Source organism: Gobius niger, assembly GCF_951799975.1.
Source record: "Gobius niger genome assembly, chromosome: 14".
NCBI lineage: Eukaryota > Metazoa > Chordata > Actinopteri > Gobiiformes > Gobiidae > Gobius > Gobius niger.
Window position 1 is genome coordinate 1,407,151 of NC_136865.1, and position 143,361 is coordinate 1,550,511.

Below are 143,361 nucleotides of genomic sequence, written 5' to 3' on the forward strand. Positions count from 1 at the left end.
AGTCAAAACATTTCATCAACTGTAAACCGAGCCACCAGTATGGAGCCACTTTTAAAGGGAATTATTTTATTTATCTGATCTAGATTCATTGACCATATCAGTACATTCATATTACTACTGTGACAAAGTGCAAAGTAACTTGTACATGGATGACTTAATACATAAGAATCGTTCATAAACAGAGGAACGCTTCCCTCACACTGTACAGATGTGTGATTTAAACAGCTCCTATATTTTCTGTTCAATGGTAAAGGAAAAATGAATCCGAATCAGAGGATGGCCAAAATCCACTCTGAGGTTCTGTACCTCAGGGGTCGGTGCAAGTCCCAGTCCTCTTCTTATTAATGAGCCATGTCTGATCCGCCTTTTGCAGACGACACAACACTGAACCTGTAGCTATTGCTGTCAGAGGTCTCAGTTAAACAGAGCACTTCTTTATGATGATACACGGCTGAAGGCCTTTGGGACGCCAGCCCGGCCCAGGACAGAGCTGTGATGAGGAGGAGGGGCCAAGGTGAGCAGAATGGTTGTTAATAGGCCTTGAGTGTGGGCCGGGCTGATGGGGCTGATGGGGCTGATGGGGCAGCGTTCACTCGGACAGATGACGTCTTCATGCCCACTGTGAGCACTGGGACAGGGGCCCGGTCAGGGTTCATTAATACTATCAGAGACAGACGGACTTTCAAACTGTATTTAGTTACTGAATACTGAATACTTGCCTTAAAATGTATTTTGTAACATATTCCGTTACTTTGTCTAATCAGAGTACTGTATTCTGAATACTTTGAATACTTTTAGAATACTTTGATGTTGCTAGTCATTATTTTTATGTATAATCATGGCGTATCGTTTCAAAAATAAAGACTACGATTGTTGGAGCACCTGTTATAAAGTCATTTACCATTACAAACGGAGCAGCAGATACAGCATCATGTGACACATCATGTGACACATCATGTGACACATCATGTGACACATCATGTGACATATGATGTGACATGTGTTTGTATGAACTGTGGCATAAGTCGCTTTAATCTTTATTTTATTTTAGGGGAATAACAGGAGAACATTAAAGGTTCTTTGTTAATAATGTGGTGCTAAAATGTAATGACTGAGTACTGGGATGCATTCCTTTGATATTTGGAAAGTAACTGTATTCTAAATACTCTCAAATGAAAGTGTAACTTCACGAGAATACAGTTACTCAAAATGAGTATTCTAAATACATGTATGTAGTTACTCCCCAACGCTGCTGACGGGATATAAAGAGCAGAGGTCAAATAGAGTTACTTTAAAATAACATTACTCTAGAATAACACTCCAGTATTTATGTCGCTAAAATGACGACACAAGTATTTTCTTAAGAGTAAAAGTACTGGGATCCAAATGCTTTTTGAGAACTCTGGGATCAGATTTCCACTTTAAGTGTGAATGTTTTCTCATTATGAGAAACAAAACATGAAATAATGAGATAATCCAAATATATTTAAGGGACTTTTATTCTCACTACTGCCACCTCAGGTCATATGTGTAACTGCATGTTCTATATTAAGCTTGTGCATGACGGCTTTTTGAGTGACAGAGCAGGATCAGAACCAGAGTCAGAATAGTTTTAATTTCCATTGTCCGTAAACAGATTCACAAACTAGGAGACGTGCAACATTAAACATAAACACATATAAGACAGAGTTCAGATCAAAGCTTTAAACTTTAAACTATAAGGCTTTAGGCGCATGCATAAGAATATTAAACATAAATAAGATAGGTAAAGTATGGTATTTCAGAGGCAGTTGTGGTGAACAGGTCTGAGCTCATTCTACAGTAGGACATGACTGGAACATGTAGGGGCGGAAAATACTTAGTTTGAGCATGTTTAAAGTCTGTAAAGTCCCTTTAAGGAACAAGAAACTTAAACTCATTTATATCTTTATTTGTCACATGATGCTTTTGCACATGTACTCAAGTACCTGTAAGTAAATGTAACTGAGTAAAGATGAGTAAGCACTGGATAAACAGCAACAGCTCTGTAATATCAGACTGGACTGGCTGCATTTCCGTGGCCCCCGGGCCCCCACTCCTCCGAGGTGTAGTCCATCAAAGCGGCCTCTCGTCGCTGCACTTTACTTTGATACTCTAATGTAAGCGTTACAGTTTTCAGTGTTTCAGTTTGTGTTTTCTTTTCTCTGTATTTTTGCTCTTTTTGGTCAAGCTCCTCGTTTCTTTTTATTACCGGCCGGACAAAGGGTTTTTTACTCTATCATGCCTGTAGCACAGAACAACCACATTAGAAAATGAATTGACTCTTGTGTATTTATCATGTATATATTGTGTGTATGTGGTGTGGTGTATTTTTCCTGGTATGTTTGTATATGTATTATTATTACTGAGATATTACAACGGACAAGGAGACACGAAAAGAATGCATGTGTTTTGAAGTTATTTACTGTGATCGGACACAGCCCACTGAGACAGCACTGTCATGAGGAGTGTGATCTCTGTCCATGACCTGGGATGTTCCAGACCGCGGCTTTAAGAGTGAGACATGTCAGCATCAGGTCTCAAGGCCAAAGTGGTTCCTCAGTTTCATGTTGTTGTATCTCACATAAAGCCGCACTGTGGAGCGTCGCTGGCTGTATATGTGCCCAGATCAGACAGACGTGCAGACAGATGTGCAGACAGACATGCAGACAGATGTGCAGACAGACGTGCAGACAGATGTGCAGACAGACATGCAGACAGACGTGCAGACAGACGTGCAGACAGACGTGCAGACAGACGTGCAGACAGACGTGCAGACAGACGTGCAGACAGACGTGCAGACAGATGTGCAGACAGACATGCAGACAGATGTGCAGACAGATGTGCAGACAGATGTGCTGTAGTGTGTTCTCAAGTGTTTGGAAACAGGAGCTTTACATCTGACATGAACAATCCTCAGTCGAGGCAAAGCAGCACCGTCTCCATTAGAGCCACAAAGGTCAGAGGATAAAAAGTTGAGTGGGTGAAAACCTTCAGTGGCTCAGTGGTTAGTGCTCGTGCGTCACAGCGACAAGGTCTCAGGTTCGATTCCCTCCTGGGCAGGGCCTTTCTGTGGAGTTTGCATGTTCTCCCTGTGTCTGCATAGGTTTCCTCCAGGTAATCCAGTTTCCCCTACCTCCAAAAACATGTACACTAGGCCAGGTGGCTCCACATGTGGAGAGGGGTCCCCGAGCACCGGCTCATGATGGGCACTGCTCCGACAGGTCGCCCCAGCAGTGCTGAGGATGGGTCAAATGCAGAGAACATGTTGATTCTTTGTCTTGGTTTGGACCAAATGACTTGTGTTCATGTGCTCTGGCTCTCAGTCATGGCACAGTGGTTAGTGCTCATGCTCTGCAGTAAAAAGGTCTTGGGTTTAATCCTTGGCTGGGCGGGGCCTTTCTGTGGGAGTGAGCATGACCTCCCTGTGTCTCTACCTACCACCAAAAACACGTACAATAGGATCCTCTGGGGCCAGGCTTCTTAAACTCAGTGGGACTTATCTGGTCATTTTAAGTAATGTGAGTGTCTTTCCACATCATGAACAGGATCTCCCGAAGAAAAGGATTCTGTCTCACATTTCTAATCTCCCGTCCTGACTGAGCGCTGGGGTCGTGTCCTCCCGGTAAAGTGCTTTGGCCCGCGGTGCGCTCACTCCTGTGGCTCTGGTTGATCCACTGCGGCCTGTTATCATGAGCGCTGATCCCAGAGCCCACGCAGCGCCACACCGGCTCCTGTCACCAGCATCCCTGTCCCTGAGTCCAGCAGGTCTCTGAAGGCAGCGCCCACAACCAGGGAGTATTTGGAACATTTCTAACATGGCTTCATGAGCAGGTTTCACCCTCTCAGGGTCAGCGTCACTATAAACGCATTATAACAAAGTGTTTTCACAAATGTCTACTTTCACAGTTCACCAAAAGAGAGGAGAACACTGGGAATATATATATACACACACACACACAGGAACATTTTGGGCATTTTTTATTTGATTGTTTACGTCTTATTATTTATAAGTATAGTAAAAGTATTTTGCTTGAGGAAAAATACTGTGGGTGACAGAAAATGTGTGAGCTCACAAAGAGATGAAGATATTTTCTGTTTGAAGCCTTTATTCCAGGGGAAGGCAAACCGTGGGGAGAATATTTTGAAATTGCGTTTAGTTGCAGAATTCTGTAATGTATTCCGTTACTTTGTCCAGTCAGCGTATTCTGAATACTTAGAATACTTCTTCCTTCATTTACATATCTGTGTATAAATGAGGTGTGTATAATTTAAAACATGTGGTCAAGTTCATTGAAATGTCTTTTGTGAACTTATTAGAAGGAAAAAGTAGCAGGAGCAGCACGTCACATGACACACACGTGTTTCAAGTATTGGTTTATGTTTTAAAGCAGAGGCAGATCATTGATTATGAAAAAAGACAAATCAATACAGTTACAAACCATTTCTCTGCTTCTTTTCTTCTATTATTATATGAAGCTGAAATGTAATAATTGAGTACTGCAATGTGTTCCTTTGATATTAGGAAAGTAAGAGTATTCTAAATACCCTCAAATGAAAAAGCAACTGTAACAGAATACAGTTACTCTAAATGAGTACGCGAAAGTATTCAGTTACTAACACTGGAGTTAAGTGTGGAGTTTGGTAAAGGGCCAATTGTATTAATGGTCAAAACACCAAGGGCCAAATCGTGGCCCAAAGCAAAGACCTGATGACCTTGTGACAGAAATGACAGTATTTTCCACATTTTTAAAGTCATTTACTGGGTGGGTGTGTGTAGCAATATTGCCCCAATCATCTTGAGGGCCACAGGTTCTCTGCTGGAGGGCCGTATTTGGCCCTTGGGCCTGACTTTGCCTAGCCCTGCTTTATTCTTTGCTCTGTGTTGTTGTAATTATCCCATATGTGTTTTGTTTGTTTCTTGCTTTACACTCGCTCCTGAAGTGGCTGCTCAGTCATCCTCATGTTCGTAAGTACTTCTTCAGAGGATTATTATTTAACGGTGTTGCGCCATATTTTGTAGCATCCTTTCCCTCCTGAATACGTGTATTTAGCTCCTAATAACGGGGTCAGGGCTCGGGCCTGCAGCTGTTCCAAAGGCTCGGTGTGCGGCAGAACCGGAGGCTCAAAGCACGATCTTTGTTTGCCGCTTTTGTTTACCACTGGATTCTTCTTCATTTTCCTCCTCGTCCTCATCTTTTTTTCTTTTTCATTTTTGGACTAATTCGTTTCGATGGCTTTCAAAGTAGAAAATGGAAATGTTGCTCCTGGCCTGTGTCTCGGCGGCTGCGTCCTGGCAACAGAGCAATTTTCTATCATCAGGGATAAACGGCATCGAACAGTACATTGGTATAAAGAAGAGCTCTGATTGCCGTGGCCTTCCTGTCTGTCATCCCCGCAACCAAATCCTCTCCTCCCAGACCGACCACTGCGCTGTCACGCCTAATAATGTCGCGCATTAAGTTCGAGAGAGAAGAAGGGGACCGATACACGCCCCGCCGCTCTCCCCGGGTCTCCCTCTCCCCCTCTCTCGGTGCGTCGTGGCATGGGGTGTCGGACGTGGTGGTGTGGGGCCCCTGACGATGGCACAGACAGCGCGCTCCTGGGGACACGACACTGCAGCGGCCGCGCAGAAACCACGGAGAATAATAGGGAGGGCTTTGTTCTCCTCAAATACATGAGGCGCTGGCGCTTCAGGGGATTGTGAAGCCCAAACAGGCCTCTACACGGATAGGCCTGGGCTCATCATGACAACACTGAGCTTTTTATAATAATTGAATTAGGTAAATTGGCGAATCGTGCGTAAAGTGCATTACGCACTCACTCGTATTCGTGTTTACAAGAAGGCCTCTTGTGGCACAGCCTTTGGTCAAACAAGTGCTCCGAGTTATTAAACCTGCGGCTGCTATGGCGACACTAATGGGTGTAATCATTAAAGCTTGGCCAATGAGAGGGAGTCATTTGTGCGCAATGGAAATGGATATGACAATATCCTATAGGCGAGGCATCACATATGTTTTAATTAGAAAACCCAAACGCTGTTTTCTAATTAATTTACAAATGAGGTTTTCACCAAACCCTGCGAGCATTACTACATTATTACAGTAAAACACGACACGCGTTGATACAGAGAGGAGAGAATGTGAAGACGGAATTTCACATGTGCGTAAAGTGGTCAGGTACAATGACAAGGTGCGTTAGGAAAGAGTTTAAAGTCAAGGCGGGAAAATCAAATCAGTATTAAAGCGGAGAGTGTGTAATAAATAATGGTGGTTATGAACATCCTCACAAAGAACCGTTCTTTTCACTAGCGTGGGACCATGGGGCTATTCTCTTAGTTGTTCCATTGTTGTGATCTGACGAGCAAACCATAATATCACGTAAACAAGTCTTGGCATTTCCAAATAAATGAGATCAAACCTAAAGGAGGAGAGGAGGCACTGCTGACCGAGCCGAGCATCAAACACATGTTTCTATCACAAGTTACTCAAGTAGAAGCGCTGTGTGAAGTAGTTACTGTCCCGGGCGCATAGGTGAGTGAGTGGAACTGTGCGCGCAAAGTAGTGACCCGTGTCCGGCTCAGTGCAGACGGTGGTCATTTGTAATCCACCCGCGTGTTCCGCCGCCTGTACCTGCGTTTTCTCAGCAGACGGTCGCGTCCACTTTGACAAATCCAATTAGGTTTGACGCTCAGCTCCAAGTCTGTTTAAAACACAAGTGCGCCCGGCTGTTTACGCGCGAATGGTCTCCGGTGGCCATTCATACTGGTGTTCTGTAAACGGACATGTCGCTGCTCGGCCTTTCTGCGTCCGCTCCGCGAACGCGTCTTCTGTATTAACCCACGCAGACACGCGGTGGCACAGCTGGCACCTTTACGCTTCCGTTTGGGCCGTGACATTTAGAGGCTGCAATTATGCCATGGGAGCAAAATGGACTAAGACGAAACGGGGTTCGTGAATGGTTAATTGTGCTGCACGAGCGCCAAAGGAAAACGAAGCCACTGCGGCAGAGCGGCAGAAACACGCTCAGCAGTGTGCGTTTATGGTAAATGGTAAATGGTAAATGGTCTCAACTTATATAGCGCTTTTCCACCTACATTAGGCACTCAACGCGCTTTACAGCAAGGATCCACTCACCCATTCATACACCAATGTACGCAGACACTGCAATGTCCGAGCAAAAACGACATGAGCGTCAGAGAGAACAGACACGAACAAGAGTTTACTGTAGACTCAAGCACCCGGGCCAAACCAGGTCTAACCCGGGCCAAACCAGGTCTAACCCGGGCCAAACCAGGTCTAACACAGATCAAACCAGGTCTAACACGGACCAAACCAGGTCTAACACGGACCAAACCAGGTCTAACACGGAACAAACCAGGTCTAACACGGACCAAACCAGGTCTAACACGGAACAAACCAGGTCTAACCCGGACCAAACCAGGTCTAACACGGAACAAACCAGGTCTAACACGGAACAAACCAGGTCTAACACGGAACAAACGAGATCTGGACTGAGACTAAACCAGGAACAGAATTGAAGGATCAAAGTTAGACTGTAATCAGGACTAAAGAAGGACCTAATCAGAACTCAATTCAAGCCAAATCTAAACCAGGCCTTAACCAAAACTAAAACAGGTATAAACCCGGACTGTACCAGGTCTAAATCGGGACAAAGCCAGGTATAAAATGGGACTAATCGGACTACACCCGGACAAACCCGGGACTACACCCGGACTAACCCGGGACTAACCGATCTGTCAGATCATAGAAGCTAAGCAGGAAGGGCCTGGCTCGTTGGATGAGCCTGGGATGAATGTGATGAGTGAGTTGTTATTGGTGGTGGGAGGGGCCGATGGCGCAGATTGACAGCCTCGCTTTTGTCAGTCTACCCCATGGCAGCAGTGGCTACCATGGGGTTGTTATTATTATTATTATTATTATTATTATTATTATTATTATTATTATTATTATTATTATTATTATTATTGTTGTTGTTGTTGTTGTTGTTGTTGTTGTTGTTGTTGTTGTTGTTGTTCATTTATTATTAACACACGCCTAACCGGGGACTAACCCAGGTCTAAACCAGGACTAGCCTTGTGGTGCTTGGTGTTGGTGCGTAAAAGCCGGGGGAATCCCTGTGATATTGGAGTGATTTTTGGAGAGCCATTCATCACTTTAGGAGATATTTGAAAATGAAGACCACTCGTTCCGAAGCCGCGGCGCTCATTGATTGGACTGAAGGTCAATCGTCTGCTCGGGGCTTGTTGGGGACAGTTCCTGATCCGTTCCGGTTCGGTGATTGACATTTGCGTCCGTGCGTAAAATGGCCACTGATGCAGATGAGGTGAAGAAGCGTGCGATAAAACGCGCGCGCGCGCACGAGAGAGACCGGGCTCATCGGCTCAGAAGAACAGAGATTTAAACAGGGTTTCGTCGTGTCTGTGCTTCCATTAGAGAGAATGGAGTTCAGCGCGTCGTATTTCGTAACAGTGTTATGGCCCCAGGTGAACAATGTCGTTTCATGATAGTTTACAGAGTTAACGTACGGGTTTTTGGAGCCAATCCTGCATAAGAAATGATAGCAGGTTCTTTGTTCAGTTTGGGCATCTCCTTCAAAGATGGAACCACGAAAAACCCCACAGGCCATGAAAGCAGCCACACAAATGTCCACGGCACAAATGGCTTAGACTTAAACCCAATCCAAGACGAGCGGGTGAAATGAGAACTGCTCTGAAGATTACTGTTGTGCATGCAGTCCTTCGGTGCTATACTATGAAACATTGCATAACTGAGGAGGTGGAGCAGTTACATTTTAGAACAATGGCTACAAATTATCGACTTTTTTTTTTTAAGTGGATTTAAAAAAGGGTACAAAAGATGTCGCCACATAAATTGCTGGAAGTATTTCACCACATTGATAGGCCTGCTCAATTTTGAGGTATGGAGAGAAGTGTAAAATAACGTGAACATGATTCAATGTAGATATAATTGCGCAGTAACATGTAACACTATTTTCATCGCACTCGAATGATAATTACATTTTTTTGCCCTATATGTTTTAAACCTGTCCTCGCTCTTGTAGCCTTCACGCTCGTGGCTGGGCGTGTTAAAGCGGATTCTTCTCGATTTCATAAAGTATTTCTCCAATATATTTGCGACTCTAATAGCTACGTGTGAGAATTCCCCTTATCCATGGCATGTATACTATCCACGTTTGTGTTCTCGTTTAGATAGAGTCAGATGTGGATTTGTTCTGAAGTGCGGCGCTCCTCCAGCCTGGGATGCTGCGTGTTGTGTTGTGGCCTCTCGGCAGCAGCCACAGAGCAGGCCTTTCAATTAGCCACGGCTGTCACCGCCTAACATTTCCAAAGCATGTCATGTCCCAACAAATCCGTCCTTTCAGCAGCGCGCACCATCCACAGCCCAAACAAGCCCCTCTCTTCTTTGGCCACCGCAGACAGAGGTGCCGTTTAACCCGCAGGAGGAAGCGGGGAGGCGGGCAGAGGCAGCGGCACGAGTCAGGGGCACTGCTTTGTAGTAAAGCTCTCTCTAAAAGACGATTAGAAAGAAAGGGGGATAAAAAAAATAAAAAAAAACTCAAGTCACTGGATCTAGTTTCTCCTCGGCGCGTCCGAGTGGAACGGCATGGGAATTGCCCACAGTTTTTGCTCACTGAAGGGTGACCACGGCGTAAGGCACTGTATACAGATATAAGAATTCCGCAAAAAATAAAAAAAATAAAAATAAATTCGATCCCTGTTTAAAGATCCCCGTCCCAGGCGCCGCTCCTCCGTGCGCGCCTCGCTGCTCCGCCGCTGCAGTGAGTATCGCGCCGTCGCTTGTGCGCTTTTTAAAAAATCCCCACAAAGTAAATAACAACCATAGATGACGATAATAGCAAGGTACCAAGTCCTTGTTACAGGAAAAAAAATAAGGGGTAGAAAATTGAAACTAAACGCTCCGTTTAGACAACCATTTTTGATAAGAGGATAATTGAGGCGACAGTGAGGTGTAATTAGGCCGTAATTTATGCTATATCCGCGTTGTATTCCCCCTCCCAAAATAAAACCAAACCATAATCATCACTGTGCAATTGTTCTTCATTTCACCGCAGCAAATTGGGCAAAGTGTGGCCGCTAATCAAACAGGTCCGTCCTGATTGGGGGCATTATTATTGTGTGCGTAAAAAAAAGAAAAGAAAATCCAAACCGGTCCAAATACTTTAAGCGTTTTTCTGGTTGGAGCCAAAGTATAATTGGCACATATCGAGGAGCCTCGTGTTACAAGTGGGATAAAGACGCTGTCAGTTTATCCGGGTATCCACCCTTCTATCTGCAAAATAACCTATTGTACCTCCGGGGCTATTGTTACGCGTTTGTGTCACACTCACTCGGCTGGAGTTTGTTTGAGATACTGATCACATGTGCATTAGGCGCTCTTCAGAACGGAACTAATCCTTGCTTAAATCTTGAAAACGAGAACCAAAACACTGCATATTGTGTTTATCAAATATTGAGAGTTTGGCCTGTCACAAGCACCTGCTGAACCGACTGTGCGCAAGCATGTAAACTGGGGATTCAAAACATTTGTAAATATTTAAAATGTGTGCAGTGTGTCTTGAAAATGAGCATGATGAAGGGGGTTGTAAAAAAAAAAAAAAAAAATCATCAAAGCCGCGCGTTTTGTGGGTTTGGGTCACAGTAACGTCCCGCTCTTGGCTCGTATGGCTGCGGTTGGTGGGAGCTGGTAAGGTGGGTTAACTCCTGCACGCAGCTCAAGTCTCCGTGAAGCGCAGAGCAGTGCTGCGCTGATGACGTTGGGCTGGGGATGACCAATCGGGAGGCGCTGCCCTTTCGAGACAAACCATTTTACTTGTGCATCAAAGTCTGGAAGCAAGGGTTCAATTTTAACAGAATCCACCTTAAAATCTGTCGTCTTAACTTATACCTTGTTGCCGCCACGTTGAGTGAGAACATCGCTGGGTGCGGGGAAAAAAGGGGGGACAGCGCGTGTTTAATAGGACAATATCTGTGAGAGGATTGAGGAAGTGCGGTGTTGAGCAGCCAAGAGGGGGGCGAGGAGTGCTCTCGAGGCAGAAAATTCGATGATGACCATGACTACGATGGCTGACGGGCTGGAGACGCAGGACTCGTCCAAATCCGCCTTCATGGAGTTTGGGCAGCAGCCGCAGTCGCACTCGCAGCAGAGCTCCCCGTCCATGTCCTACCCGCTGCACTGCCTGCACCCGGGCTCGCACACGCACCACCAGCCCGACGGCGGCAGCCCGTACAGCGGCTCCAACTCCTACAACCGCTCGCTAACCTACCCGTACGTGGGCCACGCGCACCACAGCCCCTACCTCCCGTCCTACCACAACGGCAACGGGGCGCAGACGCGGCTAGACGGCGCAGGTAAGACCCCCCTGCTCCACAGCAGCTCCGCGCCCCCACGGATCGATGCGTAAATGCGGCTGCCCTCGCGGTCTAGTGGCACATCGAGCGGTATACAGCCACAAAGTCGGAGCAGTTTTAAAGCCGCAGCGTGCTCCTGCTGGAAATTAGGCAGCGCTGAATGTTGTAATTAGCATTTAATTGACATGTCATTACCAGCAATATCCTAAATATGACAGCCTATGTGGAATGCTGGCGGCGCCTACAGCCAACGCCAATCACCTCTTTCTGAAAACGCACGTATATTTTCCTCCCTTTTTGACCACAGGCGTTTGGGTCCGGCCCGTTGGAGTGTGATGACACTGTTTGTTTTTGTTGCAGAGCAGCAGAAGACGACGGTGATCGAGAACGGGGAGATTCGCTTTAACGGGAAGGGCAAGAAGATCCGCAAGCCCCGGACCATCTACTCCAGCCTGCAGCTCCAGGCGCTCAACCACCGCTTCCAGCAGACGCAGTACCTGGCGTTACCCGAGCGCGCGGAGCTGGCCGCCTCCCTGGGGCTCACGCAGACGCAGGTAGGACGGAGGAGAAGGAACTACTCACCTCTATTATTCATTCGCACGCTTCTATACGTAAAACGAGTTTCCATTTACGCATTATTTGGGGGTTTATTATTGTACAGCTGAACATATTTCTCCTGCATGTATTTATTTTCACATCTCAGGAAATCACCGTGAATGGACGTGGTGTTTGGAAATCACGCCAACCGTTTACCTATTAAATTAAATGAATTCAAATCTATATATGAGCACATAACGTGTTTACTTGTTGATGAAAACATTGAGGGTTTTCAAACTGAAGAAGATTTAAAAAAAAAAAAGCATGCACTTCAATAAAGATATCCTTATCTTTTCTTGTGCGTAATTTGCGCACCTTTCTTCTTGTCTTCACACTCATTACATGGACTGCGTTTTCCGCTCGGCCTCCCTCCCTCTCATGTAACAGCCTTCTCTTCTCTCCCCCACGGCCCCAGGTTAAGATCTGGTTCCAGAATAAGAGGTCGAAGTTCAAGAAGTTGTTGAAGCAAGGCGGCAATCCTCTGGAGAGCGAGCCGATGCCCGTGTCCATGTCTCTGTCCCCGCGCTCCCCGTCCATCCCCCCCATCTGGGACGTGTCCGCCCCGTCCAAAGCCATGCCGGCCAACACCTACATGGCAGGCTACTCCCACTGGTACTCGTCCCCGCACCAGGACTCCATGCAGAGGTAGACCCATCGACGGGCCTCACTCGTGCGGGCGACGCTGCCGTTGCTTTGGAGAGGCCTTTGCGCCGCGCCTCGGGCCGATCGGAGCCACACTTTGGGATGGAGGAGAAGCCAAGCGAGGACTGGAGGCTGGGAAGGCTTCGGTTCTGCGGCGCGCACACACACGGACCTGACCACTCTGTACATGGCTGTGCCGTGGGCATTCTTCTCTGTTCCACTTCGTACATGTTGAAAGCCAAACGTAGAGACACTGAAGCCACGCCGGGCGTAAAGAAAACGCCTTTGCAAGTTGGTGCCATGTTGGACTCCTTATCTCTATGGTTGTTCTCTTACTTCGACATGCAAAACTCGAGCGAATTGTCTGTGTGTAAATATTTCTGCCTTTTGGAACTGTACATAGACTTTTTATGTTTTGTCAGATTGAGTAAACCCGTGACTCCCCAAACAAACGCCTGCTTTTCTTGCCTGATTTCACACATTCCACTTAGCACCGCATTCTCCGGGCCTTTTTTTCCGCGCGTCGTATTGGGCCAACATCGCATTGTAGCCCCGCGTCTTCCCGCCACCCTGCGGGGCCCGCGCTCCAAACACACGGCTGAACATAAGCTAATGACACAGTGCGATGAAAGCGCAGTAAACAGCACACACTCGCGGAGACTGACGCAGAGGAAATCAACTTACCCGCTCTGCTGCGGCACATTCACCCCGCACTCGCCCAGGTCCAGCGCGTCTTGTCATTTCACCCCCAATTATCAGAGGTATTGACAAATGTTGCTCCTCTCTCCGTCCTAATGCAGGCCGCTAAATGCCAAGCTCGGCGGGATCGATGCGGAACAAAGCGGCAGCTGCAGCGGCGTTCAATATGAAGGAGATATTTGGGACAATTTGAGGGTTTTTATCCAAGTCAGGCTTTTTTCCATTCTCATAAATGCAGGCGTAATTAGGGTAATTTTTGATGTAGCCCGCTGATTACAGCGTTTTTACCGTCAAAGATAATTACCTGTAATTTTCTACCACTTTTAATACTAAAAGGCATCTTTATTTGGATTTGAGGTAGCACAGATGGAACAAAGGGGGAAATTATTCGGTTATTCATATACAAATTGCTCCGAGGAGTGAGCGCTCGGGATATTATCTAAAATTACACAACGCTGAAAAGCTTCATGCAGCTGTCAAGGCGCGGATGTCCCACTGGCGCTCATTCAGCAGCACTACCTGGGCCCCCCGCACACGGCAGGGGCCTCCTCTGCCTCATCCCCGAGAGAGATGCAGCCAGGACCGGGCTCACACCGAGCAGGAGCCGCAAACAGCGACAAGGCTCAGGAGCTCACGAACACAAACACAAGCCAGCCTGAAGAAAGATAGAAAGATAGATAGATAGATAGATAGATAGATAGATAGATAGATAGATAGATAGATAGATAGATAGATAGATAGATAGATAGATAGATAGATAGATAGATAGATAGATAGATAGATAGATAGATAGATAGATAGATAGATAGATAGATAGATAGATAGATAGATAGATAGAATGGGTGGGGGAGGATGTGTCACTCGTCTCTCTGCTCTGACAGACCTGTCTTGCTGCTGTACTATAGAACACCATATAAAGCACCTTCAGTTGACAGAGCCGTGCATGTGCGCGCTCCTGGAGCAGCACTAAAAGCCTGCTCTAAGACACCTCACAGACTAACGCAGACTGCAGCCTGTCCGACTGTCACCACTGCAGCGCGCACACATCACACATAAAGCCAGTCCTACCTTCGCTGAGCCTCCGGGAGCTGCTGCTGCTGCTGCTGCTGGTGAATAAGCAAATCCAGGTGGGAAAGTGTTTGCACACCCCGGTAAGCTCTTATATATTGCCTGCAAAATTAGCTGTTATTACTGTCACTGTTTAGTGATGGCGAGCTCTGAAAAAAAGCCCTCTGCAATCAAGAACCAAGCGCATCTTTGCAAATTATAGGTAATTGTCAATGTCCAGATTATGATAATGGGGGCCCTAATCCTGAGAATAATTATCGTGGAGAGTTACAGTTGGAGCTGTCCAGTAAAGCTCATTATTTAGACTCGATTTGTGAACGGGAAACGGGCTGAGTGGAAAATGTTCGGCTGCAGATAAACGGGGCTCTCCATATAATGGCGCCTCGGAGAAACGTGTGCGGATATGCACACAACACTGGGGCATTTTAGCTTTTCCTGGAGTTTAGCATCAAAGTATGATTGATCATTAAGAACAATACAGCAATAAGCAAGTGCATCACCACAGTGCGACAATGTGGAGCCCTTCATCATCTTCAATACGGGCCCTTGGTGAGGAGCACCCAGCTGGAGGATGTCTGTGCATGCCCCACGGTCCGGGAATCAGATCCACGACCTTGTATCGTCGTCTCTGGGTAGATGTTTTTCAGGGAACACAGAGCTCCCAGTGCTGGTCCTAATCGGCCCATTTTCTTTTCTTTGTTGCAGTTTACCTGAAGGACGGTTTCTGCATTAATAAAATGACTCCATCAGTGTTGCACTTTGTGTTGTAGCTACATCCACCTTTCCCCCAATGCTATATGTGCTCCCCGAGTGGGAAGGTAAAGTGAACCGGATCTCTCAGTGGCGCAGACAGGGTCGGCAGTTCGAATCCCGCAGGTGCACACTTTCGTGGACTCCTTGGGCAAGACACTTCACCCACTATTGTCTTACACTGGTGTGTGAGTGGTTCCGATGTAAAGTGACCCGGGTGCCAAATGTAAAAGCGTGATATTAATGTGACCATTTACCATGTGAACCTTTACGCATGCGTCTTAACAAGGGTGCCTTTACAAATGTTCCTCTTATGCCGTCGGCCTCCCAACACATTTTGTTCAAATAATGAGGAAAATCCAAGGAGGCTATTGCAACACAAACAAAAGAGAATGTCCTGTGGGATCCTGCTGGATTATCAGCGTGTATGTTGTGAGTCATTCTGTGTACTCGTGTGTAGCACATGTCAACAGGCCGCGCGCCAGGCCGTGACTGAAGGTGCCTCTTTGGATACATCTGGTGAGTTAGTGCTGGGGCGCTGAAACCCACGGTCTGGCCAGTGATGTTCAAACCTTTCATTCATTCATGTACCTTTAAGTACATCCTAACACATTTTGGAACAGGCCACTTCGAGATCAAATCAGGACTAAACTGAGTCTAACCCACATCGCCAAAGGAATGATCTAAAATGACAGATGACCGTGAGCTGAAGAAGGCCCAGTGGTCGAGGCTACAGGCACCACAGCTTGAGAACCGCTGCTTTAACATGGTCATATTGATATACATATACCCACATAAGGCTCAGGGAACAGTCCCCCGTTCACACACTCATTCACACCAGTGTCAGGGAAAGTGAAGCTCTAGTTAAAACCAGCTCATATTTAGTCCTTATCCTCGGCTGGTCCTCATTTAGTCCCAACCTTAACCCTGACCCTCGTTGTATTTACTGTAGTTTAATCCTCACTGAGCCCATTCCTCCCCCTGGTTTGGACTCTTTTTTCCCTGTGTTTCTGCTGCTCCGCTGGTGTTTGTAAATCCTGCTCTCGTTTACTTTTCCGTCTTGCCTCTGTTTTGTGTCGGCACATTATCTTTAGCCCAGAGTAACTATAAAAACTCGTTTATTTCACGGAACTTCAGCCTGAGTTGTAGTTCTTGTAGTTTGGGTTTAGTGCTGATTCCAAACTGCGCGCATGAGTCATAGGCCTGTGTTATGTGAGAAAAACACCGAGACTCCGCAGGCAGGTTTGCTTAGCGGTTTAGCAGCAGCAGTGCTAGTATTACTGCCTGCTAATAACACGCTGCAGTCGCCCCCCCTCTCCCCCCTCTCCCCCCTCTCCCCTCTTTTTTCTTTCTCTTTTTTCTCCTCGTTCCCCGTAAGGTGGGTTTGCGGCCGGGCGCGGCGGAGCTCTGGAGCCGCTCAGCCCCCACAGGAATGTGGATTGTCTCAGATCCAGGGGCCGCCCCCCCTTCCCTTCCCTTCCCTTCCCCTCGCCTCGCTTCCTCGCTGCCATTCAAAGCGCGTAATTGTAGGGGACACAAAGCCGTCTGCTGCTGCCTGCTCTCCGCTTACACGCGGCCACAACACGGCGATATGAGAAAAATGCAACCATGTTTCCCCCCTCCTCTCAGGAGTAGAAGTCTGCACGCTTGGACCTGGAATTCACTACATTATTATTATTATTATTATTATTATTATTATTATTATTATTATTATTATTATTATTATTATTATTATTATTATTATTATTATTATTATTATTATTATTATTATTATTATTATTATTATTACATCGTGGACAAAGGTCATAATAATGGGCTATACATGGAACAGGGAAATAAATAGACTCATCTTCGAAATCAATTTGGAAAATCTGCTTGGACACTTCTGTGTGTGTGTGTGTGCGCATTAATTCATTTCATCGGCCCTTTAAAAAGGGTCTATAGCCTGAAATGTGATGGCCTGTTCTTAATGAAGCCGTGCAGTCAGGTTTTACACACACGATCACGTTCAGTTTAGGTCTAAATGTGTCTGTAAGTCCAAGTCAATCATGTCTGACAACACGCAGCCATCACAAAGCAAAGGCCTGTCTGTGTATCGCTACATTTCCGTCAGATCTCCGCAGCGGCGTCACAAATCGTTATGTTTGAAAGCAGCTGAATGTTGCCACGGTCTGAACCTGCAGCCCGGACAGAAACGGGCTGGATAAGCGTCATGCGCACCGCGGTGATTTACGGCGCTGTCCCCCGAGGCAGCGCTTTTGTCTGCGGCTTGAATAACAGCACAGGTCCGCTCACAGCTCATTGTCCACTTAAACGTTTAATAGTCTCCCCCAAAAAAATGCAATAAATTACATGCACACATTTTACACATTTTACACGTCTGCTCCTATAGGACTGCCATGACAAACATTGCATATTCCTCTGAAATACGAACACAAGTCCCGGGTGGTTTTTAGAGTCCGTCTCTCCCTCAGTATAACGTCCCTGCTCCCAGTGCCAGGGAGTGCGATATGGAGCTGGGGCTCTGCAGATGCGAGGGGAGGCTGCTGGAGCCCGCGGAGCTGTACCAAGACGCCGAGTTTTCCAAAAAGTGAGAGGCCGTGCTGCTGAGGCTGTGAGGCGGCGGCGGCAAACCGTGCGTCCTGCCCTGGCCTTGGGAGTCCCACACGGCCGGGGACTGCGGGGAGTTGCACGCCATGGGGTCGCTGGAGCTGGGGCTGTGTTCAGGGGGGAGCTCGCCGTTCTTCATGATCTTCTTAATCTTGGAGCGTCTGTTCTGGAACCAGATTTTCACCTGGAGATCAGAGAGGACGGGTAAGGAGCTGTGCGTAAAAGGAAGCAAACCGTGCGTAAAAGCGCCAGAGGGGCCACGTTTGGTTGAGGCTGTGACTACGCAGTCAGTATTTTTATGTGGATCATTTTGTTGCAGCCTTTACAATCTGCTGTGGTTTAGCTCAGACATTTTGGTTATAACCAGTGTATAAATGTATAAAACTGGTTCTGATATATTTTACATTTTAACGTTTTAATAATCCACTTTATTTGAAGGTTCGTTTCACCTCATTATTCCAATAATTACCTTCAAAGAAATTGGATTTAAAAAATAGCCATACTTTAAAATTTAAAATATATCAGAAAAAAGCATATATAAATCAGCCTACACGAATCATTTGGAATTGAAATGCGCCGCACATTGATGATTGCTCTCGTGTTTAACTTGACTTTTTTATAATGATACAGAGGCTACACTGATTTATGGCGTCGTTTTTTCCAAATATAGGCCCTATCGGCTCCGAGCCTCGTCAATGTCCTCTTTCGTGTCCACAGGAAAGATCCCCATCCCGTAGCCGTACCTGAGTTTGCGTGAGGCCCAGGGACGCGGCCAGCTCCGCTCGCTCCGGCAGCGCCAGGTACTGCGTGTTCTGGAAGCGCCTCTGCAGCGCGGCCAGCTGGAAACTGGAGTATATGGTCCGGGGCTTGCGCACCTTCTTCGGTTTGCCATTCACCATCCGCACCTCGGGCTCGCTCGTGTCTTTGTCTGCTGAGAAATGCAAACCGAACACCAGTGAGGACTACAGGACATTTTCACAACAACAAGAAATGAAACGAAAAACGGCGCAAAAGAAAAAAAAAGTTCTCGTAGGACTTTGGCGTTTACCTTGCGGACTGCTCGGCCCCGGCACTCTGCTGTAACTCCCGTACTGCGTGTAGGCTGCTGTCGAGTACGAGCCGTAGTCTGTGTAGGATTTGGGCGCGTAGTTCCCCGCGGCCCCGTTGACGCTCGGGTACTGGTACTGGTAGGCGTTCAGCGGCTTCCCGTACGACGTGGGGCTCGGGGAGCAGTAGCCGTGCGCGGAGCCCGTGGAGGCGGCTGCGGCCGGGCTGTAGTAGCCTGAATCCGTGGCTGTGGGCTCCGGTAAAGTGGGGGATTCCTGAGACGGGTGGTGCATGTTGGAGAGGTGGAACGAGCTCTGGAAATCTTTGACACTCCTCCGGTCGAATACTCCAGTCATAGTTCGGTTACGCGTACAAAAAAATGAAATAAATAATGCCGTTGTTTAGTGATTACAGCGTGAGAAAAGCTGTCGAACTACTGTGCCATTGTCAGTGCTCTCAGGCTGAAGACTGCAGCCAGCCCCGCAGCAAAGACGTAGTTAAATCCTAAATGGCGCTCTTACGCACTGTGGGGAGGACCTGGTTCCATTGGCCAAGGCGCGCGCACACGGAGCTACACCCAGTTCCCACTGGCCTATACTCCGGCTCTGCACAAAGGGACCACGGCCACATTGTTTTATACGATCAATCAGTGCGAGTGTGCGCGTTTGACGCACGCGGCGGAATCACAGGGAGAGCGGTCGCGCAGGGGCCCCCCACGCGCTGACCGACATCCGCCACACGCGCCTTGGTGATGAGTGTATGGTCTTTATTAACGCGCTTTATGAGCCACAGCGTCTCTAAATGCAGTAATAGCACCGCGTGGCAAAGAGTCAACAGAGTCAAAGAGACTTTAGCTCAGAGCAATGTCGTCTTCATCAAACAGAAGGTGAAATGACTGGATTCTTTTTGACAGGAGCTGCTTCACAACATGAGCGTTAGGCCTGCCCGCTTTCAGTGGTAGACAGCGCCGCCCAGTGGACAGATGGGGAACTGGGTCACAGCCTCGGACATTACTTACGTGCAACTTTTTAGCCTCTTAAGCCCCACTTGAACCGACCACATTTTCTATCCTTTGGCTTTATTCAAATCTAAAAGCTTCTCGACTGGAGCTGACATGTGCCCGAAGGCCCGCGTAACGCCTGAAGCTTAAGAATGGATCTAAACGGATCTTTCGCCTCGCGTTGTTGACGTCACTTTTTTTGACTGTTTTATCATCACTTTTTTGTTGCGTTTTCCTCACATTTGTTGCCATTTTTGCTTTTGGTCACGTCTCTATTGTTGCTCTTTTGTGACTTTATTGCTCCGTTTTCATCACATTTTTTGTCGCTCTTTTATCATTTTCTTTGTCACTTTTTCATTGCTTTTTTGTCACTTTATTGCTGACTTTTTGTCATATTTTTGTAACGTTTTTGTCGCTGTTTGTGCTCGGTTCAGGCGAGGATTAAGAGGTTAAGCAAATGAACTGTGTTGGGAAAATATCTTGAAATTGTATTTAGTTTTAGTTTTTCCGTTACTTTGCTTCAATTCTGTTTAAGCCCCAGGGCCTATGGGTACACTAACGTGGGCCTGTCCATCGGATCATGCAGAGCAAAGGCGGGATGGCCGCTGTAATGTGAATCCTTTACTTTGCCCAGAACTATTCTGAAGCCTTAGACTACTTTGACATTGATTTTTATATGTGTGCATATGATGAAAATGTTCATTAAAGGGACTATGCAGTTTAAAATTGTTCAAATTAAGTATTTTCCTCCCCCTACATGTTCCTCCATGTCCTAATGTGTAGAATGAGCTCAGACCTGTTCACCACAACTGCCTCTAAAATCCTGCACTGTCACTCAGAAAGGTGTTACTTCGGTCCGAAGTGTCGTCATGCACAGGCTTAATATAGAAGCTGCAGTTACACGTATGACCTGAGGTGGCAGTAGTGAGTATAAAATGGCCAACTTGCATCTAGCCCCTTTAAAGGAATAGGCCACCGTTTTTATATACTAAGATATGTTCTTACCTCACTTTAGTCGAGTTAATATATCCCCGTCTGGTCATTGTCCGCGCGCTCTGTCACGCAAACGGAGCACATACGCAGCCTCTCCCACATGTCACATAGCTCCATAAGCAGATAAAAAGGGGGACTATATTGTGAGGCGTAATGATACGAGGAGTAAAACGTCCGCGCAGTAACTCCTAAAGGTTATTGACGGAAGTGAGCGGGGGAAGTCTTTAGGAGTTACTACGCGGACGCTGTGCTCCTCGTATCATTACGCCTCACAATATAGTCCCCCTTTTTATCTGCTTATAAAATCGACACGTTACATTTCTGTGTAAATATACTTCGCATGAAAACACTTCACGTAACTTTATTTAAATAGGGAACACGTGGAAGAGCTTGGTAGCTTCTATCGTGAGCTTTTTCGGAGCTATGTCACATATGGGAGAGGCTGCGTATGTGCTCCGTTTGCGTGACAGAGCGCGCGGACAATGACCAGACGGGGATATATTAACTCGACTAAAGTGAGGTAAGAACATATCTTTGTATATAAAAACGGTGGCCTATTCCTTTAAGTTAGCCTGTTGTGAACTTTGCAAATGATCAGCAGGTCACGTGACGCATGGGGCACATGTGTTTGAAGCGATGTGAGGAGTTTTGAATATTTTTTGGCGTTTTGGAACAGAAGCAGATCCTTGATTATAAAAAGTGAAGCCTTACAGAGCTCAACATTTCCCCGATCGTGTTCATGTACATTATGAAGAGCTGGGCAATATATCGTCTAAAAGATCATATTGAAATTGATGATTGAGTACTGCAATGTGTTCCTTTGATTTTAGGAAAGTAATCATATTTTAAACCACCTCAAATGAAAGAGCAACTGTGCCTGGATACAGTTACTCAAAGTTTAAGTATTCAGTTACTACCCAACACTGTAAATGTGGCATAGTATTAATAACATGTTACACGCCTGTTAGTAACTTCTTTACTATGCATTTTGGAATTTAAAAAAAGCACTTTGCAATAGCCCACAGCCCAGAATGACATCAAACTCAACTTTCCCCTCTCTGTTTTGATCTTTTCTTTCTTATTATTGTTTTGAATATGAAATTAAAATGTAATGTTTGAGTACTATGATGTACTGATTTTCAAAAAGTAACACTATTCTAAATACCCTCAAATGAAAGAGGAACTGTACCTGAATACAGTTACTCAAAATGAGTATTCTGTCTCCATCCAACCCAGAATAGTCATGATACTGTAAATTTGGAACACTGAAATCTCATTACTTCACCATTTTAGGGGCATAAGCTGCACATTTATGTCTCCTTCTGGTACAGGATATGTTTCGTGATTAATAAAGTCAAGCTAATCCTGGCTTTTATCTGTTAGGCTCAAAGTTCAATCCGTTCCTAACTAAACAGGTTCTACTTTGAAACTGTTGGAGGTGGTCGTCCTATGACATATTTACGGATTACAATGGATGACATGAAGACTGTGTGAAAGAGGCTGCAGGGGGAGCTACATTGGGCACTGGGCAGCACTGTTGCTGTTTATGAAATAGAACTAAACAGGACTAAATAAAGTCTAAACTGGGTGTTGTTCAAGTTTGAACCAAAAACCTGAGCTCTTTACTCGAATAAAACATGAATAAAAATGATCTCTGATTGAAATGAAAGTCTGTAATTGCAGATGACCCTAATAAGTATCACCTGCTGAAGTCAGAGCACCACCAACAGGACACGTACCACGATTTGAGAACCTCTGACCTTGACATACAATTTCTTGTTTAAAAGTCGCCATATTTTTTCTGCAAAAGTCAGAGATTTTAAAACCATCAGGAGGAGTCTGGACAATTGAGCTTTTTATTCATATCCTTCCAAAAAACGTCTTGTGTTAACTTGTAGACGTCGGCCTAGTCTGATTTAAAGGTGCACTATTATGTAAGATAGAAAAAAAGTTATTTATTGTTGCGTATTGTGCGTATTTAATCATGAATAAATTGCTACATTTATATAACTTATGGCCATTTAACCAAGTAACCAAAGGTAATGAATAGTGGAGGTCAATTTGTATGTTTCATTTATTACAAAGATTATGTATGACAAAAGATTCCCCGCTGAATCAGTGAGATACACTGACCATAGACCATAGATTATTCACCCAGTGTTGGTTCCAGATAGATTTATTTTTCACTGTGATGTACGGATTGATGATGGGAGTGTTGTGGGGGGTAAAGTTGTGGTTATAAAACAGTTTCAACATAGTGATTGCCAACCAAACCCTATCCGAGAAGAAAAGAGTTGTCCCTTTTTTGTCATGTATCACTGAAGCTTCTTGTTGTGTTACTCCATCACACATTAATAGCACTTTAGCACCGCATCTTTAGTGTTTTTATTATATTTATTATTAAGACTTTGAGAGCCATACAAGTTCCAAACTGGTGTACAAATAAAGCATTCTATTCTATAAAGTTAAGCTGAAAATGGTGCTTATTTTTCATATATATATACAAAATATGTTTTTTGTTTTTTTTTGATAGCCTAGGTACAGGTTAAAGCCACACTATGTAAGATTTCACCCAGTAAATAGAAAAACGTATGTGCCTTTTTTATTCTTTTATTAGTTCATTGTTGAAAAATGCCTATAAATGAGTCCTCGTAACCACCAGCGTGGCTTTGTCTTCAATCCATGAAAGCCGCTGTTTCCGCCCCGACACAGTAGGGGGCGGGACAGGCCCTGTCCGGCCCCGCAGAAGAAGAAGCAGTAGTTGTCGTGTGTGTCGGGGGGATGGGGCCGTGCTGAGGATGAGCGCCTTTCTACATTTACCATTCGGATAGCAAACCTCTGGATTCCTTTGGGCCGATCGCTTTGAGTGCCCTATGAGTTTCACTTGATCCGGACCAAAGTTGAGCGGAGCACCTTTGCGCCCTCGAAACGGGCTGGAAGTCGACAAAATGTTCCCCACCGCAGGAGGTAAGTGGAGCGGCTCAGCATTAGCATCGAAGTTAGCATCTGCTCTGGGAGCTGCTAACAAAATGTACACACTCGTCTGTAGCGGTTTTCTCGCCGTATTCGGTCACATTAACTTCCTCGGTGGGTTTTACGACTGCTTTAAGGCCCAAATCCCGCCTTTCGAGCGTTTTCACGGCAGGCTGTCCTCGGGGAGTGCGGAGGATTTAGCGGAGACGCGGCTAACGTTAAGCCAGCGTGCAACAAAACAAGCTGTTAGCTTAGCCCAGTTAGCATGGAGCCTCAAACTTTGCGTTCTCCGGATAGTTTTCTCGCAATAGAACCTTCCCATTCAATAAAAACCCGGTAATGGTCGATGTATTGTGAACTTTAAAGTAACCCGTAGTTGCTCGGTTGTGCCCATTTGTTAATATTTATCCCCATAGACCACGGTAGTTGTTGTTCAGCTACTGCAGAGTTTGATCATCCAATATATTCCCTCCTAAAAGTGGTTCCCTCAACGGCTCCAAATAGTTTGACCAGACAAAGATTACCGATGCTCTTTGCGGGCTCTGTAGTCTGCACTTGGGGGCCCTCTGTAACTTTGTACATTTCAGTTAGTCATATTTACTGAGGCGGTTCCCTTTTTGGACATGTGGTCTCAGTTATTAACAATCGTAGGATCGATATATAGTAAGACGTAGAACATGAAGTTGACTGATCCGCCGGGGGGGGGGGGTGGTCTGCATGTATACGGTCATTATGGACGTTGGGCACGTTAGTTCTCGTGTATGTTTTTCCCTCGGTCTGTATTCTCCATGTTTTATTGATGTCCGACTCCTGATACGTTGAGGGTGTCTGTCTCCAGTCTTCGATTGCCAACTTGCCCCCCCTCCTTGTGCTCCTCTGCACAAAACGATAAGAGGGTGGGCGTGTTGCACCTTACTGTGGTCATAAGAGATAAGTTGCTCTGCTAACTCTACCCATAATTTGAAGAGACTGGTCAAGATAACTACTTAACCTGTTGTCCTAAATATAAAACAAATACCAGTAAGCAATACATTACAAGGACTCAATTTTGTGCATGCATTTCCTGCAGTAGTTCAGCCCTTTTTCTACAACCAAGGGCTACATGGTTCAGCCCTTGGTTGTAGACGAGGGCTGAACAAAGAAAAGTAATACAATAACAATGTGATAATTCACTAAAACATTATTGCACCAACCAAACATAAACACACATCATGAGCAATTATCAAATGGTGGAGCTCGCTGTGTGGGCATGTACGATGGTGAGCTCTGGGGAGCCCCCACTGCTGAAGCCCATGGAAACTCATCCTGCTGCCAGTTTAAAAAATCTGGCCTGCACGGACATGATGTCAAGGGCCCCTTTTCATCTAGTGTTCAGAAACTTGTAGTCGTGATGGAATTTGAATTTGCTCTTGAGAGAAATTCAACGGCCCCTCCTGGAGTTGGCTTTTTGCATCTGTTTACCTGACGCGCTGATACGACTCTCCGCTGCCTGACCGGTGGATGTGTAGTGGCATGTCCTCCCCAACCCCCTCTAAACCGGTTTAGCAAGAAATGCGACAGACTCATGGGCCCAAGTGGTCTGGATCGTTTTGGACCCCCCTGTGGGTGCGGGGCAGTTCGCATCTGGCTGTGGAAACACCCGCTAAATGTGCAGCCCTAGTTCATGTGATGGCCAGGGCGATGCTGGAAGTTTAATGGGAATCAAACAGCACTAACGTGAATTAATGAAAAAGGGAGGGTTTAGTTACAGTTACTTGATAGTTATGCACTTAAATATCACACAGGGGAGAGGAAGAGTCTCATGTCCGAGCCAGGGCTGAACAGCTAATCGATTATTGAAAGAGTCCACAACTATTTTAGTAATCGATTAATTGTTTTCTGGTTCACACAGACTCAAATAGAGCAAAAATGACATGTAATGTTTTGTACATTGTAAATTTCATGAATATCTATGTCTCAACCAATCAGAACGCAGAATCAGCACTTAGAGCCTCCAATAAACATTTAGTTTAAGTTCACTCCATCAACACGTCCTCAAGCAATGCCACTTCAGCTTTATTTGATTAAAAAAATGAAAACATACAATTGTCATACACCTTTCACAGCCAAATGATTAGTCGACTAATCGTAAAAATAACGATTCCAAAAATAATCGTTAGTTGTAGCCCTAGTCTGAGCGTCAGTGTTTTAGGTGTTAAAAAGGGCTTTTAGAAGTGTAAACTCATTCATGTTTGTATTCCCTGAGAGTGTGCAATGTTCCAATGTTTTGTTTTATGGTTCAAAAACATCTTGAGTGGGTAATTAATAATTCACTAATTGATTTTTATTGAACAAATAATACGATATCATAATTTATTGAAACGCTTAGAATTTTCAAAAATTCACCAAATTTCAGAGCTAAAGTTCCCGTTGAAAGTATCCGGAAATGTATTGTTTTCAACCCTAGTGGCGTTCTTCTAGCCGGGCTAACGCCAGACTAAAATCACAAGTGATTCTGGGGACCACCAATTCATTTTCTGGTAGGAGAGGTGTGGTTCACGATTGTCCATAGCTGTTTATAGGGCACTACGACTTAGGGTTGGGCGATGTCCCTTTAATTGGCCGTTGACGATGTTTACAGTGAACCATCGTGATGGACGATGATATCGTCCATTTCTCATAAGTATTTTTAAAGACATATTACTATTTATGTTAGGAAAATGTGAGATTTCAGGATACATGGATCTAAACTAAACATGATCTGAACACAGTCACGGAACATGAATTTTGCAACAGAAATGTGTTAAAACTCGTGCGTAAAAGTCTGGGAGGAGAACGTCATCGGCTCCTCAATACCAAGACTCTTATCACACTAATACAAATATAAATCGGAGCTTATTATTTGCATTTGCTCAATTGAACGGGACAATATGTACACGTTTGCGTCGTAGCTTACGTTTTTGAAGCCGCTCCACGCGGCGCCCAGTCCGTGTGCTCGTAACTTTGTACCTCCTGCACCGCGCCTCTCTCTCCTCTTTCTCCTCTCTCAGTCCTGAGAATAATCCAAACCCATGCACGCTCAACTAGCTCCGATGTGAGAGCCATCTCGTCATTTTAAAACTGTTTAAGTTTCCGTACAAAGCAAAGCAAAACCACGCGGTGTTAAACTCTGAGCTGCAGAGAGAGAGCGAGAGCCCCGCGCGTCAGAAATAGAGCAGCTGCATCTTTACGTTAATAGTATGGCTTCTGGCAGGTACTGAAACTAGCGCGCATATTAGTTATATCCGTGATTGAATTTACAGTGCAATCCCTGCAAAGTTTGTAGGTTTACAAGGCCCACAGAAGACCAGTGCGTATTTCTGTCAGGAGGGGGCGTGGCATCACGGTGGTGGCTCTCCATCGTGATGTTGCTCATCCATCATCGTCCATCGGCACAACCCTACTACAACTGTCTATCATATGTGTCTGCATGTAGCCGTAGACAAGTGAATCATCGTATCAGATGACGTATGAAGCACCCACTGTAAACTTTCGAGCATAACTATTTAGAACACGGTCTAAAGCTTGATCGAAATGATCTGTAAACAAACTACAAGCGTCCGCCAGTCGAATAGCACGTCATCATCCGTCCCTCCTCGTTCTGTGATTGGTCCCCAAATCTATGCGAAGATTTCAACCATGGTCCCCAGACGGCTGTGCAGTTCCAAATGATTGGAGCGCACACAGTAGTCTGGTGTTAGCCAGGCTAACGGTTTTTAGTAATCTTTGTTAGCACTGCAAACTGCTCTCCATCATTGTGACTCTTTGAAATGAGCTTGTCTAAAGTCTTTTCCTCTGTTGTAGCTGTGGAGATGCCTGAGGGGCCGCGGTCGTCCGGGTCCGTAAGCTCTGGTGGTAAGCATTAACACTTTGATCAAAGTTATAAAACTCAGGGTTGCTCTGTGCTCGAGCCCACCTGTCGTCAGCAATGTATGAAGGAAAAGAAAACAAGTGGTAGATAAATAAGAAATGGCAGTTCAAGAAGCCTAAAGCAGTTCAAATAGATATGGTGGCATGCCCTGAACTAATATATTGATGGTTGACCAAGGATTTCTTTGTCCAAGGATAGGCCTAAAACTGAGATTGTTCAAATCACAGCTAAAACTTAAACAACAAACACCAAATTGTAGCAGTTTATAATCTATTTTTAAAAACAATGTTTTGCAGCACTTTGCCTTTTTGAAGACATTGCATGAATTTCCACTAGAGTTTGTGAACTCCCAAATCCCATAACCACCAGGCAGCAAAACTTGTGCTAGTATGCCATAGTAGTGCCATATGTTTACTATATATTCCACACATTATTGTTAATTATGGCTGTATGTAGTTCTATTTTTGTGTCCCAAGATGAATAAGGAATAATCTGTGCTTTAACTGTTTGTCAGATCCGCCCTCTCCCCCGGTAGTGGAGTATGCGTTCAAACCACCGCTGAGACCAGACTTTGGCACCATGGGCCGGACCATCAAGCTGCAGGCCAACTTCTTTGAGATGGAGATTCCTAAAGTGGAGGTTTACCACTACGACATTGACATAAAGCCTGAAAAATGTCCTCGGAGGGTGAACCGGTACATGCTGACATCCGCCTTTCTAGAAGCCAGTATAAGGACTTTGCATCATTGATTTATCACTCATATTGCCCTTTTGTGTTTGCTTGCAGGGAAATCGTGGAGCACATGGTCCAGCACTTTAAGACCCAGATCTTTGGTGATAGAAAGCCTGTGTATGATGGGAGGAAGAATCTGTACACAGCTATGCCCCTGCCCATTGGCAGAGACAAAGTGCGTAGTGACTGCCTCATGAGTAGACCTCTCATTGAAGTGGGGCTGACCTCAGTGTGTTCTCTGGTCGCAGGTGGAGCTGGAGGTGACCATCCCTGGCGAAGGCAAGGATCGCAGCTTCAAAGTGTCCATCAAGTGGATGTCATGTGTGAGCCTGCAGACCCTGCACGAGGCACTGTCCGGACGCCTGCCCAGTGTCCCCTTCGAGACCATCCAAGCGCTGGACGTTGTTATGAGACACCTGCCCTCCATGAGGTAGGCTGCTAAGGCATCACATTAGTTTGGAACCCTTTTAGTTTTCAAACTCAAATTAAGCATTAAAGTTAATTTAGAAATGATTGTAGATTGTTTTCATCAATGCTTATTCAGTCCTTTAATACGTCAGCAGTGTTAACAAGGACGTGGCTCATATAGATAGGGCATCTGGGTAATAAGGGGTGTGGTTAAGACTGCCGAGGAGGATGGATTGGTTGAGGTGTGTTGCTCTTGAACTCTGTCCCCTCCCACACGTGCTTCTTTACATTTGACCACTTAGTTATACAAGGTATCTCTTTAAAGGTCTTTAAAAAGTCAAAAATTTGGACTGTCTTAAATCCATGGTACTTTGGTCTTGTGTGTGACCCAATTATTTGCTCACAATTTTGTTTACAAAAAGCCAAATAAAAGCACAGAAGCGTACCCATGAGTATACCGCTCATTTGCATAGTCCAAAAGGTGAAGTGATACCTCCTTTTTTCACACTGACGTACAAACAGTGCATAAACTCACCGATCGTTGAACGGTGCAGAAGGACGCTCTCCTCCGGAACGTCATTCAACTAAAAATGATTGAAGTCAGTAGTGTGGGACCTCTTCAGGTGTCCAAAAAAATGAGCAAGGCGTTGTTGTCGCTGACGGACATTCTACATGCATATCCTGTTGTGGGACAGTTGCTGCAAAAGTCAGCAACTGTCTCTCCAACGTCTTGGAGAGAATCCTTCTCTGTAAATGTCCAAGTCAAGGCAACAAACATAATTCACAATAAAATAGATCCAAATGTTCGAAAAAGCCACCACAACTGGCTCAGGATGCAAACGAAAAGCGTTTTCCCCCCCGATACCACTACTTTAACGATACTGCTTTTCGGTACCGGTGCCTTAACGGTACTTTTTCCGATACCTATGTTATTATAATTGCATTAAAATACTGTGTGTAAAAAAGTCGTTCAGGAGAAAGTCCTAAAACAGCACAACAGAAAGAACACAGGCGGCAGCGGCGTCATAAGTAGCTTCATTTTTTTGGTAATCGTGAAAAGATAGGTGAGACAAAGGACAGCGCTGAACTTATCCAGAAAGAAATCACGTGAGGACACTGTGCATGTAGCCTATACCGTCAGAATGAAACAAAAGAATGAGATATGGTATCTCTGTCTTTTGTTATTAATGCATTTTCATTAATTGAGAATAATAGCATAAAGATTGTTTACATCATGGTTGCTGTATCGATGTGTGATTGGGGGAGGCCCAAGGCAACTGTCCAGCTCATCTATCTATCTCGTTGTGTCATAGCTGGAAACAAGCAATGACAGTTTGTAAATCAGTCATATTTCGCGGCTGTGAGGCACCTCTTGTTGTGGATTTGAACTTATTTTTGATTTTGGTTGCAGGTATACTCCAGTGGGACGGTCCTTCTTCACCCCATCAGAGGGCTGTTCCTCCAACCCCCTGGGCGGAGGCAGAGAGGTTTGGTTTGGCTTCCACCAGTCTGTCAGGCCATCTCTGTGGAAGATGATGCTCAACATCGATGGTCTGTGTTCTGTGTGTGGGCATGATATATTCTAATGTATATTCCATGTGTCTGATCTCTATTTTTTGTTTAACAGTGTCAGCCACTGCTTTCTACAAAGCCCAGCCTGTGATCGAGTTCATGTGTGAGGTCCTGGATTTCAAAAGCATTGAAGAACAACAGAAGCCCTTAACAGACTCCCAAAGAGTCAAATTCACAAAAGAAATCAAAGGTCACTAATCTCATGTGGCTTATCTTTATAGTGGCTATTCCTCACCTAGGTAGAATGTTTTAAATAATTTGTACCCCACTGTAATCTGCAGGTCTGAAGGTGGAGATCACTCACTGTGGGCAGATGAAGAGGAAATACAGAGTGTGCAATGTAACCAGACGACCTGCGAGCCACCAAACGTAAGACTGTTCATATGCATGTCAGCTGTTCAGCCTCAGCCAGTTGCTAACCCAGTCTCTCCTGCAGGTTCCCTCTGCAACAGGAGAATGGCCAAACTATCGAGTGCACTGTGGCACAGTACTTTAAAGACAAGTACAAGCTGATTCTGCGCTACCCACACCTCCCATGTCTTCAAGTGGGACAGGAGCAGAAGCACACCTACCTTCCCCTGGAGGTACAGCAGTTCACTCCCTCTACACCAGGGGTCGCCATACGAGTTTGACATATAATGAAAGTCTGTACTGTAATGAAACAGTTTAACTATCATCGGGATATTATTGTTTAACAACTTTATGCTCTTAAAGTAGCCCTCGGCTCTAAAAACATAGGTGACCCCAGCATTACACCCTCGCCTGCAAACAGCATTTCTCACCTTTTAATCCATAGGTTTGTAACATTGTGGCCGGACAACGCTGTATTAAAAAGCTGACTGACAATCAAACATCCACCATGATCCGAGCCACGGCTCGCTCGGCGCCAGACCGTCAGGACGAGATCAGTAAACTGGTAAGAACCTTTTCAGTGCATTGTATACAGGACGCCTGTATGTAGATGTTTTTGCCAATTGTTTCATTTATTTATGTTCTCTTTGAAGATGAGAAGTGCCAACTTTAACACGGACCCTTACGTTCGTGAGTTTGGAGTCATGGTCAGAGACGAGATGACAGAAGTGAACGGCCGTGTCCTACAAGCTCCATCTATTCTCTATGGAGGACGGGTAGGTCCAGGCTGTAGATCCGGGGTGCCCATTACATAGATATGTATATATGGATATGGTTATGTTATACATTAAATCCATCCATCCATTTTCTTCCCTTCCTGATTTCTTATGTTTGTTTATATTTACCACACTTAAATCACTGTTCATCATGACATTCCCAGTGAATACAAACAGCAGTTTGCCAATGATTATCACATTTATTATGGCAAAGAAAGATCCAAACCTCTCTGACCCCGTGTGAAAAGTAAATGCCTCCTGAACTTAATAACTGGTTGTTTGGGCCTTTGCAGCAGTAACTGAAGTCACGTGTTTGTGATAACTGGTGGTTTGTCACATCGCTGAGGATGGGTTTTAGCTCACTGTTCTTTGCACAATTAGTTGAACTCAGCCATATTGGAGGGTTTTTGTGCATGAACTGCCCTTTTGGGCAGCATCTCAAATGGATTGAAGTCGGGACATCTGACCCCTCCAAAACTTTAATTTCTTCTGTTTGAGCTGTTCAGAAGTGGATTTGTTCATTTGGGATCCTTGTCCTGCTGCATGGCCAAAGAGCGCTTGAGGGTTTGAACTCATGGCCGGACTTCTTTTTTTTTCTCATGAGATTTTGTAGCTTCTTTATTTGTCTGACAGGTCTAAATTAGATATTTTCTTGATTCCACAAACTTGTTGGTAATCAGGCTTGGGAGTGGCCAAAGAAACTGAACTCAACTTTTCCAAAATTCTGGTTATTCACAGATAATCACAGAGGAGGCAATGACTTTTTCACACAGAACCAGAGAGGTTTGGATTTTTCTTTTCATTCTAATAAATGTGATAATCCTTTTGAAACTGCATTTTGTATTCACGGGAATGTCCTTGTGTGATAAAGAAAATTGGCTTGATGAAGCATAAACATTTAAGTGTGGTAAATATAAACAAACAGTACTGTGTTTATATATTATATACATGTATACTGTAAGTCAGTAACCCAAAATCTCCTGCACAAAATGATTACAGAAACCTTGATAAATATAGTTTAATCTATAGGTAGCTCTCTGGATCTCGCTGACTTTGAAAGTAGTCTGTGACCTGAAATAGTGTGGGCACCTCTGTTGTGTATGCAGATTTGATCGATTGTTACAATGTCCTTCGTGTACATAAGTGTAATATAGGTTTCTATTGCCTTCAGAACAAAGCAATAGCCACTCCAATCCAGGGAGTATGGGACATGAGGAACAAGCAGTTCCACACAGGCATTGAGATCAAAGTGTGGGCCATCGCCTGCTTCGCTCCACAGAGACAGTGCACCGAGCTCCTGCTTAAGTAAGTCCTCACGCCTCCCACTGAAGTGGTTCTGGAAAGTCACGGTTACATTACCGGAGTTAAGCATGATCTGTGGTTCGTGAAAGATGTTGGAAATAACAATGATTGTTGATTGGAAACACTCTGTTTTTCAGAGCATTCACAGACCAACTAAGAAAAATCTCAAGAGATGCCGGCATGCCCATCCAGGGTCAGCCATGCTTCTGTAAATATGCCCAGGGAGCAGACAGTGTGGAGCCCATGTTCAGACACCTGAAGTATACTTACCAGGGGCTGCAGCTGGTGGTGGTCATCCTGCCGGGCAAGACTCCCGTTTATGGTAGGACACTCCCCACGCTGTCCAAAGAATATTTACCTGGCACAAAACCAATAAAGGCTGTGTTTCCTTTAGCGGAGGTGAAGCGTGTGGGTGACACGGTGCTCGGAATGGCTACTCAGTGTGTCCAAGTGAAGAATGTCCAGAAGACCACTCCTCAGACCCTCTCCAATCTGTGTCTGAAGATCAACGTCAAGCTGGGAGGAGTGAACAACATCCTGCTACCTCAGGGACGGTGAGTTCAACAGGCTTTTCAAAAAGTGCCCTCACCATTCACCATTCCACAGTGCTCACACCTTTATCTTCCTACAGGCCTCTGGTGTTTCAGCAGCCAGTCATCTTTCTGGGAGCAGATGTCACTCATCCCCCTGCAGGAGATGGAAAGAAGCCATCTATTGCTGCTGTAAGATGTGTTCAGTTTGTAGACATTTCTTCAATGATTAGCTTGTATTATTAGCTCGTAGCTTTTATTGCCTTCAGTCACTGTTTAAGCGGCTCGTGGTGTTTGTTTGCCACGAGCACTGACTGTCATTCTGACATGACGTCACAATTAGACAAACCAACTTTTTTGGGCTGATATATGGCCTAAATTTGTGTTAAATAGTACGTATCTCGGTCATTATTTTGACGTTCCAGTGCATAGTGGTTAAGTGGTTCTTGATTTTTAGCCAAAGGCCGTCTGTGTGACGCCCTCTTGTGATAAATAATATATCTTGTTTGAATTTTGAATCTATTGGCTCTGCCGTGGTGGTTTCCAACGTCTGCTTACCTCATGCCCACACAGCTCCGTGGGGAAACGCCTCCTTAGGCGCATTTCCAAATGTTGAATGTGGGTGGAGTAAAGCTCTTCTCCGGGGTTAGTTCTTTAAGAATCCGAGTAGCTTAGTGATCTAATCTACATTTTGTCTGAGACAATGTTTTGAGTGTGATGCAGCAGCGCCTTAAAACGGTCTCCCAACGTCGTCCTTCAAGTTTCTTAGCAACTTCCTAAAGATTTTCTACATGAGCACGATATACTGTCTTGATGACACATTATTCTATATTTAGGGAACAAAATACAACATTGTCCCACTCCTTAATGTAGTGTGAAAGATTGACTAAAATTCTTTGGATGTAGTAAAATACAGGTCAAACTTGGAAAATTAAAACATTGCTAGTTGCATTAATTTCTGATATTCAGCTTACACTGTGAAACTAATATATGATAGACTCATTACATGCAAAGTGAGATATGTACAGCCTTTATTTGTTGTCATTTTGATTATTATGGCTCAGCTTGTAAAAACCCAAATTTAAAATCTCAGAAAATTAGAATATTTTAAAAATGGACTGTAAGCCATAATCATCAAAATTATGACAAATAAAGGCTTGATATTTGTCACTTTGCATGTAATGGCTCTGTATCCTATATCGATTTCACATTTTAGTTGAATTAGTTTAGTTTCACCTGTATATCGTAGACTGAAGGAGGTGGACTATATCCAGGGGAGGGGATTTGGTGAAGTTTTGTTGAATGGTGTGCCGGTTTTGTAACTACTTGCATGTGTCGCCAGGTGGTTGGCAGCATGGATGCCCACCCCAGTCGTTACTGTGCCACAGTCAGAGTGCAGCAGCACAGGCAAGAGATCATCCAAGACTTGGCTGCCATGGTCCGAGAGCTTCTCATTCAGTTCTACAAGTCCACCCGCTTCAAGCCCACCCGGATCATCTACTACCGCGATGGCATCTCCGAGGGACAGTTCAATCAGGTAGCACCACGCTCTGTGGAAGCACTTCTTACTTATATTAGTACATGGGCACTCATGAAACTTTCCTGTAGGTTCTTCAGCATGAGCTGCTGGCCATTCGTGAAGCCTGCATCAAACTGGAGAAGGACTATCAGCCTGGAATCACCTTTGTGGTGGTGCAGAAAAGGCACCACACTCGACTCTTCTGTATGGACCGCAATGAGAGGGTCCGTCATGGCTCTTTTGTTTATTGCGTAATGTGAAATTTTGTTCCAAGCTAACAATATCAACACGTGCCAACAGGTTGGAAAAAGTGGCAACATCCCTGCAGGCACAACAGTGGACACCAAAATCACTCACCCATCTGAGTTCGACTTCTACCTGTGCAGCCATGCTGGTATACAGGCAAGTATTACAACCTGATCCCCTTCCTTAGATGAATGCTATTGAAGCAGTGTTGTTTATAGAGTGTGTTGTTCTGTGCAGGGGACCAGCCGTCCATCTCACTACCACGTGCTGTGGGACGACAACCACTTCACCTCCGATGAGCTGCAGGTGCTCACCTACCAGCTGTGCCACACCTACGTCCGCTGCACGCGCTCCGTGTCCATCCCTGCACCCGCCTACTACGCTCACCTGGTGGCTTTCAGAGCCCGCTACCACCTGGTGGACAAGGAGCACGACAGGTCAGAGTCTTTTTGTGTACAGTTTGCATGTTCATGCAGGTTTCTCCTACCACTAAACCATGTACATTAGGACCCCCTCTGAAGCCAAGGCATGACATGCTCATTTACAACAATACAGCCACCAAATGGAATGTTGAAGTGATCAAACCCTTTCATTTAAAAGTTGATTTTGGGTGCTTGGAGATGATTTGACTTCACTGAATGTAACCAAGTCCTCATGTGTCATTGCAGTGCGGAGGGTAGCCACACATCTGGCCAGAGTAACGGCCGCGACCACCAGGCCCTGGCTAAAGCTGTGCAGATCCACCAAGACACGCTGCGCACCATGTACTTCGCCTGAGGCCGCGTGGAGGGTCTCACTCATATCAGTCCTCGGCAGGCAGCTGACACACGCCTGTGTCATGTATGTATCAGAGACCTATGTCAGCTGTGCAGCTTGGACCATTTACCTGTCACTTGAACATGCGTCTGAGGGAATTATGTCAAACCCCAACAATCAACATTTGAATTGGTGTCAAAGTGGATGGGCCGGGGAAGAGTTGAAAAGGATACTTCTGTTCTAGTTCCGTTTTGAAGCTCGTGGTGCTCTGAAAACTGGGGAGGTTTAGTTGCTTAAGTTTGTGTCTGACATTTAATTTAATGTAATTTTTCAGCCAATCAAAGACAAGTGCACTGACCACAGGGGTACTCTGTCAGAATTGAAGTACTTATATTTGCTTTGGAGCACTTATGTGCTCAAAGTGCCATTCCACACCGTCTTTGTTTCTGTGTGAGTCTGAACTCTATGGCCCACAGGAGCTGGGTTTTCAGTATTGTTCATGCCAAATCTGTTGAACCTGGTTACAACATACATGTTTTGAGGGCTTTTAGTATTTCCATAGACATGGGACTGGCTCCCATCTAGGACCTCCCTAATGTAGTCTGAGCCATGTTCCACAGAATCATGTGTAATCTTCTCAGTCCTTCTGTTACACTTCTGCATGTAGCCACTTATTTGTGACCATTGGATTTCTGTAACCTTGCTCTTTTCTTTGTTTGTACAGCAGCTGTATTTCCAGTTGAGATTGTGTTAGTGTGTGAGGTACACTCAGTTTGACTTCTAATGATGAATTATCCCCAGGCGCAGCAGGAGTCGCACAAAAGCTTTTGTTTTATGCAAATGAAATTTTTGGAGTCTTTATACTATTAGATATAGTATCATTGAGAATGACGTATATTTTAAATAAGCTTTCAGTGAAGGCTGCTGAAATATTGTAGATTTTTACTAAAGAACCTGGCCCATGTAGTCCAAAACTACACGTCTTATTTGTCTAAATATTTGAAATGCAAATATTCTCTTGCCTTTGAAGACTTTGACAGTCTCAATAATAATCAGACATTGACTAATAGTTCAAGGGTCTCCTACATGTACACGGACATTTTTAAGGCACGTAAAACAGGTTTTTAATTTGCTTCTGATAACTCATATCCATGTAAACTAAGGCACTTGGCATTCGCCCCAAATTGAGTCCATTTTTGGGGGAACTGTTTTCAGCGGTACCATGTGGGGAAAATCAGTTTGTAAAAATGTCCCTGTCCGTGTAGGCCGGCCGTTTGTTTTGAACACTAACCTAAGCTGGTCAATGTGGGCGTCGTCTGAATGGAGGTGACAAGTCTACATTTTCGATCTATGCATCGTTTGTAACCAAGAGATTGAACAGTGTGCCGTCGGCTTTCAGTGTTTGTTTTCCTTCATATTTTTATAGTCTCTTGTATTTTAGTACTTAGTCTAACTGTCATGCCTTTTCGGTGTGAAAGATTTCTGTGGTCGTTTGTACAGTATAATAGATTTCTTTTTATTGCTTAATTTGTAACAGTCTTTCCTAGCCAAACAAGATTACACTGATGTTAGTAATAATAAAACACAAGCACAATAAGATTGAAGGTGCTAAAGTCGAGGCTGTAACTCCCCCACACTGGTCCAACACAACCCTTTGCACTCTATGCTAGAGGCAAGCTCGATGTTTGGAATCCGACTGACTGTGGTGCTAGACATTCTGACTAAAAGACTTTACGTACTGGCAAGATGTCATTAGTTTTCTTGGTGCTGGTCTGACAGAGGTTAATGCACTTTTCTGCACAGCTTGACATTGTTGGCACAGCTTGGCGTCGTTGGTAGGAACAGGTTGGGCTTTTGGTAGATGTTCGGGGTAATTGTGTGGAAATGGCTGTATGGCCTACCTCTTGTTACCTGTTCTAGTGTAATGGTAACATCACGCTACACGTCATTTCGGCATAATTACCCCTCCCCTTCCGGACCCAACACGTCTTCTGGGTCGGCCAGAATTCCTATTCAGTCCTGTCCAGAGCCTTGAGCTGTTTGGCTCCCATCACATTAGTTCTATGCACCAAAAAGCATGACCATGTTATGCCAGCGCTGGTGAAACGAATGCAAAGTCAATATCGGAATGTAACAGGGATGGGCCGAGACACAGAGATCTTTTCTACCAGTTCACAATATATTGGTTTGCACTTAACAAATGTAAGATCATACAATGGCTTTGGCCGCATCAGTTTAAACCGATAGATCCACGGCAGCAGATCCAAGCACCACCTCATTTTCTCTTTCATTACAAACTAAAGTCTCCGCTGTTAAAATCTGCGCTGCACATCGGCCCGACTCTGAGTGGATCTGTCTTTGATTTTGTGCTTGCACATTTGTAACGCGCGGCACAGGAACAAAAACAACACAACAGGTTTTCCGCTCACCGTGCCAAATGGAAGTGAAGAATATGAACAGGTCACATCTCCACGTGGACCTTGATGAACCTCATCTGATGGAATGTGTCTCGGCCCACACCTAGAGTCAAATATCCTTTATTTTCAAAATCCTGTCCGATCGGGATGAAAGTTTCAGGTGTGGCAATGTTAAATAAAATGAGATGGTGATTGATTGTGACCTCCCCTGATGTTGAAGCTGAATACAGCTCTGTGCTCTGACACGGTCTACTTTCCCCCACCTGTCCCACTGACAGGAGGATGCATCCCATGACAGTAAGGCGCAAAGCGGAGGAGACAGATGACCTTATGTACCTGAGCTCCTGAGGAAATCCCTTCTGATCAAAGCCTTTTGCCTTATTGCCTGTTCAAATGTATAACAAAACCATGGACACAGAACACTATCCTCTATATTCTGGCCACTTCACATTTTTATTTCCAGTTCAAAAAGTCCAAGGCCAAGCAAATCTTTGAAAACCCCTGTGTCCAAATGAAATTTCTTTGTCCTTTTTCGAATCGCACACAACTGTTGGCTCTGGGAATTATTATTTTTTTGCTAGTCTTTAAGGCCCTTGTTGCAATCGTGAATGTGTCGGGGTGAGGAAGCTCTGCTGAGTGGCCATGGTAATGGAATTGCGTTCAGTTTTTTTTTTTGTTTTTTGTTTTTTTCATTTTTGGATAAAACACCAGCACCTTAGAACAAAGGATCAGAATGAACATGCATTTCTTCTAAACAAAGCATTTGAATTTTTTTGCACTAAATGAGAGTGGACTTGGACAGCTGAGAGCTGGTGTTTCAGTTTGCAGAAGAGCTGTTGAACTGACCACAGTAAGGTCAGTAACGCCCCTGAAGCCTTTAACTGTTCAGAGTGCGCAGTCTAGAGAGGAAGCTGCGACGCCCAGCCCTGGGCCCAATAAGCAGCACGGTCCAGTTCAGTGCGGCCCAGTTGGAAACCCTAAAACAACCCACGTAGAGAATTCTGCTCAGTGTTTTGGTCTAATCTAGCTTTGATTGAAAGGCTGACTTTTAAAAGATATCCAAATCTATCACATTTCTGTCAATTTAGGCCAGTGACAAAGTGAAAAGTGCTCCACAGCCCACTCCTGGGTCCTGATTCGCCTGTTGAGAAAAGAGCAATGTCTTTTGTGCAGAATGAGACCCGAGGAAGGACTTGGTGCCTCAACGATTGAAACAATATGAGTGGCATTGTGTGAACAGTACTGGACTGGAGTGTGCTGGCCAGGGCTGATGTGACTGACCACTTATGGACCTAAGCGTATCTCTTGAAGAGTACACGCGAGGTGCTCTCCCCCCCCCTCCCCCACCCTTACCTCAGCTCCACACGCAAACCGCAACTCTGACATATCAAAGCAGATTCTTTTGATCAACACAAATATGAAATCCACAAATGTAATAACGTGTGTGCGTACAGTAGCTGGTTGTCTTTTGTAGATAAAGCGTTTAGATGGAACCTCTTGTCGAAGCTATTTTCCTAAGTCTTTCTATTGAATGTACTTTGAGCCTGTGTGGTTTCTTGCATACTTTTCTATATCCCGTCTGTTCGTTGTCTGCAGCCTCTATGTGTCCCTATAGTAGAATTGGGAAGGAAAAGCCAGTTTGTGTTTTGCCGATTGTGCAGCTTGTGATAGAGCAGATCTAACGAATGAATCATTTTGAAATACAAGGACCAACGTCGGCATCCATGTTGTGTAGGAGCTGCTGTTTGGCTAAAGGTCGTTAGCCATGCCTAAAACGTGATACTTTCCCAATGAGTCCGGCCCTGTAAAAGGGCCACCGCTCTGACCCCTGGCAACAGTTTAGTTTTCCTGAATATTTTTCGATGTCACCTGAGCCCATGAGGTGGTTATCCGGTGTCCCCTGCGTCATTTCACTATCACGACTAGGGCTGGGTACGGTTACTTTATTTTTTAGACGATTACTTTAATAACGATGCTTTGTTTTCAATACCGATATCTAGAACCAGAAAACAGAACAATAATGTTTAGAATATATTCAAATGTATAATATCGGGTTCATCTCCAATGTCAAGAAATTTGGGGACAAATGGGGAAAACATTAGTAATAAAAATCGGAGGAAAAAATTGAGAAAATGAGACAAATCGGGGCAAAAATAATATCAAAATGGGGTAAATATCAGGCGAACAAATTTTAAAAATTGGGGCGCTGTCCCTGGAGCAACCTTATCAAAGATGTTTTTTTTCCGATCGCATACTGGTATGGTTTGATGGTGCCCAGCCCAGCACACACTTTGGCTAACGGCTTATACTGAACTGAGACCCACAGAGCCTTCATGCCGATGCTGGTCCTTGTTTCACAAAGTGAACCATCTTTGGCCCGATCTGCCCCACTGTGCTTGGTCATGTAGGGTGAGTTCTGATGATCTGCTTTCTGTGATCACTTTTCTGTCCAAAAAAAAAAATCAGAGGTCATACCTTTTTGTTGGCCAAATTCCTTGTTATTTTTAAGAGGCCAATAAGCAGCACTATAGTTTGACAGATGACAAATACGCAGCTATTTGGGAAACGTGGAAATTCTTGACTTCATACATACTGATGCTACCTCAGTGTCGGGTGCTCTCTAAGCTTCACCCAGTGTACCATAATACTGACCAAAACCAATTACAGCACCTTTACCATTCAAGTAGCGTCACACTTCTGGTTGGTTACATTTCAGGGACCAATTGAAAAATCTCCCTGCACAATCCTAGTAATGGACATGTCGCAAACTTTACTCACTAAATTGGACAGTCAATGATTGAGTTTGAATGTAATTGTGTCGTCGCGCGTGTTGCATTTGTAGCTTTGCCGCTCGAGCCGTGGAGAAATCCAAAATGTCCGTCACAAGATTGAAGTGTGTTTTTACAACCTTGGTTCTCAAAACGGCAATTTGAAACTCAAATACCAATACTGGCTCTGTGTTGCTCTGCATTGACAGCCACCCTGAGCCAGTGTCAGTATTGAATTGATAAAAGATGTATTGGAACAACGCTCCAATGAAACTTTCCGTTTGAATCGTCAAGATTTGTCTCTACTCATGATACATTGGCCCTGATTTTATCTCTCACAAACCCTAACCCTTGTAAGCCAGTACTGCAATAACTTCTCACCTTGAAATCCATTCTTCTGGCAAGACGTGTTGTTTTGCATGAGACAATTCCAAAGGGAAGCGTGTGTGTGTGCGTGTGTGCGTGTGTGTAAACGTTGTAGAGGTGTGAGCGGTGGCGGTCGTCCGGTAGAAGTCCGTGTGCCTTTCTGTCTTTCTCCTTTTGGTTTTTTCCTGTCACATCCAAAAGCCAGTTTTGTAATCGCCCGCGCAAACCTGCGTGTAGATGCTGCATAGAACGATCAGTATTTTTGATTTCTTTTTTTTTTTTCCTTTTTTTTTTGCACTTTCAAAGCAGACTCAAACAATTACAACCCATTCAAGAAATAATAAAAATGGGTACAACCTAACTGACGAGGTATTTTATGCTATCAATAGGACTTGTAAGGAATAATGATTTTTGAAGAGCTTTTGTAAAAGGTGGATTATATCTATATATTCATGACGTACCTCATAATAAGCCTGATATATGCTGCATTGACTTTTTGTTTTTTTGATTTCATAATGTCAGATGGTTTGATTTCTGTCTAAAGTGGAGGGTTTGGGAGTTACCGGGGGCCACTCCGAGGCTTCCACGTGATTCGGGGCCAAAACAAATGCTACTTATGCAATTTTGAAATGAGCAAACAATCTCTGTACTAGAGATGGACAATACATCCACTGAAAATGTTCAATGCATTAACTCCTACAAATAATTGGGTTCATTTTCAAAAATCATTGACCATTCATTAGATCAAATATGAATTATTTTAAGTCATTGCTGACCCAAAGCTCTTAAGAACCCAACGCAAAGCCAACGTATTGGACTTGTTTCCGTAGCGGATCATATTTGGAATTGAACATTTGCTCCTGGCGAGACTGTTGACTCGGCACCTTTGTCTTAACACGGCACTATCTGGCCTTTAACCTGCTCCAGCTAAACAAACAAGACTATAGTTAGTTTCCATTTTCCCATGTGATCTACCTCCTCTGAATGTCCTGCTCCACTGACAATCATCTGGACATTTCCAACATTTTGAAAGGTCACCCATTGCATTTGTTCAGCCAATCATTTCAGTTTTATTTCTAATTGAATGAAACGCTCGGCGTGCAAACGATGCAGTGTTATTTTCAAAAACACGTTTTCTGGACTGGGTTGTAGAGAATCGAAGCCTCTGATCCGGGAGGCGGCGACTGGACTGGGTTGGTGGAGTACTCTTGTAGATATTTGGAAACTTGTATCGACTCCACCTACGAGTCCAGGCGACGACATCTCTGCAACGTTCCACCCAATCTCATTTCAAACTATCCTAGATTTCAAATTGATCACACCTGAACTGTATGTTTGGATTTCTGAGGTCACACACTGCGCCTCTCAATCACACATGTTTGTATTCTATTCTCTATAAGCCATGGTTTCACAAACCAGTGACCAAAGTTGACCAACGGCCCGGGCGGCTGACTCCAAACCCTCCACTCTTTCCTTTAAACCGTAACATGCCAAAAGTCAAGTTCCTGTTCCAAGGCTTTGTTTTGCTCCGTTTGATGGCTAAACTCATTCATTTTCTCCTTGTAAAGTTTAATTTCTAAATTCCATCTTCCTGTTTTTGTTAACATCTTTTGCTTACAGAACCTGAGATGCTGTAAACCCTGTTAGATGATAATGTGAATACGTATCACTTAATATAGTTCACTCTTTGGCTTGACTGTAAGTTGCGTTAATAAAAATAAAAAATAAAAAAAAATGCTGGAAAAACTGCTCATTTGTTTTTGATTGTTTTTTTATTTGTTATAGAAATGGTGTGGGCTACAAAACACTGACGGGTCGATGCACTTTCCTTAGGGCTTTGGTGAAGGTTCAAAAGGAGAACATGACGGGTATCTCTGATGTAGCACCATATAAAGGGTTAAAAAGGTCCAGACACACTGTCACACTGTCAGAACTTCTCCAACTGGGACCCCGGCTGCATGTGGAGAGGGTCCCCAACTACGACCCCGGCTGCATGTGGAGAGGGTCCCCTAAACTAGGACCCCGGCTGCATGTGGAGAGGGTCCCCCAAACTAGGACCCCGGCTGCATGTGGAGAGGGTCCCCCAAACTAGGACCCCAGCTGCATGTGGAGAGGGTCCCCTAAACTAGGACCCCGGCTGCATGTGGAGAGGGTCCCCCAAACTAGGACCCCGGCTGCATGTGGAGAGGGTCCCCTAAACTGGGACCCCGGCTGCATGTGGAGAGGGTCCCCTAAACTAGGACCCCGGCTGCATGTGGAGAGGGTCCCCTAAACTAGGACCCCGGCTGCATATGGAGAGGGTCCCCTAAACTACGACCCCGGCTGCATGTGGAGAGGGTCCCCAAAGCATCTCCAGATTGAGATTTGGTAACTATTAAATGCAACTGGTCCTCCATCACCTCCATTTCAAAATCATAGTCCAATAGACGCTTTGAAACAGCTGAAGTCATGACGTCACATGATGTTCTGGGGTAGCTCTGATAGAACTCTATTCCAGACCGGGTAAGCTGCTTTTTGAGAAAAAGTGATTAAAAAAAGCCTACACTATCGTAGAAAATACAAACAGTAAGGTCCCAAATGCATTCAATTACATGTCAACTAAAATGTTCACGGCCCCTCATTGGGGTGGGGAGGGAACTGGAGATCTTACAAGTTGAAAGCCTTGCTACGGTGGCTCTCACGTCCCACGAAGGGCAGAACGGACGGCTGCAGTTTCAGGACCGTATCACCTTCACGCTGCACTAATGTGTTAAAGAATCATTTGTCTTAAAAGCTGGAAGCTTTGGTGGACAGCTACAGGAAATGAGTTTAATAGAACCTGATTGGGATTTTGATAACCACACACAAACTAACCCACACAATGAGACATTAGTAAAACAAAAACAGTTAAAGGTCCAAGTTAAAATGGGAGCGTAAGCTTTCACACGTTTGATTCATGGTTTTCATGTGACATCACCGTTTACTCGGGAACAGGAAGTAAAACCATTGTACCTGTTGGAAAGTACTGTACATTCAGGCTATAACCATACGAGCGCTCGCCATGCCGTCACGTCTGGGGGGCCTGTGAGAGAATAATAGTTCTATGATGGACAAAAACAATGTTCACTCACAGGACGATGCTTGTATTCTTTACATCACCTCAACTAACATCACTCACGTAGCATTTGAGTCCTGTTTCCCTTTACTTGAGTAAATCGATTCAACGTAGTGTTTCTCTGACCTGCGTATTTTGACTGAAGTCCACAAAACTTGGTTACTTTGCATGATGTCACTGAAAACTATGAATAAAGAAAACCTACAGCATCAGTAACAATGATAAAGAAGGGTTTTTCCGCACAGTGTAGCGACAGGAACAGGGCCTGCACAAAGACACCACAGTCTGCTCTAGCTAAGCTCAAACAATAAATAAATGCATGAAATATGCTCAAATATGGCCCAGGCGCCGCCCTTTCTATTTGGCTCCAATTCAACACTGAGTACAAAGTTTTCATACGTTACAAAATAAATATGCGCTTTTTTCCCTTTGAGTAGAAAACATTTAGGTACAGTAATGTCTGGGGCCCCCTGGTGTCCGGGGCCCCTCAGTAGACCCAGTTGACGGGGACCCACTGGGGCTCGCCGGTCAGTTTGTCCACGGCCGCCTGCAGCGTCTCGAAGGCCTTGTCCAGGTTGTCATTGGTGATGGTCAGGTCAAAGTAGTGGCTGTAAGCTCTCTGGATCCGAGCGCTCTCGTCCACCGTCTTCCGCAGGTCCACGTCCTGACAGACAGAGGGCGCTGTGAGTCAACACAAATGTCCACGCCTCAGAAGACATTGTTTATATCTTTAATGTGTGGAGAATCATCTGCACAGGCTCACAACAGCCTCCACAGCAGTGCTCATTTTCACCATATTTGGATTGTTTTTTGTCTTCTTACTTATGGAACTCACAACCTGAAAATCTTTACTTCTGACTGGAAAATACCGATGAGATCTAAAGGCGAACACTCATTTTCTCAATAAATTACAAGGGAGATACATGAAAATTGGGTTCAGTGTCATTAAACAGCAGTTGTCCTTCAAACAGAGGGGTTCAAAAGCCAAATGTGTGCTCCTGCCTCTTGGTCAGCTCATTTGTTGGATATGTTGGATGATGAATATGTTACATATATTTTTATTTAAAAATAAATCTGGATAACTTCATCACAGACCAGGGCTTCAGTAAAAACGCCACAGACTCGGGCAATAGAATGGGTTTGATGAGCAAATAAAAAAGATAAATAAATAGGTGGACGTCACACAAAAATTCAGATTATTATGGGACTCATGCATGTAGCATGCCACGCCCCTCTCAAATAAAGTCTCTCTTTTATCCTGATATTGTACATGTTTTAAGTGGTAAGGGAAACCTACGGAGACACGAGGTGAATACACAAACTATACAGCTGTGACACATGAGTGCTAACCACTGTGCCACCATGCTGCCCATTCTGTGATGGTAACGATGGTTTAATGATTTAAAATGGTCACAGTTGAACGTTCTGTCAGCGCAAATGAACAAAGAGGAGACTCCGACAGTAACGGGGCAAATGGAAAAGTCTTTCAGCTAAAAGATTGACACGTCTCTCCCATGCAGGCCTGACATGTTTCTGAGCGTGAATATGGTGTCTGAGCGTGAATATGGTGTCTGAGCGTGAATATGGTGTCTGAGCGTGCACATGGTGTCTGAGCGTGATTATGGTGTCTGAGCGTGAATATGGTGTCTGAGCGTGAATATGGTGTCTGAGCGTGAATATGGTGTCTGAGTGTGAATATGGCGTCTGAGCGTGAATATGGTGTCTGAGCGTGAATATGGTGTCTGAGCATGAATATGGTGTCTGAGCGTGCACATGGTGTCTGAGCGTGAATATGGTGTCTGAGCATGAATATGGTGTCTGAGCGTGAATATGGTGTCTGAGCGTGAATATGGTGTCTGAGCGTGAATATGGTGTCTGAGCGTGAATATGGTGTCTGAGCGTGAATATGGTGTCTGAGCGTGAATATGGTGTCTGAGCGTGAATATGGTGTCTGAGCGTGAATATGGCGTCTGAGCATGAATATGGTGTCTGAGCATAAATATGGTGTCTGAGCGTGAATATGGTGTCTGAGCGTGAATATGGTGTCTGAGCGTGAATATGGCGTCTGAGCATGAATATGGTGTCTGAGCATGAATATGGTGTCTGAGCATGAATATGGTGTCTGAGCGTGAATATGGTGTCTGAGCATAAATATGGTGTCTGAGCATAAATATGGTGTCTGAGCGTGAATATGGTGTCTGAGCGTGATTATGGTGTCTGAGCGTGAATATGGTGTCTGAGCGTGAATATGGTGTCTGAGCGTGAATATGGTGTCTGAGCGTGATTATGGTGTCTGAGCGTGAATATGGTGTCTGAGCGTGAATATGGTGTCTGAGCATAAATATGGTGTCTGAGCGTGAATATGGTGTCTGAGCGTGAATATGGTGTCTGAGCGTGAATATGGTGTCTGAGCATAAATATGGTGTCTGAGCGTGAATATGGTGTCTGAGCGTGAATATGGTGTCTGAGCGTGAATATGGTGTCTGAGCGTGAATATGGTGTCTGAGCGTGAATATGGTGTCTGAGCGTGAATATGGTGTCTGAGCGTGAATATGGTGTCTGAGCATAAATATGGTGTCTGAGCATAAATATGGTGTCTGAGCGTGAATATGGTGTCTGAGCATAAATATGGTGTCTGAGCGTGAATATGGTGTCTGAGCGTGAATATGGTGTCTGAGCGTGATTATGGTGTCTGAGCGTGAATATGGTGTCTGAGCGTGAATATGGTGTCTGAGCATAAATATGGTGTCTGAGCGTGAATATGGTGTCTGAGCATAAATATGGTGTCTGAGCGTGAATATGGTGTCTGAGCGTGAATATGGTGTCTGAGCATGAATATGGTGTTTGAGCATGAATATGGTGTCTGAGCGTGAATATGGTGTCTGAGCATGAATATGGTGTCTGAGCGTGAATATGGTGTCTGAGCATGAATACGGTGTCTGAGCGTGATTATGGTGTCTGAGCGTGAATATGGTGTCTGAGCGTGATTATGGTGTCTGAGCGTGATTATGGTGTCTGAGCATAAATATGGTGTCTGAGCGTGAATATGGTGTCTGAGCGTGAATATGGTGTCTGAGCGTGAATATGGTGTCTGAGCGTGAATATGGTGTCTGAGCATAAATATGGTGTCTGAGCGTGAATATGGTGTCTGAGCGTGAATATGGTGTCTGAGCGTGAATATGGTGTCTGAGCATAAATATGGTGTCTGAGCGTGAATATGGTGTCTGAGCATAAATATGGTGTCTGAGCATAAATATGGTGTCTGAGCGTGAATATGGTGTCTGAGCGTGAATATGGTGTCTGAGCGTGAATATGGTGTCTGAGCGTGAATATGGTGTCTGAGCGTGAATATGGTGTCTGAGCGTGAATATGGCCGTCTGAGCATGAATATGGTGTGTGAGCGTGAATATGGTGTCTGAGCGTGAATATGGTGTCTGAGCGTGAATATGGTGTCTGAGTGTGAATATGGTGTCTGAGCGTGAATATGGTGTCTGAGCGTGAATATGGTGTCTGAGCGTGAATATGGTGTCTGAGCGTGAATATGGTGTCTGAGTGTGAATATGGTGTCTGAGCGTGAATATGGTGTCTGAGCGTGAATATGGTGTCTGAGCGTGAATATGGTGTCTGAGCGTGAATATGGTGTCTGAGCGTGAATATGGTGTCTGAGCGTGCATATGGTGTCTGAGCGTGATTATGGTGTCTGAGCGTGATTATGGTGTCTGAGCGTGAATATGGTGTCTGAGCGTGCATATGGTGTCTGAGCGTGATTATGGTGTCTGAGCGTGTTACCGTGAGCTGTTTGGTGGTGAGGCCGGCGTCCACCACGGCCTTGTGCATGCCCTTGAGTGTATCAAAGTCTGGGGCCCCGATAAACACCACGTACGGCATGAACTCTGCAGTCCTCAGCACCTTCAGCGCCTGCACACACCATCACACACACTATCACACACACTATCACACACACTATCACACACACTATCACACACACTATCACACACACTATCACACACACTATCACACACACTATCACACACACTATCACACACACTATCACACACACTATCACACACACTATCACACACACTATCACACACACCATCACACACCATCAAACACACCATCACACACCATCACACACCATCACACACCATCACACACCATCACACACACTATCACACACACTATCACACACGCTATCACACACACTATCACACACACTATCACACACCATCACACACCATCAAACACACCATCACACACCATCACACACCATCACACACCATCACACACCATCAAACACACCATCACACACCATCACACACCATCACACACCATCACACACACTATCACACACACTATCACACACACTATCACACACACTATCACACACACTATCACACACACCATCACACACCATCACACACCATCACACACCATCACACACACCATCACACACACACCATCACACACACCATCACACACACACCATCACACATACCAACACAGGCGGGTTTGTGAGTAAATGTACCCACGTACCACCCGCCTCTAACCTGGGGGTTGACGTCCAGGATGCAGGTGCGCCCGGTGGCTACAACCTGGTGGATGGACTCGATCTTGGTCCCGTACAAGTTGCCCTCGTACTCTCCGTGCTCCAGGAAGCGTCCCGCCTTCACGTCTCCCTCCATCTCCGTGCGGGTCGTGAAGTGATACGAGTTTCCGTCCAGCTCATCGTCCCGCGGCCGCCTCGACGTGTCTAGGGATGGGACGATTCTCTCATGAAACTCTCTATATATATGTATACCGGTATATATGTTACTGGTTTTATAAGGCAGCCCGTTATGAAGCAGAAGAACCACAACATTAGAACATCAGGGTTTAGGTGGTGTCAGCAGCACGTTGGTTTTAAGATAAACTTCATTGTCCCTGAGGGCTTAGTGCGACATTAGCTGCATTACAAAGTATGAAAGGAGCACACGTCAATATCTTTGCAAACAATGCATATGATGTGGTGATTGATCAATTGCCGATCAATTGATTTATTATTATTTCTTTAAACAATGTTATTGTTTATCGCCCCATCCCTAGACAGGTCTGGAGATGGAGGTTTAGCAGCTACAGTGTTACCTTGCATTAAATACACATCACCTCAGAATCATTGCAAAGATGTGATCTTTTTGTCCTGCCAAGAGTGTCCACCAGTGTGACCCTCTTCTTGTATCCCAACATGTATGACAGGTATCTGTACTTTTTCTTTTTTTTCCGACAGTTTCTAGTTGATGAGCGTTTTTCCCTAATGTTCAAACTGACAGAAATGCATTGTAGTGATGAATAAGTTGAACCCGGGTCTAAGCGCCCTGTGGAGGGACTCACAGGGGATGGTGGTCCCGAAGAGGGTCGGCTGCAGAACCATCAGCCTGTTTTTTAAGCTCCGCCTCCCCACGCCCTGAGCTCCAATCAGAACCAGTGTCTTCCTCTGAAAAGGCGGGACTTTGGCCACCTCCTCGTAGATCTGCAGCTCGTGTCGGTCAAACTCTGGACAAGGACAGACAAGAGAAAGACGACGGGGACAGAGAAGAGGGACATGAAGAGACATGAGCTCCCCACAGTTGACACTCTTAAAGCAGTACTAAGTAACTCTTCCCCCTAGAGGCCATAAGCGCAACTGCAGGTGTAGTAGCAAGTTACGATTTTTTAACTTATTAATTGTCTTGGAGAGTAAATACTACACCGACAGGAAAGGCGAAGGGAGAGAGGGATATTGTACATCCAATTATACAATGGAAATATTTTTTTTCACTCAAACTTGGCTGTAAATACTGTTTAAAGTGACGTTAGCCCGCAGTTAGCTTTGCCCGTTAGCATGTTAGCTTCTTTTTCGTGATTTCATTAGTGTGTATTGCTTTCTCCGCACCAGTGGCAGTCAAGTTGCAAACATGGTTTTCTGGCCAGAGACACCAGGGGGAGATGAAAGACCCTCCAATCATCCCATAAACACTTGCATCACCCCCACAGGGACTACGGGAAGGATTTATTAAGGTAAACACGTTACTTAGTACTGCTTTAACATTTACATCCAAAGTTTACAAGTCTTGTGAAAGTATGTTTAAGATTTAAAGAGCAACTATAGACCATACCAACGTTTTTCTAAGCTGTTTATAGAGTATTATTAATTATTTTGCACTTATATAGTCCAAACCCGTCCAAAACCTTGTGTGTACTGCAACCTCATGGCTAAAAAGTAAATGGAGTCAGGATTTTCTTTTGGTGGCAGTTTGCGTAAAAGTAGAGCTCCACGTCATGAGCACACTGATGAGAGGCCGATCATTCCCGATCACGCCCAGCGGAGGTGGAAGTGTAAGTGTAGGCTGTCCTGTATCAGGAGCATATGTCATTAGCATGTAGCGCACCATGGAGGTGTGAGCTACACAAATGTGCAGCACGAGAATGTTCTGTGTTTATTGGATTGTGGTTTGTGGAATTACAGGCACAGAACGGCATTAAACACATGTGTGTGTTACCTGCGTTCTTAGCCGTCAGATACATCATTTTCTTCTTCTTTTTGCCTGCGATGGTGCCACACAGCATCCCTACCGCACAGCACAGACAACTATCAGTCTCAAAGCCGACATGGACATGGAGAGGACCGAGAGAGGACTGACCTGAGCCGTCAAAGTCTCTGGGGACAAAGGCTTTCCTCTTCTCCTCCAGGAACTGACTGGGGATCAGTCCGGTGGCCCCGCCCACCATGTGACACGCCTGGAAAAGTCATACATGCATCATACATCAACACTGGAATTACACAATGACATACACACACGTCATATGCATTTGGAAACATGCACACACAAAGAAATACTGAAGCATACAAACAAATACTCACTAAAAACATGCACAATAGGTTAATCCTCCTTTCATGTGATTCTGACCATTAGCCTGACTCCACATCTGGACATAAGCTCTCCTTACGGGTTGCCCCAGTGGCATAGAAGGGTGGGTCAAATTTCCCTATGGTGACACCTAAGATAACTGTTAGACAGATTAACCAATCAGCACGGTGCATCCAACATGGCGGCTCACCTGAGTACGGAAACATTAAATAAGTAACAAGAAATATTGCACTGAAAAATGACCATCTTCTGCCCAATCAACAGCTGGGGTGATGTGTCAGCGCTTGCAGGTGTTGAAGAGGGGGTGCTGCACCAGCTTCATGTCCAGGTAACGGGCATTGCGAGGCTAGCCCAGGCCAAGAACCTCCAATGTTTTCATGTGAACAATAACCTCAGTACATTTTAAAATCTATCAAAGTTTGTGACTTTAAATGTACTAGAAATCCCAGAAATCATTGCAGTTTTCCAAAGCTTGATACGACCTTTCCAAGCTCAGGTAAGTTTGTTTTCTGACCTGCCACCAGTTGGGGTCCTCCCTGTTGACGATCTGAAGGATGTCTCCTCTCTTGAAAGCCATGCCCGCCTCTCGACACGGGATCAGGGTGTCATGGGCAGGGTCATAGTCAAAGTATGGGCGCACGTACACCTGCAATGCACACATATACAGGACTGTTTATCAGCGCGGGGCAGGGGGAGGGCCCCACTACAGTTTAAATGGACAAAATGTCTGAGGGCTGACAAGAGAATTTGGCATCAGTGACATTCAGGAGACAGGAGAGGGAGAACATAGTTCACTTGCAACAACTTTGTTCAAAAAGTCCAATTGAAATGATAACTCATATTTAGATCAAGTAGAACTGGAAAACTTGGACATTTCTTTGAACACCTCCATGACTAATGCTATCCTGTGACATAGTCTGTGGGTTCACATTTTTCTTGTGGCTGAGATTCCTTCAACACGAGTTAAGTTATGCTCTCTGCTCTAAAGTTGGATCTGTGTGAGTGGGTGTGGCCTCGGGAGGGGGCGTGTACCTGTGGCGGGGCAGGCGCGTCCCTGTAGCTCGGCAGGATCTTCAGCGTGATGCTCCCGCTGCACTCCTTCAGCATGTCCTGCAGCTCGGTGGGGTTACTGCCCACGTCTTTGCCGTTGACCTCTTTGATGATGTCGCCCACATGCAGCAGCCCCTGGCGGTCGATCATGCCCCCGTGAAGGATCCGTGCGATTACCAGGTCCTCCTTCTCCACCCGGAACGTCACACCCTGCGACGACCACACGCGTGTTTGTTAGAGCACCACACAGTTCTCTGACTAAGCTGGTGTGTGGACATTTGTTCTGGTTTCTAATTTGAAGAACCACTGTGTCAGTTAGAGTGACCACACTGGGAGGATCAAACATGAGGACCATGTTTATGGGCGGAAAAGCAGCTATATTATAACAGTGCAGCCTGCAGGTGACACTCTTGTGCTGTAGGGCGTTCATCCAGGCTAGAAGAGGTGTGTGACCCGGCAGGGGCCAGTGGTTTTTTGACCACATAGATTATATGGAGTTTTGTTGTTTGCCTGCCGTCTGTGGAAATGAAGTGCGTTTCTATCTACGTCTGAGAAGCCTTATGGACTTATTGGACTGGGAAGTAAACAATAGCCTGTAGTGCGTCAGCCATAGTGACCGGTAGCACATCTCAGTGGCCTTTAGGTCCAGTTGGCCACTACACAGGCCATTATGGCAGGGAGGAAATCTTTGGGCCAGCACTTTTTAGAAGTCCAGTTTAAACTGCTAAACCTGGCCAAATGAAGAAAAAAGAAATGAAAAATGTCTTAATAGTATGTTTAATTAGTCATGTATTTATCGCTTATATTGGTATTGTTGATGTGTAACTGTAATTTCCTACTTACTACTACCTACTAAAATGTCTTAAACACCTCTGGTGAGCTGTTCCTCCTCAGGACCTGCTCCACAGTTTGAGACACCCCCGTGTTGTCAGGCCGCACTCATGTTTGACAATCAGCATGACTGACAGAATTATCATCAATATTCCATGTACAATGACAGTGCGCCCCCCAGGCCCTACTGTGTCTCAGCAGCGCCCCCTTGTTTTCCTCGCCTGGGAAAAACGCTAATGTAACTGCGCATGGGCAAGATGTTTAACAAGTGGATTAACAAAACATTTCTCTTCTGAAATGTCCAAACAAGGAAAAATTCTGTGGATTTACTAATTGTGAATATTTGGCGCTGTTTCCTCATCTCCGATAGCAAAGCTCGACAGCGGGACGTAGACCATAGACTGTAAATATAATGGACGTCTCCTCCTCACTCCTCCCCGTTTACCACAATGACCACGCGGGAGGGGGAAGTCATGGCAGGTTTACAGACTCCCCCTCCCCAGCTCTGACGGGGCATGTTCCTAAAAAGGGCATCAGGGCGGGATCTTCACTGTAGACTCGGCCCTTGCGTGATGTGTAGCTCGCACAGCTCCATTATTGTCGATGAGTTTATATGCGTTTGAGTGAGTGAACCCAGGTTTCTCCTGAAGGCCCTGACTGAGACCCCACAGCACGACGCTACATATTTGCTATTACAAGGTTGAGTTGCTCAAATGAAGTACGATTCTGAGCCATGAGGCACCCTGTTATGAGCATCTTCGGTGTGTCTTCCTTCTTATTATTCAGGGCAGTTTTTAGCAGGAGCCGCTCGTCCACTTGCTCGCTGTGGCACTGTGTGATGTGAGCCCTCAGGAGTCTGTGCGGGACGGGTGCTGTGAGAAGACGTGCTGCAGGTCAATCTAAAAAGGTATCCACTAGCGGTTGACCGATATATCGGCCAATATTTGGGGATTTAGCGCCAATAAAAGCTGATATCTCCTGGATGAAAGCGATAGAGAAGTCAGGGCTTTAAAGTTTCACCAACTAAACCTCTGTCATTATGGACATGCTGTGAGTTATTTTGAAGCACAGAACCTGGAGAATTAGTTTTAACCTCCGCAATTGTATTTTTGATCAAAGCTGGGGCAGAAACAATAATTCTAATCACCTTTACTCAAGTAGAACCGGCCACTGCTGGAGTATATCGGTATCGGCAAAAAACAAAAGAAAAGAAAATCGGCATCGGCCTAAGAAAAACGGTCGACCTCTGGTATCTATGCACAAAGATGCTGACTGGAACATGGGACATTCTAGTATCACGTATGTGCAGCTGTCGTACTGGGCATCAGGCCTGTGCTCCGCTCAGAGCGTGTGGAAAGAAGCACTGGCACTAACTCTTTGGAGCTCTCCATATTAGTTAAAGGCCCTGCACCCATGTTTGCTAGTGGGATAAGTCTGGTCCTCCCTCAGTTTGCAGTGGTCCTTCGGTATAACGCGGTTCACCTTTCATGACCTCGCTGTTTCGCCGATTCATTTTTAGTACAATTTTGCATGTTTTTTTTACAGCGTATGAACGCCATATGCACATGGTGTTCTGGGTCCTGATTGGCTAGTCGCAGAGTGAGCCTCCTCTCGCTGCAGAGAGGATCTGTGCACACCACAGAGTCACAGGAGCACAGGCCGGGCATGAGCGGGTCCGACCCGCGTTTCTCTGAGCGTTTCCGCGAAAATAAACACCGCTTTGGTCGTAGCGACGATTGTCTCTTAGTTTGAACAAGTTCACAGCAGAGACGAGAGCAGCTCACGATGTTTCCATCCCCACATCTGTAATCTAACATCTAAAAATCTTATTAGACAGAAAAATGGCACAGTGACACCAGGCATAAGGAGAACCCGTGTGAACTAGAGAAAAATGTATGACGTGTGTGGTGAGCGGGCTTACTGCCTTAAAACATATATAATAGTTGTAAAACATAAAGCTGTCTACTTATTTTTAGAACGTAACCCCTGCGATAAACGAGGGACCACTGGATTGTAAAAGTAGTCCACTGCGTTTGGAGGGTCGTCTCTTCCTGCGTGTGAACCATGGAAACTTAGTGATCTGATGATCATTAGTTCTCACCAGAGGCTCTCCGGCCTTTTTCCTGATGCCGATCATTCTGACCGCGTCCGCCTGCATCAGGGCGCTGTTTACCGCCGCCTCATTGGTCATTTCAGCCGGGGGCGGGACTTCATAACACTTGGAGGCCACCATGTCGTGAGCTTCCAGGAGGGACTGCAACACACACAAAAAAGGATATTTTTCAAATATGTCCACTTTTCAAACTAGAAATAAGGCATATATTAGTTTGATACTTCGCTAAATCATTCACATGAGCATGTAAATCACATACTGATATTACATTTGCACCAATATTAATCTGGGATTGCACGGCACAAAAGCAGGGCTGAATGAACTTTTGGCGCAGCATTGGCTTCTGATTGAATCAACCGCACTTTGTTTTAGCCCTTCCAATCACAACCAAACCTAAAATCCATTCAGTGTTTGTTTAAAACCAGACAAAACCAGGACCAAACCAGGACCAAACCAGGAATAGACCAGGACCAAACCAGGACCAAACCAGGACCAAACCAGGAATAGACCAGGACTAAACCATGAATAACAAACAACTCAAACTAGCCAGTACTTGCCCGAATAGGCCTTAAAAACGGGTGAGCGTCCCCTCCCCGGGTGAGCGTCCCCTCCCTGTGCTCCAGCTCAGTAGGTCAGCCAGGTATTAGCGGCTTATAGCACGGGGCCTTGTGATTGGTCCTCACGCCTCTCTGACTCTCCTATTGGCTGGCTCTGTAAATCCTGTCACGTACGCTGTTCTACACGCAGCTCCCAGAGGAAAAGGCTCAGTATGGACTCTGGGCAGACGCGGGAGGTGCTGTGTTGTATGTAGGCAATTCAAGGCAGGTTTATTTATAAGGTACATTTCATGTCAGAGACAACTCAATGTCCCTGAAACACCAAACACACAAAAATATCACGAAAACACAATAAAAACAAATCAATTCATACAATTACCTAAGGAGAAACATGATATATATATATATATATATATATATATATATATATATATATATATATATATATATATATACGTTTGTTAAAATACGGCCAATTGCCATAGACAGCAGTAAATAAGCATGTTTTCAGCCTGGACTGAGACATAGTCAGGGTGAGGTCTGTCTCACGTCCTCACTGAGGCTGTTCCATGAACCTGAAATGCAGCCTCAGTGTGTTTAGTTGTGACTCTTGGAGGTGAAGACTCGAGCCGCAGCAGTTTGAATATACACGAGTTGCAATCACGGCCGCAAGAACAATCACAAGTGAATTGCAATTTGGTTTTGCTCAATCAGGTCCACTTTCCCCCTGTGCCAAATGCTGCTGAAGGGGATTCTCTTTATAACGTCTCTGTCCACAGTCTGGAGGAGACTGGGGCTGGAACATCATTTGCATGTATGCAGATATTTTGGTACAAAGCAGCTGTGCTTACAAATAATTTATGAAAGCGATATAGAGGACTTTTACTGTTTGATATGTAAGTTAATGTCTTAGATATGACCAAAAAATGTAGTGTAAAGCAGCCTCCTGGCTGGGCCTGGTGTAACATCCTTCAGGCCAGCGCTCACCATTATGATCTATGAGAGAAGGCACACTGAGGCGGCGCTCCACTCTCTGCAGAGGCACAGACGAGTCTCTGGCCTGTGACACACAAGGAATCTGCTGTAAACTGAGTTTGGAGGGACGAGAGGAGCAGCGGAGGCTCACGCTTCAGTTGGAGCATGATAAAGTCTGTCGCCAACTCGATTTTAACCTGAAAAAAGAGCTCCGTTTGCTCTCTCTCGTGCAACACGGACACAAATGTCTTATGTTATGTTTGATTAAGTGATGGATCACATGGTTAAAGTGACACGTGTGTTGAAATCCCACATGGATGATGTGCCGTGGCGCTGTGGCATGTGCTGGCCTTTAGGGTTGGTTTGAATAGAACGACAGAAAGTCATAATCATGGCCTCATAGAATACAGAGATTGGAAAATACAAAAGCCTGACCTTCATTTTCAGTAGTTTTAAGCACCTCACAAAAAGTATTTGTTTCGTAACCCAGTGTTATATTTCAGTCTGCTGGAGAGTTCAGCCAGTATTGTTTTGCAGAGTGCAGTATACAATATTAATATTATTATACCCTTTTTATTATTATTATCTCCATCTATGTCCCCAAATATGCTGCAAACATGTTTATATGTAATGTTTCATTTTCCTGAGACCTGCTGTGACATTTATTCATTCACCAAACAAAAAAATGATATAAAATGAATACATATTGTTACAGTTGTTTTTGTTTTGTTATCTAGACCAGCGGTTCTCAGCTGGTGTAGCTTTGGGCTCAATGTGTCCCCGTGACCCCAAAAGATTATTTGCAGTTTTGCCATTTTTAGCGACATTTAAAACTAAAAGTCACCATTTCTTTAAACATGAGCAGAATGAGCCCCACACTTTGGGTTGCCAGATCACTGCTTAAGTGGAGTCAATAAAAATAAATAATGATATTGGCTTACACTTGTATTGTGCTTTACAAGTCTGTGTTGCCAGGTTTCTCAAAGCGCTACACTGTCATCGTTATTCATTCACTCCATATGTGGTGGTGGTAAGCTACTGCTGTAGCCACAGCTGCCCTGGGGTAGACTGACAGAAGCGAGGTAACCAGTCTGTGCCATCGGCCCCTCACCACCACCAACCACTCACTCACTACATTCACCCAGGGCAGAGCTGTGCTGGGGGCCCGAAAATGCACTAGGGGGCCCTACAGTGCGCATCCCAAGACTACTGGACGAAGAGTGAACCCATTTACTGTTAAAAACATGCAATAGTACCAGAGGGGGAACATAATCACCTCAATTGGGGTGTGAGAACCACTATCCCTTTGGTGTTTGGACTATTTCCCCCAGTTTTTAAAATGGTCACATTCTCTGACCTCTGGTCCCTGACCCACAGTTTGGGAACCACTGATTTGAAACTAACTGACACCTGCACCTGACGGTTATTTCTATCTTACCACTGAGAATTAGCCTGACAGTAATTTGTGTTAGACCAAGCACATTCAGAGAACTAGAGTTACTGAAAGTAACTGCGCTCATGAGAACTGAGTGGATTCAATTCCCCTTTGAGACAATTATGTACAACGGCTTTACTCTCGTCTATTCACCAAACTACTGTCTGATACTAGTTTAAATGAGCGTGTGGCCGATACAGCCCCGAGTCCACGTTTAAGCCAGAGAAAACCAGAGGTGAGGCGAGCACCGGGAGAGGCGAGCACCGGGAGGGGCGAGCACCGGGAGACAGACCGAGCACCGGGAGACAGACCGAGCACCGGGAGACAGACCGAGCACCGGGAGAGGCGAGCACCGGGAGGGGCGAGCACCGGGAGAGGCGAGCACCGGGAGGGGCGAGCACCGGGAGACAGACCGAGCACCGCGAGGGGCGAGCACCGGGAGACAGACCGAGCACCGGGAGAGGCGAGCACCGGGAGGGGCGAGCACCGGGAGACAGACCGAGCACCGGGAGACAGACCGAGCACCGGGAGACAGACCGAGCACCGGGAGAGGCGAGCACCGGGAGAGGCGAGCACCGGGAGGGGCGAGCACCGGGAGACAGACCGAGCACCGCGAGGGGCGAGCACCGGGAGACAGACCGAGCACCGCGAGGGGCGAGCACCGGGAGAGGCGAGCACCGGGAGGGGCGAGCACCGGGAGACAGACCGAGCACCGGGAGGGGCGAGCACCGGGAGACAGACCGAGCACCGGGAGGGGCGAGCACCGGGAGGGGCGAGCACCGGGAGGGGCGAGCACCGGGAGAGGCGAGCACCGGGAGACAGACCGAGCACCGGGAGACAGACCGAGCACCGGGAGGGGCGAGCACCGGGAGACAGACCGAGCACCGGGAGGGGCGAGCACCGGGAGACAGACCGAGCACCGGGAGGGGCGAGCACCGGGAGACAGACCGAGCACCGGGAGGGGCGAGCACCGGGAGAGGCGAGCACCGGGAGACAGACCGAGCACCGGGAAACAGACCGAGCACCGGGAGACAGACCGAGCAGGGCGCCTTGGGGCCCTCCTGCTCATCTACTTCAGCAGACTGCTCCATTTTGCTGTCATATGTGGCAAAGGAGGCGGAGAGTGAGGCTGTTACAGAGTCTGTCGTCGTAAGAACATGTTGATTAATGTTCTTACGATGTAGGGGTGACATCATACACTGTACGACTGCTACTGCTATTGTTCCTTGTTGTTGTTTTGTTTACATTGATAGTACTGTGTGAAATGAAATGTTTTATCATACTGAGTTGGGGGAAGGCGCTCATAAGCTTCTTGCTTCGGCCCACTGCTTTTGAGCAAAATGTATGCTCAAAAAAAAAATATATATAATGAATCAGCCTAACAACACACTGAGATACGGGGCCTTTGCGGCTGCAGGGGCCCCGCAACTTACTTTATCTGCGTATAGGAAAAAACATCTCTGCAGTAGGACTGGGTATCGATTCAGAGTGTGATTTCGATTCTCTTCACAAGGGCCCGATTCGATTCGAATGGTTAGACATTCTCAGAATAATTAATGCTGCAAACAGTAGAAACTAACTCTGACTTGGTATATTAGTAAAATATAAATATTTATATTAAAGCAGTACTAAGTAACAAGTTTACCTTAATAAATCCTTCCCGTAGTCCCTGTGGGGGTAATGCAAGTGTTTATGGGATGATTGGAGGGTCTTTCATCTCCCCCTGGTGTCTCTGGCCAGAAAACCATGTTTGCAACTTGACTGCCACCGGACCGGAGCAAGCAATACACACTAATAGAGTCACGAAGAAGAAGCTAACATGCTAACGGGCAAAGCTAAGTGCGGGCTAGCGCCACTTTAAACAGTATTTACAGCCAGGTTAAATAAAATGATCTCCATTGTATAATTGGATGTACAATATCCCTCTGTCCCTTCGCCTTTTCTGTCAGTGTAGTATTTACTCTCCAAGACAATTAATAAATTAAAAAATCACAACTTGCTACGACACCTGCAGTTGCGCTTTTGGCCTCCAGGGGCAAGAGTTACTTAATACTGCTTTAAGAATTGAACTCCTCTTTGTTGTCATGTAGTGACGCACTGGCACAGCCCCTTTGACAGTAAACAACATGGCTGCCTCAACACAGCGGACTGAAGCTGTCTATGGCAAAAGTTTTGGAAATAAACCTTTGTTTGGAAGGTGTGCGGGACAAGGAAACGCGCAAAAGCCATTTCATATCCAGGGGAGCAATGTTTTTTGCTGTGCTGTAACATTGCTCCCTGGAGGACTAGAGGGACGAGCTGGCACTGCACAAGAGGAGCAGGAAAAAAGTAAGTCTAAAGTTATTGTCGATTGAAATGCACGATCTTAGAAGCGATTTTAGGCTTTTTTGAATTGATATCGGCCTATTCAAAGGAAAATCGATTCAAATTGATTAATTACACCCAGCCCTGCTCTGCAGGCGTCCTGGTGTTCCCAAATGGTCTCTCTTCCGAATACCAGCCCGGCGGGATCGGGCAAAGGCAGTATGGCCCTAAACAGAGTTGAGTAACTCCTTCAATATTCTATCTTAATAGTTGAGCCGGTCTGTACTCAATGTTGTTCACGTCCAAGCAGCTTAAGGACACTCAGGTGGATTTGTAGCAGCTTTTATAAACCACTACGAGCACATTGCTGCATACATATGGAATTAGCCTTTCAAATATGACAAAGGTGACCCCAGAGCTGGTACAGGGTAAATCCAGACTTTCACTGGGGTGGACTATCCTCGGCTAACACATGGAACATTTACAAAACGTTTTGAACCAAGATGTGAACATTCTGGTGATCCTGCATGGAAAGGTTTATGCTCTCAGTCGTTTAAGCTCTGAGGATGATTTAGGCTGGACAAAACAACATGGCTGATGGACTGAGTAGTAGTAGGAGTAGGAGTAGTGATAGTAATAGTCGTAATAGTAGTAATAGTAATAGTAGTAGTGGTTGTACCTGGAAGTGCGGCTCCTGCAGGATGCGTGTCAGCTCGGCTGCACTCTGATCCTTACTCTTCAGTTGCTTGATGTCTCCCAGGATCTCGCTGACCAGCTCCACGTTGTTGTCCTGCACTGCCTCCAGCCGCACCTCGTCCAGAGGCTCCTGGCTCTAGGATTAACACAGAGGCTTAGTGTAGCGGCGGTCAGCAGGGAGCTCAACACGTGTGACCGACGTAATACCGCACTGTTCAGAAGGACCTGGCAGACCTTTGTCAAACCCACCTTTTATATTCATAACATACCACCGGAGTATGGAATGAACGAATAATGCACAGAATGGTGAAATTACTTTTAGCACCTGAAAAAGCGCTGATGCATTACTAATTTGACAGGATGAATCACTGTCCACTGTGAAAAGTCCTGCCTCTGCATGAGATTATCTGAGCAAACTCCAAAACCACGACGTCATGGTCCTCGTGCGTCTGATTTGTGAAGTCGCTCCATCCAAATAGAAGCCTCCTGTTTTGTTAGTTTAACTCACTCACTCTGTTTGCCATGTTTTCATTTGGCAGGTAATGTCATTAGGAACATAAATTGTATTATTTATGGGTGTCTTTCCGAGAATATTGGTAATTATGTCTAGTTTACATTTGTGCACTTGGTACACTGAACACTTCTGTGGGCATATAAAATAATAGTGTCTTGAAAACATTCTTTTGTGCACTACAGCATTAACAGTTTATAACAGGGGAGTGCTGGGAGTTTTATTATTTAAATGGGCCCATGTATCTCTATATTCACCGCGTGGAGCTGACTTCCATGTTGCAGGGCCAGAGGATCTGCTGAAGGGACGGATTTAGCCCCCAGGCCTGGATTTATCTTGTGTTACAGTGAGTTACTCACCGTGGGGCTCTCCATGATGCCTCGCAGAAACAGCAGATCGATGTCTTTGACCCCTCCTCCTCCTGTGCTGGGGGGCTGCTCCTCTGGGACATTGTCCAACACCTGCTGCATGGCTGTGGACAGAGACACAAGTGAGGACAGTTATTTAGGGGAAAACGTTCTTGCTCTCTCTCCTCAGCTCTTCCCAAAGTAAAGTCATCAGCATCAGCAGGAGTGGATTGTCCTCTGTGCCCATTAACTCAAAGTGCTTCTTAAAAATCCTGGCATAAGTCTACCCCTTATTCTGACAAACCTCCATTTCCGTCCACACTCAGAGAGAGCACTAAATGTGCACAGAGACTCTTTATGCATAAACTATATATCAATAAAATGTCCTGTTTTGTCCAAACAAAATAACGATTTCCTCTATTTTAGACAAGTGCCTTTGACTTCTGCTTTGTCGTTTACTGATATTTTGTTCCATTTTTATTTAAATTCACATGACTTAGTACTGGATTTGTGCAAACTCGTTCCAGTAGAGTCCAAAATACTGTGGGCCAGATCTTGTGGCGGCGCACGGGGCGGCGCAGGCTCTTGGCGAATTATTTTCCGAGTGGCGGAGCTGTATGTGCCATTGGCCTCCGCCACCTGTGAGGGGGCGTCACAAGAGGAGGCGACTGCACTGATGGAAACACGGCTGACATTCACTTCCTCGTTTACATTGCGCTGGCTTGCGTTCTTTCTTAAGCCTTAGGCTCTCACAGGTCAAACTAAAAACTTTATTTACCCCATCGTGAGCTAAACCATCGTGAGCTAAACCATGTTCACGTCTCCAGAGAAAAAGAGCTACAGCGTCCGCTGTGGCGCGGATCGGCCGCGCTTGGCGTGAACGCGAAGCAAAACAAAAGCACATGTTCACCCCCCACTCCCACACAACCACTCTCCTGGAGGCGGAGTCGATCTGGTTGGAGGAAAATGTGTGTCTCCACCCACTTAAATGCGCCAAGTCTGGAGTGGCAAGATCACAAAGTGCGCCCCGACTGAGCGCAAAATGTCACGCTATCGTCTCCGTTTTGATGCACAAGATCGGGCCCTGTATGTTTTGTAGCATTGGCTACAGATCATATCGTCCACGTACAAATATTACGCACAGATTTTTGTCTGTGATTTCATTGATCCATAGGAATGTCAAGACATCTTCCAATCAGGAGTTTTGGTAGTTTCACATGATGAGATGTTTGTCTGTGATAATATAGTGAATTGCTTTCTCCAGTCCGTTCATAACAATGGAAATGCCCCCACCCCAACCATTAGACATCATTAGACATTGTTTGTGTGAGCTCTCAGTCATACAGGAGTTTTACATCATAGACAAAGGTTTTTGAGCTGTCATCAGTACTGGACATTCCGCCTCTCATCCAAGAAGGTTGTTGCAGATCGTCGGCTCGGGAGGGACGGTCTGCTGTAGACAGTCCCTCCCGAGCCGACGATCTAGCAACAACCATCCAAGATGATCTCAGGCAGCAGGCAGGCTTTATAAAGAGCTCTGGTCTTTAAAGGTCCGCCTGCTGCTCCAATGAAGCAAAATACTACTCCAGTTACATTATGAGTGCTGTCAATCCATGCATTTTAATCACTGTTCATTATGATACAATTATTAGATTCATTACTAATACCAGGCTGGCATAAAACGGGAATTTGTTCACATTTCATTAAGATAAAACTCTATGTGAAAAACCTAACTGCTTACGATATGTGAAGTATATGAAGAAAGTGCTCTGTCTGCGCTCCAGACTCAGAACATATGACTAAAGCGTTAACTTTTACAGACCTACTGATGACATGGTTACAAACTGAAAGCAGTTTTGCATAATTCAAGTAAAGTGAGACATTTTTTGGTTGAAGCCCCAGGAAACGTCTGAAAACATTTAATCTGTATTTTTGTCTCTTCACAAACATTTAGGTCTCATCGATAAATTGAATTACAATACTTTCCTCCTCCTTTGTGTACTAAAAATATAATACATAACATGCCGCTGTGATGTTCATGTCTTTCTTTTGACGCTCCGTCACTCCAGTCCAGAAACTGTCAGAAAAAACAGTGTTTGTAGACAGAAGGACTGGAGAAGAAGAAGAAGAAGAAGAAGAAGAAGATCTTTATTTATATAGCGCCTTTCACAGACATATAGTCACAAAGCGCTTTACATGAGACAATTGTACATTCATTCCACACTCGGTGGTGGTAAACTACGTTTGTAGCTTCAGTTTCCCCTGGGGGAGACTGTCAGAGGCGCTTTCGCGACTACACACGTCTGCGCCAACGGACCCTCTGACCACCACCATACATTCACTCACACACATCATTCATCCTGGCCTATTGTGCATGTTTTTAGTGGTAGGGGAAACCGGAGTACCCGGAGGAAACCTACGCAGACACGGGGAGAACATGCAAACTCCACACAGAAAGGCCCCGTCCCTGGTGGGAATCGAACCCGGACCTTCTAGCTGTGAAGCGAGAGCGCTAAGCGCTGCGCTACCGTGCCGCCACAAATCAAGATCAAAATAGACGAGTCACTGTTTATTTTCACATCTAAAAATGCTAAAAGCCTTCATGTCCATGCAGGAGTCAGGAGTACATCAGGGAGTCCTCAGCCTGATGCCACATAAGATCAGACTCTGCTTTCTGCAGGAGTATCGTATATACTCAGCACCAGAGTCACAGTGCACAGGCTATGGGGATGCAGCGATTCTCCATATTATATCAAATCATTCCATACATCCTCTTTGATTCAATACACAAATAGTTTAGTTTTAGCTTAGTTTATTTTGAGCAATTTTACATTCATGTTGTCTTTCATACAGTTGTGGATGCTCAAAAGGGAATAGGCTGAAGCTATAAGCTTATAAGTGCCTACCCCATATTATTAAATATACATTTACATAACATAATAGATTATACGGTCTAGATTACACTGACTTTAGATACAAGCAAGTATAAATATTGTAGATCGTTTCCTCTGCACTCTCACTGAGCGGCCGTTTCGGCGAGCAACAACTAGAGAACGCACCGCCTTCGCACAGATCAGCTGTGGCAGGATTTTGCTATCAATTATAATGACCAGGGGAAGATAATGGTGTCCGGAAACAACCAACATGAGCTCCATCTACGGCGCCATGCCTGGGACAGCTGTCAGCGAGCAGGACAGACCCGGCTTTAGCCTCGCCTCCGATAAACACAAGAAACTCACCGGTGCTGTTGGAACATGTGTCAAAGCGCTGAAGTCTGAGGGTGCCAGTGACTTATGAAAACAATAGATTACATTACAATATACTTTTGAACACTTTATCTGGTAAACCCAGGAGGGAATGAGCTGCATCAATGTCAAAGTAAGGTTATTGTATGTGATGCTGACATGTCGTTATCATGAGGAAAGCAGCAGCCGCACGTGTTACTATAAAATGCACGAGTCTGTTGACTATTGAACATGGAGTCAGCACACATAAGCTTTCTTGCTTCAGCTGACTCCTTAAAATAAGACTGTACGCAGCTCAAACAAAGGTCAAAATGTCACAGAGCTTAGCGTTTGAATATTTTGCACTAGAACCTGATACAATACAGCAGATAGTGTCATTCGGCTTTGAGGAATTTTTGCTCGTCAACAAAATAATACAAAAACAAATAGAACTTGCATTTTCAGTATTAAATGTATGGAATGGAAATCGTGACCTTCATATTGAAATACATATCGAATCGTGACAGTGAATGGTTGCACCCCGAGCACAGACGTCAGGCTGGTTTCAAATGTGAGAGTGTGGAGACAGAGTCAGGGCTGGCACACATAGTTTATAATATGTCATCAAAATGTGACTTTTTTTCTTCCGTTTGGGCTAAAACTGTATTTAATAATAATGTGCTGTATTTTGTAATCAAGTTCAAATTTTGCAATTCCCTTACTATATAATGCAGTAACAAGCACAAAGGTCCCGCTCGAATATTTGATGGTTCCGCCTTTAGTTTGAGTACAGAACCCTCTCTGTGGTGTTGGTTCAATAAGCTTCTGCCACGTCCAAAAGAACCAGTGTTACATTCATTTTTCACCAAAATCTCATACTGATGATAGGAGAGTGTGACCACTGTGCAAAGTCCTCTCCACCAGAGCCCAAAGATTGTCAATGGGGTTCAGATCTGGTGGGTGGATAACCTGGTCGGTCAGGTCGTCACACCTGACCAGCTGAAGCAGCTGCAGGTCAGAGCAGTGCATTACAGCGATTCCCATAGATATAATGTAATAAAGATGAGTGGGTCCCATTCAGCCCCATTCATTGGAAAAAGTATAAACTAGTGGTAGGCCGTTATCGGCGTTAACGTGCTGCGTTAACGCGAGACTCTTATCGGGCGATAATCTATTCTCGTTAATCTATTCTCAAAGCTGGGTTGGGAGCTGGGTCTACACTCTGCAAGCTATGATGACTTTCACCGTGATATTTTAAGGTCAGCACACATTACACGACTTGTATGCCCAATTCTGGACGCACAGGAGAAACATGAGTGAATATTGTGTCTCCAAAGCGACACACAGAAGCAGCGGCCAATGACAGAGTGAAAAACACCGCAGCGCCTCCCTCTTTCAAAACAGCAACAAAAACAACTCATTTCATGGCCACAGCCCCACACGAAACAGCCCCACAGGAAACAGCCCCACACGAAACGGCCCCACACGAAACAGCCCCACACGAAGCAGCGAAACTTTATCACCAAAAGTTCACGAGAGCCTTTTCCAGGTAAATTTCAACCACAAGCAGAGTTTAACCGCGGCACTTACTGAGTTTGGAGACGGACTTTACAGCTACTTTTCTCCGAGTCCGTTAGCCTCTCTTTCTCCGCTCACCACTGTCTCCTCCGCCTCGCGGCTGAGGCCCGTTTCCTTTTCTTATTAAATCCAAAGAAATACGTCCCGCATCTTCGTGTTGTCGACGTTTATCTCCATTTTGACAGAACTCTCGCCAAGTTGAAGCTCGTAGTAGCAGCAGCTGCAGCAGCATGAGCTGCGTTGTTGTGACAGTGATCACGTGACACTGTTGACAGTGTTGACCAATCAGGAGACGCGCACATGTTTCCCACGCTCACAAACAGAGGCCTATATTTTCTGATCTGGTAAGACGGCCCACATTACCCGTAAATAAATACTTGGGGACTCCTGCCACAGCTGTCCCATGTTCTTTAGCAGGTCATAGTTGCAGAAGAGGAGATTTAGTTTGACACAAAGCTACTGACTGTAAACAGTTCATCAGGACCTCTAATGTCGGCCTACAGTTCAAACTTGATGTTTAACTGAAAAAACAGTTAGTAAACACAAGTGCATCTTCTTCAACATTAATTATTTTCATCACCAATTATCATAGTAGAACGTTCTCATGCAGTTTGTGATGCATTTTGGAAACAGGAGATGAGCCCCTGGTCTAACTCGTTCTCAAAGACTTACTTTTAGTCATTATTTGGGCAGCACACATATTCTGAATCGCTTCGGCAGAATTCAAGCGAGCCATTTTAATCTAGATTAATCTAGATTAATTTCAAAATTAATCTAGATTAATCTAGATTAAAAAAATTAATCCATGCCCATTGCCCACCTCTAGCATAAACCTAAATATAAACCAGCGTGGTTACAAATATTTCACCCAGCGTGGTCACATGGGTCACAGCGATTTTTAGAAAAAGAATAAGTCTTTGGAGCCAGGCTTTGAAGCCGTTCCAGGGAGCATTGATTCTAATGGGACTTCAAATGTTCCAAGTGTCTCTTGGAGTCGCCCCTGGCCACCAGGGGGTGGTATTACAGCAATGCCAGCTCCCCACCATGAGGACCATAGAGAAGCATGTTCCTTGACCATTAACAAAATCAAGATTTTACACATTATGAACGTCAGGATCATTGACATCTGAGAGAGAAACAGAATATGAAGCGCTAAACAAATGTAACATGTTTGCACAACTCCAAACTTAAGTTAGGAGCTTTTATACTTCCCACTGGGGAAAAGGATATTTGGATGGTTGCCAAGGATACAGCACTGCCTCAAATAACTGCAGTTTGGCAAATAGCTAATTGCACCCAGTGAAATTACAATGTTGATGTAACTGTGATCACTGAGAGTTTGTACAGATGTAACACACTGTTGTTTACCACGCAACCTCTGCAACAATGTCCATATAACAGCCTTACAACAGAAAGAGGATCTCATAAAGTTGTCTGTGATAAAACCAAACAAAGTCCAGGCATATAGATCTGGAGGAGAGGACAGTCCCAACAAGGCTGACCTGGTCAGGTCAGAGGAGGATCTGCCTCGGCTGAATCTTAGTTTGAATATTTTAAGTCTGCAACAGTCAAAGAGCCCATGGAAGATCAATGCAAATGACAAAGAAAAAAATCTATAAAAAGTGACCTGGCCCAGAGGCAGCAGCGCAGGAGGATCCACAAGTAATTTACAATAACTTTAAGCACAGTCACTTTGTTCCAAGTCAGTCCACACTGAGGCCACTGTCATCTCCTGTGAACTAAAGCTCTAACTGATCTCTCAGTTTGTGTGAACTCAATCCTGATTTGATCAACATTTGCAATATCAGTGAATAGCAATTAGATGTTTCCAAAATCCCTTCAGCTGGAGCAGAACCAATGAGTACATTACCAGTGGTGATTAAAGCACTTCACTTTTGTTCAGATGAGAAGAAATACAAATACGCATTCTGTCAAGAACTGGGTTCTTCTTAGACGTAGGACTGCAGAGCACCGTGCCTGCTCAGAGAAGGCAGTTGGGAATTGTTTGAAGAAAGTTTAAAAATGTGGTAGTTATAATGAATAAAACCTTCAAAAGTTGTATCCTGTGTTATTATTTAGTCCTGTGAGTGGATCTAGCAAAAGCAGATTTTTTGTTATGTAGTAAATCACATAGACCTATATTAATTTATGATTGTTTAAACCTGCTAAAGGATATCTGAAAATAATTCAAGGCCTTGAAAAATATCATAAAATAAAATAATTACAGTATTAAATACCTTGAATTGTGCAGAATGAATACTATATACTGTTCAGAGCCAATGACTACATGTTAGTACATAAGTACATACAAATATAAAGTGTGGAGTGTATCCACCACCTCACAAATCCCACTTAAAACCCTGCCAGTGTCCCATTGGCTCAAAACTCTTGCCAATTCAAATATTTAAGAGTGCTCTCGACTTCAAGCAGCATATTAAGAAAATTGTAAATATAATTAAATTCAATTTATATATATATATATTGAATTGAATACATATTGAATATATATATATATATATATATATATATTATAGAAAACGCAATCTCAATGGCCGCCGCCTGGGCGCCGCCATGTTTATTTCCCATACCGACTTTGAAGCTAAGCAGGGAAGGGCCTGGTTAGGACTGGGATGGGAGACCGTTTGGGAAGACCAGGAAGCCTGGCGACAGTACTGAGTGTGTGCGTGGACATCCGCGGCCGGCCCCCACGTGACGGTCCCACCGGCCGCGGGCATTGGCCACGGGTCCATATGGACCGCGGTGCTGCTGTCCGAGGACAACCCGCTGTCACAAAAACGCGAGTGCACGAGATCTGACTACCGTGCGTGTGCGCGCATCCAAACAGGGCGATGTGTGTGTGTGTGCGCGCGTGTGTGTGTGTTCGTGTGTGTGTGTGTGTATGTATGTGTGCGCGTGCATCCACACAGGGCGATGTGTGCGTGTGTGTGCGTACGTGTGTATGTGTGTGCGCGCGCATCCACACAGGGCGATGTGTGCGTGTGTGTATGTGTGTGCGTGTGCGTGCGTGCCCAAAACCTGCTCAAACACGAGCCTCTAATCACACGCGCTGCTCCGACTGATTTATCCTCCGTGTGAGTAAAAGCGAAAATGAAACTACCACTTAACGAGCGCATGGCCTGCACTGCGTAGTTTTTTTTCTTTTTTTTTTTCCTTGCTGCTGTACCATTTGCTTTTTATTTTGCTTTCAGGTATTGTGAGCCCAGAGGTACATTTGATTCTAAAGCAGCTTTGAAAGCATTGCCAATTTTTTTGTAAGGTTATAAATACTGTCTAATAACGATCATTAGGCTATTTCAGTTCAAAACCTACTCATTATTTTTTTTATTGTACACTACCGTGATGGACCAAACCGCGGGTCCTGCACTTTGAACCAAAGCGTTAGAGCTGAACCCCTAATATTTATCCATAATTATTCAACTGTCTCTTGAATCCTGTTCCCCGAGTTTAGCGAAAATATTGTCGTACTTTATAAGAGAGGAGCACGGGTGCATCAAACACTCCAATTGCAGTTTGTTTGAAAAAATTTTTAGCCTTCATTCTTTTACACATTTGTAGTGGCCATAGTTTTTGGAATGGGTTGGGAACCACTGGTCTACAGCTGAACTGTGTGACGGGTTGGACATTTCTTTGTAATCACTCACAATCTCAGAATATCACATGTGGAGACTAGCGAGGCCCGGCCGAAGGCCGGGTCTCAGCTAGTAAATATATATATACATACACACACACACACACACACACACACACACACACACACACACACACACACACACACACACACACACACACACACACGTGGTATATAGTTATACCACATGATCCCACATGAGACCAACATGAATCCATCAAGTCTCTCTTTAAGAGAACATTAAGAACTCTGGATAGAAAGCCTTTACATTATCATTACTCTACCACAAGTAAGTATAATAATTTAGATGTTGGATGCCTGCATCATATTTAACAGCCTTGCCCCTCCATCATTAATGAATTTGACATCAAAACTAAGCAACACTCAGAGCTCTGACCAGAGGAGACTGTAATATCCAACCATAGGCACCAATTTATGTTCTTCCCAGTGGGTGCCCAGTCCAAAAAAAAAGTCAATAAAAAGTCAGGGTGGGGATCTCCCGGTGCTCTACCTATGGAGCTAAACGAGTGGAGTGAAATGGCGCCGCAGCGCAAAGATTCATCTTATGAACCGCCCGCACTCGTGTATTTGCAGATAACAGTGCCGGCTTTACAGGTTTGGTGATATTTATTGAATCATTTTGCAATAGGCCAAATTCGCCTAGGTCCCCAAATATTGGAGTGGAGCACCCACAGGATAAGTGCCTATGTGTGCAACGACGCAGGACTAAATTCAGTCAAATGGTGGAGTCTATCAGAGGCACTCAGTCATGGAACACACTGTCTGCTCATGTCAGGAACTGTGACAATTACCACATCTTTAAAAAGGTCCTAAAAACAATTGTGCACTCACCGCTAGATTATCAGTGTAAGTTCTTGGGCGTGTTTATCTCACCTGTTACTGTCCTTTTACCTGACCTCAGTGACCGTAACTTTGTTCTGATGTACCATGTCTGTATTACTCTTCTGTCAATTAATGCTTCTGTAACTGCTTTAGGACAACGGATGTAATTTAGCTATTATGCTAATTCTGGTACATTTACATTGAGGCCTGACCCGAGGGGGGTCCTAGCCCTTTTGCTTTATTAAATCAGCGTATTACTTTAAAATAGTGTTTTTTCCCAATGAGAAGCAAGAAGTACTTGCACTCAAGAAGTATTTGCACTTAGGTAAATGGAATTGATTGCCTTTGCTGGATGTGGTGCTTTGTTTGTCTACTGCTGCATATAGGCGGTTGAAGAAGACACAATAACAGTACCATGTCTGCTAACAAAAGTGTGACAATACAGCCTCCCCTAAACTGTTCATTGAAGCTGAAGCAGAAACGGCTGCAGTGGCTCAGAAATACATGAAGACTCATTTTCAAACAGTCTTGTTCACTGATGAGGCCGTGTGACCCTGGATGGTCAGATGGATGGAGTAGTGGATGGTTAGTGAATGGCCACCATGTCCCAACAAGGCTGTGATGTCAGTAAGGGGGGGCGGAGTCATGTTTTGGGCTAGAATCATGGGGAGAGAGCTGGTCGGCCCCTTTAGGATCCCTGAAGGTGTGAAAATGACCTCTGAAAAATGACCACTGTCTTCCATGGTGCAAAAAGAAGAGCCGTGCTTTCCCGAACAAAATCATCTTCATGCATGACAACGCACCATGTCCTGCTGTAAAGAAAACCTCTGCATCACTGGCTGCTATGGGCATAAAAGGAGAGAAACTCATGATGTGGACCCCCTCCTCCCCTGACCTCAGCCCTATTGAGAACCTTTGGAGCCTCAACAAAAAAAAAAAAACTTCTATGAGGGTGGGAGGCAGTTTTCATCCAAACAGCAGCTCTCGGAGGTTATTCTAACATCTTGCAAAGAAATCCAAGCAGAAACTCTCCAAAAACTCACAAGTTTAATGGATTTAAAAATGCTGAATCAAAGAAGGGCTCCTATGTTAAAATATAACTTCACCTGTTAAGATGTTTTTGACAGAAATAGCTTTTGATTTCAGTAAATATGACCCCCTAATGCTGCGAATTCAACAAATGACCATTTTCAGTTAATTGCAAGCTTTAAAATGTATTGAAACGATGAGTTGCATAATAACTTGGAACAGTAGATTTTGAGTTTTTTTACTATATTTATTTTTGAAAAAAATACTGTAACTGGGAGTTTTTTTTCTCTACCGCATTCAAATGATCCTCTAACTCGAACAGTTAAAGACTTGAAAATCATGTTGACTCTCATTTGAGTTGATAGTTTAGAAAATCTGAGAAAAATGTCATTTGCATAATCATTTGGAATGTGGTGTATGTGTGTTTGGGTGTTTTCCTGTTTGTACAACTATGAAAATGAGTTTTGGGAACTTTGGGAACAATAAGCGAGGAAACACATGACACACTTGTCTGTATGACAGTATGAAAGCTTTTTACATTTAATTTATATCTTAATTTTTAACCCTGTGACCACGTTCTCTCTTCCAAAGTGTACCAGCCTGATGATGTGTCACTTCATTCAGGCAAATCTGAATGATCTGGTTTCATTTGATCATTTCTTCTTCGGCAGCTGAAGCGCTCTGATCTGTTTTTCCTGGATTTTGTTCAAAAACAGTAGATCCAGAAAGGGCCTCCATATGTTTAAAGCCTATAAACCATCACTGGGCATTTTCTGAGCAGTGCTTTACTCAAACCGCGTTTATTACTACACACTTGATATGTTAGCATGTCGTCAGCTAAAGAGGAAAGCTCCTATAGTCCTTTTGGCATATTTAATTTGTACTGCTACCAGTGCGGGGCGCGGCAACTAGAGTCACAAACCAACTCAGTCCTTGGTCAAAAAGGGTCTCTTCACACACACAAATGATTTAAGTTGGAAAACGTAAATAAGCATACTGTGTCAATCGCAAATCTAATTGCGACTGAATTTTCCCCAAACCGTGAAGTCCGAACATGCTGTATTCTTCAGTCATGTTCTGTAGCCTTGTTGAGTGTCTCACCTCCAGACGCTGCTCTCTGCGTCCCCTCTGCATCGTCGGAGTGTCCCGCCGCTGTCCCCTCCTGCGGTCCCCTGTCCTGCTGTCCCTCGTCCTGCTGCTCGCCGCGGGGACATTCCGGATCCTTAACCGCCATCACCATCCTCCTCTGCTCCCCTCTTTCCGCTCGTCCTACCACTGCTACGCTAATGATATCGCCACAACAGTAACGGTCCGAGCGCCGTGCCCTGCTGCACTCCGCAGACGACCTAAGGCGGAATTAGGACAGAGGAGACAATAGAGAGATTAGGAGCCGAGGGGGTGTGAGGAAAGCAAGGAAGGAGGCTGGAAGGCTGGGAGAGACGCAGAATTGGAAGTGTGTGGAGCGTGCCTGCATCAGCCTTCAGAATGCAGGCTTTAGTTGGGACACATGCTCGGTTATTAAAGTGCTCATACATAATCCGACAATCCGGTGCGCTCCGGGACAGCCCCCACCTCACCCCCACCCTCACCCCACTCTACCGTCACACGCGAGCTGGAGCACACTGGTCAACAAAAGCCCTGTTACTGATTTAAAAGACATTTCTGGGCAATTTTATGGAAACATCACGGCCATCGCCCACTGCTCCTCACAGGTCGCCCCCAGCAACATGGATCAAATGAGGACAAATTTCCCTACAGAGACAATAAAGTGCTTTACATTGAGGTATCTTATGTCCAATGGATAACAATAAAATTACAATAAATATAGAACTTAATATGAAATATCAGAAATGTCAGAGTTGGCAGTCCAAGGTTTACAGCTATGGTGCAGATGATAGTGACACTGACACAGAGGTTATCGGCCATGAATTACTTTACAGTAGAGTCGGACATCGGTGAGGATGAAGGAGCTGCTCCTCTACAGTCTGTTCTGAAGGAGCCGCTCCTCTACAGTCTGTTCTGAAGGAGCCGCTCCTCTACAGTCTGTTCTGAAGGAGCCGCTCCTCTACAGTCTGTTCTGAAGGAGCCGCTCCTCTACAGTCTGTTCTGAAGGAGCCGCTCCTCTACAGTCTGTTCTGAAGGAGCCGCTCCTCTACAGTCTGTTCTGAAGGAGCCGCTCCTCTACGGTCTGTTCTGAAGGAGCCGCTCCTCTACGGTCTGTTCTGAAGGAGCCGCTCCTCTACAGTCTGTTCTGAAGGAGCCGCTCCTCTACAGTCTGTTCTGAAGGAGCCGCTCCTCTACTGTCTGTTCTGAAGGAGCCGCTCCTCTACGGTCTGTTCTGAAGGAGCCGCTCCTCTACAGTCTGTTCTGAAGGACCTGCTCCTCTACAGTCTGTTCTGAAGGAGCCGCTCCTCTACAGTCTGTTCTGAAGGACCTGCTCCTCTACAGTCTGTTCTGAAGGAGCTGCTCCTCTACAGTCTGTTCTGAAGGACCTGCTCCTCTACAGTCTGTTCTGAAGGAGCCGCTCCTCTACAGTCTGTTCTGAAGGAGCCGCTCCTCTACAGTCTGTTCTGAAGGAGCCGCTCCTCTACGGTCTGTTCTGAAGGAGCCGCTCCTCTACAGTCTGTTCTGAAGGAGCCGTTCCTCTACAGTCTGTTCTGAAGGAGCCGCTCCTCTACAGTCTGTTCTGAAGGAGCCGCTCCTCTACAGTCTGTTCTGAAGGACCCGCTCCTCTACAGTCTGTTCTGAAGGAGCCGCTCCTCTACAGTCTGTTCTGAAGGAGCCGCTCCTCTACTATAGACATTTTGAACACATCTCTGCAGCAGCTGTGGTCCCAACATGCCTCAAAGAAAAAAACACCATCATTCCGGTGCCAAAGAAGTCCCCACCCTCCTGCTTTAACGACTCCGCCCAGTAGCACTCACTCCAATTCTTATGAAGTGCTTCGAGCGGCTCGTCATGGACCACGTCAGTTCTCCCTCCCGCCCTGGACCCAGACCCGTTTGCTTATTGGTCCAAACGCTCAACTGAAGATGCCATCTCCACTGCGCTTCATACAGCCCTCACTCACCTCGTTAGATGCTGTTTTTAGACTTTAGCTCAGCATTCAACACTATAATCCCACAGCAGCTAATACACAAACTGCTCCACCTGGGGGTCAACACATCACTGTGCAACTGGCTGCTGGACTTTCTGACGGGGAGACCACAGGCTGTACGTGCCCCCTCCTGTTCACTCTGCTGACCCATGACTGCGCTCCAAAGTACGACTCAAACCTCTTCATCAAGTTTGCAGACGACACAACAGTGGTGGGCTTCATCAGCAACAGAGACGAGTCAAACTACAGGAGTGAGTGAGCAGTCTGGCCATGTGGTGCACACAGAACAATCTCTCTCTTTCGAAGAGGACGGGTCCTGCATGCTCATCTCAACAGTGCTGCTGTGGAGAGGGTGACCAGCACTAAGTTCCTGGGTGTGCACATCACAGAGAAGCTCTCCTGGACCATGCACACTACATCACTGGTCAAGAAAAGTTTCAGCGTCTCTACTTTCTCTGCAAGTTAAGAAGAGCCAGAGTCCCAGCCTCCGTTATGTCCAACTTCTACAGAGGGACTATAGAGAGCATCCTGACCAGCTCCATCACTGTGTGGTTCTTCTACAGAGGGACTATAGAGAGCATCCTGACCAGCTCCATCACTGTGTGGTTCTTCTACAGAGGGACTATAGAGAGCATCCTGACCAGCTCCATCACTGTGTGGTTCTTCTACAGAGGGACTATAGAGAGCATCCTGACCAGCTCCATCACTGTGTGGCACGGCGCCAGCACCGCCTCCTGCCAAAGGAGCCTGCAGTGCATCGTGAGAGCAGAGGAGAAGATCTGCGGAGCCCCTCTCCCTTCTCCCCTCCACCGTCTCACCCGCAAAGTTGACCCTACACACCCATCACACAGTCTCTTCAAAGTTAATGCCTTCAGGGAGGAGACTGTGGAATGCACGGGCCAGGTCCAGTCGCCTGAAGAACAGTTTCATATACAAGGCCATCGGGAAGCTGAACTCCCTGCCCTCCCTCCCACCCCTCTTCCCTCACCCCCTGCTCCACAATCAAGGATGAGAGAAACATAATTTCAAATCATTCAGATGGTTTGACAAATAAAAAAATGTAATTGAATTGAATTGAATTTTCAAAATGAACATTATAGTAATCCCAAACGTGAAATCAGCAGATATCCTTCTTAATGGATGTGGGCTTGGTGCAGAGACTCTGATGAAAGCAGGTCAAAGGGTTCTCACCCCTCAGTCTATGGTCAGTGTGTCATAATGTAACTGCTCTTACGTAAGAGGGAGGAGAGGGGGAGGTGAGAGAGAGGAGCAGGAAATGAGCAGGGGGGAGGAGAGGAGGGGGGTGAGGAGGAGAGGGGAGGAGCAGGAAATGAGCAGAGGGAGAATGGGGGGAGGAGAGGAGGAGGAAATGAGGAGGGAGAAGAGAAGAGCAGGAAATGAGGAGAGAGAGGAGAGGGAGGAGAGGCAGAAGAACGGAGGAGGAGAGAGGGACAAGGGAGCAGGCGAGAGGGAAGAGGGAAAGATGGGAGACAGGGAACATGGGGAGAAGAGAGAGAGAGTGGGAGGAAAGGAGGAAGTGGGGTAGGGATGTCACGGTAACCGGTGTAGCGGTAAACCCCGGTTAAAAATTTTGACGGTGAAAATGACCGTCTTGTTTTGTGTTTTTATTATTATCTCGGTGAATAACCGCACCCGCGGTGTCGGCACGGTGAGCCTCACCAGCCACCGTCTCATCTGCTGCAGTTTCCGCGCATGCGCACTTTGTTGTTTGCCCAAACAAAACTTTCTCGAAGCTGGAATCATGTCCGACACGACAGCGCGCAGGATCTCTCAGCCTCAGAGTTCAGTTTGTGGAGCGTGCAGGAAAAAGTGTCTCCAAATGCAGCAAGACTTCGAACCTGTGACTCACCTGCGTGACCCTCTCCACAGCTCTATAGCAGGAAGCTAACGTTAGCGTGACCGTCTCCCACAGCTCTATAGCAGTAAGCTAACGTTAGCGTGACCGTCTCCCACAGCTCTATAGCAGGAAGCTAACGTTAGCGTGACCGTCTCCCACAGCTCTATAGCAGGAAGCTAACGTTAGCGTGACCGTCTCCCACAGCTCTATAGCAGTAAGCTAACGTTGGCGTTTTAGCTGAAATACTGATGTGGGACTTTGGGTTGAAGGAGAATGTAACGAGTCGCCTCATAGTGCGGCTGCAGCGCCACCGCCAGCATAAGCCGTGTCCGGATACCTCCGCATGATGGCACAATGCGTTACGGGGCTCCCGGTGGCAGATTGCAATAGATTCACTCTCACCGCAGTTTTATGAATTTAATAATGATGGCATTTTCCCAAATCTGCAAAGCGAAAGCTCACTGGAAGGACAACAACAGTTTTCCTGATATAGACGGTTTATCTTCGTTTCTGACGCTATAATAGCACATGTAATATCCTCGAAACATCAACAACACATCGTTATAGTTCCTTTACTTTGATGTGAAAAGGCTTTGTCTGTATTTTTTTATGTAACAAGCACTGTTAAACTTTTTTGAAACGATTTCAGTTTGTGTAGGACGATCAATGCTTTCTGAACATATTAACACATATTAAAACAAAATACCTCGATAATACCGAGAACCGTGATCATTTTGGTCACAATAACCGTGAGGTAACATTTTCATACCGTGACAGCCCTAAAGTGGGGTAGAGGAGAGGGGGAGAAGAAGAGAAAGAGAGGAGGTGGGGAAGAGGGAGAGGGGGAGAAATGAGGGAGAGGAGGAGGAGAGGGAGAGAGTCAAGGAGGAGAGGGGGAAGGGAGGTGGAAGAGTTTGAGTATAGTTCAAGTATATTTTGCACATACTCTGTGTGTGTGTGTGTGTGTGTGTGTGTGTGTGTGTGTGTGTGTGTGTGTGTGTGTGTGTGTGTGTGTGTGTGTGTGTGTGTGCGTGCGTGCGTGCGTGCGTGCGTGCGTGTGTGCGTGCGTGTCAGTAGCACCTGTCGGCCGCCGCGCACTGTATTCTTTGGTTTATTTGACTGTTCAGGTTTCTTGTACTTTGAGTACTAGACTGGGACAGTTGCGCTCCGTAGATCCCACTAAGGCTTATAAATGTTATATATGCATGAGTGTAATAATAAAGTCATTTTAAGAAAACAGGCTTTAAGTTTTGTAATGTAATTCCTCGGTTTATGATCCCTTCACAGACTTCGGTATCTTCTAGTGTTGCACCTTACTAACATTTTAAACTTGATTTTGATACAATGAACAGAAAAAAACAACACTCAATACCAACTGTCAATGCTGTTGTATTTAGGTGCAGGACAGAGCATTCATTCAAAGCACCGAAATAATTACATTTTCCCTTGATTTGAGATGGTAAGTAAAAACAAAACACAGTGCACTTAATTTTGATAACTTGACAAAAGATATGTATATATGTATATATATATATATGTATATATATATACATATATATATGTATATATATACTGTATATATGTATTTTGTTTTCTTTTCTTTACCTTTATTTTAAGTAAGACATACAGATGATCATAATGTGTTTGTTTTCTCATTTTCATCAATGCAACAAAACTACCCACACTAAAAATATATTTGGAGCTCACAAATTCCACAGTGCTAAGCCAAAGACATGGGAATACTAAAGAGGGGCTAATGTTGCTAATGTTGTCATCTGTCCACTAAACAAAAAAGGAGTTGGCAGTTTTGATAAGAGTGGATGTATTTGAGTATCAGAAGGTTGCACTGTAACGGCCAGCTGTCGGTTGATGTCATGTTTTTAATCTTGGCTCCGCTGAATCGGAGGAAGCAGGGCTAGGCTAGTTAGGCTCTAGGCACGAGGATTACTGTAGTTTAATCCTTCCATATAACAGGCAGCATCGTCCCGTCCATGATAACCACACACTCACTAGGCCCCCACTCATTGTACCACCGCTGTGCACAGCTAATCCTCCCCATCCACAAGCCCCTCCCCCTGTTCCATAGCTCCTCCTTCCATCCCCTTCTTTCAGGACATGTGTCCCTCCCTGGGAACTGTCCCGTCATGTTGATGCCTGTTTAGGGAGTCCCTGCTGAACACACAAAGTTTCAGTTGGTTATGTAAGCGTGATTTCTTATTTTCCCTGACACTTCATAAGCAGCTCCAGTCCGTCTGCCACCTGCCCTGCGGGGTTTGCTCCTTTCCAGAGCTTCCAGAACTCCTTTGGATGAGTCAGAATGATTTGTGTTTTGACAGGTGTATTAAGTCTTTCTGCAGCCACAGAAGTGAGCTGTGCAGTTTCAAGTCCCTGAGGAGTGAAGTGTCTGTTCATCTCAGACAAACATTTAATGAGCATCACTGACGGCACCTGTACTGTTTGCATTACAGTTGTGTTCTCTGATGGTGAGTGGAATGTGGACTGTGAAGGCTTCTTTAGACTCCAGGGGAGTTTGCAGGTGAGGTGAACATGAAATGTTGAAATGATGTAGTTAATGAAATGATTTAGATGTGGCAAGCCTATAAAGGAAAGCTAATGTTATGTGGTTAATGTTATGCTAACAGCGGCTTATGCTAGCAATAGGCAGTCTGTGAAAACCATATCTTAACCCCTGGCTAATCTGTGTTGGACTTCCTATGCCTGTTTCAGGGGGCTGCCTTCAGTCTCCTCGCACACATCATGTTTGGCCCTGGGGAGAGTTGTCCCACAATGAGCCCTGGTCCGCCCTGTTCGCCCTGGTCGGCCCTGGTCCACCCTGGTCCATCCTGGTCCATCCTGGTCCATCACGCTGACCCAAAGTCAAAATGCAGCACGAATAGTTAAAGGTCCTATATCATGCAAAATCGACTTTTTGGAGCTTTTAGCCATGTTGTTATGCTATTTCCTTATCAAAAACACCCCCAGAGTGGTTTGTGGCTTCATTCACGCAGCTCTCAGTAATCCTCCTGAATCCTGCTCTCTGAGGCTCCGCCCTCTCCTGGTGAACGACTGAGTGTTCAGTTGTGTCGTCACAGCGGAACGGAAGTGCTCGACGTCTGTAAAGCAATGTCTTAATTCTATGCTTATGGCCGGATTTTAATTTGTAAAACAGCGTTTTATCAGAAAAAAAAAAAGGATGTGCCCGAGGTGCTTCCAGGTCAGCTGTGGCCAAAACAAACACATCCCTGAGCGTCTGAACAGATCAGTCATGTTTGCGCTGCAGCTGAAGATGGAGCTCGTTGCAACTTATTCTGGTTGTTTTTCTGTGACTGTCACTGATGGATGTTTGGTGAACCTTCGCCTGAATCAAAGTGGATTAACTTTTATAACCAACGCGAGTCCCATAATGTAAACAGCGATGGACCAGAGGGTGAGTCAGTCCAAACGCGGGTTAGCATATTAGCATGTGTGTTAGCCATTTATGAAGCTGTGTTGCAGATGTCAACTCCGTATAACTGCATTGTGAAGTGTCTTCACTTATTGCTGTTTATTTATATTACGGTAAAGTTGTATGTGCGGAGAGAGGGGGCGGAGTTAACTGAATCGAAGCGTTGTGTCTTCTGGGTTTGAAAATTACCTCCAGAAAACACTTATATGTATCACAAAAATGAGTGCTCAATAGCGGTAGAGGTACAATCATTCATATAAATGCCTATACTTAACTTTGGAATGGCTAAAATAGCAGGATATAGATCCTTTAATGAGTGTACTCGGACTGAGCCTCTGACACCCAAACGGCCAGGGGTCTACAACCTTCATTTTGCCCCCTCTTCTGCCTAAGAAAAATAGCTTTATAGCAGAAAATAATGTCCCAGTTTATAAGTTTTTATCTTTTGTTACGTGTTACCTGTTAATGCCGCGGATACAACAAACAGAAGTGCAGTCTGGATGTGCTGACCTACTTTAGAACAGCCCAAATGAAACAGTGACCTGTGCAGGCCTATTTGTGTCCTTCCTATATTTGTGTCAAATTAAAATAAAAACTAGCTCACTTTAATATAAATAAAACATTTGCTGCAGCTTAGTAGCTTTTAAGAAGTAACCATGCAATTAGGAGCGGGTGTGTCTAGTAATCTAATAATATTAAACTTCATGTTTATTTTTTTTATTTTTTTGTCAAGGCCAAAGGGAGTTATTAGAAGGCTAAAGAGCCGCAGGATGCAGACCCCTGAGAATGACAATTAAATGGTAGATGGTCACAATTATATTGTGCTTTTCTCCCCACATTAAACACTCATAGTAAAGTGCTTTACATCAAGGTTATGGTTATTTATTTTGTCATTACACAACAACTGTGTCTCTGCATTTGGCCCATCCTTTGGCGACACTACCTGTTGGAGCAGGTCTGGAGGATTCTCCTACTGTACATGTGCTTAGTGGCACAGACACAGGGAGAACATGCACTTTTTGGTTATGAAGCACTACCGCTAACCACTGTGGCGTCAGAGGAACCACATACACTGTCATTGATACACCAGGCTCCGACACGGGTGAAGAGTCTTGCCAAAGTGCACCTGCTCACGACCCGCTCTACTCTCTGCACCACTTTCGCTATAGTTTTTCCCACAGTAATCAAAGAATCACATTTTTGACGTCTCCCTCGACACTCCGAGAAGCGCGTCCACCATACGGTATATTTTGGTAAACCAGGAGCTTGGACACGTTCAGAGGGTAAGTATGTGTGCTCGTCCTGATTAAAGCAACGTGAAGGACAGTTACAGTAGTTTAGGAGAAACAAAACATTGTATCTAAACCAAAGCAGATAATGAAGCTGTGAGTAAAGTTGAAGGCTGTGAAATATTCATGTGTTCATGGGTGCATCATTTATATTAGCAGTAGTGCTAATCTTACTGCTCAAAGGGAATATACCTAATTTTGAACCTTTTTAGTCAGAATGTGATGAAATGGGTATTTTTATCACGGTCGTCCTTCGGAGTCACTATGTGACAAAAAAGGCAAACCCATTTCACATATTGACTATTTGGGTTGAACATACACAAATAATATTACGTCACAGATTTCACATTTTTCACAGATTTCACTGCAGTGTTTGACAGGATGGATTTATTTTATTTTATTGGGACAATGCACATTAATGAACATTTGCATTGAAACAACAAAAACAGACATTAACATGCCGGATTATAGCCACAGGGCTAATTTACATCCAGATCCTAAAACAAATCTCTCATTGATGTCCATGTTGGCATCAGAGGCACAGCCCTAAAATGGTTCAGGTCTCATCTTGAAGAGACCTTTCTTACAGCTCAGAAAATGGCCCACAGGTGAGTGCCACAGGGCTCTATATTAGGTCCGTTATTGTTTACTTTATACTTGCTGCCCCGTGGATCAATTAAAAACCAAAGATACCTTTTCATTGTTTATCCTGTATGCCTTTTGCTACTGCCACCAGTCAGCCAGAAAACCTGATGTGAAATAGGTTAGATGGATCTTTTAAGTTGGACCAAGCCTTGAGCTGGAGCGTGTCATTCACCCACTCACTCGTTTGCGCCGGCCTTATATATATTTGTATATATTTCTGACCATTTTTGCATTAGTGGACTTTTCATATATTTATGTGTGCCCCTTTGAGAAGCAGTTGTTTGAAATGTGCTTCAACCCCTGGACTTTGAGAATAATGATACTATATATATACTATATATATTGCACAGTTCATAGAGCATAGAGTGTGTGTGCTCTCTCATGCACGCTCCCAGGTTCATGCACTCTCAAAGACGTGCACTTTGATTAAAGTGCACTTTCCGCCTCATAAAGAGCCTTTCAGTGAGCGCTTCCAGTCAGATCAGCAGACAGCACTAGGACATAACAAACATCACAGGCAAATACTTTCAAAACCACGAGAGTCCCAGCCGAGGGCCACAGATTAAACATGCAGGGCCACAGGTCAAAGGTCAGCGCAGCTCAACACTGTATTTAATCCAGTTTCAAACCCTTCTCTTGCCTTTATTTAGGCTTTTAACCAAATATTCCTTTTTGAGGTTTTAATAGCGTTGATAGCGATGTAAGCCAATGTATCCTGAGGGCCACATCTGGACACCCCTGCTTTAAACTGTTCTTTTACATATTACATAAAGGCAGATGCCCTTCCTGTCGTTAAAGCAAAGGTCAGTATGCATTACATGATGTTTGGGACTTCATTGCCTATATTCACTTGTATTTAGTACTTGGTTTCCTGTATCTGTATTAAGTCAGACTAAATTATAAGTTATAACATAGGCCAGAATTGACATTTAATCTCAAACTTCACTGCCCTTTTTGAAACACACCCTGGAGCTTCCGACAGAAAACTAAAATAAGTGCATTATCTAAAATGTACCTGAATTATTGACATTAAACGGCATGCTAACAAATCAATGGCTTTGAAAAAGCTGAGGACACTTTTGTATAGGGCTGGAGACCATTACACAAAAACAGAAAAGAAGTTTATTATTATATTCCCCTGGTATTGAAAAAGTATCAAAAGAATTGACTTTAAAGACCAAGTTTTGATGCAGTTGGTCAGTCACAGTCACAGTCACAGACACAGACACAGACACAGACACAGACACAGTCACAGTCAGACACCGTCACAGACACTGTCACAGACACAGTCACAGTCACAGACACAGACACAGACACAGACACAGTCACAGTCACAGACACAGACACAGACACAGTCACAGTCAGACACCGTCACAGACACTGTCACAGACACAGTCACAGTCACAGACACAGACACAGACACAGACACAGTCACAGTCACAGACACAGACACAGTCACAGACACAGACACAGACACAGTCACAGACACAGTCACAGACACACACAGACACAGACACAGACACAGTCACAGACACAGTCACAGACACAGTCACAGACACAGACACAGTCACAGACACAGACACAGACACAGTCACAGACACAGTCACAGACACAGACACAGTCACAGACACAGTCACATACACAGACACAGTCACAGACACAGACACAGTCACAGTCACAGACACAGACACAGTCACAGACACAGACACAGTCACAGTCACAGACACAGACACAGACACAGTCACAGACACAGTCACAGACACAGTCACAGACACAGACACAGTCACAGTCACAGACACAGTCACAGTCACAGACACAGACACAGACACAGTCACAGTCACAGACACAGACACCGTCACAGACACAGACACAGTCACAGACACAGTCACAGACACAGTCACAGACACAGTCACAGTCACAGACACAGTCACAGTCACAGACACAGTCACAGTCACAGACACAGACACAGACACAGACACAGTCACAGTCAGACACAGACACAGTCACAGTCACAGTCACAGTCACAGACACAGACACAGTCACAGTCACAGACACAGACACAGACACAGACACAGACACAGTCACAGTCAGACACAGACACAGACACAGTCACAGTCACATACACAGACACAGTCACAGACACAGTCACAGTCACAGACACAGACAGTCACAGACACAGACACAGACACAGTCACAGTCAGACACAGACACAGACACAGACACAGTCACAGTCACAGTCACAGTCAGACACAGTCACAGTCACAGACACAGTCACAGACACAGTCACAGTCAGACACAGACACAGACACAGTCACAGTCAGACACAGACACAGACACAGTCACAGTCACAGTCACAGTCAGACACAGTCACAGTCACAGACACAGTCACAGACACAGTCACAGTCAGACACAGACACAGACACAGTCACAGACACAGACACAGACAGACACAGACACAGTCAGACACAGTCACAGTCACAGACACAGACACAGACAGTCACAGACACAGTCACAGACACAGTCACAGTCAGACACAGACACAGACACAGTCACAGTCAGACACAGTCACAGTCACAGACACAGACACAGTCACAGACACAGACAGTCACAGACACAGTCACAGTCACAGACACAGTCACAGTCAGACACAGACACAGACACAGACAGTCACAGACACAGTCACAGTCAGACACAGACACAGTCACAGTCACAGACACAGTCACAGACACAGACAGTCACAGACACAGTCACAGTCAGACACAGACACAGTCACAGTCACAGACACAGTCACAGTCACAGACACAGACACAGTCACAGTCAGACACAGACACAGACACAGTCACAGTCAGACACAGACACAGTCACAGTCACAGACACAGACAGTCACAGACACAGTCACAGACACAGTCACAGACACAGTCACAGTCAGACACAGACACAGTCACAGACACAGACAGTCACAGACACAGACACAGTCACAGACACAGTCACAGTCAGACACAGACACAGTCACAGACACAGACACAGACAGTCACAGACACAGACACAGTCAGACACAGTCACAGACACAGTCACAGTCACAGACACAGACAGTCACAGACACAGTCACAGTCAGACACAGTCACAGTCACAGACACAGACACAGTCACAGTCAGACACAGACACAGACACAGTCACAGTCAGACACAGACACAGTCACAGTCACAGACACAGACAGTCACAGACACAGTCACAGACACAGTCACAGACACAGTCACAGTCAGACACAGACACAGTCACAGACACAGACAGTCACAGACACAGACACAGACACAGTCACAGACACAGTCACAGTCAGACACAGACACAGTCACAGTCACAGACACAGTCACAGTCACAGACACAGACACAGTCACAGTCAGACACAGACACAGACACAGTCACAGTCAGACACAGACACAGTCACAGTCACAGACACAGACAGTCACAGACACAGTCACAGACACAGTCACAGACACAGTCACAGTCAGACACAGACACAGTCACAGACACAGACAGTCACAGACACAGACACAGTCACAGACACAGTCACAGTCAGACACAGACACAGTCACAGACACAGACACAGACAGTCACAGACACAGACACAGTCAGACACAGTCACAGACACAGTCACAGTCACAGACACAGACAGTCACAGACACAGTCACAGTCAGACACAGTCACAGTCACAGACACAGACACAGACACAGTCAGACACAGACACAGACACAGTCACAGTCAGACACAGACACAGTCACAGTCACAGACACAGACAGTCACAGACACAGACACAGTCACAGACACAGTCACAGTCAGACACAGACACAGACACAGTCACAGACACAGACAGTCACAGACACAGACACAGTCACAGACACAGACACAGACACAGTCACAGACACAGACACAGTCACAGTCAGACACAGACACAGTCACAGTCACAGACACAGACACAGACAGTCACAGACACAGACACAGTCAGACACAGTCACAGACACAGTCACAGTCACAGACACAGACAGTCACAGACACAGTCACAGTCAGACACAGTCACAGTCACAGACACAGTCACAGTCAGACACAGACACAGACACAGTCACAGACACAGACAGTCACAGACACAGTCACAGACACAGTCACAGTCACAGTCACAGACACAGTCACAGTCAGACACAGACACAGACACAGTCACAGACACAGACAGTCACAGACACAGACACAGTCAGACACAGTCACAGTCACAGACACAGTCAGACACAGTCACAGTCACAGACACAGACACAGACACAGTCACATACACAGACACAGACACAGTCACATACACAGTCAGACACAGACACAGACACAGTCACAGTCACAGACACAGTCAGACACAGTCACAGACACAGACACAGTCAGACACAGTCACAGTCACAGACACAGACACAGACACAGTCAGACACAGTCACAGTCACAGACACAGACACAGACACAGTCACATACACAGACACAGTCACAGTCACAGACACAGTCACAGTCAGACACAGACACAGACACAGTCACAGTCACAGACACAGACAGTCACAGACACAGACACAGTCAGACACAGTCACAGTCACAGACACAGACACAGTCACATACACAGACACAGACACAGTCACATACACAGACACAGACACAGTCACAGTCACAGACACAGACACAGACACAGTCACAGTCACAGACACAGACACAGACACAGTCACATACACAGACACAGACACAGTCACAGTCACATACACAGACACAGACACAGTCACAGTCACAGACACAGTCACATACACAGTCACATACACAGACACAGTCACATACACAGACACAGACACAGTCACATACACAGTCACAGTCACATACACAGACACAGTCACATACACAGACACAGACACAGTCACATACACAGACACAGTCACATACACAGACACAGTCACATACACAGACACACACACAGTCACATACACAGTCACAGTCACAGACACAGACACAGACACAGTCACAGTCAGACACAGACACAGACACAGACACAGACACAGTCACAGTCACAGACACAGTCACAGACACAGACACAGACACAGTCACAGACACAGACACAGACACATACACAGACACAGTCACAGACACAGTCACAGACACAGACACCGTCACAGACACAGTCACAGACACCGTCACAGACACCGTCACAGTCACAGACACAGTCACAGACACAGTCACAGACACAGACACAGTCACAGACACCGTCACATACACAGTCACAGTCACAGTCACAGACACAGTCACATACAGTCACAGACACCGTCACAGACACAGACAGTCACAGACACAGTCACAGACACAGACAGTCACAGACACAGTCACAGACACCGTCACCGTCACAGACACAGTCACAGACACAGACAGTCACAGACACAGTCACAGCCACAGTCACATACACAGTCACATACACAGTCACAGATACAGATACAGATGGTCTGGAGATGTAGTAGATCAGTGGAGTTTGGAGACTTTAAATATTTCATAAGGAATGATGCAAAACATGTCGGAGGAGTGACCTAGATGTTTCACTGACTCCCAGTTAAAGTGAGCTGGATACATCAGAGTAACACATGGTCTCTGAAAGGACACAGCCATAAACACGTTCAGTCCTCCCAGGTCTGACTGACGGAGCGGTGTTTCTCAACCAGGGCCATGAGAACGACTCAAGCATTTGCAATCTTTTATTGTGTGCTGCAGGACTCAGTGGAAAACCAGTCTGTTTAGACTGAGACAGGATTTGAGAGTCTTCTATAACATTGGAGTGATGAACTTGTCAGATTGAGGCTTGGCTGCGGGCAAAGTCCCAGATGCTCTGCTTTTGAGCAGAAAGTCAAACCCGCCCCCTCTCTCTCTCACAGCAGGATTTGACGAGGGATCATTCAAGATAAGAATTATAAAGTAAGTATTACTGCCAGATTCCACATTCTCCGCGTTCGCCCCGTTCCACTCCGCCCCGACCTCCGCTGCTAATCTGTTGCTATTTTAACCGTTAATAAACATCCTACGTCGCCTCTCCGCCTCGCCACGATAAAAATACGGATCCTCTATTTTCAGCCCCATGAGCGCCGGCCGGATCAAGCTCCACAGTTCAGACGCACCTGACGGGAAAGAGACCGGCAACAACATCCAGATTTTCGAAGTAAATACCCTCAGGGCGGACTTTACTTTAATGAAAATGTCACTATTTCACACAATATAACATCGATATTTCCCTCTGTGGAGTTTGTAATCACAAAAACAATCACATGACCCAATTAAGCTTCTGTTGCTCTCATTCACTGAACTTTTTTCTGTCTCTCTCACGCACGCAGGAGTGGAGAGAAATACTTGTGAGTGAAAGAGAAGTGTCTTTCTCAGTGGTTCTTTCATGTTCACCGAACCCTTCTTAATTGGCGTGTCATCAGAATCACATGAGTCGGGCGTGTGTCTTGACCTCTGAACCCCTGAGACTGACTCACCGAAGCCAGGTTAAGATCCACTGGCCTAGCTTCAACGCAGTCCCCTCTGTAACCGGAGTTTACAGCTCGTCTGCTCTGCTAAATAGTTGTTTATTATTTTATTAGACGACCAGGGCGGACTGAAGAGGAGGCAGTGGGTGTTGATGTCGCAGGCCTGAAGCGGGGTGGAGCTGAGCCAGCAGGCGGAGGATGTGGAATCCTGGTATTATTTTTTTTTCATTCTATTCAGGAAACACTGAAAAATATAATAACTCTAGTCCAAATACTGTTGCATTGGAGTTAGGGTATGAAGGATTTTTATACATATTTCATTTTCATTTGTTATTGAGATAAACCACCACCACATTTACATGAATGTCCTGCACTGACCTGCACTGGGATTTAGGGAAATATATATATTTTCCTTTGATATAAAGATGAGAACTATTGAATCATTCTGTGATCAGGGCAAATGTATCTGGTTGCCTCACAATTTGGGCAGCAATGTTCCCAATTAGTGAAGTAACCCGTGGACCCCGCGGGTTGTCCGCATACTTGGTTGGGCCACAAAATTATTTGAACGCAGGGCGGGTTGGGGCAGGTAAAAAAAGGCCGGTCTCGTCCGCTCATCATCGCCGTATGAGCCGATCACTGCATTGAGCCAAGTCTAATCGCAACATCTCTACAGCAGGTTTCTGACGTAAATATACAGTGCCTCTCGAAAGTATTCATACACCTTGAACTTCTGCACATTTTGTCATGTTTACAACCCTTAACATAAAGATTTTTTCATTTTATTTTTTACTGAACATTCACACACAAGTAACAGACAACTGTGAAGTGAAAGCAAAATGATACATGATTCTTTTATTTTTTTTAAAATAGAAAAGTGAAAAGTGGGACTTGCATAAGTATTCATACAGCATGAATGAATACTTCGTGGAACCCCTTTTACTGCAATAACAGCACAAGTCTTTTGGGGTCTGACTCTACAAGATTTGCACATGTAGAGACTGACATTTTAGCCCATTCCTCTTTACAAAACAACTCAAGCTCTGTCACATTAGAAGGAGAGCGTTTGTGAACAGCAGTTTTCAGACCTTTCCTCAGATTTTCAATAGGATTTAGGTCAGGACTTTGACTGGGCCATTCTAATACATTAATATGTTTTTATTGAACCATTCCATTGTAGATTTAGCTTTGTGTTTCGGGTCATTGTCCTGCTGAAGGTGAATCTCCGCCCCAGCCTCAGTTCTCTTGTGACTCCAGCAGGTTTTCCTCCAAAATGTCTCTGTATTTGGCTCCATCCATCTTCACAACTATTCTTACAGTCTCCCCAGTCACCGCTGAGGAAAAGCAGCCCCACAGCATGATGCCCCCCCTTTCTTCTTCCACTCGTCCATGAAGGCCAGATTTGTGTAGATACGACTTATAGTTGTCCCATGTACAGATTCCCCCAGCTCAGCGGCAGGACTTCACAGCTCCTCCAGAGTTATCTTGGGGCACTTGGTTGTATTTCTGACCAGTGTTCTCCTTGTTCGGTCTAATATTTTAGGTGAACAGCCGTGTCTTGGTAAGTTGGCAGTGGTGCTTTACTCTTTCCATTTCTGAATTGAACAGTTGCTCCAGGAGATGTTTAACTCTTGGGAAATCCTTGTATAACTTAATGCTGCTTTAAACTTCTCCACAGCTTTATCCCTGACCTCTCTGATGCTCCTTGGCCTTCATGATGTTGTTTAGTGACCAATACACTCCGACCACAGCTCTGAGGGCCTAAAAGAACAGCTGAAATTATACTGAGAGTAGATTACACACAGGTGGCCTCTATTTAATGGTTAGGCCAAGGTGTGAACATTATGGAGTCATTAGGAATGTTTTAAAGGCAATTTAATGCACTCAGAAAATGTTGTATGAATACTTATGCAAGCCCCACTTTTCACTTTTCTATTTTTTGAAAAATAACGGAATCATATATCATTTAGCTTTCACTTCACAGTTGTCTGTTACTTGTGTGTGAACGAACGTTCAGTAAAAAAGTCAAAATAAAATCTTCATGTTTAGGGTTGTAAACATGACAAAATGTGCAAAAGTCCAAGGTGTATGAATACTTTCGAGAGGCACTGTAACTTTCATAAATCAAGCAGCGTTTAGTCTTTGTGTTACCTCTGCCCTGGGCTCTGACAGGCTGAGAGAGCCTCAGGCTTAGACCCTCCTATACCAAGGACAAACTCAAAACCCAGAGGGAGAAAAGAGAACCACAAGGAGAGACCCATGGGCGGACTGAGGAGCAAATGTCAATCCTCCTGCCCGTCCCATTCCTCCCCTCCTCCCTCTCCTCTCCCCCTCCTCCTTCCTCATCTGCCCCGGCCTCTCCCCCTCCCTCCTCTCCCCCTCCCATGGACGGACCCTGCAGACATGTGTATGTAGGTCAGTTGGCTGTGCTCTAAGAGGATTACTGCACACACAGAAGATGGACATCTACACATCATCATAAACAGTTCACACGGAAGAAAATGCTTTATTTTTTTTAAATCAAATTTTAGGGGAAATTTGCCAAGGTCATTTTGGTTTGTTTTTTGTAAAGAAAAAAAAAAGTTTTATGTAATGAATTATTCCCAATGATCAGAGTTAAAGGTACATTATGCAAGTTTTTATGTGGGAAAAAAAGTTGATATTTGTGTTTATTTGACCTTGTAGTGACCCGGCTGTACAAGTGGTCAGTGTGGCACCTTTACTTTCCATCACAGTGGTCTCTACAACGCTCCAGGATGTAGGTTTTCTGTTGAGAGGCTCTATCAGCAGAGAAATCCTTCCAAACAGCTGATCCTGGAGCGTCCTGGAGACCACTGTGATGGAAAGTAACAGTCGCCTTAAGCTGCACATGAGGAAACAAGCATGTCTGCCTCGGTTTGCTCTTAGTGCTTTGATTTCACCTATCACTAAAACATGTACAATAGGGCCCCTTCATCCTGGATGAAGGGGGAGTGTGAGCCAGAGGAGCCCGTTGGAGCAGATGCTCTCAGCTCTGTCCTGACAGCTGAAATGGTAAATGACTCAACTTATTTTCTACCTTCATCAGGCCCAAAGCAAGGTGGGTGAAGTGTATTACTGTGCAAATAAGACATGAAATACAGTACCTCTTTAAGTAGTCTAAAAATGCGAGAAATAGTGTCAGTATTTCAATGTCCTGTCAGAACATCCCACTTGGTCATGTATAATGTTAAACAGTGATTCACTGCTGGTGGGTCGGGACCCAAAAGTGGAACCATTTTCAGCGAGTCTATAGAGAACTTTTATTCAATATTTTCCATGAAACTGCATGGAAGCCCTAACTGTGTCTGTTAAAATGAATGTTATTGGGTTGTTTTGATAAAAGGGAAATCTACTGCTTGTTCAACAAAAACTTGTGGAAAATACAATATTTTATACAATATATGACAAATTACAGTTTTATTTGGGTCCTCGGCTTGTCATCCGAGGGTAGTGGTGGGTCCCAAACTAAGCCCTGCCACCTGAGAACCACTGATGTAAAACATTGGCATTTGCAGAAAATAGTTCTTTACTTTAGGCTACAATGTTGAGGTTCGGCCCTTGGGTCTTTTGGTAATATGAAAATCGCCCTCCACGACGCAAACTTGCCTTCCCCTGGTGTACACCTTCGGGAGGCGGGATTCGAACCCCCAACCTTCCGATCACGAGACAACCCGCTCAACCTCCACTGTCGCCTAACACCCGTCACAGACCTGCCCTGAGGCGTGGACCCATGGGTGCTCCAGTGCTCTCCCACAGACAATAACAGTCTCAGGCCCCCCAAACGGAGCCTTCGGAATTTCACACGAGCTTAGAGTCAAAGGTCAATACATTGGCAGAAGGCATTTTGAGCACCAAAAAGATCAGAAAAAGTGTGGAGCATATTGACAGGATACCAACTCATGACATCAGCAGAGCATTTGGAGATTCATAAACTCTTCTCCACAAAGAAAAGCCCGGCGTGACTGAGAGTCTGGCCAAACAGTAAACAGACCAACACAAAGGACTGCTCAAACACGCATTAAATGACAAAATAAAACCCGTCTGCTGTTAGAATGTGAAAGCCCAAAAAGTGACTGAAGAATATGGAGCTTTTAGTAATGCTAATTCCAGTAATTATAGAAACTTTGAAATATTTTGGACTTGGCCAACGCAACAAACAAACGTAAGCCTTTTGGCGCCGATAATGACAGTAATGTGCCAGAACCTGTAACTAGCAAAGCCAAAGCAACTCAGAGCTGCACTTATGTTGTTATGATCTTCGTCATTCAGCCGTAAACAACTGTTCTCCGCTGATTGCAGGTTCTGATGAAGGCCTCAGCAAAATGTTCAAGTCAGCTCTAAACGTGGAGCGGCCAGTATTCGAGTCCATCCAGCCTTTGAAACATCTGTATTAGATCGTTCCTGACTCGAACATTCGAGCTCACGTCTTTTGATCAGCAGTGGTCACGTTGGTGATGACTCTCAGCACTGAACACCTTGTACTTCTGGACACTTCAGGTCGGTGACAGCGGCTTAAAATGGCAGCACTGGTAAATAATGGATTCCTGATGACTTTATGCTTGATTGTTCCTCACTCTTTGACAGTTACTTTGTGTCTTTTCTTGTCAGCTCACTTTAAGAGGCCTGCATCCCTCTAACCAGATATTAACTATTTGTAACTTAACTTTTCACATGTTTGTTCCTTCCTATTTTTGTGTGAAGGAAAATGGCTGCATTATAAGAGGCCTTCCTATAATTGTATATAAATGTATTTTTAATTGTTTCTGGCAATATTTACACTATAATTACAGATGTTCTTTAATATGCACTGCCCCTATTAAATAAATAAATAAAATAAAAATGAAAAATAAAGAACTCTGCTCCTGATTCAGACCCTGGACCTGCTTTGAATTAACTTCCTCTAGTTACAAACATCACAGTCCTCAGTTGTACACTGTTTGAAGTTTGATAAAAAGACAGAAAAAAATAACAATATGGTCAAAACACTCAGTTGCGTTTTGTGACATAGTCATCTGCTCCATAATGACAAAAAAGGCAAAATCTGTTTGGTAATATTGGAAGCTAAGCTGCCATTTATTATTGCTGTAGACTTACTTTACAGAATGTGGACTGCACATTCCCTTGAAGTTAGTCGTGACCAGACAAAGATGAAAGACAAAGTCGTGCTTTACATTGCACTATTCGTTCACCATACTCGGTGGTGGTAAGCTACTATTGTAGCCACAGCTGCCCTGGGGTAGACTGAAGGAAGCGAGGCAACCAGTCTGCGCTATTGGCCCATCCGACCACCACCACTCACTCACTAAATGGTAAATGGTCTCAACTTATATAGCGCTTTCCCACCTACATTAGGCACTCAAAGCGCTTTACAGCAAGGATCCACTCACCCATTCATACACACCCATCTCATTCATACACCAGTGTACGCAGATGTGAAGTGTCTTGCCCAAGGACACAACGACAGTGTGCACTTTCAGGAAGAGGGACCTATCATCTGCGCCACGGTCACCCCTACATTCGCTAGGCTTCCTGGTGTTCCCAAACGGTCTCCCATCCAAGTACCGACCAGGCCCTTCCCTGCTTAGCTTCCAAGGTCTGACGGGCTCAGGCAGAGCAAAGGCGGTATGACCACACAAACCTTGTCCTGATGTGGATCAGGCCTGTCCCTGCAGCTCAGCCCTAGTCCTCCTCTGCATGAAGAGAAAGGCTCATCATTTCACAAACACACAGTCTTTTTTTGAGTTTGAAACTAATCTGAGATGGTTGAGAAGAACACGTTTGTTGATTGGATGTGGAATGACCTTTCCCACCTGATGGATTTGAGGGTGGTACAGGAAGACCAGCACCTCACTATCAGGGTTTTCTGTGTCCAAAACAAACAGCGGCTTCAGCCTTTCACTGATAAAACAGCGGAATAAACAAGCCTGGGTTCACCGCTCTCTGCTGTGTGTAGCCCGAGGAGCTCTGCTGGATGGAGTGCTCTCCTAAATGCTAACTGGCATGAATTCGTTAGGACATGATTCTCAGGACATTATTGGCAGGACATTATTCTGTGAGGACGCCCAGAATGGAAATCTATAGCAGTGTCTGGCTGGCCCCGAGCCACACTTTACAGCCAAATCACATTAGAATTGAGTGAACAGGTTAAAAGAAGTGTGCCTGTCAACAGTTAGTCATTATGAGGGCTGGGTACCGTTACACGAGGCCAGTATGGTATTGGGAAAAGAAGTGTAGGTACCTCTGGTATAGAAAAAAAAGGGTATCGAAAGCAGATACCAAAAAAAAAAAGATATCTTTAGAGACCAAGAGTTGATGCTTTTGGTGTAGGGGCAAGCCATTACAAACCAGAAGGGTTTTAAGAACTCTTCCACAGAAACGTCAATGTTCCACTGACAGCAGTTCCTCCAGATATCATTCAGAGCAAACTTTGTTACATCTTTCCTCTGTGATTGAGACGAGTTTAGACGCTCATCTGCTGCTTTGGCAGAAGACTACTCGGAAGTTGGAATTTAGTAGATTATAAATTAGGGCCATATTTTGTCAGCTTTCTCCCTTAAATTCTTTAGGTTTGTTTCTCGGTCATTAAAATGTCTGACTCAAAAACTGGAACACGGAGGCCTTGCAGGGTGTCTCACAAAACGTAGATATGTTCCTACAATTTGGCCTCAAACTGCATATGTCTGTCCCTAAAAATGAAGGTTTCTAAAACCTGCTGCCAAAGTGAAGTGAGTTTGAGTGTGGACATAAATACCCAGAGTTTTAGGCCAAACGTCCCCACAACTAAATCTGCAGACGTCAAACAGCCTCAAAACTCCAAACCAGACACATCAAAACTGTGTTGGTTTTTTGGTTTTAACAATTGTTGAGGCGGGGTCTGCAGACGCCTCCCGACGACAACAAAGAGCCGTGGGCACATGAGCCCATAGACTGTAACGTTACTACACAGCGTCTGCTGACTCCCCCCCCCCTCACCATAATGACCACGTTCTAAAGGGAATCCATGGTGGGTTTACAGACTCCTCCGACCCTGCTCCGATCGAGCATGTTCCTAAATAGGGCGGGATCCTCTACACTCGAGTAGTTCGGTCCAGAAGCTAACTCAGGCCGTTAGCATGAGAGCTAACGGCCTGTCAATCAAAGTCAGGTCCTCATTACTATACGAGATTTCTAAAATCTACCTGAAAACCGAACGCAGCATTATCACAGGATACAGCTGTAGAAAGTTTAAAAAGGGCGTCAGGCTTTACAGTTATCTAAAACGTGTCTAAAGTGCAATGCTTTCTAATGGAAAACTAGCTTGTACTTACTTTACGTGTCAATAATCTACAGAAAACATTTCAAATGCGTCTCATTTCAAATCTTCAGTTCGTCTCATTCTCATGTTTCACCTCAAACTTACATTGGACATTATTATTTGTGACACATTAGTTACAAAGGAAATTCAAACAATCAGGCAGGAATTCGATTTGAAAAGACACCTCTGGAAAAACCTTCAAAACGTTGTTAAGTCCGAGACGGGACAGTCTCCTAAAGTGGAGATGTTGCCGCACCAATGTGATAAAAATGTACTGTAATGTATTTCAATGTATTTCAATGTATTCCAAAATGAATCTGTGCAGAAACATAATTAAAACATGTTTGAAAATTAGGGATTGTTTTGCTTCCGGCGCTCTCCTCTTAAGGCTTCAAACAGTAATGTAGTAGTGACTGAATAATGCCATCACGCTTAGTCCGAAATATTCCACCTACATAGAAATGTTACAAATTTAGCAGGAAAAGAGAAGAAGTAAACTCGTGCAATGCAGACCCTCCTTTTCCACATCACAGGACTGTCCCTTTAAGTCGCCCATAAAAGTTTAATCTAGTTCAAGCTGAATTGTGCCTGCGCCTCCAGAGCCGGGAGTCATGTCCCTCTCCGGTCTCTGACGCACGGGGCCAGCACCGCCACGCGCCTGTCCGAACAAACCAAACAAACCAAAGCACAGCAGACAAGTCACCGATCTCAACATCCCAACACGTGCGGCCATTTTCGTCTTTTTTACCAACCCGCCAACAGTCTCTTCCTATTCTGAGAGAGAGAGAGGGGGAGAGGGGGAGAGAGAGAGAGCGAGAGAGAGAGAGAGAGAGAGAGAGAGAGAGAGAGGGAGAGAGAGAGAGGGAGAGAGAGAGAGAGACGGCTGCGCGTAAAAGTGTCTCGTCTCCCCGGTGTCTCTCCGGAGGGTGGCACGGACAGAAAGCGAGCCGCTGTCAAACCACTGCCCGCTAAAGGAGTCGCTTTGTGCGGCTTCAGGAGCAGGCGAGCGGCGCGGTGTCGGCGGGGGGGGGGGGGGGGGGGGAGGGAGAGTGCCTGGTTGTCGGTGGCGCTTACCTCTGGGAGACGCGTGTGTGGGAGTTTGCGCTCGGTTCCGTGGCGCGTCCTCGATCCACGGACTGTCAGTCCCCCGCCCCTCCTCGTGTGGGTATAGGTCCAGTCCCGGTCCCGGAACAGACTGCCGCGCGGAGACCTGCCAATCACGAGCCAAAGACCGGCCCCGTGGAGCCGTACGTCACAAAGGGAGGACCAGTGCGCGAGCGAGTCCGGACAGCCCCCTCCACCCCCGCGGAGGGCGGTGGGAGTCCGTCCCAGATTCATTCATATGATAGGTGTGTTTGAGATGCGGTTGTGTCTCGCCTGGATGATCGAGAGTAGCCCGCGCAACGGGGGCGGAGAAAAAAGTCTGAAGCCCATCCGACCCTCCACATGCAGAGAACAGCGAGAGCCTAAGATCACGCAGCGTCTCGTTCAGATATCGCGTTCATTTAAAGTTGATCCTAAATAAAGTCATTCACCTCCGTCTGGGGCAAGTCGGACAGAAATCTCACCGGCACCGAGAGTCTGCAGTCGGCTGTAAAACTGCGTCCGTCTGGCTCATCTCCAACACACCTATTAATGGCCAAGTCTCGCCCATATACTACGCCCTGGAAATCACTTCGAGATCTAAAAAAAAAAAATAATTAAAAAAAAAAAAAGGCCTGCTTAACAAATAAAAGGAAAAACATCCTAAAGTTACCGGACTTTTCCGTTGTCAAATGAATGGTGTAACGCGTAAAGGCGCACGTGTCCTGTAGCTCCAGTAGTTCTACCACAGTGTGAAAGAACAATAAGCCTTCATTATTTGTAAAGAACGTGTTCACTCTTGACCTAGTCCGTGCAGATGATGGACGCCACTAGAGGGCGCAGTTAGCCCGTCTGCCTCACTCAAACTGTCGTTTCCTCACGGCTGTTGTTCTACTAAAGAAAAGAGACTGTGAGGTCTAAGAATCCTAACGTTTTCAAACAGTTGACGAAATATTTGCTCAACTGAGTACATTTTTACATTTTTTGTAAAAATAAATAAAAACAATGAAAAAATGAGTCATGAAAAAGGACTTGGTGAAAGTCCAAACTTCTTCCATAGAATCTAGCATAAAATATGATAAAAGAAAGTTTAAAATGATGAAAGTTTGGTCAGTGTTATTTTAAAAGACAGGACAGTAGGGCTCATTACAGAGTCAAACACCTCTTTATACAACAGTGAACACATGGATTTATTTATCTGTTTGTTTGGCATTTTCATTCACTCTCAAAGACGCTCTCATTCTCTCTGATAGTGTACATGTTTTTAGTGGTAGGGGAAACTGGAGGAACCCCCCGCAGACACAGGGAGAACATGGTCCACAGGAGGAGAACAGCCGGGGATCGAACCCGCACAAGCGACAACTAACTACTCCCTTAAAGGGGGGGGTGTTATGCAAAATGGACTTGTTCAAGCTTCACATCATGTCATTATGTCACTCCCTCATTAAAAACATGGCTGAAGTGTTGCCTTGGCACATTCACGTATTTTTGAGTAATCTGTAAAAACTCTGATGGCGGCCATTTTAGCTCCGAGCTTTCGTCACCAGCCGAGTAACCAACCACTGCTCCTCAGCAGAACCCCCTCCCCACTGATGCCACAGACAGCATGTGGAGGGGGCGTGTCTAAAGGCTCAGAGGTTCTTAAAGAGACAGAGGCCTATTTCAAGACATTCACTACAGCCATTTTGAGAGAGACATTTTATACAAGGCAGTTATTCTAATTTACTGCATTTACAGACCAGCAGAAGGTTTGTCATCATTGTAGTGTGATATAGACTGGTGCTATGGGACTGACAAAAGCAGAACACCCCCTCTTTAAGGACAGTGGAGAAGTGAACTCGTGACAGACTGTGAAGAACACACAGGGAGTGCAGGTGACGGATAAAGTCATTTGCAAATACAAAGGTTATTGCACATATACATCATTGCACATGGTGGTTATTGCATATCGATGTTATTGCACATAGAGGTTACTTTATTACAAATAAAAGTTATTGTGCACAGATGTAGAGAGAAGAATGGGAGGGAACTGAGATTTTACCTCCTCACTGTCCTCTTCCTCACTATTCTCTTCCTCGCTGTCCTCTTCCTCACTGTCCTCTTCCTCGCTGTCCTCTTCCTCACTGTTCTCTTCCTCACTGCCCTCTTCCTCGCTGTCCTCTTCCTCACTGTCCTCTTCCTCGCTGTCCTCTTCCTCGCTCTCCTCTTCCTCACTGTCCTCTTCCTCACTGTTCTCTTCCTCACTGTCCTCTTCCTCGCTGTCCTCTCCCTCACTGTCCTCTCCCTCACTGTCCTCTTCCTCGCTGTCCTCTTCCTCGCTGTCCTCTTCCTCACTGTCCTCTTCCTCGCTGTCCTCTTCCTCACTGTCCTCTTCCTCACTGTCCTCTTCCTCGCTCTCCTCTTCCTCACTGTCCTCTTCCTCACTGCCCTCTTCCTCGCTGTCCTCTTCCTCACTGTCCTCTTCCTCACTGCCCTCTTCCTCGCTGTCCTCCTCCTCACTGTCCTCTTCCTCACTGTCCTCTTCCTCACTGTCCTCTTCCTCACTGCCCTCTTCCTTGCTGTCCTCTTCCTCACTGCCCTCTTCCTCGCTGTCCTCTTCCTCACTGTCCTCTTCCTCACTGCCCTCTTCCTCGCTGTCCTCTTCCTCACTGTCCTCTTCCTCGCTGTCCTCTTCCTCACTGTCCTCTTCCTCACTGTCCTCTTCCTCGCTGTCCTCTTTCTCACTCTCCTCTTCCTCGCTGTCCTCTTCATCACTCTCCTCTTCCTCGCTGTCCTCTTCCTCACTGCCCTCTTCCTCGCTGTCCTCTTCCTCACTGTCCTCTTCCTCACTGCCCTCTTCCTCGCTGTCCTCTTCCTCACTGTCCTCTTCCTCGCTGTCCTCTTCCTCACTGTCCTCTTCCTCGCTGTCCTCTTTCTCACTCTCCTCTTCCTCGCTGTCCTCTTCATCACTCTCCTCTTCCTCGCTGTCCTCTTCATCACTGTCCTCTTCCTCACTGTCCTCTTCCTCACTGTTCTCTTCCTCACTGTCCTCTTCCTCGCTGTCCTCTTCCTCACTGTCCTCTCACCGTCCTCTTCCTCGCTGTCCTCCTCCTCACTGTCCTCTTCCTCGCTGTCCTCTTCCTCGCTGTCCTCTTCCTCACTGTCCTCTTCCTCACTGTCCTCTTCCTCACTGTCCTCTTCCTCACTGTCCTCTTCCTCGCTTTCCTCTTCCTCGCTGTCCTCTTCCTCACTGTTCTCTTCATCACTGTCCTCTTCCTCACTGTCCTCTTCCTCACTGTTCTCTTCCTCACTGTCCTCTTCCTCGCTGTCCTCTTCCTCACTGTCCTCTCACCGTCCTCTTCCTCACTGTCCTCTTCCTCACTGCCCTCTTCCTCGCTGTCCTCTTCCTCACTGTCCTCTTCCTCACTGCCCTCTTCCTCGCTGTCCTCTTCCTCACTGTCCTCTTCCTCACTGCCCTCTTCCTCGCTGTCCTCTTCCTCACTGTCCTCTTCCTCGCTGTCCTCTTCCTCACTGTCCTCTTCCTCACTGTCCTCTTCCTCACTGTTCTCTTCCTCACTGTCCTCTTCCTCACTGTCCTCTTCCTCGCTGTCCTCTTCCTCACTGTCCTCTCCCTCACTGTCCTCTTCCTCACTGTTCTCTTCCTCACTGTCCTCTTCCTCGCTGTCCTCTTCCTCACTGTCCTCTTCCTCACTGTCCTCTTCCTCACTGTCCTCTTCCTCACTGTCCTCTTCCTTACTGTTCTCTTCCTCACTGTTCTCTTCCTCACTGTCCTCTTCCTCGCTGTCCTCTTCCTCACTGTCCTCTTCCTTGCTGTCCTCTTCCTCACTGTCCTCTTCCTCGCTGTCCTCTTCCTCACTGTCCTCTTCCTCACTGTCCTCTTCCTCACTGTCCTCTTCATCACTGTCCTCTCCCTCACTGTCCTCTCCCTCACTGTCCTCTTCATCACTGTCCTCTCCCTCACTGTCCTCTTCCTCACTGTCCTCTCCCTCACTGTCCTCTTCCTCACTGTTCTCTTCCTCACTGTCCTCTTCCTCGCTGTCCTCTTCCTCGCTGTCCTCTTCCTCACTGTCCTCTTCCTCACTGTCCTCTTCCTCGCTCTCCTCTTCCTCACTGTCCTCTTCCTCACTGTCCTCTTCCTCACTGTCCTCTTCCTCGCTGTCCTCTTCTTCGCTGTCCTCTTCCTCACTGTCCTCTTCCTTGCTGTCCTCTTCCTCGCTGTCCTCTTCCTCACTGTCCTCTTCCTCGCTGTCCTCTTCCTCACTGCCCTCTTCCTCACTGTCCTCTTCCTCACTGTCCTCTTCCTCGCTGTCCTCTTCCTCACTGTTCTCTTCCTCACTGTCCTCTTCCTCGCTGTTCTCTTCCTCACTGTCCTCTTCCTCACTGTCCTCTTCCTCGCTGTCCTCTTCCTTGCTGTCCTCTTCCTCACTGTCCTCTTCCTCACTGTCCTCTTCCTTGCTGTCCTCTTCCTCACTGTCCTCTTCCTCGCTGTCCTCTTCCTCACTGTCCTCTTCCTTGCTGTCCTCTTCCTCACTGTCCTCTTCCTCACTGTCCTCTTCCTTGCTGTCCTCTTCCTCACTGTCCTCTTCCTCGCTGTTCTCTTCCTCACTGTCCTCTTCCTTGCTGTCCTCTTCCTCACTGTCCTCTTCCTCACTGTCCTCTTCCTCACTGTTCTCTTCCTCACTGTCCTCTTCCTCACTGTCCTCTTCCTCACTGCCCTCTTCCTCGCTGTCCTCTTCCTCACTGTCCTCTTCCTCGCTGTCCTCTTCCTCACTGTCCTCTTCCTCACTGTCCTCTTCCTCACTGTCCTCTCACTGTCCTCTTCCTCACTGTCCTCTTCCTCACTGTTCTCTTCCTCACTGTCCTCTTCCTCGCTGTCCTCTTCCTCACTGTCCTCTCACCGTCCTCTTCCTCACTGTCCTCTTCCTCACTGCCCTCTTCCTCGCTGTCCTCTTCCTCACTGTCCTCTTCCTCACTGCCCTCTTCCTCGCTGTCCTCTTCCTCACTGTCCTCTTCCTCACTGCCCTCTTCCTCGCTGTCCTCTTCCTCACTGTCCTCTTCCTCGCTGTCCTCTTCCTCACTGTCCTCTTCCTCACTGTCCTCTTCCTCACTGTCCTCTTCCTCGCTGTCCTCTTCCTCACTGTCCTCTTCCTCACTGTCCTCTTCCTCACTGTCCTCTTCCTCACTGTCCTCTTCCTCGCTGTCCTCTTCCTCACTGTCCTCTCCCTCACTGTCCTCTTCCTCACTGTTCTTTCCTCACTGTCCTCTTCCTCGCTGTCCTCTTCCTCACTGTCCTCTTCCTCACTGTCCTCTTCCTCACTGTCCTCTTCCTCACTGTCCTCTTCCTTACTGTTCTCTTCCTCACTGTTCTCTTCCTCACTGTCCTCTTCCTCGCTGTCCTCTTCCTCACTGTCCTCTTCCTTGCTGTCCTCTTCCTCGCTGTCCTCTTCCTCGCTGTCCTCTTCCTCACTGTCCTCTTCATCACTGTTCTCTTCCTCACTGTCCTCTTCCTCACTGTCCTCTTCCTCACTGTCCTCTTCCTCACTGTCCTCTTCCTCACTGTCCTCTTCATCACTGTCCTCTCCCTCACTGTCCTCTCCCTCACTGTCCTCTTCCTCACTGTCCTCTTCCTCACTGTCCTCTTCCTCACTGTCCTCTCCCTCACTTTCCTCTTCCTCACTGTTCTCTTCCTCACTGTCCTCTTCCTCGCTGTTCTCTTCCTCACTGTCCTCTTCCTTGCTGTCCTCTTCCTCACTGTCCTCTTCCTCACTGTCCTCTTCCTCACTGTCCTCTTCCTTGCTGTCCTCTTCCTCACTGTCCTCTTCCTCGCTGTCCTCTTCCTCACTGTCCTCTTCCTTGCTGTCCTCTTCTTCACTGTCCTCTTCCTCACTGTCCTCTTCCTCACTGTCCTCTTCATCACTGTCCTCTCCCTCACTGTCCTCTCCCTCACTGTCCTCTTCCTCGCTGTCCTCTTCCTCACTGCCCTCTTCCTCACTGTCCTCTTCCTCACTGTCCTCTTCCTCGCTGTCCTCTTCCTCACTGTCCTCTTCCTTGCTGTCCTCTTCCTCACTGTCCTCTTCCTCACTGTCCTCTTCCTCACTGTTCTCTTCCTCACTGTCCTCTTCCTCGCTGTCCTCTTCCTCGCTGTCCTCTTCCTCGCTCTCCTCCTCCTCACTGTCCTCTTCCTCGCTGTCCTCTTCCTCACTGTCCTCTTCCTCACTGTCCTCTCCCTCACTGTCCTCTTCCTCACTGTTCTCTTCCTCACTGTCCTCTTCCTCGCTGTCCTCTTCCTCGCTGTCCTCTTCCTCGCTCTCCTCTTCCTCACTGTCCTCTTCCTCACTGTTCTCTTCCTCCCTGTCCTCTTCATCACTGTCCTCTTCCTCGCTCTCCTCTTCCTCACTGTCCTCTTCCTCACTGTCCTCTTCATCACTGTCCTCTTCCTCACTGTCCTCTTCCTCGCTCTCCTCTTCCTCACTGTCCTCTTCCTCACTGTCCTCTTCCTCGCTCTCCTCTTCCTCACTGTCCTCTTCCTCACTGTCCTCTTCCTCGCTGTCCTCTTCATCACTGCCCTCTTCCTCACTGTCCTCTTCCTTACTGTCCTCTTCCTCGCTGTCCTCTTCCTCGCTGTCCTCTTCCTCACTGTCCTTTTCTTCGCTGTCCTCTTCCTCACTGTCCTCTTCCTCGCTCTCCTCTTCCTTACTGTCCTCTTCCTCACTGTCCTTTTCTTCGCTGTCCTCTTCCTCACTGTCCTCTTCCTCACTGTCCTCTTCCTCACTGTCCTCTTCCTCGCTGTCCTCTTCCTCACTGTCCTTTTCTTCGCTGTCCTCTTCCTCGCTGTCCTCTTCCTCGCTGTCCTCTTCCTCGCTGTCCTCTTCCTCGCTGTCCTCTTCCTCACTGTCCTTTTCTTCGCTGTCCTCTTCCTCACTGTCCTCTTCCTCGCTGTCCTCTTCCTCGCTGTCCTCTTCCTCGCTCTCCTCTTCCTCACTGTCCTCTTCCTCACTGTCCTCTTCCTCGCTCTCCTCTTCCTCACTGTCCTCTTCCTCACTGTCCTCTTCCTCGCTGTCCTCTTCATCACTGCCCTCTTCCTCACTGTCCTCTTCCTTACTGTCCTCTTCCTCGCTGTCCTATTCCTCGCTGTCCTCTTCCTCACTGTCCTTTTCTTCGCTGTCCTCTTCCTCACTGTCCTCTTCCTCGCTGTCCTTTTCTTCGCTGTCCTCTTCCTCGCTGTCCTCTTCCTCGCTGTCCTCTTCCTCGCTGTCCTCTTCCTCGCTCTCCTCTTCCTCGCTGTCCTCTTCCTCGCTCTCCTCTTCCCCGCGTAGAAAGTAAGGAGGTGTGAGTGTGGATCTGACTGCAGGCGTGAATCTGCAGCGGCTCCAGTCTGCAGGTTTAAACACCGAGGCCCAAGCGACTGGGACGGACACAGTTTTCATTCTTTTTAAGTGCTAATCAACAGCCTATAGTACACATTGTTAGAGAACTATTGCCTAAATATTCCCTTGAGTCCTATAAGCAGTGTGCAGGATATATATATATATATATATATATATATATATATATATATATATATATATATATATATATATATATAAAAAAAAACTCTTCCTCACCCTCCGCGGGCGGTCTCTCTTTTTCCTCCAAGCTCGGGTCCTCTACCAGAGGCCTGGGAGCTTGAGGGTTCTGCGCAGTATCTTTGCTGTTCCTAGAACTGCACTTTTCTGGACCGAGATGTCTGATGTATTTCCTGGGATCTGCTGGAGCCACTCCTCCAGTTTGGGGGTCACTGCCCCGAGTGCCCCAACGACCACGGGCACCACTGATGCCTTCACCCTCCAGGTTTTCTCCAGCTCTTCTCTGAGCCCCTGGTATTTCTCTAGTTTCTCATGTTCCTTTTTCCTGATGTTGAAGTCGCTGGGTATTGCTATGTCGACCACAACGGCTTTCCTCTGCTCTTTGTCACCACCACAATGTCCGGTTGGTTCGCCATTACCATTTTGTCCGTCTGTATCTGGAAGTCCCACAGGATCTTGGCTCGGTCTTGGCTCGGTCATTCTCGACCACCTATATATATATATATATATGCGGCTGGCTAGCTCAAGTGGTAAGTCACCCGGCTTGCACACAGTAGACCCCGGTTCGAATCCCCATTGGGGAAATGGGCTGCCAGTGTGGGTCCTTAGGCAAGACCCTTCACGTTACTGCCTACCTCATACAATGATGAGAGACAATGAAATGAATGACATGCCGGCTCAGACGTCGCCCGGCCAAACAAGGTCTGCGTCAGGTGCTGGGGAACCAGAGCACCTCGATGTAAAATGGGCTACTGGAACAAGGCGGAAATGGGCGAGATGCGAGAACAGGGCTCTGATGGAATGCTACTACTCCAGTAACCCTAGCCAGAGGGGCTACATGCAGAGGATGTGGGAGAAATGGTTACTTCGAAACCCACAGTCCAAACTCACGGCGAAACAACTAGTAGCTCAGTGTTCCAACATCCACAAACGGCAACTGCTATCACAACGGGGAGCCAGGACACCAGGTCAGAGGGGAGTTAACACCAGCCCTCCCAATGGAGATTGGGTACGAAGCCCCAATAAGCGCAATCACGCTGAACGAGGCAGCGACTGACCTGAAAAATATGATCATGGCAAAAATGTCCAGCAGGCAACCCCGAAGCCAATTACAGAGGCTAAGAGAAGTACTGTCAGAAAGTCTCCTAGAGACTGAGAGCAATTCCTACATCAACCATCACTGAAACCAATGAGCTGATATACTCCACAGCAGCAGTGATCCTAGAGACACTTGGCTATCGGAAGAGCAACCATGAGATGAAATACCCACCATGGAAAAGAAGGCTGGAGGATAACATCAAGGCAGCACGGAGGGAAGTGAGTCAATTGACAGAGGCCTTGAAAGGTGCAATGAAAAAGCAAGTACCCAAAAGGTACAGCCAGATGCCCATACCTGAAGCATTGGAAACTGCCAAACAAAGGCTCCAAGCCTTGGCCAGCCGCCTAAAGAGGTACACGAGAGACAACGAAGCCAGACGAGTAAATCGTCTGTTCGCAACTCAACCTGCGAAAGTGTACGCTCAGTGGCAGGGTAACAATAACAGAGCAGACCCACCAAGGCTGGAAACTGAACAGTACTGGAAAGGCATATGGGAGAAGGAGGCAGCACACAACAGTGATGCACAGTGGCTGGTGGCTCTGAGAGAGGACCACAGCAACCTCCCTGAACAGAATCCAGTTACCATCACAGTGGCAGACGTCCAAGAAAGAGCCTCAGGTATGAAAAATTGGACAGCACCAGGCCCTGACATGATACACGCCTACTGGCTTAAGAAACTCACGGCTCTCCATGAGCGCTTGGCAGCGCAAATGAACCAGCTGCTGAGGGATGGGAATCACCCTGAATGGTTAACCGAAGGGCGCACAATCCTGATCCTGAAGGATCCCTCAAAGGGTACAGTCCCATCCAACTATCGGCCAATAACCTGCCTCTCCACAACGTGGAAGCTCATGTCCGGCACCATAGCGGCTAAGATAAGTAAGCACATGGATCAATACATGAGCACAGCTCAGAAGGGAATCGGTAAAGATACCAGAGGTGCCAAACACCAGCTCCTGGTAGACAGAACAGTCGCTCGAGACTGCAGAACCCGACACACTAACCTGAGCACTGCCTGGATTGATTACAAGAAAGCCTACGACTCAATGCCACATACTTGGATCATTGAATGCCTGGAGCTATACAACATCAACAGGACTCCAAGAGCCTTCATTGCAAACTCGATGAGGTTGTGGAAAACCACCCTTGAAGCCAATGGCAAGCCACTTGCACAAGTCTCCATCAAATGTGGCATATTCCAAGGAGACGCCCTGTCCCCACTGCTGTTCTGCATAGGTCTGAACCCCCTCAGCCAAATAATCAACAAGACTGGCTATGGATACCGACTCAGGAACGGGGCCACCATCAGTCACCTCCTCTACATGGATGACATCAAGCTGTATGCTAAGAATGAGCGAAACATCGACTCACTGATCCAGACCACCCGGATATACAGTGCAGACATTGGGATGTCATTCGGACTAGAGAAGTGTGGTCGGATGGTGACTAAGAGAGGGAAGGTCGTCCACACAGAAGGGGTCTCACTCCCAGAAGGAACAATAGCAGACATTGAGGACAGTTACAAGTACCTCGGAATCCCACAAGCAAATGGCAACCTCGAAGAGGTGACAAGGAAAGCGGCTACGGCCAAATACCTCCAACGAGTAAGGCAGGTCCTAAGAAGCCAGCTCAATGGCAAGAACAAGTCCCGGGCAATAAACAGCTACGCCCTACCAGTAATCAGATACCCTGCAGGAATAATAAGCTGGCCAAAGGATGAGATACAGACCACAGATGTTAAGACGCGAAAGCTCCTAACCATGCACGGAGGGTTCCATCCCAAATCCAGCACCCTGAGACTGTACGCTAGCCGTAAGGAAGGAGGCAGAGGACTAGTGAGTGTGAGAGCCACTATCCAGGATGAAACATCCAAGATCCATAAGTACATCAAGGACAAGGCTCCGACAGATGACGTGCTCAGTGAATGTCTCAGACAATGGGGAACAGAAGATGAGGTGCTGGAGGTCCCGTCATGGGAGGACAAGCCCCTACACGGCATGTACCACCGAAACATAACTGAAGTGGCGGATATACAGAAATCCTACCAATGGCTAGACAGAGCCGGACTAAAGGACAGCACAGAGGCTCATCATGGCTGCACAGGAGCAGGCCTTGAGCACCAGAGCAATAGAGGCCCAGATCTACCACACCAGACAAGACCCCAGGTGTAGACTGTGCAAAGAGGCCAATGAGACAATCCAGCTTTACATAACTGCAGGGTGTAAGATGCTGGCAGGGAAAGCTTACATGGAGCGCCATAACCAAGTGGCTGGTATAGTGTACAGGAACATCTGTGCAGAGTATGGGCTGGAAACCCCAAGGTCAAAGTGGGAAACACCTCCAAAGGTGTTATTTTAAAAGACAGGACAGTAGGGCTCATTACAGAGTCAAACACCTCTTTATACAACAGTGAACACATGGATTTATTTATCTGTTTGTTTAGTCCGGACACTGCATTTTCATTCACTCTCAAAGACGCTCTCATTCTCTCTGATAGTGTACATGTTTTTAGTGGTAGGGGAAACAGGAGGAACCCCCCGCAGACACAGGGAGAACATGGTCCACAGGAGGAGAACAGCCGGGGATCGAACCCGCACAAGCGACAACTAACTACTCCCTTAAAGGGGGGGGTGTTATGCAAAATGGACTTGTTCAAGCTTTCCATCATGTTATTCTGTCACTCCCTCATTAAAAACATGGCTGAAGTGTTGCCTTGGCACATTCACGTATTTTTGAGTAATCTGTAAAAACTCTGATGGCGGCCATTTTAGCTCCGAGCTTTCGTCACCAGCCGAGTAACCAACCACTGCTCCTCAGCAGAACCCCCTCCCCACTGATGCCACAGACAGCGTGTGGAGGGGGCGTGTCTAAAGGCTCAGAGGTTCTTAAAGAGACAGAGGCCTATTTCAAGACATTCACTACAGCCATTTTGAGAGAGACATTTTATACAAGGCAGTTATTCTAATTTACTGCATTTACAGACCAGCAGAAGGTTTGTCATCATTGTAGTGTGATATAGACTGGTGCTATGGGACTGACAAAAGCAGAACACCCCCTCTTTAAGGACAGTGGAGAAGTGAACTCGTGACAGACTGTGAAGAACACACAGGGAGTGCAGGTGACGGATAAAGTCATTTGCAAATACAAAGGTTATTGCACATATACATCATTGCACATGGTGGTTATTGCATATCGATGTTATTGCACATAGAGGTTACTTTATTACAAATAAAAGTTATTGTGCACAGATGTAGAGAGAAGAATGGGAGGGAACTGAGATTTTACCTCCTCGCTGTCCACTCCCTTACTGCCCTCTTCCTCGCTGTCCACTCCCTTACTGCCCTCTTCCTCGCTGTCCTCTTCCTCACTGTCCTCTTCCTCGCTCTCCTCTTCCTCACTGTCCTCTTCCTCACTGTCCTCTTCCTCACTATTCTCTTCCTCGCTGTCCTCTTCCTCACTGTCCTCTTCCTCGCTGTCCTCTTCCTCACTGTTCTCTTCCTCACTGCCCTCTTCCTCGCTGTCCTCTTCCTCGCTCTCCTCTTCCTCACTGTCCTCTTCCTCACTGTTCTCTTCCTCACTGTCCTCTTCCTCGCTGTCCTCTTCCTCACTGTTCTCTTCCTCACTGCCCTCTTCCTCGCTGTCCTCTTCCTCACTGTCCTCTTCCTCGCTGTCCTCTTCCTCGCTCTCCTCTTCCTCACTGTCCTCTTCCTCACTGTCCTCTTCCTCACTGTTCTCTTCCTCACTGTCCTCTCCCTCACTGTCCTCTCCCTCACTGTCCTCTTCCTCGCTGTCCTCTTCCTCGCTGTCCTCTCCCTCACTGTCCTCTCCCTCACTGTCCTCTTCCTCACTGTCCTCTTCCTCGCTCTCCTCTTCCTCACTGTCCTCTTCCTCACTGTCCTCTTCCTCACTGCCCTCTTCCTCGCTGTCCTCTTCCTCACTGTCCTCTTCCTCACTGCCCTCTTCCTCGCTGTCCTCTTCCTCACTGTTCTCTTCCTCACTGTCCTCTTCCTCGCTGTCCTCTCCCTCGCTGTCCTCTTCCTCGCTGTCCTCTTCCTCGCTGTCCTCTTCCTCACTGCCCTCTTCCTCGCTGTCCTCTTCCTCACTGTCCTCTTACTCACTGTCCTCTCCCTCACTGTCCTCTTCATCACTGTCCTCTTCCTCACTGTCCTCTTCCTCGCTGTCCTCTTCCTCGCTCCTCTTCATCACTGTTCTCTTCCTCACTGTCCTCTTCCTCGCTGTCCTCTTCCTCACTGTCCTCTTCCTCGCTGTCCTCTTCCTCGCTCCTCTTCATCACTGTCCTCTCCCTCACTGTCCTCTCCCTCACTGTCTTCTTCCTCACTGTCCTCTTCCTCACTGTCCTCTCCCTCACTGTCCTCTTCCTCACTGTTCTCTTCCTCACTGTCCTCTTCCTCGCTGTCCTCTTCCTCACTGTCCTCTTCCTTGCTGTCCTCTTCCTCACTGTCCTCTTCCTCACTGTCCTCTTCCTCACTGTCCTCTTCCTTGCTGTCCTCTTCCTCACTGTCCTCTTCATCACTGTCCTCTTCCTCGCTGTCCTCTTACTCACTGTTCTCTTCCTCACTGTCCTCTTCCTCGCTGTCCTCTTCCTCGCTGTCCTCTCCCTCACTGTCCTCTTCCTCACTGTCCTCTTCCTCGCTGTCCTCTTCCTCACTGTCCTCTTCCTCACTGTCCTCTTCCTTGCTGTCCTCTTCCTCACTGTCCTCTTACTCACTGTCCTCTTCCTCACTGTCCTCTTCCTTGCTGTCCTCTTCCTCACTGTCCTCTTCCTCACTGTCCTCTTCCTCACTGTCCTCTTCCTCACTGTCCTCTTCCTCACTGTCCTCTCCCTCACTGTCCTCTTCCTCACTGTCCTCTCCCTCACTGTCCTCTTCCTCACTGTCCTCTTCCTTGCTGTCCTCTTCCTCACTGTCCTCTTACTCACTGTCCTCTTCCTCACTGTCCTCTTCCTCGCTGTCCTCTTCCTCGCTGTCCTCTCCCTCACTGTCCTCTTCCTCGCTGTCCTCTTCCTCACTGTCCTCTTCCTCACTGTCCTCTTCCTCACTGTCCTCTTCCTCACTGTCCTCTTCCTCGCTGTCCTCTTCCTCGCTGTCCTCTTCATCGCTGTCCTCTTCCTCCCTGTCCTCTTCCTCGCTGTCCTCTTCCTCACTGTCCTCTTCCTCCCTGTCCTCTTCCTCGCTGTCCTCTTCCTCACTGTCCTCTTCCTCACTGTCCTCTTCCTCGCTGTCCTCTTCCTCACTGTCCTCTTCCTCGCTGTCCTCTTCCTCACTGTCCTCTTCCTCACTGTCCTCTTCCTCGCTGTCCTCTTCCTCGCTGTCCTCTTCCTCACTGTCCTCTTCCTCGCTGTCCTCTTCCTCACTGTCCTCTTCCTCACTGTCCTCTTCCTCACTGTCCTCTTCCTCACTGTCCTCTTCCTCACTGTCCTCTTCCTCGCTGTCCTCCTCCTCCCTGTCCTCTTCCTCACTGTCCTCTTCCTCGCTGTCCTCTTCCTCGCTGTCCTCTTCCTCACTGTCCTCTTCCTCACTGTCCTCTTCCTCGCTGTCCTCTTCCTCACTGTCCTCTTCATCACTGTCCTCTTCATCGCTGTCCTCTTCCTCACTGTCCTCTTCCTCGCTGTCCTCTTCCTCACTGTCCTCTTCCTCGCTGTCCTCTTCCTCACTGTCCTCTTCCTCGCTGTCCTCTTCCTCACTGTCCTCTTCCTCCCTGTCCTCTTCCTCGCTGTCCTCTTCCTCGCTGTCCTCTTCCTCGCTGTCCTCTTCCTCGCTGTCCTCTTCCTCGCTGTCCTCTTCCTCACTGTCCTCTTCCTCGCTGTCCTCTTCCTCACTGTCCTCTTCCTCACTGTCCTCTTCCTCACTGTCCTCTTCCTCACTGTCCTCTTCCTCGCTGTCCTCCTCCTCCCTGTCCTCTTCCTCACTGTCCTCTTCCTCGCTGTCCTCTTCCTCGCTGTCCTCTTCCTCACTGTCCTCTTCCTCACTGTCCTCTTCCTCGCTGTCCTCTTCCTCACTGTCCTCTTCATCACTGTCCTCTTCATCGCTGTCCTCTTCCTCACTGTCCTCTTCCTCGCTGTCCTCTTCCTCACTGTCCTCTTCCTCGCTGTCCTCTTCCTCACTGTCCTCTTCCTCGCTGTCCTCTTCCTCACTGTCCTCTTCCTCCCTGTCCTCTTCCTCGCTGTCCTCTTCCTCGCTGTCCTCTTCCTCGCTGTCCTCTTCCTCACTGTCCTCTTCCTCACTGTCCTCTTCCTCGCTTTCCTCTTCCTCACTGTCCTCTTCCTCACTGTCCTCTTCCTCACTGTCCTCTTCCTCCCTGTCCTCTTCCTCACTGTCCTCTTCCTCACTGTCCTCTTACTCGCTGTCCTCTTCCTCACTGTCCTCTTCCTCGCTGTCCTCTTCCTCGCTGTCCTCTTCCTCGCTGTCCTCTTCCTCGCTGTCCTCTTCCTCACTGTCCTCTTCCTCGCTGTCCTCTTCCTCACTGTCCTCTTCCTCCCTGTCCTCTTCCTCACTGTCCTCTTCCTCACTGTCCTCTTACTCGCTGTCCTCTTCCTCACTGTCCTCTTTCTCGCTGTCCTCTTCCTCGCTGTCCTCTTCCTCGCTGTCCTCTTCCTCACTGTCCTCTTCCTCGCTGTCCTCTTCCTCACTGTCCTCTTCCTCCCTGTCCTCTTCCTCGCTGTCCTCTTCCTCGCTGTCCTCTTCCTCGCTGTCCTCTTCCTCGCTGTCCTCTTCCTCACTGTCCTCTTCCTCACTGTCCTCTTCCTCACTGTCCTCTTCCTCACTGTCCTCTTCCTCCCTGTCCTCTTCCCCACTGTCCTCTTCCTTACTGTCCTCTTCCTCGCTGTCCTCTTCATCGCTGTCCTCTTCCTCCCTGTCCTCTTCCTCGCTGTCCTCTTCCTCACTGTCCTCTTCCTCCCTGTCCTCTTCCTCGCTGTCCTCTTCCTCGCTGTCCTCTTCCTCACTGTCCTCTTCCTCACTGTCCTCTTCCTCGCTGTCCTCTTCCTCACTGTCCTCTTCCTCACTGTCCTCTTCCTCACTGTCCTCTTCCTCGCTGTCCTCTTCCTCACTGTCCTCTTCCTCACTGTCCTCTTCCTCACTGTCCTCTTCCTCGCTCTCCTCTTCCTCACTGTCCTCTTCCTCACTGTCCTCTTCCTCGCTGTCCTCTTCCTCGCTGTCTTCTTCCTCGCTGTCCTCTTCCTCACTGTCCTCTTCCTCGCTGTCCTCTTCCTCGCTGTCCTCTTCCTCACTGTCCTCTTCCTCACTGTCCTCTTCCTCACTGTCCTCTTCCTCGCTGTCCTCTTCATCACTGTCCTCTTCCTCACTGTCCTCTTACTCGCTGTCCTCTTCCTCACTGTCCTCTTCCTCACTGTCCTCTTCCTCACTGTCCTCTTCCTCGCTGTCCTCTTCCTCACTGTCCTCTTCCTCACTGTCCTCTTACTCGCTGTCCTCTTCCTCACTGTCCTCTTCCTCCCTGTCCTCTTCCTCGCTGTCCTCTTCCTCGCTGTCCTCTTCCTCACTGTCCTCTTCCTCGCTGTCCTCTTCCTCACTGTCCTCTTCCTCCCTGTCCTCTTCCTCGCTGTCCTCTTCCTCACTGTCCTCTTCCTCACTGTCCTCTTCCTCACTGTCCTCTTCCTCACTGTCCTCTTCCTCGCTGTCCTCTTCCTCACTGTCCTCTTCCTCGCTGTCCTCTTCCTCACTGTCCTCTTCCTCACTGTCCTCTTACTCGCTGTCCTCTTCCTCACTGTCCTCTTCCTCACTGTCCTCTTCCTCACTGTCCTCTTCCTCGCTGTCCTCTTACTCACTGTCCTCTTCCTCGCTGTCCTCTTCCTCACTGTCCTCTTCCTCACTGTCCTCTTACTCGCTGTCCTCTTCCTCACTGTCCTCTTCCTCCCTGTCCTCTTCCTCGCTGTCCTCTTCCTCACTGTCCTCTTCCTCACTGTCCTCTTCCTCGCTGTCCTCTTCCTCACTGTCCTCTTCCTCACTGTCCTCTTACTCGCTGTCCTCTTCCTCACTGTCCTCTTCCTCCCTGTCCTCTTCCTCGCTGTCCTCTTCCTCACTGTCCTCTTCCTCACTGTCCTCTTACTCACTGTCCTCTTCCTCACTGTCCTCTTCCTCACTGTCCTCTTCCTCACTGTCCTCTTCCTCGCTGTCCTCTTCCTCACTGTCCTCTTCCTCACTGTCCTCTTCCTCGCTGTCCTCTTACTCACTGTCCTCTTACTCACTGTCCTCTTCCTCGCTGTCCTCTTCCTCGCTGTCCTCTTCCTCGCTGTCCTCTTCCTCGCTGTCCTCTTCCTCACTGTCCTCTTCCTCGCTGTCCTCTTCCTCGCTGTCCTCTTCCTCGTTCTCCTCTTCCTCGCTGTCCTCTTCCTCACTGTCCTCTTCCTCGCTGTCCTCTTCCTCACTGTCCTCTTCCTCGCTGTCCTCTTCCTCGCTGTCCTCTTCCTCGCTGTCCTCTTCCTCGCTGTCCTCTTCCTCACTGTCCTCTTCCTCGCTGTCCTCTTCATCGCTGTCCTCTTCCTCGCTGTCCTCTTCCTCACTGTCCTCTTCCTCACTGTCCTCTTCCTCGCTGTCCTCTTCCTCGCTGTCCTCTTCCTCACTGTCCTCTTCCTCACTGTCCTCCTCCTCACTGTCCTCCTCCTCGCTGTCCTCTTCCTCACTGTCCTCTTCCTCACTGTCCTCTTCCTCGCTGTCCTCTTCCTCACTGTCCTCTTCCTCGCTGTCCTCTTCCTCGCTGTCCTCTTCCTCGCTGTCCTCTTCCTCGCTGTCCTCTTCCTCACTGTCCTCTTCCTCGCTGTCCTCTTCATCGCTGTCCTCTTCCTCGCTGTCCTCTTCCTCACTGTCCTCTTCCTCACTGTCCTCTTCCTCGCTGTCCTCTTCCTCGCTGTCCTCTTCCTCACTGTCCTCTTCCTCACTGTCCTCCTCCTCACTGTCCTCTTCCTCGCTGTCCTCTTCCTCGCTGTCCTCTTCCTCACTGTCCTCTTCCTCGCTGTCCTCTTCATCGCTGTCCTCTTCCTCGCTGTCCTCTTCCTCGCTGTCCTCTTCCTCGCTGTCCTCTTCATCGCTGTCCTCTTCATCACTGTCCTCTTCCTCACTGTCCTCTTCCTCACTGTCCTCTTCCTCACTGTCCTCTTCCTCGCTGTCCTCTTCCTCGCTGTCCTCTTCCTCACTGTCCTCTTCCTCACTGTCCTCTTCCTCACTGTCCTCTTCCTCACTGTCCTCTTCATCACTGTCCTCTTCCTCGCTGTCCTCTTCATCGCTGTCCTCTTCCTCACTGTCCTCTTCCTCGCTGTCCTCTTCCTCACTGTCCTCTTCCTTCCTGTCCTCTTCCTCGCTGTCCTCTTCCTCACTGTCCTCTTCCTCGCTGTCCTCTTCCTCACTGTCCTCTTCCTCACTGTCCTCTTCCTCCCTGTCCTCTTCCTCACTGTCCTCTTCCTCACTGTCCTCTTCCTCACTGTCCTCTTCCTCACTGTCCTCTTCCTCGCTGTCCTCTTCCTCACTGTCCTCTTCCTCGCTGTCCTCTTCCTCACTGTCCTCTTCCTCACTGTCCTCTTCCTCACTGTCCTCTTCCTCGCTGTCCTCTTCCTCACTGTCCTCTTCCTCGCTGTCCTCTTCCTCACTGTCCTCTTCCTTCCTGTCCTCTTCCTCCCTGTCCTCTTCCTCACTGTCCTCTTCCTCACTGTCCTCTTCCTCACTGTCCTCTTCCTCACTGTCCTCTTCCTCACTGTCCTCTTCCTCGCTGTCCTCTTCCTCACTGTCCTCTTCCTCACTGTCCTCTTACTCACTGTCCTCTTCCTCACTGTCCTCTTCCTCGCTGTCCTCTTCCTCACTGTCCTCTCCCTCACTGTCCTCTTCCTCACTGTCCTCTTCCTCACTGTCCTCTTCCTCGCTGTCCTCTTCCTCGCTGTCCTCTTCCTCGCTCTCCTCTTCCTCGCTGTCCTCTTCCTCGCTGTCCTCTTCCTCGCTCTCCTCTTCCTCGCTGTCCTCTTCCTCGCTGTCCTCTTCCTCGCTGTCCTCTTCCTCGCTCTCCTCTTCCTCGCTGTCCTCTTCCTCACTGTCCTCTTCCTTACTGTCCTCTTCCTCGCTGTCCTCTTCCTCGCTGTCCTCTTCCTCGCTGTCCTCTTCCTCACTGTCCTCTTCCTCGCTCTCCTCTTCCTCGCCGTCCTCTTCCTCACTGTCCTCTTCCTCGCTCTCCTCTTCCTCGCTCTCCTCTTCCTCACTGTCCTCTTACTCACTGTCCTCTTCCTCACTGTCCTCTTCCTCGCTGTCCTCTTCCTCACTGTCCTCTTCCTCACTGTCCTCTTCCTCCCTGTCCTCTTCATCGCTGTCCTCTTCCTCGCTGTCCTCTTCCTCGCTGTCCTCCTCACTGTCCTCTTCCTCCCTGTCCTCTTCCTCGCTGTCCTCCTCCTCACTGTCCTCTTCCTCGCTGTCCTCTTCATCCCTGTCCTCTTCCTCGCTGTCCTCTTCATCGCTGTCCTCTTCCTCGCTGTCCTCTTCCTCGCTGTCCTCTTCCTCGCTGTCCTCTTCATCGCTGTCCTCTTCCTCGCTGTCCTCTTCATCACTGTCCTCTTCCTCGCTGTCCTCTTCATCACTGTCCTCTTCCTCACTGTCCTCTTCCTCGCTGTCCTCTTCCTCGCTGTCCTCTTCCTCACTGTCCTCTTCCTCACTGTCCTCTTCCTCACTGTCCTCTTCCTCGCTGTCCTCTTCCTCACTGTCCTCTTCCTCACTGTCCTCTTCCTCACTGTCCTCTTCCTCGCTGTCCTCTTCATCACTGTCCTCTTCCTCGCTGTCCTCTTCATCGCTGTCCTCTTCCTCACTGTCCTCTTCCTCGCTGTCCTCTTCATCACTGTCCTCTTCCTCGCTGTCCTCTTCCTCACTGTCCTCTTCCTCGCTGTCCTCTTCCTCACTGTCCTCTTCCTCACTGTCCTCTTCCTCACTGTCCTCTTCCTCGCTGTCCTCTTCCTCACTGTCCTCTTCCTCGCTGTCCTCTTCCTCGCTGTCCTCTTCCTCACTGTCCTCTTCCTCACTGTCCTCTTCCTCACTGTCCTCTTCCTCACTGTCCTCTTCCTCACTGTCCTCTTCCTCGCTGTCCTCTTCCTCACTGTCCTCTTCCTTACTGTCCTCTTCCTCACTGTCCTCTTACTCACTGTCCTCTTCCTCACTGTCCTCTTCCTCGCTGTCCTCTTCCTCACTGTCCTCTCCCTCACTGTCCTCTTCCTCACTGTCCTCTTCCTCACTGTCCTCTTCCTCGCTGTCCTCTTCCTCGCTGTCCTCTTCCTCGCTCTCCTCTTCCTCGCTGTCCTCTTCCTCGCTGTCCTCTTCCTCGCTCTCCTCTTCCTCGCTGTCCTCTTCCTCGCTGTCCTCTTCCTCGCTGTCCTCTTCCTCGCTCTCCTCTTCCTCGCTGTCCTCTTCCTCACTGTCCTCTTCCTTACTGTCCTCTTCCTCGCTGTCCTCTTCCTCGCTGTCCTCTTCCTCGCTGTCCTCTTCCTCACTGTCCTCTTCCTCGCTCTCCTCTTCCTCGCTGTCCTCTTCCTCACTGTCCTCTTCCTCGCTCTCCTCTTCCTCGCTCTCCTCTTCCTCACTGTCCTCTTACTCACTGTCCTCTTCCTCACTGTCCTCTTCCTCGCTGTCCTCTTCCTCACTGTCCTCTTCCTCACTGTCCTCTTCCTCACTGTCCTCTTCCTCACTGTCCTCCTCCTCACTGTCCTCTTCCTCACTGTCCTCTTCCTCACTGTCCTCCTCACTGTCCTCTTCCTCCCTGTCCTCTTCCTCGCTGTCCTCCTCCTCCCTGTCCTCTTCCTCACTGTCCTCTTCCTCACTGTCCTCTTCCTCGCTGTCCTCTTCCTCGCTGTCCTCCTCACTGTCCTCTTCCTCCCTGTCCTCTTCCTCGCTGTCCTCCTCCTCCCTGTCCTCTTCCTCACTGTCCTCTTCCTCACTGTCCTCTTCCTCACTGTCCTCTTCATCACTGTCCTCTTACTCGCTGTCCTCTTCATCACTGTCCTCTTCCTCGCTGTCCTCTTCCTCGCTGTCCTCTTCCTCGCTGTCCTCTTCCTCACTGTCCTCTTCCTTACTGTCCTCTTCCTCGCTGTCCTCTTCATCGCTGTCCTCTTCCTCCCTGTCCTCTTCCTCGCTGTCCTCTTCCTCACTGTCCTCTTCCTCACTGTCCTCTTCCTCGCTGTCCTCTTCCTCGCTGTCCTCTTCCTCGCTGTCCTCTTCCTCGCTGTCCTCTTCCTCGCTGTCCTCTTCCTCCCTGTCCTCTTCCTCACTGTCCTCTTCCTCACTGTCCTCTTCCTCGCTGTCCTCTTCCTCGCTGTCCTCTTCCTCGCTGTCCTCTTCCTCGCTGTCCTCTTCCTCCCTGTCCTCTTCCTCACTGTCCTCTTCCTCGCTGTCCTCTTCCTCGCTGTCCTCTTCCTCCCTGTCCTCTTCCTCACTGTCCTCTTCCTCACTGTCCTCTTCCTCGCTGTCCTCTTCCTCGCTGTCCTCTTCCTCACTGTCCTCTTCCTCACTGTCCTCCTCCTCACTGTCCTCCTCCTCGCTGTCCTCTTCCTTACTGTCCTCTTCCTCACTGTCCTCTTCCTCGCTGTCCTCTTCCTCGCTCTCCTCTTCCTCACTGTCCTCTTCCTCGCTGTCCTCTTCCTCGCTCTCCTCCTCCTCACTGTCCTCCTCCTCGTTGTCCTCTTCCTCGCTGTCCTCTTCCTCGCTGTCCTCTTCCTCGCTCTCCTCCTCCTCACTGTCCTCTTCCTCACTGTCCTCTTCCTCGTTGTCCTCTTCCTCGCTGTCCTCCTCCTCCCTGTCCTCTTCCTCACTGTCCTCTTCCTCGCTGTCCTCTTCATCGCTGTCCTCTTCCTCCCTGTCCTCTTCCTCGCTGTCCTCTTCCTCACTGTCCTCTTCCTCACTGTCCTCTTCCTCGCTGTCCTCTTCCTCGCTGTCCTCTTCCTCGCTGTCCTCTTCCTCGCTGTCCTCTTCCTCGCTGTCCTCTTCCTCCCTGTCCTCTTCCTCACTGTCCTCTTCCTCACTGTCCTCTTCCTCGCTGTCCTCTTCCTCGCTGTCCTCTTCCTCGCTGTCCTCTTCCTCCCTGTCCTCTTCCTCACTGTCCTCTTCCTCGCTGTCCTCTTCCTCGCTGTCCTCTTCCTCCCTGTCCTCTTCCTCACTGTCCTCTTCCTCACTGTCCTCTTCCTCGCTGTCCTCTTCCTCGCTGTCCTCTTCCTCACTGTCCTCTTCCTCACTGTCCTCCTCCTCACTGTCCTCCTCCTCGCTGTCCTCTTCCTTACTGTCCTCTTCCTCACTGTCCTCTTCCTCGCTGTCCTCTTCCTCGCTCTCCTCTTCCTCACTGTCCTCTTCCTCGCTGTCCTCTTCCTCGCTCTCCTCCTCCTCACTGTCCTCCTCCTCGCTGTCCTCTTCCTCACTGTCCTCTTCCTCGTTGTCCTCTTCCTCGCTGTCCTCTTCCTCGCTGTCCTCTTCCTCGCTCTCCTCCTCCTCACTGTCCTCTTCCTCACTGTCCTCTTCCTCGTTGTCCTCTTCCTCGCTGTCCTCCTCCTCCCTGTCCTCTTCCTCACTGTCCTCTTCCTCGCTGTCCTCTTCCTCGCTGTCCTCTTCCTCACTGTCCTCTTCCTCACTGTCCTCTTCCTCACTGTCCTCTTCCTCACTGTCCTCTTCCTCGCTGTCCTCTTCCTCGCTGTCCTCTTCATCGCTGTCCTCTTCCTCCCTGTCCTCTTCCTCGCTGTCCTCTTCCTCACTGTCCTCTTCCTCCCTGTCCTCTTCCTCGCTGTCCTCTTCCTCACTGTCCTCTTCCTCACTGTCCTCTTCCTCGCTGTCCTCTTCCTCACTGTCCTCTTCCTCGCTGTCCTCTTCCTCGCTGTCCTCTTCCTCACTGTCCTCTTCCTCGCTGTCCTCTTCCTCACTGTCCTCTTCCTCACTGTCCTCTTCCTCACTGTCCTCTTCCTCACTGTCCTCTTCCTCACTGTCCTCTTCCTCGCTGTCCTCCTCCTCCCTGTCCTCTTCCTCACTGTCCTCTTCCTCGCTGTCCTCTTCCTCGCTGTCCTCTTCCTCACTGTCCTCTTCCTCACTGTCCTCTTCCTCGCTGTCCTCTTCCTCACTGTCCTCTTCATCACTGTCCTCTTCATCGCTGTCCTCTTCCTCACTGTCCTCTTCCTCGCTGTCCTCTTCCTCACTGTCCTCTTCCTCGCTGTCCTCTTCCTCACTGTCCTCTTCCTCGCTGTCCTCTTCCTCACTGTCCTCTTCCTCCCTGTCCTCTTCCTCGCTGTCCTCTTCCTCGCTGTCCTCTTCCTCGCTGTCCTCTTCCTCACTGTCCTCTTCCTCACTGTCCTCTTCCTCGCTTTCCTCTTCCTCACTGTCCTCTTCCTCACTGTCCTCTTCCTCACTGTCCTCTTCCTCCCTGTCCTCTTCCTCACTGTCCTCTTCCTCACTGTCCTCTTACTCGCTGTCCTCTTCCTCACTGTCCTCTTCCTCGCTGTCCTCTTCCTCGCTGTCCTCTTCCTCGCTGTCCTCTTCCTCGCTGTCCTCTTCCTCACTGTCCTCTTCCTCGCTGTCCTCTTCCTCACTGTCCTCTTCCTCCCTGTCCTCTTCCTCACTGTCCTCTTCCTCACTGTCCTCTTACTCGCTGTCCTCTTCCTCACTGTCCTCTTTCTCGCTGTCCTCTTCCTCGCTGTCCTCTTCCTCGCTGTCCTCTTCCTCACTGTCCTCTTCCTCGCTGTCCTCTTCCTCACTGTCCTCTTCCTCACTGTCCTCTTCCTCACTGTCCTCTTCCTCCCTGTCCTCTTCCTCACTGTCCTCTTCCTCACTGTCCTCTTACTCGCTGTCCTCTTCCTCACTGTCCTCTTTCTCGCTGTCCTCTTCCTCGCTGTCCTCTTCCTCGCTGTCCTCTTCCTCACTGTCCTCTTCCTCACTGTCCTCTTCCTCACTGTCCTCTTCCTCACTGTCCTCTTCCTCCCTGTCCTCTTCCCCACTGTCCTCTTCCTTACTGTCCTCTTCCTCGCTGTCCTCTTCATCGCTGTCCTCTTCCTCCCTGTCCTCTTCCTCGCTGTCCTCTTCCTCACTGTCCTCTTCCTCCCTGTCCTCTTCCTCGCTGTCCTCTTCCTCGCTGTCCTCTTCCTCACTGTCCTCTTCCTCACTGTCCTCTTCCTCGCTGTCCTCTTCCTCACTGTCCTCTTCCTCACTGTCCTCTTCCTCACTGTCCTCTTCCTCGCTGTCCTCTTCCTCACTGTCCTCTTCCTCACTGTCCTCTTCCTCACTGTCCTCTTCCTCGCTCTCCTCTTCCTCACTGTCCTCTTCCTCACTGTCCTCTTCCTCGCTGTCCTCTTCCTCGCTGTCTTCTTCCTCGCTGTCCTCTTCCTCACTGTCCTCTTCCTCGCTGTCCTCTTCCTCGCTGTCCTCTTCCTCACTGTCCTCTTCCTCACTGTCCTCTTCCTCACTGTCCTCTTCCTCGCTGTCCTCTTCATCACTGTCCTCTTCCTCACTGTCCTCTTACTCGCTGTCCTCTTCCTCACTGTCCTCTTCCTCACTGTCCTCTTCCTCACTGTCCTCTTCCTCGCTGTCCTCTTCCTCACTGTCCTCTTCCTCACTGTCCTCTTACTCGCTGTCCTCTTCCTCACTGTCCTCTTCCTCCCTGTCCTCTTCCTCGCTGTCCTCTTCCTCGCTGTCCTCTTCCTCACTGTCCTCTTCCTCGCTGTCCTCTTCCTCACTGTCCTCTTCCTCCCTGTCCTCTTCCTCGCTGTCCTCTTCCTCACTGTCCTCTTCCTCACTGTCCTCTTCCTCACTGTCCTCTTCCTCACTGTCCTCTTCCTCGCTGTCCTCTTCCTCACTGTCCTCTTCCTCGCTGTCCTCTTCCTCACTGTCCTCTTCCTCACTGTCCTCTTACTCGCTGTCCTCTTCCTCACTGTCCTCTTCCTCACTGTCCTCTTCCTCACTGTCCTCTTCCTCGCTGTCCTCTTACTCACTGTCCTCTTCCTCGCTGTCCTCTTCCTCACTGTCCTCTTCCTCACTGTCCTCTTACTCGCTGTCCTCTTCCTCACTGTCCTCTTCCTCCCTGTCCTCTTCCTCGCTGTCCTCTTCCTCACTGTCCTCTTCCTCACTGTCCTCTTCCTCGCTGTCCTCTTCCTCACTGTCCTCTTCCTCACTGTCCTCTTACTCGCTGTCCTCTTCCTCACTGTCCTCTTCCTCCCTGTCCTCTTCCTCGCTGTCCTCTTCCTCACTGTCCTCTTCCTCACTGTCCTCTTACTCACTGTCCTCTTCCTCACTGTCCTCTTCCTCACTGTCCTCTTCCTCACTGTCCTCTTCCTCGCTGTCCTCTTCCTCACTGTCCTCTTCCTCACTGTCCTCTTCCTCGCTGTCCTCTTACTCACTGTCCTCTTACTCACTGTCCTCTTCCTCGCTGTCCTCTTCCTCGCTGTCCTCTTCCTCGCTGTCCTCTTCCTCGCTGTCCTCTTCCTCACTGTCCTCTTCCTCGCTGTCCTCTTCCTCGCTGTCCTCTTCCTCGTTCTCCTCTTCCTCGCTGTCCTCTTCCTCACTGTCCTCTTCCTCGCTGTCCTCTTCCTCACTGTCCTCTTCCTCGCTGTCCTCTTCCTCGCTGTCCTCTTCCTCGCTGTCCTCTTCCTCGCTGTCCTCTTCCTCACTGTCCTCTTCCTCGCTGTCCTCTTCATCGCTGTCCTCTTCCTCGCTGTCCTCTTCCTCGCTGTCCTCTTCCTCGCTGTCCTCTTCCTCACTGTCCTCTTCCTCGCTGTCCTCTTCATCACTGTCCTCTTCCTCGCTGTCCTCTTCATCGCTGTCCTCTTCCTCGCTGTCCTCTTCCTCGCTGTCCTCTTCCTCGCTGTCCTCTTCATCGCTGTCCTCTTCATCACTGTCCTCTTCCTCACTGTCCTCTTCCTCACTGTCCTCTTCCTCACTGTCCTCTTCCTCGCTGTCCTCTTCCTCGCTGTCCTCTTCCTCACTGTCCTCTTCCTCACTGTCCTCTTCCTCACTGTCCTCTTCATCACTGTCCTCTTCCTCGCTGTCCTCTTCATCGCTGTCCTCTTCCTCACTGTCCTCTTCCTCGCTGTCCTCTTCCTCACTGTCCTCTTCCTTCCTGTCCTCTTCCTCGCTGTCCTCTTCCTCACTGTCCTCTTCCTCGCTGTCCTCTTCCTCACTGTCCTCTTCCTCACTGTCCTCTTCCTCCCTGTCCTCTTCCTCACTGTCCTCTTCCTCACTGTCCTCTTCCTCACTGTCCTCTTCCTCACTGTCCTCTTCCTCGCTGTCCTCTTCCTCACTGTCCTCTTCCTCGCTGTCCTCTTCCTCACTGTCCTCTTCCTCACTGTCCTCTTCCTCACTGTCCTCTTCCTCGCTGTCCTCTTCCTCACTGTCCTCTTCCTCGCTGTCCTCTTCCTCACTGTCCTCTTCCTTCCTGTCCTCTTCCTCCCTGTCCTCTTCCTCACTGTCCTCTTCCTCACTGTCCTCTTCCTCACTGTCCTCTTCCTCACTGTCCTCTTCCTCACTGTCCTCTTCCTCGCTGTCCTCTTCCTCACTGTCCTCTTCCTCACTGTCCTCTTACTCACTGTCCTCTTCCTCACTGTCCTCTTCCTCGCTGTCCTCTTCCTCACTGTCCTCTCCCTCACTGTCCTCTTCCTCACTGTCCTCTTCCTCACTGTCCTCTTCCTCGCTGTCCTCTTCCTCGCTGTCCTCTTCCTCGCTCTCCTCTTCCTCGCTGTCCTCTTCCTCGCTGTCCTCTTCCTCGCTCTCCTCTTCCTCGCTGTCCTCTTCCTCGCTGTCCTCTTCCTCGCTGTCCTCTTCCTCGCTCTCCTCTTCCTCGCTGTCCTCTTCCTCACTGTCCTCTTCCTTACTGTCCTCTTCCTCGCTGTCCTCTTCCTCGCTGTCCTCTTCCTCGCTGTCCTCTTCCTCACTGTCCTCTTCCTCGCTCTCCTCTTCCTCGCCGTCCTCTTCCTCACTGTCCTCTTCCTCGCTCTCCTCTTCCTCGCTCTCCTCTTCCTCACTGTCCTCTTACTCACTGTCCTCTTCCTCACTGTCCTCTTCCTCGCTGTCCTCTTCCTCACTGTCCTCTTCCTCACTGTCCTCTTCCTCCCTGTCCTCTTCATCGCTGTCCTCTTCCTCGCTGTCCTCTTCCTCGCTGTCCTCCTCACTGTCCTCTTCCTCCCTGTCCTCTTCCTCGCTGTCCTCCTCCTCCCTGTCCTCTTCCTCACTGTCCTCTTCCTCACTGTCCTCTCCCTCACTGTCCTCTTCCTCACTGTCCTCTTCCTCACTGTCCTCTTCCTCGCTGTCCTCTTCCTCGCTGTCCTCTTCCTCGCTCTCCTCTTCCTCGCTGTCCTCTTCCTCGCTGTCCTCTTCCTCGCTCTCCTCTTCCTCGCTGTCCTCTTCCTCGCTGTCCTCTTCCTCGCTGTCCTCTTCCTCGCTCTCCTCTTCCTCGCTGTCCTCTTCCTCACTGTCCTCTTCCTTACTGTCCTCTTCCTCGCTGTCCTCTTCCTCGCTGTCCTCTTCCTCGCTGTCCTCTTCCTCACTGTCCTCTTCCTCGCTCTCCTCTTCCTCGCCGTCCTCTTCCTCATTGTCCTCTTCCTCGCTCTCCTCTTCCTCGCTCTCCTCTTCCTCACTGTCCTCTTACTCACTGTCCTCTTCCTCACTGTCCTCTTCCTCGCTGTCCTCTTCCTCACTGTCCTCTTCCTCACTGTCCTCTTCCTCCCTGTCCTCTTCATCGCTGTCCTCTTCCTCGCTGTCCTCTTCCTCGCTGTCCTCCTCACTGTCCTCTTCCTCCCTGTCCTCTTCCTCGCTGTCCTCCTCCTCCCTGTCCTCTTCCTCACTGTCCTCTTCCTCACTGTCCTCTTCCTCGCTGTCCTCTTCCTCGCTGTCCTCCTCACTGTCCTCTTCCTCCCTGTCCTCTTCCTCGCTGTCCTCCTCCTCCCTGTCCTCTTCCTCACTGTCCTCTTCCTCACTGTCCTCTTCCTCACTGTCCTCTTCATCACTGTCCTCTTACTCGCTGTCCTCTTCATCACTGTCCTCTTCCTCGCTGTCCTCTTCCTCGCTGTCCTCTTCCTCGCTGTCCTCTTCCTCACTGTCCTCTTCCTTACTGTCCTCTTCCTCGCTGTCCTCTTCATCGCTGTCCTCTTCCTCCCTGTCCTCTTCCTCGCTGTCCTCTTCCTCACTGTCCTCTTCCTCACTGTCCTCTTCCTCGCTGTCCTCTTCCTCGCTGTCCTCTTCCTCGCTGTCCTCTTCCTCCCTGTCCTCTTCCTCACTGTCCTCTTCCTCACTGTCCTCTTCCTCGCTGTCCTCTTCCTCGCTGTCCTCTTCCTCGCTGTCCTCTTCCTCCCTGTCCTCTTCCTCACTGTCCTCTTCCTCGCTGTCCTCTTCCTCGCTGTCCTCTTCCTCGCTGTCCTCTTCCTCACTGTCCTCTTCCTCGCTGTCCTCTTCCTCGCTGTCCTCTTCCTCCCTGTCCTCTTCCTCACTGTCCTCTTCCTCGCTGTCCTCTTCCTCGCTGTCCTCTTCCTCCCTGTCCTCTTCCTCACTGTCCTCTTCCTCACTGTCCTCTTCCTCGCTGTCCTCTTCCTCGCTGTCCTCTTCCTCCCTGTCCTCTTCCTCACTGTCCTCTTCCTCACTGTCCTCTTCCTCGCTGTCCTCTTCCTCACTGTCCTCTTCCTCACTGTCCTCTTCCTCACTGTCCTCCTCCTCACTGTCCTCCTCCTCGCTGTCCTCTTCCTTACTGTCCTCTTCCTCACTGTCCTCTTCCTCGCTGTCCTCTTCCTCGCTCTCCTCTTCCTCACTGTCCTCTTCCTCGCTGTCCTCTTCCTCGCTCTCCTCCTCCTCACTGTCCTCCTCCTCGCTGTCCTCTTCCTCACTGTCCTCTTCCTCGTTGTCCTCTTCCTCGCTGTCCTCTTCCTCGCTGTCCTCTTCCTCGCTCTCCTCCTCCTCACTGTCCTCTTCCTCACTGTCCTCTTCCTCGTTGTCCTCTTCCTCGCTGTCCTCCTCCTCCCTGTCCTCTTCCTCACTGTCCTCTTCCTCGCTGTCCTCTTCCTCGCTGTCCTCTTCCTCACTGTCCTCTTCCTCACTGTCCTCTTCCTCGCTGTCCTCTTCCTCGCTGTCCTCTTCCTCGCTGTCCTCTTCCTCGCTGTCCTCCTCCTCCCTGTCCTCTTCCTCACTGTCCTCTTCCTCGCTGTCCTCTTCCTCGCTGTCCTCTTCCTCACTGTCCTCTTCCTCACTGTCCTCTTCCTCACTGTCCTCTTCCTCACTGTCCTCTTCCTTACTGTCCTCTTCCTCGCTGTCCTCTTCATCGCTGTCCTCTTCCTCCCTGTCCTCTTCCTCGCTGTCCTCTTCCTCACTTTCCTCTTCCTCACTGTCCTCTTCCTCACTGTCCTCTTCCTCGCTGTCCTCTTCCTCGCTGTCCTCTTCCTCGCTGTCCTCTTCCTCACTGTCCTCTTCCTCGCTGTCCTCTTCCTCACTGTCCTCTTCCTCACTGTCCTCTTCCTCACTGTCCTCTTCCTCACTGTCCTCTTCCTCGCTGTCCTCTTCCTCACTGTCCTCTTCCTCACTGTCCTCTTCCTCGCTGTCCTCTTCCTCGCTGTCCTCTTCCTCGCTGTCCTCTTCCTCGCTGTCCTCTTCCTCACTGTCCTCTTCCTCGCTGTCCTCTTCCTCACTGTCCTCTTCCTCGCTGTCCTCTTCCTCGCTGTCCTCTTCCTCACTGTCCTCTTCCTCGCTGTCCTCTTCCTCGCTGTCCTCTTCCTCGCTGTCCTCTTCCTCACTGTCCTCTTCCTCACTGTCCTCTTCCTCGCTGTCCTCTTCCTCGCTGTCCTCTTCCTCACTGTCCTCTTACTCACTGTCCTCTTCCTCACTGTCCTCTTCCTCACTGTCCTCTTCCTCGCTCTCCTCTTCCTCACTGTCCTCTCGCTGTCCTCTTCCTCGCTGTCCTCTTCCTCGCTGTCCTCTTCCTCGCTGTCCTCTTCCTCACTGTCCTCTTCCTCGCTGTCCTCTTCCTCACTGTCCTCTTCCTCACTGTCCTCTTCCTCACTGTCCTCTTCCTCGCTGTCCTCTTCCTCGCTGTCCTCTTCCTCGCTGTCCTCTTCCTTACTGTCCTCTTCCTCGCTGTCCTCTTCCTCGCTGTCCTCTTCCTCGCTGTCCTCTTCCTCACTGTCCTCTTCCTCGCTGTCCTCCTCCTCACTGTCCTCTTCCTCGCTGTCCTCTTCCTCGCTGTCCTCTTCCTCCCTGTCCTCTTCCTCACTGTCCTCTTCCTCACTGTCCTCTTCCTCGCTGTCCTCTTCCTCACTGTCCTCTTCCTCACTGTCCTCTTCCTCACTGTCCTCTTCCTCACTGTCCTCTTCCTCGCTGTCCTCTTCATCGCTGTCCTCTTCCTCCCTGTCCTCTTCCTCGCTGTCCTCTTCCTCCCTGTCCTCTTCCTCACTGTCCTCTTCCTCGCTGTCCTCTTCCTCGCTGTCCTCTTCCTCCCTGTCCTCTTCCTCACTGTCCTCTTCCTCGCTGTCCTCTTCCTCGCTGTCCTCTTCCTCGCTGTCCTCTTCCTCGCTGTCCTCTTCCTCACTGTCCTCTTCCTCGCTGTCCTCTTCCTCGCTGTCCTCTTCCTCCCTGTCCTCTTCCTCACTGTCCTCTTCCTCACTGTCCTCTTCCTCGCTGTCCTCTTCCTCACTGTCCTCTTCCTCACTGTCCTCTTCCTCACTGTCCTCCTCCTCACTGTCCTCCTCCTCGCTGTCCTCTTCCTTACTGTCCTCTTCCTCACTGTCCTCTTCCTCGCTGTCCTCTTCCTCGCTCTCCTCTTCCTCACTGTCCTCTTCCTCGCTGTCCTCTTCCTCGCTCTCCTCCTCCTCACTGTCCTCCTCCTCGCTGTCCTCTTCCTCACTGTCCTCTTCCTCGTTGTCCTCTTCCTCGCTGTCCTCTTCCTCGCTGTCCTCTTCCTCGCTCTCCTCCTCCTCACTGTCCTCTTCCTCACTGTCCTCTTCCTCGTTGTCCTCTTCCTCGCTGTCCTCCTCCTCCCTGTCCTCTTCCTCACTGTCCTCTTCCTCGCTGTCCTCTTCCTCGCTGTCCTCTTCCTCACTGTCCTCTTCCTCACTGTCCTCTTCCTCGCTGTCCTCTTCCTCGCTGTCCTCTTCCTCGCTGTCCTCTTCCTCGCTGTCCTCCTCCTCCCTGTCCTCTTCCTCACTGTCCTCTTCCTCGCTGTCCTCTTCCTCGCTGTCCTCTTCCTCACTGTCCTCTTCCTCACTGTCCTCTTCCTCACTGTCCTCTTCCTCACTGTCCTCTTCCTTACTTTCCTCTTCCTCGCTGTCCTCTTCATCGCTGTCCTCTTCCTCCCTGTCCTCTTCCTCGCTGTCCTCTTCCTCACTTTCCTCTTCCTCACTGTCCTCTTCCTCACTGTCCTCTTCCTCGCTGTCCTCTTCCTCACTGTCCTCTTCCTCGCTGTCCTCTTCCTCACTGTCCTCTTCCTCGCTGTCCTCTTCCTCACTGTCCTCTTCCTCGCTGTCCTCTTCCTCACTGTCCTCTTCCTCACTGTCCTCTTCCTCACTGTCCTCTTCCTCACTGTCCTCTTCCTCACTGTCCTCTTCCTCGCTGTCCTCTTCCTCGCTGTCCTCTTCCTCACTGTCCTCTTCCTCGCTGTCCTCTTCCTCACTGTCCTCTTCCTCGCTCTCCTCTTCCTCACTGTCCTCTTCCTCGCTGTCCTCTTCCTCGCTCTCCTCTTCCTCACTGTCCTCTTCCTCGCTGTCCTCTTCCTCACTGTCCTCTTCCTTACTGTCCTCTTCCTCACTGTCCTCCTCCTCACTGTCCTCTTCCTCGCTGTCCTCTTCCTCACTGTCCTCCTCCTCACTGTCCTCTTCCTCGCTGTCCTCTTCCTCGCTGTCCTCTTCCTCGCTCTCCTCTTCCTCGCTGTCCTCTTCCTCGCTCTCCTCTTCCCCGCGTAGAAAGTAAGGAGGTGTGAGTGGATCTGACTGCAGGCGTGAATCTGCAGCGGCTCCAGTCTGCAGGTTTAAACACTGAGGCCCAAGCGACTGGGACGGACACAGTTTTCATTCTTTTTTAAGTGCTAATCAATAGCCTATAGTACACATTGTTAGAGAACTATTGCCTAAATATTCCCTTGAGTCCTATAAGCAGTGTGCAGGATATATTTATATATATATATATATATATATATATATATATATATATATATATATATATATAAACTCTTCCTCACCCTCCGCGGGCGGTCTCTCTTTTTTTCCTCCTGCTCGGGTCCTCTACCAGAGGCCTGGGAGCTTGAGGGTTCTGCGCAGGATCTTTGCTGTTCCTAGAACTGCACTTTTCTGGACCGAGATGTCTGATGTATTTCCTGGGATCTGCTGGAGCCACTCCTCCAGTTTGGGGGTCACTGCCCCGAGTGCCCCAACGACCACGGGCACCACTGATGCCTTCACCCTCCAGGTTTTCTCCAGCTCTTCTCTGAGCCCCTGGTATTTCTCTAGTTTCTCGTGTTCCTTTTTCCTGATGTTGAAGTCCTGGTGTTGCTATGTCGACCACAACGGCTTTCCTCTGCTCTTTGTCACCACCACAATGTCCGGTTGGTTCGCCATTACCATTTTGTCCGTCTGTATCTGGAAGTCCCACAGGATCTTGGCTCGGTCATTCTCGACCACCTTTGGAGGTGTTTCCCACTTTGACCTTGGGGTTTCCAGCCCATACTCTGCACAGATGTTCCTGTACACTATACCAGCCACTTGGTTATATATATATATATATATATATATATATATATATATATATATATATATATATATATATATATATATATATATATATATATATATATATATATATATATATATATATATATATATATATATATATATATATATATATATATATATATATATATATATATATATATATATATATATATATATATATATATGGCCGCTAGCCAGCTAGCGGCTGGCTAGCTCAAGTGGTAAGTCACCCGACTTGCACACAGTAGACCCCGGTTCGAATCCCCATTGGGGAAATGGGCTGCCAGTGTGGGTCCTTAGGCAAGACCCTTCACGCTACTGCCTACCTCATACAATGATGAGAGACAATGAAATGAATGACATGCCGGCTCAGACGTCGCCCGGCCACACAAGGTCTGCGTCAGGTGCTGGGGAACCAGAGCACCTCGATGTAAAATGGGCTACTGGAACAAGGCGGAAATGGGCGAGATGCGAGAACAGGGCTCTGATGGAATGCTACTACTCCAGTAACCCTAGTCAGAGGGGCTACATGCAGAGGATGTGGGAGAAATGGTTACTTCGAAACCCACAGTCCAAACTCACGGCGAAACAACTAGTAGCTCAGTGTTCCAACATCCACAAACGGCAACTGCTATCACAACTTGAGATCGACGAGGTACAACACCAATGCTCCGGCAACGGAGAGCCAGGACACCAGGTTAGAGGGGAGTTAACACCAGCCCTCCCAATGGAGATTGGGTACGAAGCCCCAATAAGCGCAATCACGCTGAACGAGGCAGCGACTGACCTGAAAAATAAGATCATGGCAAAAATGTCCAGCAGGCAACCACGAAGCCAATTACAGAGGCTAAGAGAAGTACTGTCAGAAAGTCTCCTAGAAGATGTGAATGCAGCTCTGAGAGCAATTCCTACATCAACCATCACTGAAACCAATGAGCTGATATACTCCACAGCAGCAGTGATCCTAGAGACACTTGGCTATCGGAAGAGCAACCATGAGATGAAATACCCACCATGGAAAAGAAGGCTGGAGGATAACATCAAGGCAGCACGGAGGGAAGTGAGTCAATTGACAGAGGCCTTGAAAGGTGCAATGAAAAAGCAAGTACCCAAAAGGTACAGCCAGATGCCCATACCTGAAGCATTGGAAACTGCCAAACAAAGGCTCCAAGCCTTGGCCAGCCGCCTAAAGAGGTACACGAGAGACAACGAAGCCAGACGAGTAAATCGTCTGTTCGCAACTCAACCTGCGAAAGTGTACGCTCAGTGGCAGGGTAACAATAACAGAGCAGACCCACCAAGGCTGGAAACTGAACAGTACTGGAAAGGCATATGGGAGAAGGAGGCAGCACACAACAGTGATGCACAGTGGCTGGTGGCTCTGAGAGAGGACCACAGCAACCTCCCTGAACAGAATCCAGTTACCATCACAGTGGCAGACGTCCAAGAAAGAGCCTCAGGTATGAAAAATTGGACAGCACCAGGCCCTGACATGATACACGCCTACTGGCTTAAGAAACTCACGGCTCTCCATGAGCGCTTGGCAGCGCAAATGAACCAGCTGCTGAGGGATGGGAATCACCCTGAATGGTTAACCGAAGGGCGCACAATCCTGATCCTGAAGGATCCCTCAAAGGGTACAGTCCCATCCAACTATCGGCCAATAACCTGCCTCTCCACAACGTGGAAGCTCATGTCCGGCACCATAGCGGCTAAGATAAGTAAGCACATGGATCAATACATGAGCACAGCTCAGAAGGGAATCGGTAAAGATACCAGAGGTGCCAAACACCAGCTCCTGGTAGACAGAACAGTCGCTCGAGACTGCAGAACCCGACACACTAACCTGAGCACTGCCTGGATTGATTACAAGAAAGCCTACGACTCAATGCCACATACTTGGATCATTGAATGCCTGGAGCTATACAACATCAACAGGACTCTAAGAGCCTTCATTGCAAACTCGATGAGGTTGTGGAAAACCACCCTTGAAGCCAATGGCAAGCCACTTGCACAAGTCTCCATCAAATGTGGCATATTCCAAGGAGACGCCCTGTCCCCACTGCTGTTCTGCATAGGTCTGAACCCCCTCAGCCAAATAATCAACAAGACTGGCTATGGATACCGACTCAGGAACGGGGCCACCATCAGTCACCTCCTCTACATGGATGACATCAAGCTGTATGCTAAGAATGAGCGAGACATCGACTCACTGATCCATACCACCCGGATATACAGTGCAGACATTGGGATGTCATTCGGACTAGAGAAGTGTGGTCGGATGGTGACTAAGAGAGGGAAGGTAGTCCACACAGAAGGGGTCTCACTCCCAGAAGGAACAATAGCAGACATTGAGGACAGTTACAAGTACCTCGGAATCCCACAAGCAAATGGCAACCTCGAAGAGGTGACAAGGAAAGCGGCTACGGCCAAATACCTCCAACGAGTAAGGCAGGTCCTAAGAAGCCAGCTCAATGGCAAGAACAAGTCCCGGGCAATAAACAGCTACGCCCTACCAGTAATCAGATACCCTGCAGGAATAATAAACTGGCCAAAGGATGAGATACAGACCACAGATGTTAAGACGCGAAAGCTCCTAACCATGCACGGAGGGTTCCACCCCAAATCCAGCACCCTGAGACTGTACGCTAGCCGTAAGGAAGGAGGCCGAGGACTAGTGAGTGTGAGAGCCACTATCCAGGATGAAACATCCAAGATCCATAAGTACATCAAGGACAAGGCTCCGACAGATGACGTGCTCAGTGAATGTCTCAGACAATGGGGAACAGAAGATGAGGTGCTGGAGGTCCCGTCATGGGAGGACAAGCCCCTACACGGCATGTACCACCGAAACATAACTGAAGTGGCAGATATACAGAAATCCTACCAATGGCTAGACAGAGCCGGACTAAAGGACAGCACAGAGGCACTCATCATGGCTGCACAGGAGCAGGCCTTGAGCACCAGAGCAATAGAGGCCCAGATCTACCACACCAGACAAGACCCTAGGTGTAGACTGTGCAAAGAGGCCAATGAGACAATCCAGCACATAACTGCAGGGTGTAAGATGCTGGCAGGGAAAGCTTACATGGAGCGCCATAACCAAGTGGCTGGTATAGTGTACAGGAACATCTGTGCAGAGTATGGGCTGGAAACCCCAAGGTCAAAGTGGGAAACACCTCCAAAGGTGGTCGAGAATGACCGAGCCAAGATCCTGTGGGACTTCCAGATACAGACGGACAAAATGGTAATGGCGAACCAACCGGACATTGTGGTGGTGGACAAAGAGCAGAGGAAAGCCGTTGTGATCGACATAGCAATACCAAGCGACTTCAACATCAGGAAAAAGGAACACGAGAAACTAGAGAAATACCAGGGGCTCAGAGAAGAGCTGGAGAAAACCTGGAAGGTGAAGGCCTCAGTGGTGCCCGTGGTCGTTGGGGCACTCGGGGCAGTGACCCCCAAACTGGAGGAGTGGCTCCAGCAGATCCCAGGAAATACATCAGACATCTCGGTCCAGAAAAGTGCAGTTCTAGGAACAGCAAAGATACTGCGCAGAACCCTCAAGCTCCCAGGCCTCTGGTAGAGGACCCGAGCAGGAGGAAAAAGAGACCGCCCGCGGAGGGTGAGGAAGAGTTTTTTTTTTTTTTTTTTTATATATATATATATATACACATACATATGAACTATAAAAAAATCACTGACGAGAAAGTTGATCCTTATTATTGCACATTCTTTATGAAAAGACACATTTAGGTTATTGCACATAGACGATAGAAGTTATTGATTGACTGTGGGATCTTTCCGCAGTCAATCAATGGTTTTCATGTTCTTTATCCATTATATAGTTTTCAGTTTTTTTTGAAGCTTTCAACTCTTCAGCAATTTAAAGTATTCAGGTCATTCAAGTTATTTTTTTTTGAAGTTCATGTGAATGCATTTCCTGCTATTACTTTTGGTGTTTGTACCTCTTACAGTATTTGCAGTATTTGAAGTACGTTGTGGTATTTTTCCCATTGATTTGAATGGGACTTGAAGTACTTTGGGGTATTCAAGTGATTTTCATGAGCTTATAGTACTTCAAGTCCTTAAAGTCCTTCCAGTTCTGAAGGTTATTCAAATAATTAATGTCTTTAATGTTTTTAACCTACATACAGTACAGTTCAGTACTTTGGCATTGAAGTACTTTAGTATTATTACTGCATTTTGTAGTATTTGAAGTAGGACTTCAGCAGAAGCCTCCAGAAGTTTCAAGGACTTCTGAAGTTTCAAGGAAAGTTTCAAGACCAGACCAAGACCAGACCCAAACCTAAAGCAAGAACCAGACAAAGACCTGATCCACGACCCAGACCAAGACCAAGTCCAGACCAGGTTACCGTGGTTACTGGAACCAAAATCAGATCCAAACCACAGACGACGGACCAAGTCCAGATCAGGTTACCGTAGTTACCGGATATAAAACCATAATCAGGTAAACCACAGACGTCCAGACTATGTTACCATAGTTACCTGAATTAAAACCGTAACCAGGTAAACCACAGAAGCTAGGCCAAGTCCAGACCAGGTTACCATAGTTCCCAGAACCCATTTATTTCAGCGGTGTGGGGAATTTCAACAGTTTCAAGGACATGTTCAAAGATTTCAACAGTTCAAGGACGCGTTCAAGGATTTCAGGAGTTTCAAGGTTTCAACAGTTTCAAGAATTTTAGCAGTTTTCAGGCATTTTCGAGGATTTTTCAGGTACCTTCTGCAGCAACACTATTCCACAGTCAATCACAATGGCAAACATTTCTAGTTGCATATAGACTTCATTGCACATAGGGATTATTGCACATAGAGATTATTGCACATCGAGGTTATTGCACATAGATGTTATTGCACATAGATGTTATTGCACATCGAGGTTATTGCACATCGAGGTTATTGCACATCGAGGTTATTGCACATAGATGTTATTGCACATCGAGGTTATTGCACATAGATGTTATTGCACATAGATGTTATTGCACATAGATGTTATTGCACATCGAGGTTATTGCACATAGATGTTATTGCACATAGATGTTATTGCACATAGAGGTTATTGCACATCGAGGTTATTGCACATCGAGGTTATTGCACATAGATGTTATTGCACATCGAGGTTATTGCACATAGATGTTATTGCACATAGATGTTATTGCACATAGATGTTATTGCACATCGAGGTTCTGACAGCAGGGGATGAACAACCTTTTCCCCCAAAACTGTTGTTCTACAGGAAAAAACAAACCAGTGTTTGTTCACAGACTGAATGAATACAGTCCATGGGCCTCGGCTGTTGCACCACAACTGTCCACCAGAGGGACCCGTCAGCTCTGATCTCAGCACGCACTAGCATAACCTCTGTCTCTGCAGTGGAGTAATAACAGACAGTCATTAATAATGTGGACTGTAGACCCACTGTATCACAGAAAAGCCCTAAAACATTCCTATTTTAGTTTTAATTATTTCTGCTCAAGTCCAAGTTAAAAGTAATGACTCAATGAAACATGTTTCAGTAGTGACAGAAATAAAATAATGTACAAATATTGATTATATTGATGACACTGCGGGTGAATGGGGAAACTTTTTAAATTTAGTGATATCAATTTGAAACGTTTGCTGTAGATTAATGAGATAAATATGAGATAAAAATGTCTGAAAGTTTTCAGTAATTGTATGTTTTCATATAAAATAATGCCTTTAATGCTGGAAAGTGCCTTAAATTTCCCAGGTTATGAGGAAATCTGAAAAATTTATCCTGCCAGGTTTAAATTTATGCTTTTATTTTGATATATTAGTCAAAGACTTTTTCAGAGGGGATGTTGGATATCTTATATTTTAAATAAGCTGTTATTTAGTGGAAAAAATTGTAAAGATTAAAATGTTGTAAAAAATAAAAAATAGTGAAAAAAATAGTTTTGCCTGTAGTGTTATTCCTTAAATTTGATACAATTTTAAAATGACTCAGGTAGATGTAGCTGAGTGGAGGAGACCAGGGTCAGTTAATAAGTAAGCACTTACAGACCACATACATGTAACATCATTCATCAACAACATTTCATCTGCAAAATGCAGTTGACTAAACAAAATAAACATTAGATATTAGATTACGTTGTTCCTTCAGCCATTTTAAAACACAGCTAATGCTAAATTGTAATCCTTTATAGCAAACAGTGTGGAGAGGAATGGAAAAAGAAAAAACATGTTGTGTTCTTTACGATATCTTTGTATTTATTTATTTCTAAAAGTTCTTCTTGTAATACTTTTTTAATGGTAGATGGTCTATGGTCGTATAGTAGCTCAAAGTATATTTTTACTGTGTTTCTACTGAGGCTGTACTCGCCATGAAGGTCCCAGGTACTTCAAAAAGTAGATGGTGAAAGCCTGTTGTGGAGCGGAGGGAGCTGCACAGGAGGAAGAGGAACGAGCAGGTGGAGGAGCTGACCAGTGCAGGACACCACGCTCTGAGAAAAGGACAAACCCACCATTTCAGACTGAAGGCAGCACTGGCTGGTCAGGTTGACCTACAGGGGCGGCGGCTCAGTCGCAGCGGCTTAGGACTAACCCAACACCTGAATGTAATTTTGTTGGACAGTCGTACAATGACACATAAAGCACTTAAAGCATTCGCTGAGAGGAACCTTTGATCAAAATACACCAAAGCTGCCTGATAGGAAAACTGCTGTGGAAGTTCTGTCCTCTAGTTCTTCTTCTTGCAGACTTTGTCTTAATTATGATACAAGATATATTATATCTGAAGCCTTTCCAATGAATGGGGCTGAATGGGACCCGCTCATCTTTATTACATTATATCTTTATGTACCCAGCCCTGTTGTTAAGGAGAGACACAGTGTGGAGGTTTAGTGTCAGCTCGCTCTGACCAACAAAGGAGGACAGAATCATCCAGTCAAAGTCCAGTCATTGGAGACCCCACATGGCGGTCCCACAAGACCGTAAAGGGCCCAGCCGGCCAGGTTAACAGTAGGTGAAATGTACAGCTGTGCAGATAGTTTCTGTAATAACTACTTCAATAAGATCCACATCCTCTGAATAATCTTTGCACTTAATATTCATTGATTTGAATCCTGTTTATTTATGTGACAGACACAAAGGGAAACTCTATTGAAACATAGACTCTTTATTTCACATGAGGACACAGAGTGGACACGCCCTTCACTGGCAGGGGGCGGGGCCTGTGTGGACGCTGTGAGAGGGACGTCCCGCAGACTGTGGAGGCGGCATGGAGGCGGGAGAGATCACCACAGGGACGGGTCGTATCTGCACACATCACACATCAGGGACTTACACACTTTCGGACTGAGGACACTGGGGCGGTCAGGGTTTGACCGACAGAAAACCAGTCCAACCTGTGGGCATGAAGCCCGAAGAACCCCAGAGCTCAAAACATTCTACTTTCAAATATATCATGTGCATGTACTTCCGCAAGAAACCTTTTTTTGTAAACATTTAATATGGATACTGAACAGATAAAGGAACATCAACAGAGAGAGAAAAAGCAACCTCAAGCAGACGCCTGACCCAGTCCATACAGTTACAACTAGAGAAGACACTTCAGGCACACACAAAATAAATACACTCAAATAAATAAATAAATCAAAGTAAGAAAATAAAGTCAAACTCAAATAACAAAAGACGAATACTTTTTACCCCACTGTATATATAAAGGAATGCGTATAGATAGATAGAACATGTGTTTGGATGAGGCGCGGGTTAAGAGGTTAACGTGTGGTCAGTGGGAGGTGAAGCAGGTGTTTAGTACCTGGTCTGTGGGAGGGGCTCTGTGCTCTCCTTCAGTAGCAGCTCTGAGATGAGTGTGTCCAGGACCTCCGGACCGGAGCGCTTCCCATACCTGCAGCACATCACAGGACGTCATCCTCATCCAGCACATCACAGGACGTCATCCTCATACAGCACATCACAGGACGTCATCCTCATACAGCACATCACAGGACGTCATCCTCATACAGGACGTCATCCTCATACAGGACGTCATCCTCATCCAGCACATCACAGGACGTCATCCTTATACAGGACGTCATCCTCATACAGGACATCATCCTCATACAGGACATCATCCTCATACAGGACGTCATCCTCATACAGGACATCATCTTTATACAGGACGTCATCCTCATACAGGACATCATCCTCATACAGGACATCATCCTCATACAGGACGTCATCCTCATACAGGACATCATCCTTATACAGGACGTCATTCTCATCCAGCACACTAAAATCAAACTAAGTGCAGGATGTGGTTACTGCTGCCAGGGCATGTTGAAAGAAACAAGAGTTTGGATAAAAAGTGAAGAATTTGCTGTCGCTAACATAAGCTTAGCCCATTCATTCCTATGGCGTAGCCATTTTTTTATGTGTATCAGTTAGCACTGGATATTAAGCCTTTTCTCTCTTAAATAAAATCAAAGCTAAATAATGACATGTTTACTGTGTGTGCTAAATATATTTGAATGAATGCACCGTTCTTCTCCTAAATGTGACAGCAGTGACGTTTGAAGTGTACATGACAGGTTCTCAAGCTTTTATAATTCTTCTTGATTTGTTGGAATAGTACCTGTGTTAAGGAAAATATCACAGTTTTACTAATGTTACCAATAAAATAACAGCTTGAGGAGAAAGTATGATAAAAACGTCAAAACTTTGGTTAAAATCTGACCTTAGCAACACCTTAGCAACAGTAGAACACTCTTCAGTGCTGACGTAGAAGGTAGGTGCACTAAAAATACAGCAGATGGCGCTCTTTTTGTAGGTATTTGACAGTCTTTTTTCTTATATTCTTGATCAGATTTCATTCATTCATAAAAAGTTGCTCATTTAGAAATGCAGCTTATTTAGTTGGTTCCGTGCAGGAAATAAGCTCCTCCTTCTGTGTGTGGAGCAGAGGTTAGCCTACACAGCGTAGGAGCCGATGTTTTCAAAAACTTGAACATTATTTATGGGATACTCTGAGGACTTTTGAAGCTTTTACACAATGGAAGAGCGATGTTTGCGTTTGTTTTTTGTTTTTCTGCCTGGTTAGTGAATCAACAAGTGGCTGTAAGATACTGCTGCTTTGTGGTGGTTAGCTTCTTAGCTTGTCAGGGCTGGTGTTCACTGTGATTTTTAGATGTCACATTGCATGATGTTGGGTTTGTAACATTGTGAGCTGCTCTGTCTTCAGTGTGCAATGGTTCAGAGAGAAGTGTCGCTACGACCAATGTTTATCAAAATCAGGCTACAGACGGTGCGTGGCCGCATGCTAACGGATGTACCGCATTTGTAAGCTGTGTGGATGTCATTTCCTGTGGTTAGCATTGGTAATGGCTTCTGTGGTTAGCTTTGGTAATGGCTACTGTGGTTAGCATTGGTAATGGCGACTGTAGTTAGCTTTGGTAATGGCTACTGTGGTTAGCTTTGGTAATGGCTACTGTGGTTAGCATTGGTAATGGCTACTGTGGTTAGCATTGGTAATGGCTACTGGGGTTAGCATTGGTAATGGTGACTGTGGTTAGCATTGGTAATGGCTACTGTGGTTAGCATTGGTAATGGCTTCTGTGGTTAGCATTGGTAATGGCTACTGTGGTTAGCATTGGTAATGGCGACTGTAGTTAGCTTTGGTAATGGCTACTGTGGTTAGCTTTGGTAATGGCTACTGTGGTTAGCATTGGTAATGGCTACTGTGGTTAGCATTGGTAATGGCTACTGGGGTTAGCATTGGTAATGGTGACTGTGGTTAGCATTGGTAATGGCTACTGTGGTTAGCTTTGGTAATGGCTACTGTGGTTAGCATTGGTAATGGCTACTGTGGTTAGCATTGGTAATGGCGACTGTGGTTAGCTTTGGTAATGGCTACTGTGGTTAGCTTTGGTAATGGCTACTGTGGTTAGCATTGGTAATGGCGACTGTGGTTAGCATTGGTAATGGCTACTGTGGTTAGCATTGGTAATGGCGACTGTGGTTAGCATTGGTAATGGCGACTGTGGTTAGCATTGGTAATGGCTACTGTGGTTAGCTTTGGTAATGGCTTCTGTGGTTAGCATTGGTAATAGCGACTGTGGTTAGCATTGGTAATGGCTACTGTGGTTAGCATTGGTAATGGCGACTGTGGTTAGCATTGGTAATGGCTACTGTGGTTAGCTTTGGTAATGGCTTCTGTGGTTAGCATTGGTAATGGCTTCTGTGGTTAGCTTTGGTAATGGCTACTGTGGTTAGCATTGGTAATGGCGACTGTGGTTAGCATTGGTAATGGCGACTGTGGTTAGCTTTGGTAATGGCGACTGTGGTTAGCATTGGTAATGGCTACTGTGGTTAGCATTGGTAATGGCGACTGTGGTTAGCTTTGGTAATGGCGACTGTGGTTAGCATTGGTAATGGCTACTGTGGTTAGCATTGGTAATGGCGACTGTGGTTAGCTTTGGTAATGGCGACTGTGGTTAGCATTGGTAATGGCTTCTGTGGTTAGCTTTGGTAATGGCGACTGTGGTTAGCTTTGGTAATGGCGACTGTGGTTAGCTTTGATAATGGCGACTGTGGTTAGCTTTGGTAATGGCGACTGTGGTTAGCATTGGTAATGGCGACTGTGGTTAGCTTTGGTAATGGCGACTGTGGTTAGCTTTGGTAATGGCGACTCTGTGCCAGAGTGTAGAGGCCAAGTTTATTCAGCCACTGTGATTTTACATCTCTACCGTGAGCGAGTCGCTCTCCCTTTAATGCAAAGCACAACATAAAAGTGGTGTGACGGAAACAAACTAATCCTGAATGAATCTGTTAGCAGCCGGCTGATCTCCATTCATTACAACAAGACCTTTTTAAATGTCCAGGTTCATGGTGATATAGTTGTGGTTCACTGAATGTTTGTGTGAGAGAGACACTTTGCAGTTTATTTGGACAAATTATCCCATTGACTTTAATGCCTTTCAGCGACCGTTAACAAGTTTCAGTTTGGTTCTACGTCACTTCCGGCCTCCATGGCCGATGTGGAAGTGACTTTTTTTCCCAAAATAAAAAGATATTTTTTGCCAGATTTAGGTAAAATTTTAACATGAATCTTGAATGCACTTGTGTTAACTACTTATTTGTGAAAATGTAGTCTAATGTGTCAAATACACTTTAAGGCGAGACACTACAGTTGATAAAGGAGACTTTAACCCCATACACACACACATACACACACACACACATACACATACACGCACACACACATACACATACACCTACACACACACACACACACACACACACACACACTCGCACACATACACATACACATACACATACACATACACATACGCATATGCACACGCACACGCACATGCACACACACAGACACACACACACACACACACACACGCACACACACACATACAGGTAAATACACCAGTTAGTATCCAGGTGTCCAGCATTCCCAAAATCTACAAAAAACAGACGTAAATGAGGATGATAAAGCAACAAAATGCAACAAAACTGTGACAACAAAGTGTCAAAACAGCGGCAACAAACAAAAACAAACAACCAAGTAAAGACTTGACAAAAAGTGTTTAGATTTGGGTAAATGCAGGTTAGGGTTTGGGCGGGGGTTAAGAGGTTAAATGTAAAGATCCATAAATATGAGGAAAAACGTGTTGCATGTTTTTTGTTATTTGATGCTTTCATATGTAAATAAAAATGCCCCAAATTTACCATATTTTCAGTGACAAAATCTGAATATTGGATTGAGCCAGGTTTAAATGTAAGGTTTTATTTTGTGACATTTTTGTTGCCAAGACTTTTTCAGAGGAATTTTGGATCCTGTTAAGTTTTTTTTTACTTGTTTTGTTCAATTCAAAACTCAATCGGGCTAGGAATTAGATATTAAAAAATCCCCCAGAAAAAATCTTGAGGTGTTGTTGCACCCATGAGAGAAAAATGCATTTTGAGAAAATTGCCCAAATGAAGAACCATTGAGTCGGTGCAATAATGAAACATGTGAGGATTAGGTCGTTGTTGTTGTTGTTTTTTAGTTTGTTTAGTTTGTTTCCAGGTGAAAGTGTGGAGTGTGCATGTCCTGGTCAACACTAAAAACACGTACAATAGACCAGGATGAATGAGAGTGTGTGGGACAACGGATGCATTTTAGCTCATGGCTAATCCGGAGGAGCATGTTCATTAACATGCACTGTCCCGACCACATACACCCAAAAAAAGAACTAAAAAAAATGAAAGTTTTGACTCTAGTTTTCCACGTTTGAAATGTCAGTATGGTGACAACACTGTCGGCTCGGATCAATACCAAACCATAATGTGACAGTTACAATACAGATTTATAATGAGAATATGTGCGGCACTGTTACTCTGTCTATGAGGAACAGATGATGATAATAATCATGATATGTTGCATTTATTCAGACCTACATCCATTCTGCCAAAAGAGAGTACAAGTCTGTGTGGGAGAAATAAAACCACCCCGATTTACAACGGTCTTTACCAAACAAATACCAGCTTCTGTAAACAACTGCATTCCAAACTAGGGCTCATGAACCTTCAATGTTTAACTCACTGTCGGCAGATTGATCTTAGAAACAACAGATCCAAATATAATAAGAGGTGTAGGATGAAAACATATTAGAATAGGAGGATGTACATTTGAAATATACAATGTACACAAGAGATGGATGAACAAGCATATTAATACTAATAATGCTAATAATAATACTAATACTAATACTAATAATAATAATAATAATAATAATAATAATAATAATAATAATAATGATAATAAGATGTGGCAGTGTAAATGATAGTGAGATATCGAGCAGCACTTCTTAACCGTTGTCGGGACCATCACCGTAAAATCACAAGCCGTGACCCATTGGTTATCCATCATGTAAAATAGTGTGTTTTCCTCATAAAGTATTGTGTAATAATCCTAACAAGCTGAAATCATGATCAAAATAATGAAATGACAGTAGATATGTTTGAAAAATGACCCACTGACTGATGTCCCCCGACTGACTTTTGGGGAACACTGGTGTAGAGTGAGCTAATGTGTCTGCGGAGCTGGAAGAGCGCCCTCTACAGTCCGTGTCCATGTCCTTTAAAGCTCATTTGTTTAAACAGAGTAAAGTCGCGCTTCCAAACGTGATCATTTCCATTTGTCGTCCTA

General features: G+C 47.0%; 5 protein-coding genes across 7 annotated transcripts in view; 2 read left to right on the plus strand and 3 right to left on the minus strand.

The window, feature by feature from the left end:
• Positions 1 to 10,905: 10,905 nt before the first annotated feature.
• dlx6a (distal-less homeobox 6a) lies at positions 10,906 to 13,240 on the plus strand. The gene is made up of 3 exons (XM_079571368.1): positions 10,906 to 11,431; positions 11,792 to 11,985; positions 12,444 to 13,240. The coding sequence occupies exons 1-3, from the start codon at positions 11,125 to 11,127 to the stop codon at positions 12,675 to 12,677; spliced, it is 735 nt and encodes a 244-aa protein (XP_079427494.1). The 5' UTR covers positions 10,906 to 11,124; the 3' UTR covers positions 12,678 to 13,240.
• Positions 13,241 to 17,496: 4,256 nt separating this feature from the next.
• On the minus strand, positions 17,497 to 19,456 carry dlx5a (distal-less homeobox 5a). 2 transcript variants are annotated; one of them, XM_079571524.1, is made up of 3 exons: positions 18,846 to 19,456; positions 18,541 to 18,725; positions 17,497 to 17,981 (listed from the first exon to the last, which is right to left on the minus strand). In XM_079571524.1, exons 1-3 carry the CDS (start codon positions 19,198 to 19,200, stop codon positions 17,658 to 17,660), a joined length of 864 nt encoding a protein of 287 aa, XP_079427650.1. In that variant the 5' UTR covers positions 19,201 to 19,456; the 3' UTR covers positions 17,497 to 17,657. The 2 variants fall into 2 exon arrangements, with proteins under 2 accessions (XP_079427650.1, XP_079427649.1); XM_079571523.1 differs by having other exon boundaries at positions 18,541 to 18,728; positions 18,846 to 19,454.
• Positions 19,457 to 23,603: 4,147 nt separating this feature from the next.
• ago2 (argonaute RISC catalytic component 2) lies at positions 23,604 to 37,881 on the plus strand. The gene is made up of 20 exons (XM_079570574.1): positions 23,604 to 23,804; positions 27,633 to 27,683; positions 28,214 to 28,394; positions 28,487 to 28,607; positions 28,681 to 28,862; positions 30,252 to 30,391; positions 30,468 to 30,602; positions 30,694 to 30,781; positions 30,849 to 30,996; positions 31,209 to 31,328; positions 31,417 to 31,539; positions 32,711 to 32,844; positions 32,979 to 33,163; positions 33,236 to 33,395; positions 33,473 to 33,563; positions 34,714 to 34,908; positions 34,980 to 35,114; positions 35,191 to 35,292; positions 35,374 to 35,573; positions 35,805 to 37,881. The coding sequence occupies exons 1-20, from the start codon at positions 23,786 to 23,788 to the stop codon at positions 35,911 to 35,913; spliced, it is 2,619 nt and encodes an 872-aa protein (XP_079426700.1). The 5' UTR covers positions 23,604 to 23,785; the 3' UTR covers positions 35,914 to 37,881.
• Positions 37,882 to 44,663: 6,782 nt separating this feature from the next.
• Positions 44,664 to 97,938, minus strand: pals2b (protein associated with LIN7 2, MAGUK p55 family member b). Of its 2 annotated transcripts, XM_079570551.1 has the most exons (13): positions 97,808 to 97,914; positions 73,668 to 73,912; positions 62,256 to 62,368; positions 61,369 to 61,521; positions 55,407 to 55,559; positions 52,457 to 52,684; positions 51,939 to 52,070; positions 51,197 to 51,293; positions 51,056 to 51,124; positions 49,908 to 50,069; positions 49,088 to 49,290; positions 48,327 to 48,455; positions 44,664 to 45,201 (listed from the first exon to the last, which is right to left on the minus strand). In XM_079570551.1, the coding sequence occupies exons 2-13, from the start codon at positions 73,804 to 73,806 to the stop codon at positions 45,025 to 45,027; spliced, it is 1,755 nt and encodes a 584-aa protein (XP_079426677.1). In that variant the 5' UTR covers positions 73,807 to 73,912; positions 97,808 to 97,914; the 3' UTR covers positions 44,664 to 45,024. The 2 variants fall into 2 exon arrangements, with proteins under 2 accessions (XP_079426677.1, XP_079426678.1); XM_079570552.1 differs by lacking the exon at positions 73,668 to 73,912 and having other exon boundaries at positions 97,808 to 97,938.
• A 39,383-nt stretch (positions 97,939 to 137,321) lies between these two features.
• Positions 137,322 to 143,361, minus strand: part of npy (neuropeptide Y) — a 7,110-nt gene continuing 1,070 nt past the window's right edge. Inside the window, exons 3-4 of the mRNA XM_079571369.1 lie at positions 137,980 to 138,069; positions 137,322 to 137,477 (exon numbers count right to left, since the gene is read on the minus strand). Coding sequence (XP_079427495.1) covers positions 137,456 to 137,477; positions 137,980 to 138,069 — 112 coding nt within the window. The 3' untranslated portion in view covers positions 137,322 to 137,455. The remainder of the gene's footprint in view (positions 137,478 to 137,979; positions 138,070 to 143,361) is intronic.

Bases quoted from the DNA above. Each gene is read 5' to 3' on its own strand.
- dlx6a (XM_079571368.1), top strand. From the start codon at position 11,125: ATGATGACCATGACTACGATGGCTGACGGGCTGGAGACGCAGGACTCG. The intron at 11,432-11,791 runs GTAAGACCCCCC...TTTTTGTTGCAG, and splicing joins GACGCGGCTAGACGGCGCAG to AGCAGCAGAAGACGACGGTG. The intron at 11,986-12,443 runs GTAGGACGGAGG...CCACGGCCCCAG, and splicing joins TGGGGCTCACGCAGACGCAG to GTTAAGATCTGGTTCCAGAA.
- dlx5a (XM_079571523.1), bottom strand. From the start codon at position 19,200: ATGACTGGAGTATTCGACCGGAGGAGTGTCAAAGATTTCCAGAGCTCG. The intron at 18,729-18,845 runs GTAAACGCCAAA...TGCATTTCTCAG, and splicing joins GGGGCCGAGCAGTCCGCAAG to CAGACAAAGACACGAGCGAG. The intron at 17,982-18,540 runs GTACGGCTACGG...TCTGATCTCCAG, and splicing joins TGGGCCTCACGCAAACTCAG to GTGAAAATCTGGTTCCAGAA.
- ago2 (XM_079570574.1), top strand. The intron at 27,684-28,213 runs GTAAGCATTAAC...ACTGTTTGTCAG, and splicing joins CGGGTCCGTAAGCTCTGGTG to ATCCGCCCTCTCCCCCGGTA. The intron at 30,782-30,848 runs GTAAGACTGTTC...TCTCTCCTGCAG, and splicing joins CGACCTGCGAGCCACCAAAC to GTTCCCTCTGCAACAGGAGA.
- pals2b (XM_079570551.1), bottom strand. From the start codon at position 73,806: ATGGTGATGGCGGTTAAGGATCCGGAATGTCCCCGCGGCGAGCAGCAG. The intron at 51,125-51,196 runs GTCAGTCCTCTC...GCTGTGCGGTAG, and splicing joins CAGAGACTTTGACGGCTCAG to GGATGCTGTGTGGCACCATC. The intron at 49,291-49,907 runs GTGAGTCCCTCC...TCCCATCCCTAG, and splicing joins CTTCGGGACCACCATCCCCT to ACACGTCGAGGCGGCCGCGG.